Source organism: Nicotiana sylvestris, chromosome 7 (assembly GCF_000393655.2).
Source record: "Nicotiana sylvestris chromosome 7, ASM39365v2, whole genome shotgun sequence".
Lineage (NCBI taxonomy): Eukaryota > Viridiplantae > Streptophyta > Magnoliopsida > Solanales > Solanaceae > Nicotiana > Nicotiana sylvestris.
The window spans coordinates 24272829-24417007 of NC_091063.1; the positions used below are offsets into that span (position 1 = coordinate 24272829).

At 38.5% G+C, this 144179-nt stretch overlaps 7 protein-coding genes, 2 long non-coding RNA genes, 1 other non-coding gene and 1 pseudogene across 14 annotated transcripts; 6 read left to right on the top strand and 5 right to left on the bottom strand.

The window, feature by feature from the left end:
- Nucleotides 1–750: 750 nt before the first annotated feature.
- On the bottom strand, nucleotides 751–2939 carry LOC138872855 (uncharacterized). Its single transcript, XM_070151276.1, has 3 exons — nucleotides 2735–2939; nucleotides 1399–2009; nucleotides 751–1194 (listed from the first exon to the last, which is right to left on the bottom strand). Exons 1-3 carry the CDS (start codon nucleotides 2937–2939, stop codon nucleotides 751–753), a joined length of 1260 nt encoding a protein of 419 aa, XP_070007377.1.
- Nucleotides 2940–27096: 24157 nt separating this feature from the next.
- LOC104239519 (uncharacterized) lies at nucleotides 27097–35351 on the top strand. 4 transcript variants are annotated; one of them, XR_011401108.1, is made up of 6 exons: nucleotides 27097–27330; nucleotides 27661–27740; nucleotides 28523–28583; nucleotides 29195–33838; nucleotides 34170–34249; nucleotides 35033–35351. It is a non-coding gene; the product is annotated as an uncharacterized lncRNA (long non-coding RNA). The 4 variants fall into 4 exon arrangements; XR_011401109.1 differs by lacking the exon at nucleotides 34170–34249; XR_714154.2 differs by lacking the exon at nucleotides 29195–33838 and having other exon boundaries at nucleotides 27108–27330.
- A 24124-nt stretch (nucleotides 35352–59475) lies between these two features.
- On the bottom strand, nucleotides 59476–60870 carry LOC138872856 (uncharacterized). Its single transcript, XM_070151277.1, has 2 exons — nucleotides 60699–60870; nucleotides 59476–60212 (listed from the first exon to the last, which is right to left on the bottom strand). The coding sequence occupies exons 1-2, from the start codon at nucleotides 60868–60870 to the stop codon at nucleotides 59476–59478; spliced, it is 909 nt and encodes a 302-aa protein (XP_070007378.1).
- Nucleotides 60871–65886: 5016 nt separating this feature from the next.
- On the top strand, nucleotides 65887–72856 carry LOC104240392 (condensin complex subunit 2). The gene is made up of 13 exons (XM_009795232.2): nucleotides 65887–66245; nucleotides 66324–66425; nucleotides 66759–66876; nucleotides 67320–67393; nucleotides 67477–67537; nucleotides 67628–67828; nucleotides 67946–68229; nucleotides 68336–68480; nucleotides 68611–68861; nucleotides 68943–68973; nucleotides 69580–69731; nucleotides 70837–70938; nucleotides 72443–72856. Exons 1-13 carry the CDS (start codon nucleotides 66018–66020, stop codon nucleotides 72656–72658), a joined length of 1965 nt encoding a protein of 654 aa, XP_009793534.1. The 5' UTR covers nucleotides 65887–66017; the 3' UTR covers nucleotides 72659–72856.
- An 8439-nt stretch (nucleotides 72857–81295) lies between these two features.
- On the top strand, nucleotides 81296–86429 carry LOC104240393 (fatty acid hydroperoxide lyase, chloroplastic). The gene is made up of 2 exons (XM_009795233.2): nucleotides 81296–81907; nucleotides 85235–86429. The coding sequence occupies exons 1-2, from the start codon at nucleotides 81467–81469 to the stop codon at nucleotides 86273–86275; spliced, it is 1482 nt and encodes a 493-aa protein (XP_009793535.1). The 5' UTR covers nucleotides 81296–81466; the 3' UTR covers nucleotides 86276–86429.
- A 10675-nt stretch (nucleotides 86430–97104) lies between these two features.
- Nucleotides 97105–99045, top strand: LOC138872514 (uncharacterized). Of its 2 annotated transcripts, none has more exons than XR_011400893.1 (2): nucleotides 97105–98285; nucleotides 98520–99045. It is a non-coding gene; the product is annotated as an uncharacterized lncRNA (long non-coding RNA). The 2 variants fall into 2 exon arrangements; XR_011400892.1 differs by having other exon boundaries at nucleotides 97105–98233.
- A 1332-nt stretch (nucleotides 99046–100377) lies between these two features.
- LOC138874237 (small nucleolar RNA R71) lies at nucleotides 100378–100484 on the bottom strand. Its single transcript, XR_011401281.1, has one exon. It is a non-coding gene; the product is annotated as a small nucleolar RNA R71 (small nucleolar RNA).
- On the top strand, nucleotides 100456–102811 carry LOC138872857 (uncharacterized). The gene is made up of 6 exons (XM_070151278.1): nucleotides 100456–100779; nucleotides 100915–101214; nucleotides 101357–101662; nucleotides 101721–102006; nucleotides 102332–102509; nucleotides 102577–102811. Exons 1-6 carry the CDS (start codon nucleotides 100456–100458, stop codon nucleotides 102809–102811), a joined length of 1629 nt encoding a protein of 542 aa, XP_070007379.1.
- Nucleotides 102812–103104: 293 nt separating this feature from the next.
- On the bottom strand, nucleotides 103105–114622 carry LOC104240394 (DNA topoisomerase 1 alpha-like; annotated as a pseudogene).
- Nucleotides 114623–116044: 1422 nt separating this feature from the next.
- On the bottom strand, nucleotides 116045–119995 carry LOC104240395 (uncharacterized). The gene is made up of 3 exons (XM_009795235.2): nucleotides 119583–119995; nucleotides 118636–118659; nucleotides 116045–116681 (listed from the first exon to the last, which is right to left on the bottom strand). Exons 1-3 carry the CDS (start codon nucleotides 119785–119787, stop codon nucleotides 116335–116337), a joined length of 576 nt encoding a protein of 191 aa, XP_009793537.1. The 5' UTR covers nucleotides 119788–119995; the 3' UTR covers nucleotides 116045–116334.
- A 20482-nt stretch (nucleotides 119996–140477) lies between these two features.
- LOC138872859 (uncharacterized) lies at nucleotides 140478–141257 on the top strand. The gene is made up of 2 exons (XM_070151279.1): nucleotides 140478–140721; nucleotides 140920–141257. Exons 1-2 carry the CDS (start codon nucleotides 140478–140480, stop codon nucleotides 141255–141257), a joined length of 582 nt encoding a protein of 193 aa, XP_070007380.1.
- The last annotated feature ends 2922 nt before the right edge of the window (nucleotides 141258–144179 follow it).

Genomic DNA, 144179 nt, shown 5'->3' on the forward strand with positions numbered 1-144179 from the left:
CTAGCAAGGAGGAAGGGTGCTCCGGCAAAAAACGAGAGGACTAGAGTGCAACGAAAGAAGAAATAGACTATTGTGTTCCTAGTTTGGTCTGTGAAATTTGGTAGTTGAATTGGAAAACAATGTAGGAAATATGTCGTTTTGGTTTTCTACAACACTTTTTGTTGATTACATTATACTCGAGTACTCTGATTACATTTTTACAGCAACAGCTTTGTCTTACAATTTGACTTTAATCTTCAAGTTATTTTTATAAATACCTTCAAGTGCCAAGTAATATCTGTATATAACTGTCATTTGTTACACAGCATAAAGATAAAATAAATACAGGAATCATATAAATAATTTAGCCATCTTTTATCAACAAGGTTTATCAAAAAAATTCAATTTATCTACATATAAACTACGTTAAACTACATTTTAACTACAACTCCTCTACATATGAATAACAGGACTACAGTTCTAATACAGTTAAACTACATATTCACTACAATCTGCATACAATTTACGTTGAATGCATTCTTTATTAATATCAGTTTTTTGTATACAGTAAATATTAAAGTTTAACTATTCTATAAAAAAAGACAACTTTAGATGCTTGACAGAATACATAAAAACATAAATAGTGCAGATACACAAATTGATGTTTATACTTCTTATTCATCTTCAAAAACTTAAACAATTACACAAGAAAATCCGATAATTTGAGCTCACTAACATTTATTTTGAATAACTATTCTAACTACATGATATTCATTTCTTTTTCGGCGCATTCTTGCAAGTTCTTTTGTTATGCCCTTCACCTCCACAATTGCCACATGACACCTTGTATTTCTTTGACTTTATTTCATCAAATGTTTTATATCTTTCCTTGTGAGGTCTCCCTGGCTGCCTTTTATCTCCCGCCGGTGGCTTTACTACCTCATCCAAAATATGTTGTGGCACTTCCCATTTGCCTTCATCAGGAAGAGGATTTACTGGCATTTCATAGGTAAGCAGAAGGCTCTTCCTTGTGTAATACGGAGAGCAATAGTTTTCGTATGTTTCATTCCTATGCCTTAATGCTGCCAAAGCATGCGCACATGGAAGTTCATCAAGTTGGAATTGTCCACAGCTACATTTCTTGTTTTCTAGACACACAATGTACCGCTTCACACCATCTAACACAGTATGTATATGATCTGTTGAAGCCCTCACCTACAATTGAAGACCAAACAGAAATAATAATACATCAATCATTAAAATGGATTATCAACAATTTACCTACAAATCAGCAACAAATATATTACAGCTCATCTACAAACTATTATTACCGACAATTTGACTACAGTTTAACTACAATCTGGAAAAACTGCAGCTAGTACTTTTTTGATTCTACTGCACCAAAAAAAAATATCTTACCCTTAGTTTCTGAGATAATGTACTGTTGTCTTCCAATTCTTTGTTGTATTTGTGACCAAGGTATGTGAAAGTACCCTTTGCCTTCGATAACTTTTCTTTTGTCCAACATTCAAGAAGAGTCCTCATATACTCAAATATATCAAATATTGGCAGCTCTCTTGCATCTTTTGTTACAACATTCAACGACTCGGCAATGTTTGACGTCATAGTAAAAGTTCTATTCACCGTTGCATGTACTCTTGACCATCTATGATAGCCAATATCATATAGGTAAGACTTTACACGCAGGTCTACCTCTTCAATCTTCAACATCCTTTCATTAAATTCATCCAGAGTGTATGACCGTGCTGTAGCAAAGTACAATTCATGTAATTGTAGATGTCCCTTCTTGAATTTTGACCTTATATTTGTCCATATATGCCACATGCAAGAGTAGTGTGCCAATCCCGGATAGACAACTGATGTTGCCTTCAGTATACTCTCATGCCTATCTGAAACAACACACATTGAAGGTCTTTCACCATATGCCTCCTTGAATTGCTCAAAGAACCACTTCCAAGACGCGTCGTTTTCAGAATCAACCACAGCATATGCCAAGGGAAAAATAGTACCTACATTTTTAAGACATAAAATATGATTAAATAACAACTACAATATATATTGAGAAATATAGTGGTATTTTTGTGTAATTATTTGTATGTTTGTATGTGCATGTTTATTTGTTAAATTAATAAAAATATAAAAAAATGTCGCATTTTGCATGTAGGATTTAATCCTACAATTGTTAGTAATTAAGTTTGTTTTACAAAAAATAAAAATTACAAAAATAGGCATCGTTTGCATTTTTAGCATTTAATGTCCAAATATACAATTTTATGCTTAATTACTACTTAATTATGTGTTAATTGTTATTGGGAATTAATTTGCTCTTTTATAACTTAATTTAGTTCTTAATAATAATTTAAGTATTTTTATAATTTAGTTCTAGAAAAATAAAAGAAGAAAAAGAGCAAAAATATAAAGAAAAATCGGATTGGGCCATTTATTCAAATTTCAACCCCAAGCCCAAATAATTGTCCAATCTTCCCCATGACCCGGTCCATAACCCCATAACCCAACACCCCTATTATCTTACATTTCAAAAAAAAATGAAAAACCCTAAAAACTAACCTAAACTACACCCCCCCTTTTCTCTTTCTCTCTTTCTTCTTCTTCCTCAAGCTCCCCTCCCATGGTTTCCCCCCCCCCCCCTTCCATGGCTGCCCTTTCCCCCTCACCCTCATGCCACACACACACGTCAACACATATACACACATACACAATGGAAAAAACACACACGCAGCGGCTTCTCTTCTTCGTTCTTCGCTCCAAACGACTATCGTCGTCATGCCACTGCTGCCTGTGCCATGGCTGCCCGCGTCGCCTCTGCTGCTTCGTTTTCTTCCAGCTGCTGCCACTGTCGTTGCTGCGTTCCAGCTTCTTCTGCCTTCTACTACGTCCAGCCATGGACGAGCTTCGATGTCAACCATGTCGTCGTCCATTGCTGTCCACGCCGTGCTGCTGCTCGATGCTTCGGGCTGCTGCTGCTTCACGTCATCTCCTTCGGGCTGCTGCTGCTTCTTTGTCCTCCATTGTTGTGGCTTCTACTACAACCAAACGTTGTTGCTCCTTCGTCTTCTTCGTTTCTTCGTCGTTGTTTTGAATCGGTTAGTTGTTCTAAGTTTTATTTTTGTCCATATTTTTGTTTGATATTTTCCGGATCCAAAATCGTTAAATGATTCAATTCTTGTTTTGTTTGTTCGTCGTTGAAATAATTTTTTAGTTTGTTCATGTGTTTTGTTGAATTAATTTTCAGATTTTAAATGGAAATTTAATTAGTTTTTTTTTCATGTTTATTTCATGTTTGTTTTATTGTTTAGGTAAATGTTGTTAGTTTAATGTTAGTTAGATACAAATTGAAGTTTAATTAATTGTTTCTTCAATTTGTTTCATGTATTTTATGTATTTTCCAGAAATTGTTAATATTGTTAAGTTCAAGTTTAAATTCATAATTGTTTCTTCTTAGGTTTTGTTTTGTTATTTGCCTAAAAGAATTTAGTTGTAATAGGGAAGTATGTTGGTTTTAATCATTTGAATCCGTCGTTTTTATTTTTAGATTTAATTCATGTTCATATTATGTTTGGTTGATCTTGAATCCGAAATTTGTATAGTTTGATTTCTTGTTTATCATTTATGATTATTTCTTGAATTTGTTTCATAATCTTGTTTAAGTTTAATATAGGAATTGTTGTTGTAATGTTGTTAGAGTTGATTTTAAGTTCAATATTATTGAATTTAGAAATTTGAATATATTTGTTTGTTTGTTGTTGTTGTTGTTGAATCTGAAAATAGGTTTGTTTGTTGCTAAAAATATTGTTCAATCAAAATTTTAGTTGTTCTTTGTTGTTCAATTTGTGTTCATGTGATTTGTTGTTGAAATGTTGAAGAAATCATGTTCATGTGATTTGTTGTTTGAACATTGTTAGAAATTGGTCATATTGACTATATTTTGGTTAAGTTTGATTAATTGATTTGTTATAGCTGATGGGGTAATTTGGTAAATCGCAGTACGTTTGGGGGTAAAATAGTAATTGCAATAAGGTCGGAGGGGTAGTTTAGGAATTGTACATTTTGTAATTTTTTATGTGAAGCATGGGGGACAAAATGAAATGGGGTGGGTTGTGATATAGTTATTTAATATAAAGGGGGACAAGACAAATTTTAGTGTGGGAGAATCTTGTATTTGTTTATGTTAGGCATGGGGGACAAAATATAATGGGGTGGTGTGATATATTTATTTAATGTAATGGGGAGGAGTGGGAAGATAATGGGTTTGGTAGAGAAAATGGGTTGATTTTAATTGATTAAAAGATTTATGGGATGTGTTATATATAGAAGGTCTTGAATAATGAGAACAGAGATAGAGAGAGGAGAGGAACGAATCTGAATATAGAGAAGAACAGAAAGAAAAATAAGAGAGAGAAAAAAGGGTTGAACATTTAAGAGAGAGAAAATTCCGAAAAATATTTAAACTTTCAAAAATAAAAATAAAAACTAAAAAAAATCTTCTTCTTTTTTTCATTGTTTGAAATCAGAATTAGTTGTTGTTTCATCAAAGCTTGAAGCTTTTATTTTTTTTGGGATTACTGCTCCACTGGTTTGCAAACTTTGTTCCTGGGTTGTTACTGCTATTAGACTTTTGTTGCTGTGCTGTATTGTTATTACTGTGTGGCTGACTTTCTTCTTCTTATATTGGCAATACCAGGTACACAACTGTAATTTTGGCATTTTGTAAGCTGAAATGAAGAACGGAATGTTAAATTTTTAATTTAGTTTTAATTTTTTTTTGTATTGTATTTAGATTATTCATGTATTATTATTCTGTAAATCACTGTCATTTGGCATAATTAGGCATGTTATAGCGATATATTAAATAACGCCTTAACCGGATTATTAGGAAATATATTTAAGCCTGATTACTAATTAAAACTGTTTAATAATCAAAATAGAAGAAATAACGTAAAAAATGGCGTTATTGAATCAGTTTGGCAAAAATTGACTAAGTTCCTTATTCATAAGGTTTTTTTTGTCAACGTTAAGTTAATCGGAATCATGTAGTTAATTTCAGTTAAAACATGAATTAGTTTGCGAATCAAGTATTAGGACATGATGTGAATTAAAACAAGGTTAGTTAAGGTTAAATTGTTTAATTTTTAGAAATATGGTTTAGTAATCAAGTTTTTTTTTTCAATTTTCAATATTTGTAAATAATTAATTTCAATAAGCTTAAGTCATACTAACATTATGAATTTTAATCCAACTATGGGATAATTTTTTTTATTATTATTTTTTGACAATTCCATGTTGTTTGTAATCATAATTTTAGTAATATTACTTTCCATTAATATTTGTTTTAAATTAGTAATTAATATGTTATTTTTAAGTATGTAGAGATTGGCTTCATAATTATAGACAAACTTAGTAATAATAAAGATGTAGTTATTAAAGGGTATTCATAAAATAAGGGAAGATCTCGCTAAAATATATATATATATATATAAATAATACAAAATGTTGCAGTCCTCCAATCTTATTTATTTATTTATTTTATATAAGAAAATACCTAGATTCCGAGATGGGCCATTTAGTAAAATTCACAGTCCTACCTAATAGTATCATAACGCGTAGTATTTTGGTGCATATTTAATAAGGTTATTTTCTTAAATACGGGTGTACATTTATGTAACCCAAATCACGATCTTGACGAAGTCAAAATGCGTCAACAAATCACGTGTGCACTGGTTGTGGCGTGGTTCGAGATGCGTTTTCACGACGTTGCAATTTTGTATAAAATAAATAATGATAAAAGCGGTTTTAAAAGTTAAATTTGCATATAAGTTCTTAATTGTTTAAAAATCAGATAAATGAGCCAAATATGACAATTGAGCGACCGTGCTAAAACCACGGAATTCGGGAATGCCTAATACCTTCTCCCGGATTAACAGAATTCCTTATCTGAATTTCTGGTTCGCGGACTGTAATACAGAGTCATTCTTTTCCTCGATTCGGGATTAAAATTGGTGACTTGGGACACCCTAAATCTCCCAAGTGGCGACTCTGAAATAAATAAATAAATCCTGTTTCGATCGTCCTTTAATTGGAAAAAACTCCCTGCATCCCTCGCGGGGGCGGAAAAAGGAGGTGTGACAGCTCTGGCGACTCTGCTGGGGATTATTTTGGTAACCCAGAACCACTGGTTCGGGGTTAGAGATTCGAGCTTAGATAAATTGTTATATTTGGCTTTATCTGATTTTTACATGTTTGAGCCTAATGTGCTAAATGCTGCTTTTACCGCTTTGATATTATTTGACTGTATATATAAACTGTGTCGAACCCTTCTCTCTTCACCTCCGAGGAATGTGCTTACTGGTTGAGACTCCCTATTCTGTTAGTGTTATACCCTGAAATAAGAAAGAGGTCGGACAAGTTACGAAGCCGGATGGCCTTTTGGTTCCCGGTAAGTTGCCCCCTCCTCGACTCGAGTTGTCCGCTCGGGTACACAGTCTAGTACACTGACCCAGGTTTTGAATATAGAATAACGTGACTTCATGCCGGATCCCTAGTAGGAACGCTTATTTGCATCACGTTGCATTTGACTTAGGGGACTCAACACAGGGGTTGGGTCCGTCTAGGACTAACAACCTGAAATGAAAAGACCATTCTGATGCATCCTACTTGCTCTGTACATATATTTGTTTCGAACTTGCATGTTGACCGGTTTCTGAATCTCGGGAATGTTGGAAAATTGAAAAAAAAAGGGAAAAAGAATATATCAGTTAGGGAGTTAATTGATTATTTTAGAAAAAAATCAATGACCAATTACTGGCGAAACTCTGCCGAAATTTTGAAAAAAGAAAAGAAAATATTTTATTTTGTTTTACTAAAAAATATAGAAAAAAAAAAGAGTCTTTTATTTTTTTGGAAAAATAGATTGTTTTATTGTTTGTTGAAAATGGAAAAAAAATCGTTATTTTGTCTTTTTCAAAAATAGAAAAGGAAAATAGATTGTCTTGCCAGGAAAAAATAAAAATGGAAAAGAGTCATGTTTTAAAATAGTTCGGTTAATTTGCCCGAACTACGCGGGTTTGATTCTCACCGGATGTGAGATACGTAGGCAACCCTCATCGGGTCCAACCCCACCTTTTGCTAAAATAGCCAAAAACAAATAATAAAAAACAAAAAAAAACATGTCAAGATTTTTAATTTTGTCATAAATAAGTCGGGTGATGTCCAACTTCCCCTTTTACAAAAAAAATAAAAAATAATAGCAAAATATATATGTCAAATTTCTAAGAAGTCGGGTGACGCTGTTTTATCAAGACATAGCCGAATGTTCCCGAAGGGGACGCCGGAAGGCTGACTTTGCATAAACAGCCACTTTTGGGTCATATTTAAGATTTGGTCCAGTTGACCCACACAGCCTTAAAAATCTTCGTCCCCGAGACGTTGAAAGGCCGTGTTTGCAATATTGAGTTTTCTAATTTGAAAAACGATAAAAAGAGTCATAAATAAGTCAGGTGATGTTGTTATGTCATAAATAGCCGAATGTTCCCGAAAGGAACGCCGGAAGGCTGACTTTGCATAAACAATCACCTTTAGTCGTATTTTGATTTTTGACCCTCACAGCCTTAAAATTTTCGCCCCTGAGGCGCAGGAAGGCCGTGTCGCAATATCGGGTCTTTTATCTAAAAATATTAGAATTAAGAATTGAGTTCTTCATTTGAAATATAGGGTTAATTTTGAGTCGATAATATAGATAGTAGTTTTTGGAGTTAAATAAAAGTTTTCTTTTGCTTAAACGCTTTAATAAATGTGCAGGATGAGCACGACAATAAATGAGCCTTTTTCAATAATGACCAAAATCCCTTTTGAGCTGCAATTGTGGTGGAATGATTTGGGCAAAGAAGGGCAAGACGAAGTGAGAAAATATTTGAAAGACCTTCCGGATTTATGAGACATTCAGCCTCGGGGGATATCATTAGGGCATTGGTCGCCCATTGGGATTCGGCACATAATGTGTTTCATTTTTCAGACTTTGAACTCACCCCAACAATAGAGGAAATAGCGGGGTACATTGGAAGTGACCAAGCTCCATTGAGATTCAAATACTTGATTGCTCCTAGGGCCATTACCATACATCGATTCCTGGATTCCTTGAAAGTACCCCGGACAGTTCATCACTCAGATTTTGCAAAGGGTTTCTGCAGTTTCCGCTTCGTGTATGATAGATATGGCCATGTGGGCGGGTTCAATAATCCAGACTTTAAGCTTTGCAGCAGAAATAGCCGACAAAAATGGGAGGAACACAGGCGAGTGGCATTTATGGTAGCTTTTTTGGGTCTCGTAATATTCCCAAGGAAAGATGGTAATATTGATTTGAAAGTAGCAGGCGTCGTCAGTACTTTGCAAACCATGGGGAAAAGCACTTTAGCACCTATGATTGTGGCTGATATCTTCAGAGCTCTCACTGCGTGCAAAGCTGGGGGCAAATTTTTTGAGGGATGTAACTTATTGTTACAAATGTGGATGATTGAGCATTTGTGCCCGCGCTCTCAGTTATTGAGTTATGGCTCGGCTGAGAAAACTTGTATAGGGGAATTTTGTACGAGAATCAAAGGGGCTGGTCTACCTGAAGGAGTCACGGCTTGGGCATTATTATTTCGGAACCTCGAGGCTAGCCAGATACAGTGGGTGCTTGGATGGTTGTCTGTCGAGGAAGTCATATATATGCCAGCAGCCCGACCGCATTTTTTGTTAATGGGACTCAAAAGCATACAACCTTATGCACCATATCGGGTTCTGAGGCAACTCGGTAGATATCAAGTAATACCAAGAGATGAAGATTTGAGTACCCAAGTGGTCGAAATTAGTCCTGACGGTCGATTCCCCGAGGAAGAGGTTCGTCAAATTTGGAGTGAGTGTCAATATCTGATGGCAAACACTTGTGTGTCTGATAGGGTCAGAGGGGAAATTGCTCCAGGGTATCACGAATGGTTCAGAGGTGACGTGGCATATGGAAGACCGGCTAAAAGACCTCATCTCGAAGATTTCGCCAAGTCGTCCCAAGAGCAGTGGGATTGGTTAGCAAAGGAAGAAAGCTATCGAGTTGAGATTGGTAAATTAAAGCAACAAGTCGAGAGTCTGAAATTCGAGAACAGTGTACAGGTTGCCGAGGATCAAGGTGAAAAGAATAGACTAGCCAGAGAAAATGACGCTCTTAAGGCCCAAGTCCGACAGTTGAAGATAACCATCGATAAGCAACCGAGGAGCCGATCCGATGAACAATTGGTAAAAAGATTGGAAGGCGAAGTCAGAGAATGGCGGGATGAGCTAGGAAAAGCTGAAAACGTCATGGCAGAACTTAAAGCACAGTGGGCGACAAAAACCGAAGAGCGTCGCCAATACTTGAATCAGTTGAAAAGGGACCATGAGAAAATTGTTGCCAATTTAAAGAGAAAAGTAGTTGCCCTTGAAGGTAAAGCGGTTAGGCAGGCTAGAGACTTTGAAACTGAAAGCGGACATTGTTACAACTTGTTAGCCCAAATGGAGGCAGAAGTGCAACAGCTGCAAAACCAGCACTTGCAAGACTCCCGAGTTTTAAAGATGTGCAGCGATCAGATAAGACGCTTGCTCATAGAAAAGACGCAAACAAAAGACAGGATTAGAGCCATTGCTCATGCTATTGTCAGGAGATGCCGGGTTTGTGAAGACATGACCCGTACTACTTTTATCTCAGCAGTGATGATCTATGTGAAGTGAACCATGAATGAGTTAGAGCAGCTTGAAAGGGATTTGGATCCCAGACCCGCGGCGAGGCCGAACGACGCCCCGCGGATACCTAAGTTTGAAGCACTAGAATATGCATAGTCCGTGTCTGTGAGTGTCTACCATTTTGAGTCAGTCTTTTGTACGTCCGTTATCTTTCTGGATTGAGTATGTTTGCAAGCTTAGAGTTTTTGTTTGCTTTCAGATTGCGTTTGTTAGTTTCTTTCCAAAACAAAAGATGTCGAGTTTGTAAGAGTCTGTTTATTAATGAAAGTTGAGCATTTTATTTCCACCCTTATTTTTACATTTATCTTCATGAACTACGCTTGGTTTGATTCGTGCGGGGTCACGATACGTAGGCAATCTCCATAAGATTCGACCATAACCGAAAAGAAAACAAAAAGAATGAAAAGGAAAATATAAGGAAAACCAAGAAAAATAGAAAGAAAGAAAAGAGCGGAAAAACAAGAGAGAGAAAAGAAAAAGCACAAGAGAGGGATAAGGCGAGGAGAAGAAAAATGAAACAAGGAATGAAATGCCGGGATGACGCATGCAATCGGGAAAACGCATAATAGAAAGGAATAACTGTATAGGTGCATTCATGCCAATGTGTGGTTGTTAAATCTGTTAAGACCTAATCGCTAACAAAGTGGTTGTCTAAATGTGTGATCTCAGGCAGGTGGTTAATTGATTGGCAATTACTGGCACCGTACCATTATCAAACAAGATCAAAAGGTCCTATACCAGAAAGCATGACTGGGTCAGACAACAGCGTTGAGTCAGAAAAAACGGCCAATCAGATGCTGAAGGAAGCCCTGGAGAAAATGGAAAAAATGAGGCTAGAAATGAATGAAATGCAGATAGCCTTAGCTAGAGCCCAGAAGGGGCAAGAACTACCCGTTACTCCTACCCTCCAACCAGTACACACGCCGGAATACCCCTCTCCCGGTCCTTCAACAAGTTTCCCAAGCCATCACTATTATCAGGGAAGAGAGGCTTATGATTCCCAAGCTCCACCTCCCACTCAAAACCCTCCTCCACCAAATGTTCCCGTCTTTGTGGCACCTCCCCCAGCTCCACTACATAGATCATCCAGTGAGCCGCTATTCCAAGCTCACGACACCCAATATTACCCTCCCGAACCCACTTTCAAAGCGCCTGAGCCATATACCTCCTCTCCCCATTTTGAAATCCCGGGAGAAGTTGAGAAACCGGTTAAGAATGCAGAACAAGAGGAGGTGATTCGTAAAGTCAAAAGCCTGGAGCAATCCTTCAGGAACATGCATGGTTTAGGAAACCAAGTTAGTGTCGCATACAAAGATTTGTGCCCTTTTCCTGATGTACAGTTGCATGCGGGGTTTAAAATGCCGAAGTTTGATTTATATGAGGGGCACGGTGACCCAGTAGCCCATCTGCATGGTTTTTGTAGCAAAATGAGAGGGGCCGGGGGAAAAGATGAGTTGTTGATAGCATATTTCGGGCAAAGCTTGAGCGTGTCAGCACTAGAATAGTACATGAGGCAAGACCCCGGCCGATAGTATATATGGGATGATTTGGCCTAGGCATTTATTGGCCATTTCCAATATAACCTCGAGATAGTCCCTGATCGTCTGTCATTGTTGAAACTAGAAAAGAAGCCTGGGGAAAGTTTTAGAGAGTTTGGTTTCCGCTGGAGGGAACAAGCTGCAAGGGTTGATCCTCCCATGCGGGAGAGTGAGATGGTAGATTACTTCTTGCAAACATTGGAACCTACCTATTTTGGTCATCTAGTGACATCTGTCGGGAAGTCGTTTAATGAAGTGGTAAAGATGGGAGCCATGATTGAAGAAGGATTGAAATCTAACAAGATCTTGAGCTACTCGGCGTTGAAAGCAACCACCCAGGCCATCCAAAGCGGTACTGGTGGTGTGCTGGGGAAGAAGAAGAAAGAAGAAGTTGCTATAGTTGAAGCTAATATTTGGTCCAGGCACAATAATCATCCACTCTACTACAACCAACCCAGACCCCACCACCCAAACTATCAATATACCCCATATAGTCCACAGCAACACTATTATCCACCACCAGAACCACACTTTTCTATTCACCTCGCCCAAACCTACACTCAACCCCCAGTGCACTTGCAATGGCGTACACCAAGTCCCCAAAATACACAGCCACACCCACAAAACACCTATCCACCTCCCAGGGCTAACAGACCAGGAACCAGCTTCCGCCCAAACCAAGCTTTTAGAAATGAGAAGGCCCCAAACAAAAAAACATTTACCCCGCTGGGAGAATCTTACACTTCTCTTTTCCACAGATTGAAACAGTTGGGGATGTTGACCCCAGTTGAATCCAAAGCACCAAATCCTCTTCCCAGAAACCTGGACCACTCTGTTAGCTGCGAGTATTGCTCAGGGATGCCGGGGCACGATACTGAAAAATGTTGGAAGTTGAAAAACGCAATCCAAGAGCTCATTGATAATCGCCGTATTGAGGTACAGGCTCCAGAGGCCCCGAACATCAATCAAAATCCGTTACCAGCGCATTATGAGGCCAACATGATCGAACTGATACATAAGGGGGCAGAGCCTAAGAAACCTTCGCAGGTGGTTATGGTGATTCGTTCTACGGAAACCAAAGAAAAGACAGTGAGTGCAAGGCCAGTGGTTCAGTTAAAAGCAATAAAAGACAAGCCAGTGCTAGTAATGGGAAAGGGACCATTTACGGCCGAGAAAAAGCAGGAGCCAGTCAAGATAGTGGTACCAAGGTCAGTATCCATGCCCGTGGTGGTCGTGAAGGGAGTCTATATAGAGCCGGTTGTCATAAAACCGGTAGTCCAGTTACCCATGGTTGATAGCAAAGCCGTACCCTGGAAATATGACAAAGTAGTGGTGACATACAAAGGAAAGGAAATTGAGGAAGAAAGTTGTGAAGCACAGGGACTGACCCGGTCAGGACGTTGTTTCGCCCCTGAAGAGTTGAGAAAAGCTAAAGGCGCAAAAGACAATCCAGTGCCAGTTAAAAAAGCTGTAACAGAAGAAGAGGCAGAAGAGTTTCTGAAAAAGATGAAAGGACAAGATTATTCCATTGTTGAGCAACTGAGAAAAACACCGGCCCAAATCTCGTTGTTGTCATTATTAATTCACTCTGATGAGCATTGCCGAGCTTTAATGAAGATATTGAATGAGGCTCATGTGCCTGACAAAATTTCAGTAAACCATTTAGAGACAATTGCCAACAAGATCTTTGAAGTGAACAGGGTAGCATTTTCTGATGATGAATTGCCTATGGAAGGCACAGAACACAACAAGGCTCTCTATTTGACGGTCAAATGTGAAGGTTCAATGGTTACTCGGGCACTAATCGATAACGGGTCGAGCGCTAATATTTGCACGTTATCCACATTGAACAAGTTAAAGATTGATGAGGATAGAATCCGCAAAAATAGCATTTGTGTTCGAGGGTTCGATGGAGGGGGAACAAACACGGTAGGGGATATTGTACTCGAATTGACTATTGGCCCAGTCGAGTTCACGATGGAATTTCAGGTGTTGGATGCTGCAGTATCCTATAATCTTTTATTGGGTCGACCGTGGATTCATGCGGCAAAAGCCGTGCCCTCCACACTGCACCAAATGATCAAATTCGAGTGGGACAGACAAGAAATTATGTTACATGGGGAAGATCCCACATGCGCCATAAATGATGCCATTGTACCCTTTATAGAGACCGAAGATGATAAGGGGCCATGGGTGTATCAGATCCTCGAGACGGTTCCGGTGAGCAGGGTGACTGAGGGTAAAAGCATGCCATGTCCCAGGGTGTCAGCTGCGACCGTCATGGTAGTGTCAGAAATGTTGAATAACGGGTTCGTGCCCGGGAAGGGTTTGGGGGTTGAACTGCAGGGCATTACTCAACCTGTGTCTTTGCCCAAAAATCTGGACACCTTCGGGTTAGGGTTCAAACCAACAGCGGCAGATGTCAGAAAGGCCCGTAAATTGAAGAAGAAAGCTTGGGTGCTCCCTAAACCAATTCCTCGATTGTCCAGGTCCTTCGTCAGACCGAGTATTAAGAAACAATCATTGGCAAAGATGTCAGGTTCGTTAATTGAGGCGGATGGGAATTTGGATAAGGTGTTTGAGAAAGTATTTGCTGAAGTAAACATGGTTGAGGCCGGGGAAGGGTCAAGCAGAGCAGACATACAGTACATCGGACCACGTGCTAACATCAACAATTGGGAAGCTACTCCTCTTCCAGTTCGGAGGGAGTCGTGGTAGTGGGTTTTGTTTTCCTTTTTGTCACCTGGATTATTCCAGGGTTTGTAATCCAGTTGTTATGTTCCGTCCGTTTGGATGAGTTAAAACCTTGTTGTCTTTACGTTTAATGAAATGCAATTTTCTTCATCCCTAATTCTCTTTCCATTTTCTTTTCTTTTCTTTGTACAGTTATTTTTATGCTGATATCAATGACATGACATGCATGAGGAATCTTCGGCCCAGTTTTAAAAGTCAATCTAGTTCATAAGTAATAATACAAGAGATCGAGTGTGATGATGGGGTGGATTGTAATAATGATGAAGCTTATGAGGAAATTAGTAAAGAATTAAGTCACTTTGAAGAAAAACCCAAACCTAACCTAAATGACACAGAAGCAGTTAATCTAGGGGACCAAGACAATGTACGGGAAACTAAAATAAGTGTTCATTTGGAGCCACAACTCAAGGAGGAGATAATTAAAGTATTGCATGAGTACAAAGACGTTTTTGCATGGTCATATGATGATATGCCGGGTCTAAGCACCGATTTGGTGGTTCATAAATTGCCCACTGATCCAGCACTCCTCCCTGTCAAGCAGAAGTTGAGAAAGTTCAAAACAGACATAAGTGTGAAGATCAAAGAAGAGATCACCAAGCAGTTTGAGGCAAGGGTCATTCAGGTTACACGGTACCCCACTTGGTTAGCCAATGTCGTGCCTGTGCCAAAGAAAGATGGCAAGACCAGGGTGTGCGTCGATTATCGAGACCTTAACAAGGCAAGCCCAAAAGATAATTTCCCACTGCCCAACATCCATATACTGATCGACAATTGTGCCAAACATGATATTGGCTCTTTTGTGGATTGTTATGCGGGTTATCATCAGATTCTAATGGACAAGGAAGATGCAGAAAAGACGGCATTCATCACGCCGTGGGGAACGTATTGTTATCGGGTCATGCCGTTTGGTTTGAAAAATGCTGGGGCAACTTATATGAGGGCCATGACAACTATCTTCCATGATATGATACATAAAGAAATCGAGGTATACGTGGATGATGTGATCGTGAAGTCTAGACAGCAATCCGACCATGTCAAAGATTTGAGAAAATTCTTTCAAAGGCTTCGCAGGTACAATCTTAAGCTCAATCCTGCGAAATGTGCTTTCGGGGTGCCATCTGGGAAGTTGTTGGGATTTATAGTTAGCCGGAGAGGTATTGAATTAGACCCGTCAAAGATCAAAGCTATTCAGGAGTTGCCACCTCCAAGAAACAAAACCGAGGTGATGAGTTTGTTGGGAAGACTGAACTATATCAGCAGGTTCATTGCTCAGCTCACGGCAACGTGTGAACCAATTTTCAAATTGTTAAAGAAAGATGTCGCGGTCAAATGAACTGATGAATTCCAGGAGGCTTTTGATAAGATAAAGGGGTATTTGTTAAACCCACCCGTACTGGTCCCACCAAAACCAGAGAGGCCTTTGATTCTATATCTGACAGTTGTGGACAGTTCATTCGGCTGTGTACTGGGGCAGCATGATGTTACGGGCAGAAAGGAGCAGGCTATCTACTATCTCAGTAAGAAGTTCACATCTTACGAGGTCAAGTATACTCATCTGGAAAGGACATGTTGTGCCCTAACTTGGGTGGCACAGAAATTGAAACATTACTTGTCATCTTACACCACTTACCTTATATCTCGCTTGGACCCGTTGAAGTATATTTTCCAGAAACCCATGCCCACAGGAAGGCTTGCAAAGTGGCAGATCTTACTTACAGAGTTCGACATTGTCTATGTGACACGGACTGCCATGAAAGCACAGGCATTAGCCGATCACTTGGCTGAGAACCCCGTTGATGAAGATTATGAGCCTTTGAAAACTTATTTCCCTGATGAAGAGGTAATGCACATTGAAGAATTAGAACAAGCTGAGAAGTCGGGATGGAAACTTTTCTTTGATGGGGCCGCCAATATGAAAGACATAGGAATAGGTGCGGTACTTATTTCGGAAATAGGTTAGCATTACCCCGTTACAGCTCGGCTTCGTTTCTACTGTACAAACAACATGGCAGAATATGAGGCGTGTATATTGGGATTGAGATTAGCTGTGGATATGGGTGTACGGGAAGTCTTGGTCATGGGTGACTCGGACTTACTGGTACACCAGATTCAAGGGGAATGGGAAACACGGGACTTGAAGCTTATACCGTATCGACAGTGTCTGCATGAGCTTTGCCAGCGTTTTTAGGCCATAGAATTCAGACACATTCCAAGGATTCATAATGAGGTTGCTGACGCTTTGGAACCTTTGGCGTCAATGTTGCACCATCCAGATAAGGCCTATGTTGATCCATTGCAGATTCAAGTCCGTGATCAGCATGCTTACTGTAATGTGATAGAAGAGGAAATCGATGGAGAGCCGTGGTTCCATGATATCAAAGAGTACATCAAAGCGAGAGTATATCCAACGCAAGCCACCGGTGATCAGAAAAGAACAATTCGATGGTTGGCAAGTAGGTTTTTCCTTAGTGGAGGAGTACTGTACAAAAGAACGCCAGAGCTCGGTTTGTTGAGATGTATAGATGCACGGCAGGCCACAACTATCATGACTGAGGTGCATTCCGGAGTTTGCGGACCGCATATGAGTGGGTATGTTCTAGCAAAGAAGATTCTCCGAGCAGGTTATTATTGGCTCACGATGGAGCGAGATTGTATCAGTTTTGTGCGTAAGTGTCATCAATGCCAAATACATGGAGATTTGATTCATGCTCCACCATCAGAATTACATGCGATGTCCGCGCCATGGCCTTTTGTTGCATGGGGCATGGATGTTATTGGGCCAATTGATCCAGCAACATCAAATGGGCACAGGTTTATCTTGGTAGCTATAGATTATTTTACCAAATGGGTGGAAGCGAAGACATTCAAGTCTGTGACCAAGAAGGCTGTAGTTGACTTCGTGCATGCAAATATCATATGTCGGTTTGGGATCCCAAAGGTAATCATCACAGATAATGGGGCTAATCTTAATAGTCATTTGATGAAGGAGACATGTGAGCAGTTTAAGATTGCTCACAGGCACTCTACTCCGTACCGTCCCAAGGCAAATGGTGCGGTTGAAGCGGCCAATAAGAACATAAAGAAAATACTCCGGAAGATGGTTGAAGGATCTAGACAATGGCACGAGAAATTGCCTTTTGCATTGTTAGGATATCGCACCACCATGCGTACCTCGGTAGGGGCGACTCCTTACTCATTGGTATATGGTACCGAGGCAGTAATACCCGCAGAAGTGGAAATCCCATCTCTGCGAATCATTGCAGAGGCTGAGATCGATGATGATGAATGGGTGAAAAGCCGTCTTGAGCAGTTGAGTTTGATCGATGAGAAAAGATTGGCATCAGTGTGTCATGGCCAACTGTACCAACGAAGAATGGCAAGAGCATACAACAAAAAGGTACGTCCAAGGAAATTTGAAGTCGGGCAATTAGTACTGAGGCGGATCTTGCCTCATTGGGCTGAGGCAAAAGGAAAATTTGCCCCAAACTGGCAGGGACCATTTGTGGTAACCAGAGTGTTGTCTAATGGAGCATTGTATTTGACAGATGTGGAAGGAAAATGTGTAGAAATGACCATCAATTCCGATGCGGTCAAGAGATATTATGTATGATTTCTTTATTTTCTGAATGTATCTGTTCGTATTTGGCATATCTTAAAGATTGAAATGATGAAGGCATTTTGTTCTGCTATCCAAACACTCCTATCCCTTGTTATCCCCTTCGAGCCTTATTTATTTTTCATACACCTCTTTCGGAATCAGCGGCACTATCAGAGAACACAAGTGCCGAACATAAAGAAAAGAAGGAAAGAAAAGAAAAAAAAAGAAGAAGAAAAGAAAAAGAAAAAGAAAAGAAGAAAAAGAAAAGAAAGAAAAGTGAAAGAAAAAAAAGGGAAAGAAGAGAAACATAACAACGTAGTCTCTATGAAGTGAACTACGTTTGACTTGATCCCGAAAGGGTACGTAGGCAGCCTTACTCCGAGGTTCAGTCATACCAAATAGAAATCCAAAAATCCCCAAGCAAGAAACTGGGGCAGAAGTGGTGATTGTTATGAAAGTTGGATTCCGAAAGTTGTAATTTGAACTCATTTGAATTGTTTTGAGCCTTTTATACCTTTCTTTCTAACTCAATCCAAAAGCCTACATTACGGTCCAAAGAAAGACCTTATGATCAGTTTTGAGAAATGCCAAGATGAACAGGTAGGAATAACCCACGACAGGGGCAACACTCTGGTTCGAGCAAGAAGAACAAAAATAAATGAGAGAGTCTTATGGGTGAAAACCCTCACGGGCACCGTAAGGCGACGGGAGCTGAGAGAAAAATAAATGAGAGAGTCTTGTTGGTGAAAACCTTTACGGGCACCTCAAGGCGAAGGTGAGATAAGAAATGGAAAACTGAGAAAGGTATGTTGATAGAAACCGTTTCGCGGTACCGCAGGGAAACAAGGTTAAGGTCTAGATAAATCAAACAAGTGATGGAAGTTCTGGGCAATGAGGTACGGCAATTGAGAGTTGTTTGTTTGGACAGATTGGGCTGATTAATCCAAAATGCATGTCATGACCATTGGTACTAGTTGTCTCGCTCAGATAAGTTTCTTTTCCTTCTCTTTTCAAACAGTCATCTGGTTTTGGATTCTTCTTATCCTTAACTCAAGAATCATTGCATTTCATTTTCTTTTGAGGGTTTTATCTAGCTGAGATGTTTCAGTGCCAGTTTTGTTCAATGCAAGCAGAAAGGACTTCAAAGTTCACTACCAGCTTCTAGAATTGTAAAGCACAACGTGGTCAGAGCATGTCAAAAACAACTTGATGTCAAGTGGAATACAGGGAATTAACGGAAGTTTCATCGGTGAAATGATTGGGGAATGTCGTGGGAAAGGCGAAAGCTCAAACAAAAAGGTCAGAAAAGTGAAATAACAGCAGGGGTGTAAAACATTTAGGTCGCCAGAGGTTGGGAAATTTAAAAGTTGGTCAGAAAGTCAAGCGGTTCAGGGTCAGTGCGTGGAAATTAGTCAACACAAAGCAAGGCAGTGGAAGGATTTTTCAGCAAGAATGCCATCAACTAACCACCGTTTTAAACTGACGAAATTTTCTTTGATTGAGCAGGGGGAGAAAAGTTAGTTGTTGAAGAGGAATTCTCCAGGAGGGAAAAACAAGCACTAATCAGGATAAATGCAAGTTGTCAGGAGTCCGCCTGGAGAACAGAGACATACTTTTCAAGTTTGATGTCAGGAGTCCGCCTGGAGAATAGAGACATTCAAATTTCAAATTTAGCAATCAGGAGTCCGCCTGGAGAACAGAGACATACTTTTCAAGTTTGATGTCAGGAGTCCGCCTGAAGAACGGAGACATACAGTTTAAATTTTAAAAGTCAGGAGTCCGCCTGGAGAATAGAGACATTCAATTTCAAATTTAACAATCAGGAGCCCACCTGGAGAATAAGGGAATACAATTCAAATTCTAAGTAGTCAGGAGCCCCCCTGAAGAATAGAATAGCGATTTATTGGTTGAAATCTCGTCAACCTAAAGAAAGGAGTGGCATTTTTAAGGTTGTTGTTGAAGTTGGGAGCCCGCCCATAGAACAGAGGCATACATTCAGTCTTTTCATTTCAAGTGTTGAAGTTGGGAGCCCGCCCATAGAACAGAGGAATACATTCAGTCTTTTCATTTCAAGTGTTGAAGTTGGGAGCCCGCCCATAAAACAGAGGAATACATTCAGTCTTTCATTTCAAGTGTTGAAGTTGGGAGCCCGCCCATAGAACAGAGGCATACATTTCAGTTTTTACATTTCAAGCATTGAAGTTGGGAGCCCGCCCAGATAACAGAGGCATACATTCAGTCTTTTCATTTCAAGTGTTGAAGTTGGGAGCCCGCCCATAGAACAGAGGAATACATTTCAGTCTTTTCATTTCAAGTGTTGAAGTTGGGAGCCCGCCCATATAACAGAGGAATACATTTCAGTCTTTTTATTCCAGAGTGTTGAAGTTGGGAGCCCGCTCATACAACAGAGGCATACATTTCAAGATCAAGTCAGAGGACAATAAAACAGAGGGTTACAATAGGAATCCCCAGCAGGAAACAATAAAAATCCCCAGCACCGGGAAACAAAAGGTTGCAACAAGAGATCCCAGCACAAACTCAAGTGCATGTGTCAAAAGGGAGAAAAGCATCGGAAGAAAAGCACCAGAAGAAACGCAAACAGACAAGAAAGCAAGGCAACAGGAACAAATTGCAGTCTAGCCTAGCTTCTTGTTTTCTTTTAAGCACGGTGTAACAAGGAGATCGGTAAGCAGTGGTAATAGCATGCAACAACAGTAACATTGCAGTCCCACGGTAGTCCCAGCTACCAAAACTTCCCGAACTACATTGACCTGATTCCTGTTTAGCCCAGGATATGTAGGAAACCTTTGAAGCAAAGGTTCGGTCAAATCTTTTTCAAAAAATGCTTCACACGGAGTACTCGGATGGGCAAAAATCGCTCGCTTTATCTTTGCACGAAAACCCTTCGTGTCTTCGGGCAAAGAGGGGCAGCTGTAAGCACGTGATTTTTGCCCTATATGAGAATTACTCCCAAAAATTTAAAAAAATAAAATGATTTTCCTTGGTGCGCAATATTGTGGTATTTTTGTGTAATTATTTGTATGTTTGTATGTGCATGTTTATTTGTTAAATTAATAAAAATATAAAAAATATCGCATTTTGCATGTAGGATTTAATCCTACAATTGTTAGTAATTAAGTTTGTTTTACAAAAAACAAAAATTACAAAAATAGGCATCGTTTGCATTTTTAGCATTTAATGTCCAAATATACAATTTTATGCTTAATTACTACTTAATTATGCGTTAATTGTTATTGGGAATTAATTTGCGCTTTTATAACTTAATTTAGTTCTTAATAATAATTTAAGTATTTTTATAATTTAGTTCTAGAAAAATAAAAGAAGAAAAAGAGCAAAAATATAAAGAAAAATCGGATTGGGCCATTTCTTCAAATTTCAACCCCAAGCCCAAATAATTGTCCAATCTTCCCCATGACCCGGTCCATTTCAAACCGGGTCGATACGGTTCATAACCCCATAACCCAACACCCCTATTATCTTACATTTCAAAAAAAAAATGAAAAACCCTAAAAACTAACCTAAACTACCCCCCCTTTTCTCTTTCTCTCTTTCTTCTTCTTCCTCAAGCTCCCCTCCCATGGTTTCCCCCCCCCCTTCCATGGCTGCCCTTTCCCCCTCACCCGCATGCCACACACACACGTCAACACATACACACACATACACAACGGAAAAAACACACACGCAGCGGCTGCTCTTCTTCGTTCTTCGCTCCAAACGACTATCGTCGTCATGCCACTGCTGTCTGCGCCATGGCTGCCCGCGTCGCCTCTGCTGCTTCATTTTCTTCCAGCTGCTGCCACTGTCGTTGCTGCGTTCCAACTTCTTCTGCCTTCTACTACGTCCAGCCATGGACGAGCTTCGACGTCGACCATGTCGTCGTCCATTGCTGTCCACATCGTGCTGCTGCTCGCTGCTTCGGGCTGCTGCTGCTTCACGTCATCTCCTTCGGGCTGCTGCTGCTTCTTTGTCCTCCATTGTTGTGGCTTCTGCTACAACCAAACATTGTTGTTCTTTCGTCTTCTTCGTTTCTTCGTCGTTGTTTTGAATCGGTTAGTTGTTCTAAGTTTTATTTTTGTCCATATTTTTGTTTGATATTTTCCGGATCCAAAATCGTTAAATAATTCAATTCTTGTTTTGTTTGTTCGTCGTTGAAATAATTTTTTAGTTTGTTCATATGTTTTGTTGAATTAATTTTTAGATTTTAAATGGAAATTTAATTAGTTTTTTTTCATGTTTATTTCATGTTTGTTTTATTGTTTAGGTAAATGTTGTTAGTTTAATGTTAGTTAGATACAAATTGAAGTTTAATTAATTGTTTCTTCAATTTGTTTCATGTATTTTATGTATTTTCCAGAAATTGTTAATATTGTTAAGTTCAAGTTTAAATTCATAATTGTTTCTTCTTAGGTTTTGTTTTGTTATTTGCCTAAAAGAATTTAGTTGTAATAGGGAAGTATGTTGGTTTTAATCATTTGAATCCGTCGTTTTTATTTTTAGATTTAATTCATGTTCATATTATGTTTGGTTGATCTTGAATCCGAAATTTGTATAGTTTGATTTCTTGTTTATCATTTATGATTATTTCTTGAATTTGTTTCATAATCTTGTTTAAGTTTAATATAGGAATTGTTGTTGTAATGTTGTTAGAGTTGATTTTAAGTTCAATATTATTGAATTTAGAAATTTGAATATATTTGTTTGTTTGTTGTTGTTGTTGTTGAATCTGAAAATAGGTTTGTTTGTTGCTAAAAATATTGTTCAATCAAAATTTTAGTTGTTCTTTGTTGTTCAATTTGTGTTCATGTGATTTGTTGTTGAAATGTTGAAGAAATCATGTTCATGTGATTTGTTGTTTGAACATTGTTAGAAATTGGTCATATTGACTATATTTTGGTTAAGTTTGATTAATTGATTTGTTATAGCTGATGGGGTAATTTGGTAAATCGCAGTACGTTTGGGGGTAAAATAGTAATTGCAATAAGGTCGGAGGGGTAGTTTAGGAATTGTACATTTTGTAATTTTTTATGTGAAGCATGGGGGACAAAATGAAATGGGGTGGGTTGTGATATAGTTATTTAATATAAAGGGGGACAAGACAAATTTTAGTGTGGGAGAATCTTGTATTTGTTTATGTTAGGCATGGGGGACAAAATATAATGGGGTGGTGTGATATATTTATTTAATGTAATGGGGATGAATGAGAAGATAATGGGTTTGGTAGAGAAAATGGGTTGATTTTAATTGATTAAAAGATTTATGGGATGTGTTATATATAGAAGGTCTTGAATAATGAGAACAAAAATAGAGAGAGGAGAGGAACGAATCTGAATATAGAGAAGAACAGAAAGAAAAATAAGAGAGAGAAAAAAGGGCTAAACATTTAAGAGAGAGAAAATTCCGAAAAATATTTAAACTTTCAAAAATAAAAAAAAAACTAAAATAAAAATCTTCTGCTTTCTTTCATTGTTTGAAATCAGAATTAGTTGTTGTTTCATCAAAGCTTGAAGCTTTTATTTTTTTTGGGATTACTGCTCCATTGGTTTGCAAACTTTGTTCCTGGGTTGTTACTGTTATTGGACTTTTGTTGCTGTGCTGTATTGTTATTACTGCGTGGCTGACTTTCTTCTTCTTATATTGGCAATACCAGGTACACAACTGTAATTTTGGCATTTTGTAAGCTGAAATGAAGAACGGAATGTTAAATTTTTAATTTAGTTTTAATTTTTTTTGTATTGTATTTAGATTATTCATGTATTATTATTCTGTAAATCACTGTCATTTGGCATAATTAGGCATGTTATAGCGATATATTAAATAACGCCTTAACCGGATTATTAGGAAATATATTTAAGCCTGATTACTAATTAAAACTGTTTAATAATCAAAATAGAAGAAATAACGTAAAAAATGGCGTTATTGAATCAGTTTGGCAAAAATTGACTAAGTTCCTTATTCATAAGGTTTTTTTTGTCAACGTTAAGTTAATCGGAATCATGTAGTTAATTTCAGTTAAAACATGAATTAGTTTGCGAATCAAGTATTAGGACATGATGTGAATTAAAACAAGGTTAGTTAAGGTTAAATTGTTTAATTTTAGAAATATGGTTTAGTAATCAAGTTTTTTTTTTTCAATTTTCAGTATTTGTAAATAATTAATTTCAATAAGCTTAAGTCATACTAACAATATGAATTTTAATCCAACTATGGGATAATTTTTTTATTTTATTTTTTGACAATTCCATGTTGTTTGTAATCATAATTTTAGTAATATTACTTTCCATTAATATTTGTTTTAAATTAGTAATTAATATGTTATTTTTAAGTATGTAGAGATTGGCTTCATATTTATAGACAAACTTAGTAATAATAAAGATGTAGTCATTAAAGGGTATTCATAAAATAAGGGAGGATCTCGCTAAAAAAAAAATTATAAATAATACAAAAAGTTGCAGTCCTCCAATCTTATTTATTTATTTTTTTTATATAAGAAAATACCTAGATTCTGAGATGGGCCATTTAGTAAAATTCACAGTCCTACCTAATAGTATCATAACGCGTAGTATTTTGGCGCATATTTAATAAGGTTATTTTCTTAAATACGGGTGTACATTTATGTAACCCAAATCACGATCTTGACGAAGTCAAAATGCGTCAACAAATCACGTGTGCACTGGTTGTGGCGTGGTTCGAGATGCGTTTTCACGACGTTGCAATTTTGTATAAAATAAATAATGATAAAAGCGGTTTTAAAAGTTAAATTTGCATATAAGTTCTTAATTGTTTAAAAATCAGATAAATGAGCCAAATATGACAATTGAGCGACCGTGCTAAAACCATGGAATTCGGGAATGCCTAATACCTTCTCCCGGATTAACAGAATTCCTTATCCGAATTTCTGGTTCGCGGACTGTAATACAGAGTCATTCTTTTCCTCGATTCGGGATTAAAATTGGTGACTTGGGACACCCTAAATCTCCCAAGTGGCGACTCTGAAATAAATAAATAAATCCTGTTTCGATCGTCCTTTAATTGGAAAAAACTCCCTGCATCCCTCGCGGGGGCGGAAAAAGGAGGTGTGACAGTACCTATATTTTTTAGACATAAAATATGATTAAATAACAACTACAATATATATTGAGAATATAGACAAGTTAACTACATTCTTTTATATAACTACAAAATAACTACAACATAACTACAATTTAACTGCATTTTAAAGACTGTCTACAAAATAAGTACAAAATTATTCCATTATTTACCTGCTGCATCCATTGTGCTTGTTGTCAGCATAATCCCCCTGTAGGCTGACTTTAAGAATGTCCCATCAACCACTACTATCGGCCTACAATGTTGCCAACCATTTATTGATGTACAAAGAGCAACAAATGCGTATAAGAAGCAATCATCTGCTGCCTTCTTCAATTTAACAACAGAACAAGGATAATTCTTCTCAAGAATATAAAAATATTTGGGTAATTTGTTGTAGGAGTCACACGGATTCCCTCTCAAAAACTGTAAAGCTTTTTCCTTTGCTCTCCATGCTTGCATGTAGCTTAGGTTCAGTCCATGTTCGGATAACATGTCAGTTTGTATGTCCTTTGGTGTGTAAACAGTCTTAGGATCACAATACTTTGGAACGACCATGCTACCAAGTACTGCTGCAGTACGTTTGCGTTGTATGAATGTTTCGTCCATTAGGCAGCATGTGTGTTGACGGCTGAAACTTCTTATCTTGAACATTGCCGAATCATTAATTGACGTTGCCTTGAAATGCCATTTACAGCTTTCAGCAACACATATAAGCCAGTAGCTACAAAAGAAATACAATATTTACACAAATTTATGAAAAACTACAATTAACTACAAACTGACTACAATTTAACTACAATTTATAAAACCCACCTATCTTCAATCATACACTGATTTTGCTGATATATTATCCACAAATAACTACATACCTTCTATGACTAGATCTTTTTACTCTGAACTGGAACTTGTGCATCACTGAATAATTCTTCATTGCAGCAGCTACTGTTTGCTTGTCCTGATAAACTTGTCCTTCTTCAATATATGTTTGCGTAGATTCAGTTATTATTTCACTTTGATATTCCTCTATAGCTGGTGAGGATGGAAATTCAAGTAAGTTTAGGGATCCAGACGAACCTGCAAACAATAAATTCATAAATGTAGTTTCTATGTAGATAATTTTGAAAGCAACATTGCTTTATCCTTTTCAGTACTATGTGAGCTTTGTAGTTTAATTGTAGGTAATTGTAGTAATATTGTAGATAACATAGTAACACCATAACTCTCTGCAATGTCGAATCAAACATACCTGCACTGGTGCTTTCATTGTTGATTGCCAATTCCATATTGAAATCTCTTACGCTTATACATAAAGGATACGAACCTAAGTTTTTATTCTCCTTTTTGGTTTCCATGTACACACGAACCCCCATATCATTCCTAATCTCCATTGGAGGACAATTCTCGTTCACAATGTATTTGATTTCTATAATTTTATCCGATGTATCAATCGATAATTGTTCTGCAATTGTAGAACTGAGAATTCCGTAGCTTGCATTATCATCTACCACAATGGCATCAACTTCAAAATCTCTAAATCTGCCATAGTTATCCCAATTACCATTCGATTTCAGCATTATTGGGATTTTTGACATGATTTCGTGTAGTTGATAGGAAAAAAGACGAAGAACAGATATAATTTCGACAATTTGAGTACTGATATCGACGAAGAGCAATTTTGTATTCTACAATTTGTATTGAGCTTCAGTAGCTTGCGTTTTTTGAGAATTGTAGTTGAGTGAGAGAAGAGAGATCTCTTTCTGTTGAGGAAGGAGAGAATTACGCAACTGGTGCCTTCATCAGATCTGGTGCCTTCATCAGGAAGAGAGATCTCCTTCAGTTTCAAAATTCGAATAAAATCGTTGACAGAATCACATCAGATCTGGTGCCTTCATTTTAGGGCTTTTTTAATGGCAAAATCTACCTATTTTTGGATTGGTATATAATTTGTAGTAAAAGTGTGGACTACACGGGTAAATAACAAATTATGAGCATTTTTGGTAATAATATTTGATATATGGTATAGATACGTAAAAATCCATTTTTTTAACAATATGGGTATTTAGAAATCTTATGGTCCATGGCTAAAGTTTTAAATTCGATTTGTACAAATAACAGTGAGCTCACAAAGCTTTATAAATCAGTATCATAGAACAAAACTAATATTAAGATGCTTACCAGCGAAGATCTATAACTCAGTCTAAATGAGATAAAGTGTAATAACCCATAATTTTAACCAAGGACAAATTGGTCATTTAGCCAAAAAAAAAAAAAGGAAAGAGGCCAAAGCCCATCAGATGTGTGGCGTGGGTTTAATAAGGGTTTGTAGAAAGACCTTTTGTCCAACAAATATAGTACAACTTGGAAAATTGGGGAAATATCTACAACTCTAATCCATAAGCAAGTGAGAACGAGAAATTTAACAGCAACGTGGAGTCAAAAACCCAAACTGCTGCTGGGACACGATGCTTGAAGAAGAGCAAGACCCATCAGTTCTTTTTCTTGAGTAAAAGTACTATGTTTAGCATCAAAGAATTTCAACAAGAAACTACAAGAGCTAGGAACGTAAGTCTTCTGGAAGAATTTTGGTTTCATATTGTTAACTCTTCTATTGTAATACTAGAATTGAGTTTGGTATTTAACTATGGTGGGTAACAGTAACATGGATTTTCATGGTGAAATATACTAGTTCTTGAATAACCATGAACCTGGAATTTAAAAAAAAGAAAAGGAAAAGCTATTAAGAGTTAGTTTTGATAGCATTATAGATAGTCTAACAGATGATATTTTGAGTAACACTGAGACATGGGTAATCGGAATTGTGACTCGCTATCACTTAAACTTACTGAATTTTGCGATTAGCAGACGGTAACATGAACTTATATTAATTTATAGATTTCTCATGAATTGAGCATTTGGATCGATAAAAAGTCGTACAAATTGCTTGAGGTGTTTGGTATTGCGACACGAGTACGGTGAGTAGTAATTTTACCGCAATTTGTGTTTTCATAACTCGCATGATTTACACATAATTTTGATATGAATATGTTACCGATTATTTTAAGTTGCATGTGGGACAAGTCTTTACGCGATATGATACCGAAATAGTTGTTTGAGATAATCACCGTTGTTTTAAATATTCTTGTTGTCACTGGATATGTTTTACCGTTACTTGAATTTACTGTTACCGAAAAAAAATTACATGATTTTATAAGAACCGAAATGCCTTATGTTGTTTTAAAATATTTTCCTATGAGTATATACGGATATAGAGACAAGTATAAATGGGAGTACACTTTGAAGGATCCCGTAGTTAATGGCGGGTTCGTTAGACCTGGCATCTTGTATTTACAGATTACCGATTACAGTTATAGCCTCGCTAGTGGGAAGGTAGAACTAGCATACAGTTACAGTTTTTCCCTCGAGTAGGGACATACAGTTATATTTGACTCCTTTTACGAAGGGGTCCACACAGAGATATAGATTACATGATCCTTTCTTGGAAACCTCCCAAACATAAGGCTTGATATGACAGTGTTTATAGAGTTTATTACTGAATTATTGATTTGTTCCTGCTCACATGAAAACAGACAAGATTGATTATTGTTACCGAATCTGAAAAAGGGCATTTATTTCATGATATTTTCCGATACTATACAAGCATGTTTTTGACTTGTCCTCATTAAAAACCGGTTGTGGTTAAGTGTTATTACTCACTGAACTAGCAACTCACTCCCCGCTATTCTTTTTTTTACAGAGACAATAGTTGACGCGAGTAAGGATTTCACTAATTAGAGTATACGAGTTAATAGTTCCTGGTGAGCCCCGCACTTGTTCGCTTTCGCGAAGAGTTTATTTATTTGTTATCGTTTTTTCTTTTGAACTCTTAGAGTCGCTCCATAGTCATTTTTATTAGTCTTATGGGATATTCATTCGATATATTGGGTTAGTTATTAGTATTGCATTGTTTTAGATTGAGTTTAGTATTATTATGTTGATAACATTTGTAATCTCTTTTTGGATAGTTGATTAAGATTATGACTCATTTAGGTGAATGTTGGTTAGTTGTTATTTGTTTATGAGACAGGAAATTTTTTTTGGATAGTCCTAAAACAGGGAAAATTCTATCTGATTTTCTGTAAAATACCGATGAGACTTACTTGGGGGCACTTGCTCCTAAGCGCCGGTCATAATTCTAAATTGGGTCATGACAAAGTTGGTATCAGAGCGTAGGTTATTCTTGTGATTAATGGAGCGCACGTCGGTAGTAGAATCTCAATTATGGTTATGTAACCGGCCATTCCCATAATCGTGATTCTGCGAGGGCGTGATAGGATGTGTCTGGTCTTTCTTTCTTGTTCCTCCGTACGTGTGTGACGATTATGGTTAACTGAATATATCACCTTTTATTTTGTTCCTGTTTTGCTAGGTCCAATCACCCAATAATAGAACTTGGCTAGAGGTTCAAAGATACAAGTGTTGTCACTAGGCACCCAACTGTCTCCTAGAAAAGGAAAGCAACCGTAGTAGAAATGCGAATAAAAGGTGTTGTTGTACCACAATGAGGAACTTTCATATCGCTATGATGTGTAATAAAGTCAATTCCTTAAGTTACCACTAGTCCACCACTATAACAATAGGAAAGTGTTTTCACAAAGGTATTTACTTTGATGAAAAAGGAAATTGAGATCTTGATGGATATAATGAATAGATAAGAGAAGAATGGGAAAGAAAAACAGGGATTTAAAGGCTTAAGGCACCTAAACTAACTAAGATTATTGAAAAGAGAGAACTATTCTTAATATAATTCCGAAAGTTGAAACTATCAAATTTACCATTTCTAATCGTTCGAAGAATCCTCAGATGTCATAATGGAAAACTTAAAGCATTATGGACTCTAGGATGTAGCCAGAGGTGGGCGGTGCTAACAACTTATAGACTGAAGAACATGGTCAATTTATGGTATGTTATGTATTTTAGTTACATCCTGGGAACGAGTTTACTAATATATGGTCAATTTATGGTATGTTATGTATTTTAGGAGCACACAACTAACCTGGGAACGAGTTTACTAATATATTTATGAATCACCTTCTTTTGAAAGTCGATAGCGTGAATCTACTAGGTAAGAAATTAGTTCAGGCAACAGATGTACTGATAGATGGCATTAGACTTTCTCAGCTAGCTTAGATACACATCATCTCAAGTTTAGAGGCTTGTCTAAGAGTTGCTTAGTCTTGTAAACAAGATCCTTCTAGAAAAACTAAAAACATGACGTGATATGCAAGTTTTAAAGGCAAAGCACAAGACTGGGAAATTCCTTCGATGAGCATTTTAATACGGGTCGAACAATTGAAAACAAGGATAATGAAATGCTGAATAAATTGTTTAGATTGTTGCTCATGTTTTAGGATTCGAGGTAACCAAACATGTTTAACAAGATTGTCAAATTTAAGTTGAGCATAAATTTATCCTAGGTGGCTCGATATTACTTTATATGATCTACTTTGAAATGCCAATAGATATGGATTAATTAGCTTCTTATTATGACACCCTTGAATGCCATACAAATGTAGTTGAGTTTCAATCATCAAAATTAATCTATTTTTTTCGTACAAGTTGCAAAGATATAAGATTAGATTATATATAAAAGCTCAATATTACTAAAGAATAATTGTTAGGGTTCTCTAGCTATGATAAAAGAGATAACGGATAAGACTCCTAGCGGGGAAAAGGTACCAATATCAATAGAATTCTTTGATGTATTTTTGAAGATTTAATAGGACTACTTCTAGTGTGAAATACAAAGTTTATTTGACACATGACATTATATAAAAAGAAAAAAAACCCGTACTTTATGACACGAACGGAGTTGGAAAGGGCTAAAGGAAGAAAAGAAAAATTGCAAGACTACTAGATAAGAGTTTATTTGATCGATTATATTTTCTTGGGGTGCACCGGAGATATTTGTGAAAAAGAAACATGGGTCTTTAAGGATGTGCATCAGCTAAAAGCAGTTTAAATAAGGTAATATTGTACCACATGTATACATTGCTAGAATCGCAGGTCTTTAGGATGTGCATCGACTAAAAGCAGTTTGAATAAGGTAATACTGCACAATATGTATACGTTACCTCCTATAACTGACTTGCTTAATCAATTGCTTAGAATCCAAAAAGAAGATATTCCTTAAACAATAGTCCGAACTCGGCACGGTATCATGAGTTCCTTGCGATTCCCTTCGGACTTACCAACGCTCCAGCTGCATTCTTGGGCTTAATGAATAGGTTGTTCATGTTATTTAAGACAGATTTATCATAACTTTTATTAATGATATTCTGCTATAATCTTGTAGCCAAGAAGAATATGAAGATTATTTGAGAATTGCATTGTAAATGTTACAAGAATATCGGTTCTATTCTAAGTTCTCCAAGTGCGAATTTTGGCTAGACTCAGTAGCTTTTCTTTGGCATGTTGTATCCGAAGATGGAATTATGGTGGTCAAAATGACATACACAGTTCAAAAATAGTCAAGACCTACTACTCCTACAAAGATTCACAACTTATTGAACTTGGCAGGCTATTGCAGGCACTTCGTGCATGATTTTCTTTTTCTAGAATAGCAGTGCCACTAATCAAGTTAACGCATCAAAATGAAAAATTCTAGCGAATAGAGGAATGTGAGAGGGCTTTTATAAGCTTAAAAAAATCATGTTTGACAACAACTCCAGAATTAGCCTTACCATCAAGTTCTAAAGGACTCACGATATTCGGTAATACTTTGAGCGTGAGATTAGGATGTGTTTTTATGTAAGAAATGGTCACATTATAGCTTATGCTCCAAGACTATAAAAATCACGAGAAAAAAATATCCTACTCATGATTTGGAGTTAGCCGCAATGGTTATTGCTCTGAAGGTTGGATGCTTTACTTATACGGCGAAACTTATGAGATTCATAATGACGACAAGAACTTAGAGTATATTTTCCAGCAGAGAAACTTGAACCTTCGGTAGTGTTGGTGGATGAAAATTCTTCAAGACCATGATTGTTCCTTTGGGTATCATTATGGAAAGACTGATATTGTGGCTGATATATTGAACGAAAAAGTTTATGGGCAGCTTAGCACATATAGTTATACCAAAAGGACCTTTGGCTAAAAATAGGTAGAGACTAAAGGGTACATATCAAATTTAGTGTGGAGAATGTAGAGATATTATTGGCTTGTGTTAAAGCCAAATCTTCACTAGCAGAGCACATAAAGTCCACTAAATATAAAGATGAGCGATTAAGTAAATATCGAGATGAGGTCCTAGCTAGTACAAAAAAAAAAAAAACAAGAAGGATATGACTATTGATAGTCATGGTATTCTTTGGCTAGGTAATCACTTATGTGTATAAAATATAGACGGATTAATAGAGTTATTATTGAGGAGCTCACAACTCTATATACTCCGTATATTCGGGGTCCAATAAGATGTACCATGACTAGAAGAAAATGATATTTGTGAGAAAAGAAAGACAAAAAAAAATAAAAATCCTTAACTTGTTTCTGACTATTTGACTTATTAGCATGTCAAGGCAAGCATTTGCGACTCGCAGGCCATTACAACAACTCGAGATTCCAAAGTAAAAATTGAACAGAATTATAATGAATTTTATGATAGAACTACCTCAAATATTTAGAGGTTATGATTATGTTTGAAAAAATGTAAATTGGTTGCATGGTGGGCACATTTCTTGCTAGTCAAAACTTCAAGAAATGAGGTAAAATATGCACATATATGCATGAATGGAAAAGAAAAAAAAATCCGACTCCTTGGGATTTTATTGTCCCACATTTCTGATAGAGATTCACAATTTACCGTATACCTTTGATATATCTTTCCAACAAGTGTTGAGTATACGAGTAGATCTTTGTAATGCCTCTCATTCTCTGTCAGATGGGTAACCAAAACGTAATGCACAAACCTTGGAGAATAAAATAGTTGAGATGCTTATTGACCTTTTTACTTGAGTTTGTTTATAACAATAGCTTGTAGTTAAGCATCCAGATGGATCCATATAAAGCCTTGTCGGATTGTTTTAAGTCGGTGATACTAAAGTCTTAAGACTATACTTACAGGAAAACAAAATAGGACTAGAGTTGTTATAAGAAGCTACTGATAAGTTCATTTGACTTAAATATGATTGCTCACATCACAAAGCAGACAAAAGTTTGGTGCAGATAACAGAAAAATAGACGTAGAATTTATAGCAAGAGACCAAGTGATCCTACGAGTCTCCCCTATGAAAAATGTGATGCAATTTGAAAAAACAAAAAGAGGGAAGATGAATCCAAGGTTTATAAGATTATAAGAGTTACTTCAAGGGATAGGAATCGTGCTTCTCGTTTGACACTTCTTCCTAAGTTATTTTTTTCATCTAGTGTTCGGTGTTCCCATTCTAAGAAAATGTATATTGGACTTCTGTTATGTACTTGAAGTACCGATTATCCAACTTTGATGAGAAATTAACTTGTAGAAGCGTCAATCGCTAGTGTTGACAGACAAATAAGTTACGATCAATAGAATTTATGTTCGTGAAGGTCTTATGGAACCTATTTCATTGAAAAAGCTACTCAAGAAGTGGAAAATACTATGTGAGTCAGATATTCTGGTATATTTTAATCTACATGAATGCAATTAATTTGAAATTCGGGGACTGAATTTCATAAGAGGGGAAGAATGTAATAACCCATAATTTTAACCAAGGACAAATTGGTCATTTAGCAACAAAAAAAAGGAAAGAGGCCAAAGCCCATCAGATGTGTGGCGTGGATTTAATAAGGGTTTGTAGAAAGACTTTTTGTCCAACAAATATAGTACAACTTGGAAAATTGGGGAAATATCTACAACTCTAATCCATAAGCAAGTGAGAACGAGAAATTTAACAGCAACGTGGAGTCAAAAGCCCAAACTGCTGCTGGGACATGATGCTTGAAGAAGAGCAAGACGCATCAGTTCTTTTTCTTGAGTAAAAGTACTATGTTTAGCATCAAAGAATTTCAACAAGAAACTACAAGAACTAGGAACGTAAGTCTTCTAGAAGAATTTTGGTTTCATATTGTTAACTCTTCTATTGCAATACTAGAATTGAGTTTGGTATTTAACTATGGTGGGTAACAGTAACATGGATTTTCATGGTGAAATATACTAGTTCTTGAATAACCATGAACCTGGAATTTAAAAAAAAAGAAAAGGAAAAGCTATTAAGAGTTAGTTTTGATAGCATTATAGGTAGTCTAACAGATGATATTTTGAGTAACACTGAGACATGGGTAATCGGAATTGTGACTCGCTATCACTTAAACTTACTGAATTTTGCGATTAGCAGACGGTAACATGAACTTATATTAATTTATAGATTTCTCACGAATTGAGCATTTGGATCGATAAGAAGTCGTACAAATTGCTTGAGGTGTTTGGTATTGTGACACGAGTACGGTGAGTAGTAATTTTACCGCAATTTGTGTTTTCATAACTCGCATGATTTACACATGATTTTGATATGAATATGTTACCAATTATTTTAAGTTGAGTGGGACAAGTCTTTTACTCGATATGATACCGAAATAGTTGTTTGAGATGATCACCGTTGTTTTAAATATTCTTGTTGTCACTAGATATGGTTTATCGTTACTTGAATTTACTGTTATCGAAAAGAAATTACATGATTTTATAAGAACCGAAATGCCCTATGTTGTTTTAAAATATTTTCCTATGAGTATATACGGATACAGAGACAAATATAAATGGGAGTAAACTTTGAAGGATCCTGTAGCTAACGGCGGGTTCGTTAGACTTGGTGCACCTTGTATTTACAGATTACCGATTACAGTTATAGCCTCGCTAGTGGGAAGGTAGAACTAGCATACAGTTACAGTTTTTCCCTCAAGTAGGGACCTACAATTATATTTGACTCCTTTTTACGAAGGGGTTCACACAGAGATACAGATTACATGATCCTTTCTTGGAAATCTCCCAAACATAAGGTTTGATATGACAGTGTTTATAGAGTTTATTACTGAATTATTAATTTGTTCTTGCTCACATGAAAACCGACAAGATTGATTGTTGTTACCGAATCTGAAAAAGGGCATTTATTTCATGATATTTTCTGATAATATGCAAGCATGTTTTCTGACTTGTCCCCATTAAAAACGGTTGTGGTTAAGTGTTATTACTCACTGAGCTAGCGACTCACTCCCCGCTATTCTTTTTTTACAGAGACAACAGTTGACGCGAGTAAGGATTTCACTAATTAGAGTATACGAGTTAATAGTTCCTGGTGAGCCCCGCACTTGTTCGCATGGGCGAAGAGTTTATTTATTTGTTATCGTCTTTTCTTTTGAACTCTTAAAGTCGCTCCATAGTCATTTTTATTAGTCTTATGGGATATTCATTCGATATATTGGGTTAGTTATTAGTATTGCATTGTTTTAGCTTGAGTTTAGTATTATTATGTTGATAAGGTTTGTAATGTTGGTGAAAACTCTTTTTGGCTAGTTGATTAAGATTATGACTGATTTAGGTGAATGTTGGTTAATTGTTATTTGTTTATGAGACAGGAAATTTTTTTTGGATAGTCCTAAAACAGGAAAAATTCTGTCCGATTTTCTGTAAAATACCGATGAGGCTTATTTGGGGGCACTTGCTCCTAAGCGCCGGTCATGATTCTAAATTGGGTCGTGACATAAAGAATAATAAAGCATCCACATAATTCTCAGAACGATAAAAACAAATCTACGTCAGAACCAAATAAGGCAAAATCATAAAAGTCTGCTAGCATAACGTAAACTGTCATAATTAGAATGATCGTTGGACAAAGAAACTAAATTCAAATTATCATCAATTGATGAATTCCTATTTAGATGTATTCAATACAAAATATTCATAAATATTATACTCTGCAAAATTTTCAAAATAATGATAGAAATATAAATTAGAGTCCAATAAAGCTAAATCTTAACATGTAACGACCTGACCATCATTTTTGCTTTCTAGAACCCTGTTCCCCTAAATAAAACTTCATGTACGTGCTTTTACTTTTTTATGACTTGTGAAAATAGTTAGTTCGGGATTTGGAAGGGTTTAGGTTGAAATCGGAACACTTGGTTCCTTAAGTTGGCTTAAAAGGCTAAGTTTGACTACGGTCAATATTTTGAGTAAACAATATTGGAATTGGGATTTGACGGTTCCAATAGATTTGTATAATTATTTTGGACTTGGGCATATGTTCGGATCAGGTTTTGGATGACCTAGAAGCATTTCGGCGCCTAATAGTGAAAGTTGGCATTTTGAGCAAATTCCACAAGTTTGGGTTGAAATGGATTTTTACATTCAAGACATTCGTTTGGGATTCCGAGCCCGGGAATAGCTCCGTGTGGAGATTTTGGACTTGGGAGTGCGTCCGAAAGTGGATTCGGAGGTCCATAGATTATTTCGGAGTAATTTGGCGAAAGTTAGAAATTTGAAGTTTTGGAGAGTTACCCCATATGTGAACTTAAATTAATATGTGTTGTTATTTGCGGGGGCTACGTACACAAGAAGTGATGAGAGTCCGTACGTAGCTACTATTCATGTTTATGTCCAGGTAGTTTTAGGTTTACACCATGCTTTATGGACACCGTTATCTGATTATATTTGTTAATAGTATTGAATGGAACTAAGTTGAGGATTTTAAGTTTTCAAAAGTTACAAGTTGAAATTCTTATTTTGAAAAGAATTGAGAAAGGTTATGTTTCATTTATATTTAACTACGTCGCAAGTATATTCCGCGAGCGGGGTGACTCTTTCCACTACTCTCATGAGAGCGGGTCATTCGCCTCGGCAGGTTAATAGATGCATCTATGGTTCGTGTCGTTTGACCCTCGGTAGTGCACAGTTATATTTATGTTGGATCGGACCGTACGTCCTCGGCAAATTCGTGCGTAATAATAGAACTAGAAGTCCATTTCATAGTCGGTATTAATTCACTTGTTTCGGAGATTATTGTTGTCACACCTCCTTTTTCCGCCCCCGCGAGCGTACAAGGAGTTTTTTCCAATTAAAGGACAATCGAAACGGGATTTATTTATTTATTTCAGAGTCGTCACTTGGGAGATTTAGGGTGTCTCAAGTCACCAATTTAATCCCGAATCGAGGAAAAGAATGACTCCATATTACAGTCTGCGTACCAGAAATCCGGATAAGGAATTCTGTTAACCCGGGAGAAGGTGTTAGGCATTCCCGAGTTCCGTGGTTCTAGCACGGTCGCTCAACTGTTATATTCAGCTTGATTATCTGATTTTATACAAATATGAACTTATGTGCAAATTTTAACTTTTTACCACTTTCATAATTATTATTTTTTTTACAAGGAATTGCAACGTTGTGAAAATGTACCTCGAACCGCGTTACAATCAATGTACCCGTGGTCGTCGACACAATTTGACTCCATTGAGATTTGGATTTGGGTCACATCGATGTGCACCCGAGTTTAAGAAAATTAAATTATTAAAGGCGCGCCTAAAGCGACTAACGTATCATCTACTTTGGGTAGGGCCGTGGAATTTTGCTAAACGGTCCATCCCGAAGTCTAAGCAACTTTAAAGCAAATATTTACTGAGGGCCCCGCAATTTTGCATTTTTATTTGGCGAGGCTCATCTCATTCTTATTTTTTAAAGGAATTTGCAACGTCGTGGACATGCATCTCGGACTACGTCACAATCAATGTACCCGTGATTAGAGCCACATTTCGATTCCATTGAGATTTGGATTTGGGTCACATAAATATGCACCCGAGTTTAAGAATGTAAGATTTATTAAGGCGCGTCCTAAAGAGACTAACGTATTGTTATTGTTATTTTAGGAAGAGGCCGTAAAGGTTCATTAAACGGCCAAATCCAAAGTCTAGTCAATGATTATGTATTTATTGAGGGCCCCAGCGATGTGTGATTTATTTGGCGAGGCTCGTCTTATTTTTGTTTTTAAGGACAAACTTACCGCAACTATATTTTCTATTAAGTTCGTCTCTAAAATAAATGAAGAAAGAGGTCCTACATTATTCATATACTTATGAGGTATTATAGTTAAATTTCGAACATGATTCGTTAGATCTAAAATGTCCGTAGCAAGAGTAGTCTATTAGACATTTATAGGCCCAGGTCCAACGTATAAGGGGTAAGACCGGACCTGGGCCATCCTACTTCAAATTGGGCCTATTTAATAGTTTCTACACATATTCATGAGCTTGCAAAGCTGAAGGATAAACTGATACTATTTCATTTAATAGTTTGTAGTAAATTTAAAAGCAAGCGATCTGTTGGCATGAGAGAACTTAAAGATCTAGTTTTAATCCTAATTCAAACCATTTGCGCACTGAAATTAGGCTGTCATGGCAATTAGAAGTATATTGGCCTAATCCTAGTTTGACATGCATCTTTACAAACAAACTGCAATAAGCAGGGTGCTCCTTTAGCTTCCTATCTTTCTTTTAACTAAGGGCCTACATAGGGAGCTCATAACCTAAATGACTGCGTATGTGAAAACTGTCCAGTTATACAGCTCCTTGGCAGGAGTCTACATATTAGTGATACATAAAATGGCTTTAGTACAATCAGTAAAGAAAACTAAATTCAGTTTATAACTTCAACTTCTTCATGTGTATATTCATGCTTCAAATGTCAACTTCAACATGGAATTACATCAGCTTAGTATGTGTACCTGGATTTAGATAACAAGAACCAGAAGAAGAAAATAAGAATATCAGCAGCAAGCAGCCAGACAGTAGTAACGACAGCAGTATAAACAGCAGCACAGCAGATGCAGCGACACAACACCAACCAATGAAGCCAATAAACAGTAGTAGACACCCCGTGGCAGAGTTAAAGAAAACCAGGAAATAAACCAAACAGTAACCCAATGGAACAATGCTCGACAGTAGGACACTAGGAAATATCCAGCTGAAATCCAACAGCACCAAAAGAACACAGACAGGGGCAAAAGAAAAAGAAAAACAGTGACTTCTGATTTCTCAAACACTCAGGGAAAAACTGAAGTTCTTTTATGTAAAGCCTAGTACTGACTTAACAAAGTAATAGCACAGCCTATGCTCTCAAAAACTAAACTGCACTTTCCAAATTGGAAGACCAGCCTCGACCTTTTCTTTTAAGACTAACAACTTTTTTTCTCTGAATCCCTAATAATTCTTTTAGCCTATGCTCTCAATACTAAACTGACCTCCCAAAGTTTTTAAGACCAGCCCACTTTTTGTTCTAAATAAACCTATTTATAGGCAGAAAATGGCAGGCCCCCAGGCTGCCTTGATCCTTTTTGCCTTCCACTCTGCCCATGACTCCTTTAAACTAATCAAAACTCCCCAATGTCCATCCTCTTGACAGCCCCCTAGCATGTGTTTTCTGCCCAAAGGTATGGGCAGCCTTTAATATTTAATCAACCCCCATGCTGCCAAGTTTGATTCCCTACTATTATATTAGTTTAAATCCTCTTTCAGTACCCTATCGTCAGCTCACTTAAACTAGTCATTTCTGCTCTTTTCAAACCCCCAAATTACCCCTGTTAAACCCTGATTATTACTGTATTGTCCTACTGCAACAGTAGGACATTTTGAACTTCTGAAAATTCAAATTCAAAGTTGCCCTAGACTGAGTTCTAATTATTTGCAATGCAGTTATAAACCATTTTCAAACAATGTCAAACATCCAATGAACAACAAATGATTCAATCCATCCTATGAAGCTATACGACTCAGAATATTTGAACATTCAATCCAATAAAGCTAATCGACGACGTTTATCTAATCGACTATACTAATCACGACGTATAATAATCAGTCAATCAGACAAATGACATGAACGGGGCATCAACTGCCTTCAACCATTTTGCACGACATAGGGAATCTATATGACTGACGACATTAATTAACTCGAGCATGTATATCACAAAACGTATTCAAACACAAACAAAATAACAATCGACCACAAAAAGGGGCTTATGAGGACGGAACAGAATTAATGGAAAAATGACAGAAAAATCAAACAAATTAAACTAGCATGTAAACAAACACAAATAGCACACAAACAGAAGGAAAGAAAGGGAAATGTACCTCTTGAAACTTAAAAACAAAATGACCCATGCTCGAACTGGACTCGACCCTTTTTTGAGGTCGAGCGGACTTTAATCGAAGTGTTCTCGACTGAGAACACCTCGATTAAGGTCTATTAGACCCCAACCTGCTATTGATTTGGACAGACCCCCATGGATTCGATTTTTTAGGGTTCTTGAGCTTAGATTTGTGGTTCGAAGAGTTCTACCTAGATTCGAACGAAACCAAAGTTGATTAGGGTATGAGGGATGTTAGGGGAGTGACTGGGGTGAATTTGGGACTCATCAGGTGACTTAGGGTTTTGGCTCGAATCTTTGATCGAAGATTCGAGCACCCTGGAGGTGATTCGAAGTTAAGTGACTAGGGATTTGTGTTCAGGGTGGCTTGTAGGTCCAGTGGTGTAGCTATGGTAGTCACCGACATCCTTGCCGCCGGGTTTACGTTGAAAGGGAACCAGGGCGGCTGCTAGGGTTTCGGGGGGTTTGGGATCTTTTCTGAGAGAGACAAAGGAACAGGGTGGGGTGCTTGGATAGGGGGGGCGGGGTAAAAGAGTTAGGCTTATATACGAATTAGGGGTTTAGATCCTGGCCGTTGGATCGGGTGAGATTGATGGCCAGGATCTATTCACAGGAGGGGGACGACGTCGTTTGGGCGTAGTGGTGGGTGAGACCGGGTGTGGGAATGGATCGGGTCAGGTTAACGGGTCTAGGGGAAAGCCTGGATCCGTTGGATCAATGGGGTTGGACGGCTCAGATCAACTTTCCTGAAATGGCGTCGTTGAGGTTAAATGAGTGGCCTGATCGGGACCGTTCATTTGAATCAAATCAACGGCTCAAGACGGGCACGCTGATACGACGTCGTTTGGGTCCGTGCCTGGGAAGCCTGGGTTTGGACTGGGTTGGGGTAATTGATTTGGGCCTGACTTTTCATTTATATTTCGGCCCCATCCGAGTTCTTTCATTTTTCTCAACTCTTTTCTTTTTCTTTAATTACCAAAATTAAACAAAACTCCTAAATAAATTGTAAAATCAAAAAAAAAAATTACACACATATTATGTAACACCTATACTAATTAACACACAAATTAACATTAAATAAAATCACTCAATGACAAGAAACACACATGCATATATTTTTTATTTTCTTTTAACCAAATTATGGTTAATTAATTTCTGAATGTACCATTAATTCCTAAATGCATGCAACATGTATTTTTGTATTTTCAACTATTGCAAGGTGAGTGTTTACGGACAGAACAATTATCAAAATGTCACGCATATTCTCAAAATTGTACCCGAAGGTAACTTGTTTTATTTACTTATTTTTTATATTTTTCGATTTCTTTTGGAGTAGTTTTCCGTGAAGCAAAAATCACGTGCTCACAATTATTTTAAATGAAGGAAATGATTCAGTTCTTAAATATGGTAAAAGGATTGTTTAGTTATCTCTCATTCTGAGTTTTTATTGTCATCTCTACATGTATCATGTTTTAAATTAGAATTTCATATTATCATATTGTTGGCCCTTAGTAAGTGTCGGATTCGACCCCTCGTCACTTCTTCTTCGAGGTTAGACTATATACTTACTAGGTACATATTGTTTATGTACTCATACTATACTTCTGTACTAAATTGTACATGATCTGAGGTAAGAACATCTGGTTACCAGTCCGGCGCGCACGCTTGACTTCTGGTTCGAGACTATACGGTGAGCTACCCCTTCCGATCCGTACTGCAGTAACCGAAGTCTCCTTTTTGTTATATTTATCTGTCTATTTTATTTCAGACAGTAGACTAGTATTCTTTTATATATTCTGCTAGAATGCCCATATACTTGTGACACCAGGTCTTGGCACACACTAGTAGACTTATGATTTTGGGTTGTATTTCTACATTTATGATTTTATTTAGTTGTTTTAGCTTTTGATTGCTCTAAAATTCGTTATTTATTAAATCCTTTAAATTTAAGAAAAGTTAGGTGTTCGAATAACTTAATAAAAATGGAAATCACTAGATAGTTCACTATTGGCTTGCCTAGTAACAGTGTTGGGTGCCATCGCGGCCTAAATTTGAATTGGGTCGTGACAACATGGTATCAGAGTACTAGGTTCATGTAGGTCTCACAAGTTATGGGCAAACCTAATATAGTCTTGCGGATCGGTGCAAAGACGTCTGTGCTTATCTTCGAGAGGTTATAGGGTGTTAGGAAACTACTCTTTATTCATATCCTATCGTGCAGTGGATGGTATACTAAGTTTTCTTCTTCTATTCTCTCACAGATGGTGAGGACGCATGCGGTAGAGATTCCGGACACGAGAGGAGCTTCTCCACCCATTGCTAGAGGCTAAGGTAGAGGGCGAGGGAGGGCACCGGCCCAAGGTAGGGGATGAGGACGTCCCAGAGTTGTCCCAGTTGCACCACCAGCGGATCCAGTAGAGGATCCCATTATTGAGGAGCAGGGCGAGGTGCCCGCAGCAGAGCCAGCCCCGATAGACTTCATGTCAACATTGGGCTTCTAAGAGGTCAGGGGTCGTATGCTGCGGTTCATGGATTCTATGACCCAGGCTGATTTATTTCCAGCAGACTCAGCCACATCTCAAGAGGGAGGGGGAGCATAGACCCATACTACTCAGGCTCCTGGGCATAAAGTTGTAGTATATCAGACTCCGGGTACACTACCCGTGGGCAGAGCCCAGCCAGTTGCGACGGTTGTACCTGAGCCTAGACTAGTTGTGGCTGGCGAGCCACAGAAGCTTTTGGATAAATGGACTAGACTATACCCTTCTGTCTTCGGAGGTGAGCGACATGAGGATCCCCAGGACTTCATTGATAGGTGCAGGTATAGACTACACAACATGAGGATATTGGAGTCTCATGGGGTGGATTTCACTACTTTATAGTTGGAGGGCAAGGCCCATAGGTGGTGGTAGTCTTATCTTCTCGGCAGGCCAGTGGGTTCTCCTCTCATGACTTGGGACCAGTTTACACAGCTTTTCTTGGATAGGTATATTACATCCTCCCAGAGGGAAGAGTTGTGGTGTCCGTTTGAGCAGCTCGAGTAGGGTCAGATGTTAGTGACCGATTATGAGGCAAGATTTTCTGAGTTGTCTCGCCATGCACTTATGATACTTCCTACGGACGCAAAGAGAGTTTAGAGGTTTGTTGCGGGGTTGCACTTGGGTATTAGGGCTAATATGGCCCGGGAGGTTGAGATAGGGACTTCTTATCAGCTAGTATTAGAGATTTCTCGGAGGATTGGGGGCTACCACTAGAGGGGTAGAGAGTAGATGTCGTAGGACAAGAAGACATGTTTCTTTGGAGAGTTTAGAGGTGCCCCAACTAAGGGCAGAGATCGGTTTGGGAGGGGTCAGCCTAGCAGGCCCATATATCCAGCACCACCACCTCCTCAGGGTGCTCCAATGCGATTTAGTGCTATGTTAGAGAGTTCTTACCACCCACCAGGTATTCAGGGTTCTTCTAGTGGGTACTCGAGTCATCAGGGTTCTTTCAGCGCCTATTTCAATGTTATGCCAGAGAATTCATATCGCCCACCGGCCATCCAGGTTTCCTCCAATGAATATATTCAGGCCATCAGGGTCAGACTTCGGGGTAGGAGTCTATGGTGTCGAGAGGTTGTTATGAGTGTGGAGATCTGGGTCACATAAAGAGATTTTGTCCCAAACTTCAGGGCAAGGCAGTACAGCAGGGCCATCAGCCCATGATTACAGCACCGACCGTCCGACAGCCCAGAGGTGGAGGGAAGTCAGGTAGGGGCCGTCCTAGAGGTAGAGGCCAGGCAGGGGGAGGTCAGCCAGCTACTGTTCAGTCAGGCGAAGGCTAGCCAGCCGGCGCTCCAGCTAGATTCTATACTTTTTCGGCCAGACTAGATGCAGTGGCCTCAGATGTCGTGATCACAGGTATTATTTCCGTCTGTGGTAGGGATGCTTCGATATTATTTGATCCAAGGTCTACCTATTCATATGTATCATCTCTGTTTGCTCATTTCCGTGATATTCCTCGTGATTCCTTGGAGTTTATGTATCCACTCCTATGGGCGATTCTGTACTGGTGTACCAGATCTATCGGTCATGTGTGGTCACTTACTGTGGTTACGAGACTAGAGCGGACCTTCTATTTCTTGATATGACTGACTTTGAGGTCATCCTGGGCATGGGCTGGTTATCCCCATATCATGCCATCCTTGATTGTCATGCCAAGACTATTACCTTAGTGATGCTAGAGATGCCGAGATTGGAGTGGAAGGATTCATCTGTTAGTACATCTAGTCGGGTTATCTCTTTTCTAAAGGATCGACATATGGTTGAGAAGGGTTGTTTGGCTTATCTAGCCTATGCTTGGGATACCACCGGAGAGTCTTTAACGATTGATTCAGTGCCAGTGGTCCGGGAGATCGTCAATGCGTTTCCTTCTAACCTTCCAGACATGCCACCAGATCGTGATATTGATTTCTGTATTGACCTGGCTCCAGGTACCCAAATCCATCCCACCGTACCGTATGGTCCTAAAGAGTTGAAGGAGCAGCTTGAGGAGTTGTTAGCAAAATGGTTTGTCAGACCAAGTGTATCACCTTGGGGTGCACTAGTTTTATTTGTAAAGAAGAAAGATGGGACTATGCGGATGTGCATTAGTTACCGCCAGTTGAACAAAGTTACCATCAAGAACAAGTACTCGTTGCCGCGTATCGATGATTTGTTTGACCAGTTGCAGGGTGCTAAGGTGTTCTCTAAGATTGACTTGAGATTGGGGTACCATCAGTTGAAGATTAGGGACTCGGACATTTCGAAGACTGCTTTCCGTACTAGATATGGCCATTATGAGTTTCTCTTGATGTCTTTCAGCTTGACTAACGCCCCAGCGATGTTTATGGATTTGATAAACATGGTGTTCAGGCCTTATATTAATTCGTTTGTCATTGTCTTCATTGATGACATCTTGATCTACTCACGTATCATGGAGGAGCACGAGCAACATTTGAGAGTAGTGCTTCAGACATTGCGAGAACAGAAGCTATATGCTAAGTTCTCTAAGTGTCAGTTTTGGCTAGAGTTTATGGCATTCTTGGGGCATGTTGTATCAGGCGAGGGCATTAAGGTGGATCCCAAGAAGATTGAGGCAGTTCAGAGCTGCCCTCGTCCAACTTTGGTGACTGAGATTAGGAGTTTCTTGGGGTTAGCAGGTTATTACCGCCGATTTGTGGAGGGCTTCTCATCCATTGTAGCACCTTTGACTAGATTGACTCAGAAGAGTGCTCCCTTCTATTGGTCTGATGATTGTGAGGCAAGCTTTTAGAAACTTAAGACAACTTTGACTACAGCACCGGTTCTAGTGTTGCCTTCTGGCTTGGGAATGTATACGGTGTATTGCGATGCTTCACGCGCTAGTTTGGGTTGTGTACTGATACAAGAAGGATGAGTTATTGCATATTCTTCATGTCAGTTGAAGATCCATGAGAAGAACTACCTTGTGCACGATCTAGAGTTAGCCGCGATTGTTCATGCTCTTAAGATCTGGAGGCATTATCTTTATGGGGTGTCATGTGAGGTTTACACTGATCATCGCAGCTTACAGCATTTGTTCAAGCAAAGGGATCTCAATTTGAGGCAACGTAGATGTCTTGAGTTATTGAAGGATTATGACATCACCATTCTTTATCATCCGAGCAAGGTGAATATAGTCGTAGATGCCTTGAGCGGAAAGGCAGAGAGTATGGGTAGTTGGGCTTTCATTACATCATATGAGAGTCATTAGCTTTGGACATTCAGTCCTTGGCTAACAGACTTGTGAGGTTGGACATTTTAGAGCCCAGCCGAGTTTTTGCATGCGTTGTTGCTCAGTCTTCACTATTAGAGCAGATCAAGGCTTGACAGGTTGATGATCCGCATTTGATAGTCCTTAGAGAGATGGTACTACAGGGTGGTGTAAAGGAGGTTTCTATCAGCGAGGATGGTGTTTTACGATTCCAGGGTCGTCTATGTGTTCCTAAAGTCGATGACTTAAGAGGGAGGATTCTAGAGGAGGTGCACAGTTCTGGATATTCCATTCATCCAAGTGCTATGAAGATGTATCGTGACCTGAGGCAGCATTATTAGTGGTGGTGGATGAAGAAAGACATGGCTGAGTATATATCTAGGTGCCTAAATTGCCAACAGGTTAAGTATGAGCACTAGAGGCCAGGTGGCCTACTCCAGTAGATGACTATACCAGAGTGGAAGTGGGAGCACATTACTATGGACTTCGTAATTGGGTTGACGTGGACCTTGCGAAATATTGATGTAGTTTGGGTCATTGTCGACAAGTCGAGCAAGTCAGAACACTTCATTCCGGTTATGACTACGTATACTTCAGAGAGGTTGGCCCAGATTTATATTCAGGAGATAGTTCGGCTGCATGGTATGCCTGTTTCCATCATATCAGATAGATGCCCTCAGTTTACTTCATATTTTTGGAGAGTCGTACAGAGTGAGTTGGGAACCTGTGTAGAGCTCAGCACCGCATTTCATCCGCTGACTGACGGGCAGTCGGAGCGGACAGTTCAGATCTTGGAGGACATACTCAGAGCATGTATGATTGACTTTGGAGGGCAGTGGGATCGATTCTTACCTTTGGACGAGTATGCTTACAACAACTATTAGTACAGTATCAAGATAGCTCCATTTGAAGCTTTATAAGGTCAGCGATGTCGTTCTCCCATCGGGTGGTTTGAACCCAGCGAGGCTAAGTTATATAGTACTGATTTGGTAAATGATGCCTTGGAAAAGGTAAAGTTGATTCAGGAGCAACTTCGCACAACACAGTCTAGACAGAAGAGTTACGCGGATCAGAAGGCGTGTGATGTATCATTTATGGTAGGCGAGAAGGTTCTCTTGAATGTCTCGCCGATGAAGGGTTATTATGAGATTCGGGAATAAGGGCAAGCTAAGCCCCAGGTTTATAAGCCCATTTGAGGTGTTGAGGTGAGTTGGGAAGGTTGCTTATGAGCTTGCTTTACCTCCCAACCTATCAAGAGTTCATTCGATTTTTCACATGTCTATGCTCCGGAGGTATCACTCCGACTTGTCACATGTGTTAGACTTTATCACTATTCAGTTAGATGAGAGCCTAGGTTATGAGAATGAGCCAATTGCCATTGTTGCTAGACAGGATCGCTAGTTGAGATACAAGAGGATCTCCGTGGTAAAGGTTCAGTGGAGGGTCCAACCAGTCGAGGAGGCGACCTGGGAGTCCGAGGATGACGTGCAAAGCAGATGTCCACACTTATTCAGCAATACAGGTATGATTCTAAACCCGTTCGAGGACGAACGTTTGTTTAAGAGGTGGAGAATGTCACGACCCGGCTGGTCATTTTGCTTTCTAGAATCCTGTTCCCCTAAATAAGACTTCTCGTACGTTCTTTTACTATTTTATGACTTATGGGGATGGTTAGTTTAGGATTTGGAAGGGTTTGGGTTGAAATCGGAATACTTGGTTCCTTAAATTGGCTTAAAAGACTAAGTTTGACTTCGGTAAATATTTTGAGTAAACGACCTCGGAATCAGGATTTAACGATTCCAATAGGTTCGTATGATGATTTCGGATTTGGGCGTATGTTCGGATCGGGTTTTGGATGAACCGAAAGCATTTCGGTGCCTAAAGTGAAAGCTGGCATTTTGAGCAAATTCCATAAGTTTGGGTTGAAATGGATGTTTACATTCAAGACGTCCGTTTGGGAGTCTGAGCCTAGGAATATCTCCGTATGGTGATTCTGGACTTGGGAGCGTATCATTCGGAGGTCCATAGGTCGTTTCGGAGTCATTTGGCGAAAGTTAGAAATTTGAAGTTTTGAAAAGTTTGACCGAGGGTGGACTTTTTGATATCGGGTTTGGATTCTAGTTCCGGAAGTTGGAGTAGGTCCGTAATGTCATTTAAGACTTGCACGCAAAATTTGGCGTCATTCCGAGTTGATTTGATAGGAATCGGATGCACAGAAGTATTTTTAGAAGTTTTTGAGTTCATGAGTAAAGTCATGCATTTTGGCGTCCAATTCGTAGTTTTTAATGTTATTCCGGTGTTCAGATCGCGCGAGCAAGTTTGTATGATATTGTTAGACTTGTGTGGGTATTTGGTGTGGAGCCCCGAGGGCTCGGGTGAGTTTCGGACGTTCGGAAGGGATGAAAACAAATCAGTTTTCTGGTGTTTATTGGCAGCAGTTGCAGGTCTTGCAAATGCTAACCTCGCATTTGCAAGAAGGGCTTCACAATTGCGAAGGAGCCCGACCTAGGCAGTGTTCACATTTGCGACACATTTTCCGCATTTGCGATCCCAGCGGAGCCCGCATTTGCGACTCTTTGCTCGCATTTTCGACCTCATCAGCTGAAGCCCATGCTTCGCATTTGCGAGAGGCTTTTCACATTTGCAAACCTCGCATTTGCGAACCTGGTGTCGCAAATGCAACATTAGAGGCCTGTGCCCAGCTCATTTAATGCGAAACTTAGGTCATTTATCTCATGTCACTTCATCTCTTGGGCGATTTTTGGAGCTTTTGGAAGAGGATTTTCACCTAGCAATTTGATATAAGTAATTTCTACACAACATGAGTTAAATACATAGATTATGGATAGATTAACATGTAAAAATTAGTGAAAATTGAGGATTTAGATGAAAACCTAGGTTTTTGATAAAAATGAGATTTGACAATGTAATTGGTTATGGAACTTAGTAAAAATCATATATTTATGTTCCTAAGGTTATGGGTAATAACTTTCTTTGGGTAACAACTTTTTTTGAAAATTTCTGGAATCCAGGCACGTGGGTCCGGGGTGAATTTTAGGAATCTTGTATTTAGGATTGAGTAATCACTTTAATAATGGGGGTATGAACTTTTGAGCATAAATTGATTAATTTATATAATATTTGACTAGTTTCGAATCGTTTGGCACCAAATTTGGAGGTTTGAGCACATTCTGAACCGGGAAGTAGGCCTTGAGCGAGGTAAGTCTATTTTCTAACCTTGTAAAAGGGAATTTACCCCATAGGTGAACTTAAATTAATATGTATTGTTATTTGCGGGGGCTACGTACACAGGAAGTGACGAGTCCGTACATAGCTACTATTCTTGTTTATGTCCGGGTAGTTTTAAGTTTACACCATGCTTTGTGGACACCGTTATCTGATTATATTTATTAATACTGTTGAATGGAACTAAGTTGAGGATTTTAAGTTTTCAAAAGTTTCAAGTTGAAATTCTTATTTTGAAAAGAATTGAGAAAGGTTATGTTTTATTTATATTTAACTGCGTCGCAAGTATATTCCGCGAGTGGGGTGACTCTTTCTACTACTCTCATGGGAGTGGCCCATTCGCGTTGGCAGGTTAATAGATACATCTATGGTTCGTGCCGTTCTACCCTTGGTAGTGCACAGTTATATTTATGTTGGATCGGGTCGTACGTCCTTGGCAGAATTCGTGTGTGATAATAGAACTGGAAGTCCCTTTCATAGTTGGTATTAATTCACTTGTTTGGGAGATTATTGTTTAAAATGAAAGAAATGATTCGGTTCTTAAATATGGTGAAAGGATTGTTTAGTCATCCCTCACTCTGAGTTTTTATTGCCATCTCTACATGTATCATGTTTTAAATTAGAATTTCATATTATTATATTGTTGGCTCTTAGTAAGTGTCGGATTCGACCCCTTGTTACTACTTCTTCGAGGTTACACTAAATACTTACTGGGTACATATTGTTTATGTACTCATACTATACTTTTGTACTTAATTGTGCAGGATCTGAGGCAGGTACATCTGGTTACCAGTCCGGCGCGCAAGCTTGACTCTGGTTTGAGACTATAGTGTGAGCTGCCCCTTTCGAGTCGTACTGCAGCAGCCGAAGTCTCCCTTTTGTTATATTTATCTGTCTATTTCATTTCAGACAGTAGACTAGTATTCTTTTGTATATTCTGCTAGAATGTCCATATACTTGTGACACCAGGTCTTGGCACACACTAGTAGACTTATAATTTTGGGTTGTATTTCTACAGTTATTATTTTATTTAGTTATTTTCGCTTTTGATTGCTTTAAAAATCCATTATTTATTAAATCATTTAAATTTAAGGAAAGTTAAGTATTCGAATAACTTAATATAAATGGAAATCACTATATAGTTCATTGTTGGCTTGCCTAGCAATGGTGTTGGGCCTATCATAGCCTAAATTAGAATTGGGTCGTGACATAACAAATCAGAGTGATTCTTGGCCAGGAAAACTAAACTTAGCTTGTCGTAAATTGATTGACTCCTATGTTGATGTACTTGATTTTCTCATTCTCATGAGAGACAGATACATTGTGCACTCAAGATGACGAATGTCAAACAATATGTTTCGTTCATATTATATTTTTTGTTACACGAGAAGCATTCAACCAATAAATTGTGGTTAATCAAAGCCTTAGCCATCATAAAGCAAGCATGTTTAAAATAATTGAATTGCATTAACTTAATTTGAAAAAAGCTTACATAAGTAAAAGCCCTCTAAGAGTTAGCTTCAGTGGTGTTCCACGACAAAAATTGCGCTTATTAGACTGTCCAGTACACTCTCTTTATAAGACTCAGTATTCCAAACATGTAATTAAAATTTATATTTAATTTCGGATATGCATGTAAACATCTAGCAAGAAATTATTAAAAAGAACGGAAAAATTAATATCCAATGGAAGATTAGTAACAAGCAAAATCAGGAGACAAAAAAGAAGGGCAAAACTCAAATATGTAGGTTAAACACTAAAAGAAAAAAGAAGAAATAAAAGCGCTGAAGAATTGAGAAACTTATACAGAGATGGGGAGCGAAGGCTGGAGAAGAAGAAATTGCATGGGAATTGTGTCTCAATTCTACTTTTGAAGACTACTAAGAGCCAAATAATACGTTTTACATGGATATTAAGTGGTCTCCTCGTGTTGACATCGAAAGAGTTCAAACTTAGTGTACACTTTATGTTGCCTTTAGTACTATTTTATGATGCAGTGTTGGTACACTTTCCTACGACACTTTAGTCATGATTATATCAAGTCTTCGTCTTTGCCATGGTAAGCACATTTTGAAAGAAACTGTATTTTTTGACACATTAAATTTCTCCAGCAGTTCTGAAGAAACAACGAAGAAGCAGGAGAGAGAAAGAGAGAGCACGTCTCACCTTTGTGCCTTTTTTTACGAATAGTGTTATTGGTTCTTAATTGTGTTTCTTGTTTGAAAATTCAAATTCTTCAATTGCTTCTTTTAGGTGAACTTAGATACTCAAGTGTGAAAGAAGGTCAAACTACATTTATAAAAAATGAGAAATAAAGAGCTTATTAGAGACCGTCAAAAGAGTTTATTTCGCACTTTTAAAAAACCAAAGCAACTCAGCAAAACATATTGTTGAGACATCAAAGACTGGAGAAAAAAGGGAAGTGCAGAAAAAAGTTTTAAAAAACTCATTATATAGAGAGATGGAACTTTCAAGCATGGAAAGAGTAGCAATTGAAGAGCATCTGTTTTTGGGAGCTTAGATTTTTAATCAAGCATTATGTATAGCTTCACAGGAGCTAAGTCAGTGGAGTAAACAAAAAATTTAGTTTTTCAATGTAAATAGCAACCTACAAGAGTAAGTAAAATGTAATAATATTAGCATATCATATTCGGAAAAATCTCAGCCCATTAAATTAGTCACAAATCTTTCGGATAAATTACAGATTATTTATTCTAATTCAATTCAAAGAGCAAGCAGACAATGTGAAATGGGTTTTCCAAATAAATCTAGACATGGCATTTATTAAGGAAATATAGCAAAAACATGTCATTGATGATCAAGATGGGAATGATTTTCGGATGATTTCTTCATAAACTACGTTATATGTAGAATGCTCATCTGTGTCTTCAACTGTGGGTGGACGTATTAGTACTTTTACGTTTTCTAAATTTTTTGCTCTACATAAACCAACATAAAGTTGATCACGTGAAAAAACCGATTCACGCAAATAAATTCCAACAAAATCTAACGTTTGACCTTGAGTTTTGTTTATAGTCATAGTGAAACATAATCTTACTGGAAATTGTGTTCTTTTAAAAGGAACTGGTAACTTCTCATCTTATGATGCTACTAATAGTACAAAAAGGGCAGCCCGGTGCACTAAGCTCCTATTATGTGTGGGATTCGAAAAAGATGCTACTAATAATATCTTTGAGATAAATACATATTTATTTTTGAAATCACCACTGGCAATAGTAGCACTAATGACATGCATTTTAAAATTATGACATATTAATCGTGTATTGTTACATAACCTTTCAAAAAGATTTAAGTTTCTTAATAATATAACTGGACAATTTTTTTAAGGTTAATCTATAAGGTGGTGAGTTAACAGGATGTAATGTATGTAAAAAATCTTCAAATTGGAATTGATCATTTGGTTCTATAGTTTCATCAATGGCAGTATACACTTTAGCATCGTTGGGAAGTCGATGTATAAGCATATCATTTATTTTATTAATAAAATGATTTTTTGTAGTCGGAATAATACAAGAAAATATGGAAGGCATATCAGAAAGGAATGTATGTATACCAAAATATGTTACTTTAAATAAAAGATCTCACGATTCTACTTTATTAGTAACATGAATGATAAAATTATGTGAAATTTCAATTCTGTTGTAGTTATTAGTTCTTTCTTATCCATTTTCAATTCTCATTAAATATTCAAAAAATGCAAGATCTTTTTTGGTACGCATGTTCTCAGATAAACATAATTTTTCCAAATGATTCCAAATATTAGAGTACAACATGCTTTCGGAAATAAAGTCTTCATTTTTCCTGCTACGAACAACAGAAAGTGTTTGTCTAAAGTCTTCCCCAAAAATTATGACTTTCCCACAAAAGAGTATATTTGTATCCATGAGATCTCTTAAAAATGTATCAAAAGCCTCAATCAATTTGTTTTGCCATTAAGACTTCATCCCAAACAATTAACTTTGAATCTCGAATAAGAGATGCTAATGAACTTTGTTTACTAATATTGCAAGTGAAATTTTCATCAATGTCAATAAAAATTTTAAAACATGAATGAACAGTCCTACCTCAGGAAGAATTGAAGAGGAGACAGCAGAACTTGCAGTTGCAAACTACACTGTATTTAAAAACTACCTTAAATATCAAGTCTAAGTTTATTGCCGCTGCAAACTACATTGTATTCTTCCTCGGACTGAAGTTAGTCGAATCATTAATATCTCATGAACTTCACCAATAACTTCTCAATTACATAGCATCAACAGATCCACTTATCTAACATTTGTCCTATTCATATAGTAACATCTCTTATGCGGACAAAAAAGAGTCCTTTCATATTCGGATCTGATAGGAGTGACTAAACTATATCCGTTGTTTCAAACACCCTTAAAGATAAAAAATAATTATATAACATACTTCTAGGTCATTTTTATAGGAACTAATAGCCGGACTTAAATTTCTCCAGAATAAAGCCAAAATTGAAGGATACATATAGGTATCCTAATAATGTTGCACCTAAAAATAGTTGTCATTAACAAGGACTATTCCCCTTAAATGCCATCTCACTCCAAAATTTGCTAATTTCTTAGATATAAAGCAGGAATAAATATGTAATCTGACATATGCACCAATAATCTATTTCGAAAAATGAGGAGCAAAAGAGATACAAATTACCAACCTGCATGTAAGAAAATCAACAAAAGGAATCTAAAATATGAAGAAAACCAAATCGGATCTATCAAAATCACATCACCAAGAAATAGGTGCAACAAAAAAAGAGAATGAAGTAGAATCTACCAAAAATTACAAATGCAATAAAATTAATGCCATAAGCAACCACAAACCAATCAATCAAACTATTTCACAATTTAAAAGATTGAAGAACATAAAAAGAGTGTAAGAATGTTGAGATACTGTCACGCCCCAAACTAGGGGAGGCACGACTGACACTCGATACTATATTTGATCGAGTTAGCCACTAAACATACTAGCTAACTAAACTGGGGCCCAACAGATCGAGCAGCACAACATCTGAAATACTAAGCCTGGATCGTTAAAGTCATGACCTGAATAACAATAAGCCATATAAATAAAGGTAGACGAGCCAAAATAATAAAGTACTAGTTGGCCGACAAGGCCGCGATTGGAGACATACATGCCTACACACATATATATACATGTCAAGCCTATGGGCTGGATACTGAAAGCTGCAAAAGGAAACCCAGAATAATGTGTCCACAATAGCCTATAAGAGTGTCATAAGCATTGTCGGAACAAGGCCCCGACTATACCCAAACTGTACACAAAAGTAACCATCCTATGAAAGCTCCAAGAAGAGGTGGAGCTTACCAACTCACAGCTGAACCCCAAAATTTTAGCGGAGGGGTCGATCAGAGTCCCTACCTGGACCTGCACGCACGAAACAAAAATGCAGTATCCCCAGACAACGAGACATCAGTACGAATACAAATGTACTGGTACGTAAGGCAGAAAGTAGAATCATACATAGCTGATGTAAAAAAAAGTAATAGAGATACCACCTGACACTGAAACTCTGATAGCCTCCATGGACGACATCCGACTTCATAGTAATCAAATATGCATGGTATGCTCGTGTAATCATATGTCGTGAATACATATATATATTGATGCAAATGCATGACATACCCAACCAAATGCTAGCAATGGCGGTCTCTCCCGGTATCTAACCAGTATCATATTTCCAACCTATGGCCATCTGTACAATATATATAGTTTTTCGGGCAAATAGGCTCCTTACCTCCGATTATAGCTCGAAATCCATGCATAATATGTCATGTATGATATGAACTTTGAATGCACATAATAGGTCATAACAAGAACTTAGCCTATCTTGGCTCATTGGTACTCTTATTCTTATAACCTCATAATCACCTTCGTATCGCATACAATTGTCTCGTGGAACCTCATATGCTTTCTTTGAATAAATAAGCTTGAAAACTTAACTCGACTTTTAGAAAGATAACTTAACTCTGAAGATGTTCATAAAAAGCTTAAGGTGCTTCACTTAGTCCTTATACCTGATTTCTTGATAATTAGTAAAGGAAAGTATATCAAAAATCAAGTGTTTTAATAGTTTAAACGTAAAATTTATATTTGAGATTTTTGGAAATCGATGTGTCACTTTAGAGATTTTAAAATATACTTTAACAAGGAAGAAGTACTAATCGTAAATACTAAATGCCTTTATTTTGTTTAGTCACACAACCTATAGACGAATAAGAATTCATATATATAGACATATGGATAAGAAAACCGACAAAATGACATATATAGATGTCGAATACCCTAATTATCCGAACGAGTGGAATATCAACCTAATAGCATCATGAAAATACTTCAGCTATGATCCCAATGCCTTTCACAGAAGGTCTTTCTAGCAATAGAATAGTAAAAAATCACATTTGACGTCTTAGGAATTTCCAAGAATTCGTGCAAAAATGAAGGATGGAGCTTAGCCTTAACATACCTTTCCAACGAACGTCTGAATGCCTATAGTTCCTTCACGAAAGTTGTTCTTTACGTCCTAAGCTTCGCAAACACTATATATATACAGCTTATACGCACCTATAAACAATTCATAATTGAGTTTAAATCGGCAGATTTGCCATGTGGCCCTAACTTGACGAAACGCCCGTAGAACTTTGTAAAAAACGATCATAAAAGAGTCCCAAGATGATTACCTTGGAAAATCAAGTATAAAGCCTGAAGAACCAGAAAGAACAACATATTCCTATCTTTAAAAAATAGCTCCAAACACAGCTAATAGAAGGGGGGAACGATTGCAAAGCGTAGAGATTGAGTTTCTAGGCACGGGACAAACTTTAATGGTAGAAATCGCTAAAAACGTACCTTAATCACTCAAGAACACCATGGAACCATCTCTTCAGCTCCCTCACTGTTTTTGGGACGAAAATGAAATGTTTTGGGGTCTTACAAGTTGGATTTGCCGACTTATACCACTTGTTTGACCCGACTCGGTTCGCGACCCGGTTTCAGCCTGGACAGTCCAGGGTAAAACAGTCATAACTTTTTATTCCAATGTCCGTTTGATGTGAGATTTTTTTGGTTGCGAACTAGACTTGTATACCTTCTATTCGATAGGTTGTGGGTCCCATAAATCATTATATATTGGGAAAAATGATCTGATACATTTGACTTAAAGTTTAGAAAAATTATTAGAGAAATGTACGATAGCCTTTGCCAACCTTTTTTTTGCAACTTGCTTGAATCCAAAACATAACATGTGACCCGTGTGATATTATGATAGCTCATAACACACTATTATTAGCATATTAGACACTCTTAGTCTTATCACATAGGTGCAAGTTAACTTAAACCTTCCGAACGGGTGGGGTGCTACCCGAGCCATTTCTTTAACCACGAACCTTTGTTTAAGGGATTCCTTTGACCTAAAGCTTTAGTTAGTTCCTTGATATTACCACATATTTTCAGTCTTATTCTCCCAATGTGCTATACCCAATCGTATATACCTAATATAACCACGCCACGTTACGTATATTACGTAAGAGAAGAGAAAAAAACGCATGGGGTCTCACAGTCTCCCCCCTTAAAAACATTCATCCGCGAATGGGTCAAGTCAATTCCTTGGTTTCATTTTTTTCCGCTAATACGTTATTTGCGAGGCTATATTTGTTACATTGCAGAGCATAAATCAAATTCTGAAGATTCCAACTACTAGGCTTCGTATATCTATCTCACAATAAGAAATTTAAATTGCACTTTCAAGTCATTTAAAATCCAATTAAGTTGTTGTAAAGGAATAATTGCCAATTATTTAAATGCGACTCACCTTAAGTCATAAATAGGTGGGGGTACTTCTTCCTCATTTCCTTCTCAACTTCCCTGGTCATTTCCTCGATGTTGTTATTTCGCCATAACACTTTCACGGAAGCCACTTCCTTAGTTTGAAACTTTCTTACCTACCGATCTAAAATAGCTACTGGTACCTCTGCATAAGATAAGTCTTAAACAATGTGAATATCCTCCATGGGCGTAATACGTGAATGATATCCAATGCACTTCCGCAACATAGATACATGAAACGCAGGATGGACTGCTCCCAATTCTGAAGGCAAATCAAGATCGTACGCCACCCTACCAATCCTCGGAATAATCTTATATGATCCAACATACCTGGGGCTGAGCTTCCCCTTCTTTCCAAATCGCATGGTGCCTTTCATAGGCGATACTTTCAATAAAACCCAATCTTCTACATCAAACTCTAAGTCTCGTCGTCGAACATCTGCATAAAGACTTCTGCCGACTTTATGATGTACGCAGCCAGTCTCTAATAAGTTTTACCTTTTCCATTTCTTGTTGGACTAACTTAGGACCTAGAAACTCTGCTTCCCCGACCTCGAACCAACCGATCGATGACCTATACTTCCGCTCGTATAGTGCTTCATAAGGGGACATCTGAATACTAGCTTGGAAGCTATTATTATAAGCGGACTCAATAAGAGGTAGATGATCATCCCAACTCCTTTAAAATCTAGCACGCAGGCACGTAACATATCATCAACTATCTGAATAGTACGCTCTGCCTGTCCATCAGTTTGCGGATGAAAAGCTGTGCTAAGATTTACCTGCATGCCTAGACCCTTCTGAAAAGATTTCCAAAAATGTGTTGTAAATTGAGCCCCTCGATCAGAGATAATAGATAATGTTACCTCGTGAAGGCGCACAATCTCCCGAATGTAAAGCTTGGCATAATCCTCGGCTGAATATGTTGTCCTAACTGGCAGGAAATGAGCAGATTTTGTAAGCCTATCAATAATTACCCAAATAGAATCATACCTCCATGGAGTGCGAGGCAAACCGATGATAAAGTCCATATTTATCATGTCCCATTTCCATAATGGAAGTTCAATACACTGAGTTAGGCCTCCAGGCCTCTGATGTTCGGCTTTAACTTGCTGGCAGTTAGGACATTGGGCTACCATCTCCACGATATCTTTTTTCATTCCATTCCACCAATAGATCTGTCGAAGGTTCCGATACATCTTTGTCGCTCCGGGGTGAATTGCATATCTAGAATAATGGGCATCTTGGCGCGGAGCTCTCCGACTATCGGTACACATAAGCGGCCCTGGTATCTAAGGACTCCATCTCTAGTTATCTCAAATAAAGGTTGTCGCTGCTGTGGAATACTTTCCCTCAGTTTTATAAGCTTAGGATCCTCATGTTGTCGCTCTTTCACTTCAGTAACAAAAGAAGATTTTGCCGTATTCTGAACGAGAATGCGTCCACCCTCTACATCTACCAAACGCACCTGCAAACTAGCTAGCTGGCATAGATATTTTGTCATCTTGACCTTATCAACTTTAACATGGATTAGACTGCCCATGGACTTCCGGCTAAGAGCATCAGCAACAATATTAGCTTTGCCGGGATGATATAAAATATCAACATCATAGTCCTTTAGTAATTCTAGCCATTTTCTTTGTCGTAGGTTCATCTCCCTCTGTTTAAATAAATACTGAAGGCTCTGGTGGTCGGTGAAAACATCAATATGAATCCCATATAGATAATGCCGCCAAATCTTTAGGGCGAAGACACTTGCGGCTAACTCAAGATCGTGCGTAGGATAGTTCTGTTCATGTTTCCACAACTGTTTGGAGGCGTACGCGATAACCTTACCATGCTGCATAAGAACACAACCTAAGCCAATTCTCGAGGCATCACAATAGACAACATAACCCTCGGTGCCATCCGAAAGAGTCAAGACAGGTGTTGTCGTAAGCCTTTTCTTTAGCTCCTGAAAACTTTGTTCACATGCCTCAGTCCACTGAAACTTAGCTCCCTTATGTGTCAGCTTCGCCAATGGTGCAGAAATAGAGGAAAATCCTTCCACAAACCTTCGGTAATACCCTGCCAAGCCTAAAAAGCTACGAACCTCTATCGGATTCAAGGGCCTCGGCCAAGTCATCACAGCTTCAATCTTTTGGCCATCAACCTTGATACCATCGCTGGTAATAATATGACCAAGAAAAGCTACAGAAGTTAGCCAAAATTCACATTTAGAGAATTTAGCATATAACCTGCAGTCCTGGAGAGTCCGCAATACAGCTCGCAACGCATGCTCGGCTTCCGATCGTGAATATATCAAGATATCATCAATAAACACAATCACAAATTCATCTAAAAATGGTTTGAATACCCGGTTCATAAGATCCATAAAGGCTGCTGAGGCATTTGTAAGCCCAAAAGACATGCCAAGGAATTAAAAATGGCCATACTTTGTCCTAAATGCTGTTTTTGGGATATCTATATCCCTGACTCGTAGCTGATGATAACCGGATCGCAAGTCGATCTTCGAAAAGCATTTGGCACCTTGTAACTGGTCGAACAAGTCATCAATCCGTGGAAGAGGATACTTATTCTTGATAGTGACTTTATTTAGTTGCCTGTAGTCAATACACATCCACAAGGAGCCATCTTTCTTTCGAACAAAGAGCACCGGAGCACCTCATCATGGGGATGTACTTGGACTAATAAAGCCTTTATCGAGCAAGTCCTTCAGTTGTTCCTTCAATTCCCTTAGCTCTGCAAGAGCCATTCTATAGGGAGGAATGGATATAGGTTGCGTATCAGGAAGCAAATCTATAGCGAAATTGATTTCTCTTTTGGGGGGAATTCCTGGAAGCTCGTCAGGGAATACCGTCGGGAATTCATTCACAATAGGAACCGATTGAAGAGTCTCTGGCTCCTTATATATATCCCTGACATGAACCAGATGGTATATACAACCTTTAGCAATAAACTTCCGAGCCCTAAGGTATGAAATAAACTTACCCTTGGGCGTGGCTGCATTACCTTTCCATTCAAAGACAGGCTCACCTGGAAAATGAAATCGGACAAACTTTGCACGACAATCAATATTAGCATAACAAGCTGCCAACCAATCCATACCTATAATGACATCGAGGTCTAGCATAACCAATTCCACTAAATCAACAAAAGTTGGACGGTCATTAATTAACACTGTACAACCTCGATAGACATGATTAGCTACAATAGAGTCGCCAACTGGCGTAGACACCTCAACTAGCTGTGGCAACAACTCAGATCTCATGTCAAGCTTACCAACAATAAATGGAGTAATATATGAAAATGTAGAGCCGGGATCTACCAATGCATAAATGACATGAGAATGTATTGTCAATATACCTGTGACAATATCTGGGGATGCCTCTGAATCCTGTCGCCCTGTGAGTGCATAAAAGCGGTTCTGGCCACCACTAGAACCTGAGGTGTCTCCTCCACCTCTCCCCTACCACGTCCCTGAGTAGACTGTGGAACTGGTCGGGAAGCACGGACTGAGGGCGAAGAGGCTGCTGTGGATCCTGAAGGCTGAGCTGGTGCACCTCTACCTAACCCCGGGCACCGGCTAATAAAATGTCCTATCTGCCCACAATGATAACATGCACTCGAACCCTGTCTACATTGCCTGGTGTGCAGCTTACCGCACTCAGTACATGGAGGAATAGGCTGTCTCCTTTGTGCGGAATGCTCCTGTCGACGGCCCTCAGGCGCCTGAGCTCTGCCACGGTCCTGACTGAATATAACGATCAAACCGTTGGCCCTGCATCTGTGGTGGGAAACTACCTGCTAATCAAGGTGGATATTGATGGAGTGGGGGCTTGAAATCACACTGTGGCTCCCTATAAGACCCCATAGTACAAGCCCTCTTACTCTGCTCCCTATCCCTGCGAGTATCACGAATCTGACGGGAAAGGTCCTCTGTAATCTGAGCGAAAGCCTGTATGCGGGAAATATCTACATCATCCGATAGGGATGCTACCCTACAGTCTCTAATCAGATGATCCCCCAAACCATCCACATAATGATGAAATCTAGCCCTCATGGTACGTACAATATCTGGTGCATACCTCGCCAAAGAATTAAGCTATAATCCCTCATACTCATATCCCCCTGCTTCAGGCTAAGAAACTGGTCAAGACGGGCCTCCCAAACCTCCAGTGGCAAATAATGGGCTAAAAAAGCCTTAGAGAAGTCCTCCCACTCTGCTGACGGAGCATCAGGTCCTCTAGATCTCTCTCATGCCTCATACCATAGGACGACTACATCACGTAGTCGAAAAGAAGCCAACTCCACAGCCTCGGTGACGGAGGCATGCATCATCCTCAATACTCTATACATTTAGTCTACAAAGTCCTGGGGATCCTCAGTGGAACTGGATCCTATAAATAATGGAGGGGCCAAGTGAAGAAACTCTCATACCGTCGAGCTTCCTGTCCGATCTCTCTGGGCATCTGCTCCCGACTTTAGTTGTCGCTCATGAATAGAAACCATCCTAGTCAGCAACTGAACTGCCTTCCTCATCCCCTGCTCCCCAGTCTCTGATGGCAGAACAACAGGTGCTAGAGGTCCTGTGTCTCTTGCTGCCTCAGGTACTAATATAACTGGTGAGGCTGGGGGTACTGCATCTCCCTAGGCTCCAACAAGTGCCGGGGAAGCTGAAACTAGGGGTACTGGAGACTCACTGTGTGCCTCTAAGGGAAATCTATACCTCTGACCCGGTGGGGAACAACTGGTACCTTCCTCCGGATCCATACCTATCTCTCGATGTGCCATCTCCTCAGCGTAGGTAGCCTATTAGATAAGAAACACAAAGCACAATTTAGATTTCATATGTTCTTATAACTTCGCTCTATAGCATGATTTATTAATTGAAAGAAATGTAACCATTCCTAAATGCCTCATAGCCTCCTGATTATAAGTGTGGTGCACAACACACTCATAAGCAAGACTCTACTAGACACGGCTTGTGGACTCCCTGGGATACGATCTGCTCTAATACCAAGTTTATCACGCCCCAAATTAGGGGAGGCACGACTGGCACTCGATACTGTATTTGATCGAGTTAGCCACTAAACATACTAGCTAACTAAACTGGGGCCCAACAGATCGAGCAGCACAACATCTGAAATACTAAGCCTGGACCGTTAAAGTCATGACATGAATAACAATAAGCCATATAAACAAAGGTAGACGAGCCAAAATAATAAAGTACTAGTTGGCCGACGAGGCCGCGATTGGAGACATACATGCCTACACACATATATATATATGCCAAGCCTATGGGCTAGATACTGAAAGCTGCAAAAAGAAACCCAGAATACTGTGTCCATAATAGCCTCTAAGAGTGTCATAAGCACTGTCGGAACAAGGCCCCGACTATACCCAAACTGTACACTAAAGTAACCATCCTATGAAATCTCCAGGAAGAGGTGGAGCTTACCAACTCACAGCTGAACCCCGAAATTCTAGCAGAGAGGTCGATCAAAGTCCCTACCTGGAACTGCATGCACGAAACAAAAATGCAGTGTCGCCAGGCAACGAGACATCAGTACGCATAAAAATGTACTGGTATGTAAGGTAGAAAGTAGAATCATACATAGCTGATGTAAAAAAAAGGTAATAGAGATACCACGTGACACTGAAACTCTAATAGCCTCCATGGCCAACATCTGACTTCATAGTAATCAAATATGCATGGTATGCTCGTGTAATCGTATATCGTGAATACATATATATTGATGCAAATGCATGACATACCCAACCAAATGCTAGCAATGGCGGTCTCTCCCGGTAGCTAACCGGTATCATATTGCCAACCTGTGGCCATCTATACAATATATATAGTTTTCCGGGCAAATAGGCCCCTTACCTCCGATTATAGCTCGAAGTCCATGCATAATATGCCATGTATGATATGAACTTTGAATGCACATAATAGGCCATAGCAACAACTTAGCCTATCTTGGCTCATTGGTACTCTTATTCTTATAATCTCATAATCACCTTCGTATCGCATACAATTGTCTCGTGGAACCTCATATGTTTTTTTTAAATAAATAAGCTTGAAAACTTAACTCGACTTTTAGGAAGATAACTTAACTCTGAAGATGTTCATAAAAAGCTTAAGGTGTTTCACTTAGTCCTTATACCTGATTTCTTGATAATTAGTAAAGGAAAGTATATCAAAAATCAAGTGTTTTAATAGTTTAAACGTAAAATTTATATTTGAGATTTTTGGAAATCGATGTGTCACTTTAGAGATTTTAAAATATACTTTAACAAGGAAGAAAGACTGATCGTAAATACTAAATGCCTTTATTTTTGTTTAGTCACACAACCCAAAGACGAATAAGAATTCATATATATATAGACATATGGATAAGAAAGCCGACAAAATGACATATATAGATGTCGAATACCCTAATTAACCGAACAAGTGGAATATCAACCTAATAGCATCATGAAAATACTTCAGCTATGATCCCAATGCCTTTCACAGAAGATTTTTCTAGCAATAGAATAGTAAAATATCACATTTGACGTCTTAGGAATTTCCAAGAATTCGTGCAAAAAGGAAGGACGAAGGTTAGCCTTAACATACCTTTCCAACGAACGTCTGAATGCTTGTAGTTCCTTCACGAAAGTTGTTCCTTACGTCCTAAGCTTCATAAAAACTATATATATGCATCTTATATGCACCTATAAACAATTCATAATTGAGTTTAAATCGGCAGATTTGCCATATGGCCCTAACTTGACGAAACGTCCGTAGAACTTTGTAAAAACGATCATAAAAGAGTCCCAAGATGATTACCTTGGAAAATCAAGTATAAAACCTGAAGAACCAGCAAGAACAACAAATTCCTATCTTCAAAAAATAGCTCCAAACACAGCTAATAGAAAGGGAAAACGATTGCAAAGCGTAGAGATTGAGTTTCTAGGCACGGGGACAAACTTTAATGGTAGAAATCGTTAAAAACGTACCTTAATCACTCAAGAACACCATGAAACTCTCTCTTCAGCTCCCTCACTGTTTTGGGACGAAAATGAAATGTTTTGGGATATTACAAGTCGGATTTGCCGACTTATACCACTTGTTTGACCCTACTCGGTTCGCGACCTGGTTTCAGCCTGGACAGTTCGGGGTAAAACAATCATAACTTTTTACTCCAATGTCCGTTTGATGTGAGGTTTTTCTTGGTTGCGAACTAGACTTGTATACCTTCGATTCGATAGGTTGTGGGTCCCATAAATCATTATATATTGGGAGAAATGATCTGATACATTTGACCTAAAGTTTAGAAAAATTATTAGAGAAATTTACGATAACCTTTGCCGACTTTTATTTCGCAACTTGCTTGACTCCAAAACTTAGCATGTGACCCGTGTGATATTATAATACCTCACAACACACTATTATTAGCATATTAGACACTTTTAGTCTTATCCCACAGGTGTAAGTTAACTTAAACCTTCCGAACGGGCGGGGTGCTACCCGAGCCATTTCTTTATCCACGAACCTTTGTTTAAGGGATTCCTTTGACCTAAAGCTTTAGTTAGTTCCTTGATATTACCAAACATTTTCAGTCTTATTCTCCCAATGTGTTATACCCAATCGTATATACCTAATATAACCACGCCACGTTACGTATCTTACGTAAGAGAAGAGAAAAAAACACATGGGTCTCACAGATACTCACAAACCGAGATGGCCTTGGTCTTCCAAATAAGGGAGAAATTGTGAGCTTTACTACTATAGACTATTGTTGAATGTAAGTGCACTACACGTAGTTTGCTCAAATTAATAGTAGCACACGTGTACGTGTGAGAAGACATGCATGATTACCTATTTACCATTAAATTTTTTGAAATCTCAATGTTCGTCCCAATGTCCGTTCATCATAAGTTCGGCTTCTAAATAACAATAATAATGGGTCATTTGGTTTGCAAATAAGTTATGCAAAAGTTGTAATGTGCAAATTAGTACTAATACTAAAGTTGTATCGTAGAGATTATATCTTGTTAAATACTTTCAAAGAAAAATGAGGAAATAAATCTGATGAGGATTATAAGAGATTTTTTTTATCATTTTCTATTTTTGGTCGTGTATTACTAACACTCATATTCTTATTTCACACTCAACTATATTTATAGTCTGTTTGGCCACGGAAATGTTTTTTTTCTTAAAAGTGCTCTACTCAAGTACTTTAGGTGAGAAACAGTTTGTGTTTAGCTAATTAATTTGAAAAATACTTCTGAGCAGCATTTAGTGTTTGGCCAAGCTTTTAAAAATTGCTTCTAAGTGTATTTTTTTTTTTCAAAAGTGTTTTTCAAAAAAGTTCTTTTGAAGAGAAGTTATCTTTTTCTTCTTCTCCAAGACTGCTTCTGTTTCTCCTCAAAAATACTTTTGTTTTCTTCCAAAAGCTTGGCTAAATACTTCAACTATGAAAAAAAAAACACTTTTTTCTGAAAAATTTTTTTAGGATTGGAGAAACTTTGCCAAATAGGCTATTAAAATGATACATACATTTTTGCGGTATTTATGAAAAGACTAACAACTTAACAACGAATTAATTAATTAGTATTAATGTATTATGAAGTTTTATGTTGGGATTAAATTTGCTACAGTACTACTCCCTCCGTCTCATATTATGCGTTTGAGTTTTTTTTTACACAACCCCCTAAAAAATATTAATAGAAAATAGATTGGACTATTCTACCCTTATTTATGTCATAACATATAATCTCTCTTTATTAAGTATTTATTCTATTTATATATTATCTTCATCTTCAAAAATAATTACTTACTAAGGGTAAAAAAGGACAAAAATAATCAGTTTTGTCTTAAATTTTTAAAATAACAAATAATTTAAAACAATTATTTTTGGTAACCTTGTTAATACGAGAGGGAAGGAGTATATTCTACATATACCAACCAAACCGCTCTTGGCAAAACAGAAAAAGAAAAAAGATAAAATTGCTTTGCACCAGCGTCCCAAATTCAAAATTTCAAAAGGTGGGAAAAACTCGATTTACTTTCCCAAATCCGGCCGACAATCAGAAGCTCCATTCTCCACACCCCCACCGGAAACATCCACCGTCCCACACTTTCAAAATCACACCACACCACTTCTCCGTTTCACTTCCGGTGACCGTAAAGTCCACTAAATCTGTAAACTGACAACAGCAATGGCCGAAACCCTAAGCCCTAATACCAAACAGAAAGGCCCATTTTCTCCGACAAAATTTGTCTTGGGCTCCAATGATGACAAGCTTGAACGTGCTCGGGCACGCGCCGCCCGTGCTGCCGTTATCCGTCGCAAACCACTCCCTGTCCCGCCTCCGTCATCTACTTGCCTTGACGAGCAGCAGATTCTCGAACTCTTCCAGAATTGCATCAAACTCGCCAGTGAAAATGTCTCACTTCTACTAAGTTTTGTTCACATTTCCTTATAGATGAATATTCATTTGACTTTTATCTCTACTTGGAAACAGAAAATTAATCAGAAGAATACTTGGGAGCTAGGTTTGATTGATCATCTATGCGAAATCGTTAAAGTTGAACAAGAGAATGATTCTGAGACCAACTTTCAGAAGGTAGCTTTTTGATCTTATCACGCAGACACAATTTTTTGATTTCTGGTTATACCGTGTGTGTGTGTGTTTGGAAGGGCGGCGGTTGGTTTAAAGTTTCAAACTTAAGTGTGAATGTACACTTAGTTAGATATGTTTCTAGGATGTTCCACTGAATTTCGTGCACGAGCAGTGGCAATGGCCTATGGATATGATGCCATCCTATTGCACTTTGTAACATATATATAAAATGCAAACCACGGATCGCTAACCTTAAAATCATAACTTTCTCATTTTGCAGGCACAAACATACTATGCTGACATGTTTGTTTGCTATTTGTGATTTTATGATTTTAGGCTAGTTGTACTCTTGAGGCTGGAGTTAAGATTTACTCAATGAGGGTGGACTCAGTACATTCAGAGGCATATAAAGTTCTTGGAGGAATCAATCGTGTTGGTAAAGGAAATGATCAAGGTATGTTTTGATTTTGTGCATACAATGCACTCTTTATCAGGTTTCTAGCTGGGTAATGCCTTATAAGAATAATTCTACATCATTGGTAGCTTTCTTTATGCTTAATTGTTTTTTTTGTTTGTTATTTTTCCAAATTACATTGTCTTTCTAGTTTGAATCTTCCCTGAAGAATACTTCGTGAATCAAAATTTATTTCCTCTTTTATCTTCTCATTTTAATCGTGTGCCTTCTCATGCCAAGGCATTCAAAATATTGGAACGACTCTTTATCTTTTTGATCTAATTATTTATGCTTCCAAACCTTTCTCGACGTTGTTTACTCTCTCTCTCTCTCTCTCCCTCCCTATTTGCCTTCTTCTTAGGTGCGTGCTGAATGTATGCGGAGTCGCCTAGACGCTTGGTGCATTTATTCTTCTATCTCTTAATATTTTGCTTGTATGCCAGATCCTGTTGTAGAGGATGCCAATGCTGAAAATGAGCAGGAGGAAGGTCACCCTAGAGAAGAGCAAGAAAAAAAGGTTAATACTTCACATTCTTCTTCTCTTTATGACAAACACAAAATAATTTCTTGTTCCTAAACTAATTTGAGTGACAATTGCAGCTATCGCCTTTATCAACACTAGAGTCATCATTCGATTCTATCAATGTGAAGAAATTTGATGGTATACACGCTTCTTATCTTTGGTATTTTTGTTCTTTGTCTGAATTTATCCTTTTTCACTTTATAAACGGTTCATTTGTGTATTTTGCAGCCGCTTTTGCTGTTGATCCTCTTTATCATCAGACATCAGCTCAGTTTGATGAAGGTGGTGCAAAGGGTCTTTTGTTGAATAACCTAGGAATCTATGGTACTTGCAGTGTCCTTTTTGATTCATGCGAGATACCTGGGAAGTCAATACCAGAAGAAATTCGGAATGATAGAACAGATTCCATTGATATATGTTTTGCTAAAGGTTTGTGGCTTTGGAATTATACGTAGTTTTGGGTTCTTTTTGTATTTAGATGCTGGAAGCTCCTTTGTGTGTGAGCCACTATCAATTGATTGCTATAAACTTTTTCCGTTAGTATAGATTGTGTTGAAGAAATGGTATTGAATATGCCCAAGAAGGACGAGATATCACCGAGTCTGAGGCATATGATTAGTCAATTCAGTGGAGAGATGCAGGTGCCAGCTGAAACAGATTTTTCTAGCCAGCTTTCACCAGAACAAACTTCTGAATCGTTTGGCCTAGATGTGGATGATGGTGATGTATTTGACAATTCTGGAGCCTGGCCGATGGATCATGATGATGGAATAGATGTGGCAGAACAAGGCTCTCACGATATTGATCAAATTTCATCAGGGCAACAGGAGGTGGCAAGCACACTTATTTGTTGTTGCCTTCAACACTAATTTGTAATTGAGGCCTTTGAAAAGAGAACAACTGAAATCTGGTATTTCTTTGGGCTTTGTCTTGCAGGGCACTGAACCATTTACTTTTCTCGATGCTGAAGATGATGACAGATCTGAGAGAGTTGATGATTACTTGTTTTTAAGTTTAGGATTTTCTTCAAAGCACAATTCCTGGGCTGGTCCTGATCATTGGAAGTATCGGAAGGTGAAAGGTAAGCTTTTTTAGGACTTCCAAAAGGAATGTTAACTTTTTCATCTCTCCTCTCTCTCCCGTCATGGTCATGGGAGAAACCTCTAGCACTTTAAGTTTCTTTGGTGTTTAATAACTCATCACATTCACAGTCTCAGAGGAGCCTTGCAAGGAAGATGGATCACCAGTAAAGACTAAGAAAACAAAGAGCAGAAAAGCAGAACCTGAAATTTCTTTCACAAAAGCATTGGACACTGATCTATCGCATGTCTTTGCTCCTCCAAAGAATCCCAAGTTACTACTCCTTCCAGCTAATAGAACATCGTGTAACAGGTTACTTCCAGAAGATTGTCATTATCAACCTGAGAATCTTGTGAAGCTGTTTCTCCGATCCAATGTCACGGTGAACTCTAGTTGCTTTGTGAGTTTGTTATCTGCTGATTACCTTAAAAATATTCTGATTGCCTATATTCTCTTGCCTTAGTGCCTCGGAAGGAGAGGAAAGAAAGTCCCAGGTGAGATAACTTTTATGCCCATCTGCTGTTGTTAAATTTTGTACTTTGATATATTTAAGGACATGCATAACATTTATGGGTGATAGATTCTGTTGCGGCAAGTTGATTTCAAACTGTAAATGCTGAATTTTTTATTCAAATACATTTTTGCTTGGTACACGTCTACTGGGACAGTAATGCAGGTGTGGCTTAACAAAGATGACAATTCTTTAAGTGTTTTAAATGATTTATGCTATTGCGTCTGAGTAGGATCTCAGAAACGGCCTCTCTACCCCCATGGTAGGTGTAAGTTCTGCATACACGCTACCCTCCCCTGACCCCACTTGTGGGATTATACTGAGTTGTTGTTGTTGTTGCATTTGAGTTGGATCTATGATGGTGCTTACCATGATATCTTTTTCTTTCCTTAACCCTTCTTCCCTATATACAGATTTCCTCTATTGGCTTCTCAACTATTTCCTAGATTTTGTCTTCTACTGCTTATAGAAGTAGCGTACTCCTGTTATTGCATATTTACTAGTTTTCTTCAGAAATAGGAATGTTACATATTGTGACAGATGAAACTTTTGTTATTATGTAACTTGACTAACCTGGTTCTTTGGTTAGATGAAGCCGGTCAACAAAGTGATGATTTTGGAGCTATGCCATCTTGGGATGATGATGGTGGATTTCCTGGGACTTTTGATGATACTTTTGATGATGGCAATGCATTTAGTGATGTTGAGGAGTCAAGTACACTTGTGTCTCAACCTCGCCAGGTTTGTTCCTCCTCTCAAATGTTGACTATTTTTACTTGTAGTAATCTAGATTCCTCTGAATGTAACTTAATTGCTATAGGCTAATGGGGAGCTCAAGACTTGAATCTTGATTAGATTAGGTTTGACCTAGAATTAGGAAAGAGATCATTATATATTATTTTAATGATGAAGGCAATTTCTTGGATGGCTAAAGTTGTTAACGGAAGTGAATGAGAACCGTGAGAGACTAGGGTTAATATCCCATCACAGGAAAAAAGTTTTGGTTATTTCTTCCCATTTGCCTAAGCCTTGATGTCTAAAGTTACCCGGTTCATGTGCTGGTGGGAGGTGGTAAGTACCTTGTGAAATAGGCGAGGTGTGCACAAGACCAGCGTTTAATAAAAGTTGTTAAAAGCATACTCTAGTTTAGCTCAAATAGAATCGAAGCTAAATAGTTGAAGATGTTGTCCTAATTTGGTGTCGAAACAAGATTGAGGTGAATCCCACTCTATATCCACTTTCCCTCTGATTTGGTCTCATGGACACTTAGGCAGATAAGGTATGATTTATACAGATTGAGATCTCCTGCAGAACTGTGATCTAAACATTTAAGCAACTTGTACTGGACTGGTTATGACCAATATTATCTTATGCAATTACCTGGCCCTATTGCTTCAAAAACCCTGTTTGCTGTTTTTTATTTTGATGAACTCCACGCCATTGGCTGATCTTTTAAATGCCTGTTTCTTTTTTTTTTCTTCGTCTTTTTGGCTGTTTGGTACTATTGGTAATAAGTCATTCTTTATGTTGAAAAGAAATAGCAATACTAAAAGTGAGAAACTTCAAGGAACTGGTAAGTATTAGTTCCTTTATTTCTTTAGGCTGAAAATGGAAGGAAGAAAAGAAACTTCAAATCATGTTATCTGTCAATTAATCTGTGGGAAGAAAAATGTCAAATGTTCACTTTGCTTGCTTAATGGAAACTTAATTCCCACAGTAAAACTTCATCTTTCTTTGCACAGTTGCTATTAGAAAATAATTTTGTTCCTCAGTGTAGAATCTGCTAGATGAAGAGCTTCTTTTGACGCAAACTGAAACCCTTAGTTTATCTTGTCTGAATTAACAGGTAAACAAGATTGAAGTCCAGTATGATAAAACATCCAAACAAGTAGATGTTCAAGTGCTTAAGGAAACGCTTTGGGACCAATTAAATCAAACATCAGTTAAGGTAAGTTCAAACTTTTTACTTCACTGGCAGTGTGTTCTTGGTTACATAGAAATGATTCTGATTTTGGCCTGGATGGGAGTGCATTTATGCATTTTTCCCCATGTAGAATTTCTACTAATATTCAACATAATTTGGAATTGACTTCTTAAGACCATGCCTAGTGATGATGCCACATGAAATGAAAAGGAGAGATTATTATTTAATGCTTACCCGGGAACATACAGGTCAAAACATTTTACTTTTTTGCTCTTCTTAAATAATAGCAAGTGAAAAGGTTGTAAAGAGATGAGTAAATGATTCATCGTTTTCTGTACTAACATACATGTGGAAAGTGGATATGTTATTTGAAACTAAAAGATTACTTCTACTTATATATATCTTTTGTTGGTTGGTTTTGTGACAGTTTCATTTCTCTTTAAACAAAGAGTACGCAGTTGATTGATTAAATGAATTTGAATTCTTGGAACTTATGAAAGTTGTATTTAAAATGAACAATAAATTTTGCCAAACAGTTAGTGATGTCCCAAACAAAAAGATTTTGATATAAACTAAGGTGGAGGCAATAAATGGGGCTGAATTATCTTTTTGCTCATAATTTCTTTCACTTATTATTATAAAGTAGTTTACCTGACACTCTTAGGGGTACATTTTCAACTCATAGCTAGAAATTCATGCCAAGTCAACTTGTAGGTTCATTTGGGATGGAAGGAGTTTGTTCTGCATTTTGCATGAACACCACCTAATTCTCCCTTATTCCGAGCTCCTAAATTGAGTATAGTACTCTGCTCTTGCTCTATATCTCAAACTCCAATATAACAGAGCGACTAAGTAGATGAGAAGGAAATTTGTAGATAACTAATCAAGTATGTAAATTTTCTGGATATCTGACGTGGAAATCAAGTCTGTAGGCACAGGATCCTTTCGTTTTCTGTAAATAAGCTTGCTGATTGACCGTGGATCCACCTTGAATCCCTCAATAGGATGGGAAGGTGTAAGGCAAATGATTATAACTACATAGTCATTAATGCGATTGTAGAACTACTAAACTGTCTGACAATATAACATTTTCTCTAACCAATCTTTTCTTAATAGCTGTCTTTGTTGTATTCACATTGTTGTTTTGCATAGTTTTGTGTTATTGTCCTTTCACTTATTTGTTGTGGTTATTTTCTTTTTGGTATCTTTTGTTGTTACATGTCTTTTCTCTTGTTTCTTTTATGATATTATTGCCTCTCTTGTTGCGCCGAGAGTCTCCTGGAAACAACCTCTCTGCCCTTTTCGGGGTAGGGGTAAGGTCTGCGTACACTCTACTCTCCCTAGACCCTACTAGTGGGATTTTACTGGGTATGTTGTTGAATCTTTTCTTAATAGATGTGGTTAAAGACTCCTTTTGTTAAGCAGTTCCTCAATTGATCAGCATGACATTCTAATCGACGGGGCTTTATTTGTTTACTTATTAGCTTGTTTATTGGACATCTATATTCATTCACATCTTAATATACAGGAAGAAAGTGTATCTTTCAAGCACATCTTGGCTGCTTTTCCAAATGAATGCAGAGCGTCAGCATCGATTGAGGCTATATCTCCACATTTATGCTTTATTTGCTTGTTGCATCTTGCAAATGAACATGGATTACGGATACAAGGTTGTGTCAACTTGGATGACCTCAGTATACAGCTCGAAGCTCACAATAATAGTCTCCCTAATGCTGTGGCCTAAACAATCTTTTTCAGTTTTTGCTTTTACTACTGTAATGTATATCAGATGTAGATTGGCCTCATTTATTGCACATGCTGCTTTCCTTTCTGGGATGGAGCAGTATAGGATCCTGGAGTGAATGTTTTATTGTATTTCCAAGTTATAGGTTAATTAGATACCAACAAACAGTTATGAATGTAACCAGTATCCTTGTGGTCATTCTTGTCCTCGAGTTGACTACCAGTAATCTGTGTAGATGCAGTCTGGGGGTCCGATGTTTATTGGGAAAATTTCATAAAACACTATCTTTTAGTAGTAATTAGTCATTTATAGATACCACTTGCTATATTACGGATTATAGATATCGTTTCTGTGGTTATAAGATGTATTTAAGCTATTGTATTCATGAATACAATAGCAAAAATAGGCGTGAATTAGGGAAGTCCAGCTAATCAGTTGTTGTATTCGATTGTATTCATGGAGTGAAACGTGGGATTACAGCTGGACAGATTATTGTATTCGACTGTATTCACGACGTGAAATAGGGGATTACACTGTTTTTAAAACAGAAAGTGAATCAATTAACATAATAGACTCCTAATATAATTTAACAAACTCAATTATAACACATAAATTTTGTATTTTCAGTTATAAAAAAGATGTTCAACCGAAAAATACACAAAAAACAGAGCAATCTTCAGAGAAATTATATAATACATCTGAATACATAAATTATATTAATTAAAAAAGTGAATACAATGAAATACATAGAATACAACGGGAGAAATACAATGGAAACAAAATAGTGAATACAATGAAATACAACGAAATACATTGAATTACAATGAAAAAAAGACAATGAATACAATGAAATACATGAAAATACATTAAAATATATTAACAGAAAATCAAGTTGCTCAGCCCCAAACTTCCTCGTCTTTGTTCAAGAACAAACCCTAATTTTAATGCAGAGCGTTAGAGCGCTGTGCTCGGAATTTTAGTGGTAGAATAAGACATACGACTAATTGATCATGGTGTCACCAGCCATTCAGGGCAGGCCTATTTGCTCTAATGTGGACAGCAGTGGCTGGGTGACTTCTACTAATTCAGCTTTCCATTACTTTCCTCTTGAAATGGATTTTTTCTCTTTTGATTTCTTATTTCCGCTTTGACGTAGGCGGCCAGAATTTACATTAAGTTGATGAAGAATCAAGTTTACCCCTAATTGTAAGTAGATTTTTAATGTCAGGCATCAAGCATTCCGTGATACACACAAAAAAAAAAGAATCTTCCTCTTTAAGCACTGTTACAATGGAGGATATCGATGGAGGAGAAAATCGCAAGCGAATTAGACAGAAAAGAGGAAGAGAATTTGAAATTTTAATGGGATGGAGAAGAGAATGGGATGTATCAGAATAAAGAGAGAAAGAAAATATTGTAACTGATTAGCGTATTTAGTGGCTTAGGGCTAGGAGGTAACCAAAATTAAATATTTTGCTATAAAATTAAAAGGTATCTATTCTCTTGGGTTTTTCGGAGAATTGTGGCTATCTCATGGGTTAAATTTACCAGTAAATGATCTCAGTATCCGAAACAGTCTCTTTACCTGCGCAAGGTAGAGGCTAGGTCTGCGTACACATACCTTTCACATACCCTATTTGTGGGATTATAGTCTATATTGTTATTTTTGTTGATCTTAGTAACAGTTCACTGGCGGCATGAGTCGGGCCACTGGACAGTCCGAACGTCATAAGAGTTGTTTTTATCAATTTCCCCATCTTTACTATCTCCAACATCTCAATTCATAGTGCTAATATAACAAAAGTAAAAGGTTATGGCGATAGAGCAAAAAACATTGTTACTATAAACAAACAACGATATAGATAAATAACATGTTAGTACTTAGTAAATTATTGATTTTCTCAACTAATTATTTTCAACTCATAACTAATCAATTTTCTTAAAAAAAAAATAACTTGCTGATTAAGACTGAAGCAAAAAGCGCTACGTACTCACAACTATATTGAAAATCACCATCGGGATTTTTAAACATTACAATAAAGCATAAAAACCCAGCTGAAATTATTTTTGAACAAACTGACAAAAAAATCAAATATCGCATTTAAAAAGAAAGCAAAATAATATCTTACCAAAACTAAATACATGTCATGATTTCCTGCAGCATGCGAATTACTCTCATAATTTTCTAGCTCTTGGGCTCAGTACTTTTCTTGGTTCTCTAAATCTTCAAAACCTTCTTCACAATCTTTTGTTCCTCTACTAAAAAGACTTTCATGATCACGTATTTGACGAAGACATCAAGTAATTAGTACTACTAAACCCAGTGCACGTGATAAATGCAGACGCAGTGGCATGATATTTCTAGGTTGACGTTAAATAGACAAGGCAAAGACATGATCGTACTACTTCTACCAATCCTCTCCATTTTATACTCAGTATTTGAGTTTATATGAAGTTTAAGAAAATAAAAAAGTTTTTTTTGTATGTTTCAAAACTACCCCAAGAACTTGTGATTTTACATATGACATTCTATTACTCGCAAAGATTCTTCTTTTAACAAATATTACTCACAAAGATTACGACTGTCTAAACATGTCTTCAAATATTTTTCGCTCATAATGTTGTACGTGAGTAGTGTTGAAAATGGCAAACTCCCACATCGGTGGGAGACTTAATTTGGAAAGAATTTCTCCCCTATAAAAGAAGACCTAATGTTTAGGATTTAAACACACCTCTCATTTGCCTTCTTATCTTCTTAAGACATTTGTTTCTTCTCTCTTTAGTATTATTTCACTTGTATTTTTGGAGTGGAATAAAATATTGGTTGTGTCCGAGGAAGTAGGCAAAATTGGCCGAACCTCGTAAATTCTGGTGTTCCTTTTATTATTGCTTTATTGTCTTATTTATTATTTGGTGGATGTCATAATTTTTGGTATAGTAGTTGTGATTCATTCACACTATATACATTTGGCTTCCGCAACAATTGGTATCAGAGCCAAGGTAATGTCTAAGTATGCTCTGTGGTTGCAGCATAGTCTGATCTTCCACATCAGAAAAGATTTATCTTGGTAACTGAGTCAAGATTCTGTCTGAGTATGCTTTGTGGTTGCAGCTTAGTCTGATCTTCCACACCAGAAAGGAAATAATCTTGATTTGTGTCGTCAGCTATTAAATAATATTTGTGTCATAGATGGGAGACAACAAACAAGAAGAATCTACATCAAGTGTCAACAATACGTCATCATTGGCATCTTCGCTTATGACAAGAATTGTGTCAAATGCGAAATTTGCGGTAGAATTTTTTAACGGGTCAGGACATTTTGGGATGTGGCAAGGCGAGGTTCTAGATGTCCTTTTTCAACAAGGGCTAGATCTTGCCATTGAAGAAAAAAGACCAGATGTTATTGGAGAAGAAGATTGGAGAATTATCAACCGTGTTGCTTGCGGTACCATTCGATCCTACCTTGCTAGAGAGCAGAAATATCCATACACAAAGGAAACTTTTGCAAGTAAATTATGGAAAGCACTGGAGGATAAATTTTTGAAGAAAAATAGTCAAAATAAATTGTACATGATGAAGAGACTGTTTCGCTTCACCTATGTTCCCGGTACCACGATGAATGAACATATCACCAGTTTCAATAAGTTGGTCACAGATTTGCAAAATATGGATGCAATTTTTGATGATGGTGACTTGGACTTGATGTTGTTGGGGTCATTTCCTAATGAGTACGAGCACCTTGAAACTACTCTACTCCATGGAAATGACAAAATTTCTCTCAGAGAAGTTTGTTCGGCTTTGTACAGCTATGAACAAAGAAAGGGAGAAAAACAGAAGGGCGGAGAAGGAGAAGCACTGGTTGTGAGGGGTCGTCCTCAAAATCAAATGAGGACAAAGAAAGGAAGATCCAAGTCAAGATTTAGACCCAGCAAAGATGAATGTGCCTTTTATCGAGAAAAGGGGCACTGGAAGAAAGACTGTCCGAAGTTGAAGAATAAGGCCAAACATAATAATGGAAAGGCCATTATGGATTCAAATATAGATGATGGTGATGATTCAGACTTCTCATTAGTTACAACAGAGCCATCAACATTATCAGACATATGGTTGATGGACTCGGCTTGTAACTATCATATGTGTCCCAACAGGGACTGGTTCGTGGATTTTCAAGAAGAAGAATATGGAGTCGTCCACACAGCGGATAACAACCCTCTTACCTCATATGGCATTGGTTCAATACGATTAAGGAACCATGATGGAATGATTAGAACATTAACAGATGTTCGATATGTACCGGATTTGAAGAAAAATCGCATCTCTGTGGGAGCCCTAGAATCAAAAGGGTTCAAAATCATTACAGAAAATGGAGTGATGAGAGTATGATCCGGTGCACTAGTGGTAATGAAGGTCAATCAGAAGAACAATAACATGTACCGTTATCGCGGTAATACAATTATTGGGACAGCGACAGTAACATCCAGTGACGAAAAAGAGATAGAAGCAACCAGGCTATGGCACATGCGCTTGGGACATGCTGGAGGAAAATCCTTGAAAACTTTATCAGATCAAGGATTGTTAAAAGGAGTAAAGGCTTGCAACTTGGAGTTTTGCGAGCATTTTGTCAAAGGGAAACAGACAAGAGTTAAATTTGGTACAGCGATCCATAATACTAAAGGCATTTTGGATTATGTACACTCTGATGTTTGGGGTCCTTCCAAAACACCTTCATTGGGTAGGAAGCACTATTTTATAACCTTTGTTGATGATTTTCCCGAAGAGTATGGGTGTATACAATGAAGAGCAAAGATGAAGTGTTGGGAATTTTTCTCAAATGGAAGACGATGGTGGAGCAACAAACAGGCAGGAGGATCAAGTGTATTTGCACAGACAATGGAGGTAAATACAAAAATGATCATTTCAATAAGGTCTGTAAAAATGATGGCATCGTCCGACACTTCACTGTCAGACATACACCACAACAGAATGGAGTGGCAGAACGTATGAACCGGACCTTGCTGGAGAAGGTGCGGTGTATGTTATCAAATGCTGGCTTGGGCAAAGAATTTTGGGCTGAGGCAGTTACATATGCATGTCACCTCATTAATCATCTACCATCTACTGTTATTGATGGAAAGATACCATTTGAAAAATGGTATGGAAAGCCTGCTGTAGATTATGACTCTTTGAATGTATTTGGCTCAACTGCATATTATCAATGTGACAGAGTCAAAATTAGTTTCAAGGGCAAAGAAGGCTATTTTTATGGGGATTACTTCTGGAGTCAAAGAATATCGCTTATGGTGTCCTATGACAAAGAAAATAATATTCAGCAGGAATGTTACCTTTGATGAATCTGCTATGGTAAATAAGGTAACAGAAGATATCAAACAAAATGAGGGTGCTTCTAAGCAGGTGGAGTTTGAGGGAAAATTTATTTTTCCTACACAAGAAGCAGAGGAGGAAACAAATGAAGATTATCCTCTGAAGAAGAGCCAGTAGAGAGGGAGATTCCAACTCAGGACCTCAACAACAACTTGAATCAATTGCAACTAGCAGGCCAAAAAGGACAATAACAAAACCTGTTCGTCTTATAGAGACGGTTGCTTATGCCGCCTCAATGTAGCTGATGATGTTTCTACCACTTATAAAGACGCAGTCCAAAGTTCAGAAGAAGATAAGTGGAGGATTGCCATGAATGATGAAATACAATCCCTTCATCAGAATCATACATGGAGATTGGCCAATCTCCCGAAGGAAAAGAAAGCAATTGGGTGCAAATGGGTATTTGCAAAGAAAGAAGGATTTCCTAACCAAGAAGATGTTCGCTACAAAGCAAGATTGGTGGCCAAAAGATATGCTCAAAAGGAGGAAATTGATTACAATGAAATATTTTCTCCAGTTGTAAAACATTCCTCCATTAGAATTATGTTGGCTTTGGTAGCACAGTTGGATTTGGAACTAGTTCAGATGGATGTAAAAACTGCATTTTTACATGGAAACTTGGAGGAGGAAATCTACATGACTCAGCCAGAAGGATTCAAAGTTGCTGGAAAAGAAAATATGGTGTGCAAACTTGAAAAATCATTGTATGGATTGAAACAATCTTCTAGACAATGGTACAAGCGATTTGACGAGTTTATGTTGCGGCAAGGGTACAAGATAAGCAAATCCGATCATTGTGTGTATTTGCGCAAGTTTAAAGATGGTTCCTTTGTATATCTTCTCCTATATGTTGATAGCTTCCGAAAATTCGGAAGAAATTGATAAGTTGAAAATTCAACTGAAGAAGGAGTTCGAGATGAAGGATCTAGGTGAGGCAACGAAAATTCTTGGCATGGAGATAATAAGAGATAGACGTTCAAAGGAACTCTGTTTAGCTCAGAAATAATATTTGAAGAGAGTATTGCAGCGTTTTGGCATAGATGAGAATACTAAGCCGGTTAGTACTCCACTTGCTCCCCATTTTAAGCTAAGTACTACTATGTTGCCACAAGATGAAGCTGAACATGAGTATGTATCAATGGTACCATATGCAAATATCGTTGGTAGCTTAATGTATGCAATGGTCTGTACGAGACTTGACATTTCACAAGCTGTTGGAGTTATTAGCAGATTTATGCATAGTCCAGGAAAGGAGTATTGACAAGTTCTGAAGTGGATTCTACGGTATATTCACAATACTGTAGATGTTGGGTTAGTTTTTGAGCAGGAAGGCAATCAGTCTGTAGTTGGATATTGTGACTCAGATTTTGCGGGTGATCTAGACAAACGAAAATCAACTACTGGTTATGTGTTTACTTTTGCAAAGGCACCAGTTAGTTGGAAGTCTACTTTGCAGTCAACAGTTGCTTTGTCTACAACAAAGGCGGAGTACATGGCTATTACAGAGGCTGTGAAAGAAGCAATTTGGCTTCAGGGGTTGCTAAAAGAGCTTGGTGTTGAACAAAAAAGTATCATAATTTTTTGTGATAGTCAAAGTGCTATTCAATTAGCGAAGAACCAAGTTTATCATGCAAGGACGAAGCACATTGATGTTCGGTATCATTTCGTACGAGAAATCATAGAAGAAGGTAGAGTCATAGTGAAAAAAAATCATACTACAGAGAATCCTACCTTCTTCTCTACGGTCAAGAATTACTAAATTCATACTACAGAGAATCCTACTTGTGTGACTGCGGTCAAGTTTCAACATTGTTTGGATTTGATCAACATTGTTGAACACTGAAGATTGAAGATGAAGACACAACCAAAATTTGTTACCGAGAGAAACTTGAAGATGTGAAATTTTGCCAAGGTGGAGATTTGTTGAAAATGACAAACTCCCACATCGGTGGGAGGCTTAATTTGGGAAGAATTTCTACCTATAAAAGAAGGCCTAATGTTTAGGATTTAAACACACCTCTTATTTGTCTTCTTATCTTCTTAAAGCATTTGTATCTTCTCTCTTTAGTATTATTTCACTTGTATTTTTGGAGTGGAATAAAATATTGGTTGTGTCCGAGGAAGTAGGCAAAATTGGCTGAACCTCGTAAATTCTGGTGTTCCTTTTATTGTTGCTTTATTGTCTTATTTATTATTTGGTGGCTGTCATAATTTTTGGTATAGTAGTTGTGACTCATTCACACTATATACATTTGACTTCCGCAACAAGTAGGGTTAGAAAGTAGTACTCCCTTTGTACCAAATTTATGTAATAAAATTGCTATTTGAAAAGCCAACTAGATTTTATTTTATCATGCTCTTCTTAAATATTTTTTAATATTTTGAATTACTAAAGTTTTTTTTTTTGGAAATGGGAGTTGTTTGGGGGAAATGAGAGAGAGGGCGTTACAAGGTGGAGAATTAAATCATCACCAATAATGTAAAAATTTAGGTAGCTAACCGATTGAACTATTAAAATTCTTCTTTTTGAATTATTAACTGATACAATCTAGATAGCATTGAGCACTTTGGGTTTTAAGTGGAGGCTACTTTCAAAACGGGGCGGCTATACATGCAATTTAACAAACCATTAAAGACTACATTACATTTGGTGGCTATAGTTGTAATACTTAGCTCCCTAGTATAAATAGCCCTTTAGACTCTCATTTTAGACTTAGCTTATTTTGGTATTCTTATGAAAACTCATTGACAGTGTTTATGATGAATTCTTATGCTAGTTGATTCCTTGTTAATGTGAACTTGTAAGAGGATTACTTCCTCAAAGGATTGTTCCTATTAGTTTTGGGTCAATTAAATTTTACATTGAGTGGGTATTTATTTATTTCAAATGTTCTTTCAATTTCCTTAGTTGGTTCTATGCTAAATCTCTATCTTTCTATCCTATTATTTTTGTTCTTGTTACTTTGCTTCCGCTTTTGTTATCATTAACTATCATGACTTATACTAGTATTTTTTATATAATTATAGAATATACAAATTTATTTTCTAAAAATTTTAAAATCAATATCTAAATTTATGCCGAAAACTAAGTACTCTAACCTTTGTATACTCTCAACCTTTGGCACATAAAATCGAATGAGGAAGTAGTAATAAGGATACATTAAAACAAGTGGCATGATATTTCTAAGTTGACGTTAACTAGCTAACGCAAAAACTAATTAGTATATAGTTGTACTTCTTCCACCAATCTTTCCACATTTTAAACAACGGAGCTTCACAATTTTTGATCCTTATCTATCCCATCGTATTCACTTGTTTCATTTTCCATTTCTCAATCACACTCATAAATAATTAATACAAGAGTTAAAAACCCAGCATTCTGCGTTGATTTTCTGCACATTAAACAAAAAGGAACCTCCACACTCATGGCGAAAATGATGAGCGGATCTACTCCTATTAATCCTGATAGCTACACTGGTACATCCTCACCGCCGTTAACTCCGCCGCCGGCTTCTCTTCCTGTCCGTACAATTCCCGGCGGCTACGGTTGGCCGTTGTTAGGACCAATATCTGATAGATTGGACTATAACTGGTTTCAGGGACCTAACACTTTTTTTACCAAGAGAATTGAAAAGCACAAGAGCACTGTTTTTAGAACCAATGTGCCTCCATGTTTTCCGTTTTTTCTTGGTGTTAATCCGAATGTGGTGGCGGTTCTAGACGTCAAGTCGTTTTCACATCTGTTTGATATGGAGATTGTAGAGAAAGCTAATGTTCTTGTTGGGGATTTCATGCCTAGTGTTAAGTATACTGGAGATATGCGTGTTTGTGCTTATCTTGATACTTCTGAACCTAAACATACTCAGGTACGTACCTTTTTCCCATAGCTTTTAAATATATTACGTAAAGAATTTGTGTTCGTATGTGTTTTGACCTCGTACTCTGAATCCATTCACATGAAATATTCATGGAATAGAGGGAGTATCTCTTTGGAAACTGAGATATGAAAGAGGATGTTCGTTGCTGAACTTTTGCAATATAACATTAAGGTCGCCTCGCCGGCACCCAACGTCATTAACCTATTGATCAAAAAAGTGTGTTGAGAATTCCGATTGTTCAGGTTTAAATCTCACCAAGAAGCAAAAATGTCAGTTTTTCTCATTGGTCAAAGATAGAGTTAGCAGGGCGAATTTAGGGGCCTTTGTCAAAAGTAAAGGCAAAATCTATTTTTTTACCTATATATAGCATATCTTAGTGATCAACGGGGTTCAAAATCTTTGTGAGGTCATTGGTTCTATTCCCATTTTTCTTTTTTTGAACCCCCTTGACTGTAATTCTGCCTTCGCCACTGATTGTAAGGTACTTATATTGGTAGGAGATAGTAGGTACGTTTTTAGATGAGATGATCACACACTCTAATATGATAGTAGAGCAGGCACAAGTCCCGTGTTCGAGTCTATCGCCGCCTATTATTTAAAAAAAAAATCACATGCTTGATTCAGAGAAAACTAATCAAGCAAGCTCGTATTGAATGCATAACTAAATAAATAAAAGTAAGATGATAGCACACTTTTAACACATAACCTTTGTCATGTTTGAAAAGCCAAAAGGTTGCTTTCTTTTTGGTGGTTGAGAGTCTTGGGACTAAGAAATGTTCGCAAAAGATTGTTATAACCTTTGTCAGTAACACTTATATGAAAAAGTGATTATACTAACATATTATTTAAGGTTAATAAATATGTAGCATTTCATATACTATTAAATATTATATCCCGCAAGAGAATCCTAAATATTTCTAGATATTTTTAAAGAAAATTCTATATAAGATCTTAATAGTACATATAAAATTATATATTTATATGCGGTTTGGTTCGGATTTTTTTACTCAACACCAAACCTAATCAGATTTTTTTATCGATTTAGTTTGACTTTTCGGTTTGGTGCGATTTTTTCCGGTTCGGTTTGTACACTCCTAACAATAGGAGAGAGATGTTACAGATGGACAAGGGTATTTCGGGAATCACAAAAATGTTAGGAATAAAATAAAATAAAAATTGTTAAATTAATACCTTATGGCTTTGTCCAATTTTTAGTTTATAAACACTTTTGATATTTGTCAAATGTGTAGATAAATAAGATAAAAGGGAAAATGATACTGTATACCCCTTTTAAATAATAGTAACCAAAACAATGTATATTTGTCGCGTCGTTACCTTGTCTTTTTCTCTCAATCTCACCCTTTATTATTATTAAATTATTTTATCATTTACCCTACTTTTATATATAGTAATTTTACCTTATATCATAATTTTTCTTTATAATATTGCAAGTTTATTCTTCATATTGCTGGTGCGTGATATTATGAAACGATGACAAACAACACAATCTATCCAAACATTGTATTTATCAAACGATACAGTACAATACAATACAGTATAATACGATATATTATGAAACGATGCGTAACAACCATCCAAACAAGCTGTTAACTTTTAGTAGTAATAACTTTCGTTGATAATTGATTAGTATGACCTCTGATAGTCTGATGAGAAATTATATATCAAGGACCACAGGAGCATGTGCTGCACAACTTGAAATTTTGACACTAATTTGTCTTGTGTACTATTATATCTATATATGTTAAGGAAGTCCAGTCATAAATGGGAATAGATGACAATAGAGTTGGCATTTCAGTGAAACAACAAGTCTAGGCGTCCACATTTTACACATGACAGATATTAGTTTCAAAATATCTCCTTAAATCTCTAGTAGATCTTTTTTCCATGTTTTTCTAGAATTATGACTAATGTTTTAAAAAGACAAAATTACTACTTATTCATGATTCGTCTTCAGTGGTTTAACTTCTAAATAGTCATAGCAATTGGTTCGGTTCGATCAGTTATTTTATAAAATTTATATTATATCAATTTTTCGATTATACTATTATGTATAACCAAAATTAAAATTTTCGATTCCGTTTCAATTATGTTGGTTTCTCTTCGGTATAGGTATAGTTTGAGTGATTTTTGATATTTTTTAGAATGTCATATAAAAGTCACTAGTAGAAGTAGAATGCAATAACATATATACTTTTATAGGACTTATCAAAACTCTCTAGACATTTTTAAAGTTTAAAGGGTGACAAATTGAGAAAATATGAAAGATGGCCAGAGTATAGATCCATCAATTATTTTACAGTAAGCAAATAGAAAGAAAATACAAATCATACAGGTAAAAAGATATTAACCAAGCTAAGACTCAGAATAAAGTCTATAGAAGATTAAAAATTCAAAAAAGATAAATCTAAATTATATGAAAGAAAACATATTCAATATATTGGATTTGCTACTCATAACTGCTACAATACCTTGTGTCTTGCTAGTGAATATGCTGAAAATAATTTAGTTTTAACAGGAGTAGCATAATAAGTTTGGGAATTAGGATTTTGAGTTTAATTACTTGTTAGCTTGTAACTGTTTTCATAATTCTAAGAAAAAATTTAATAATTTATTATTTTTAAATTTAATATACAAATATATTTTTCACATGTAAATTTATTCGGTACGGTTCGATATTTTTACAGTTTATTTTCATAAAATAAAAAACCTACCTTAATTATCCGTACGGTTATAGATTTATATAAAATTTATGTTTTATGATTGATTTAATCGAATTTAAATATCCATTAACACCCCTAACAATCACATGATAAGGATAACTAAAGTCTCATGTGGCTAATGCCTCGGTAGAAGGGCATTTGTTCCTTATATATTGAACATCCACTACAAATGTCTCAAAATTTTCCATCCTTGTGCACTACCCTTTGAATTGTTTGCCTAATGTGTTTAAGAATATTTTGATTAATTTAATCATTTAACAATTTCTTACATATATAGAGTAATGATAAAGTTGTTTCCGTATGATCTATAGGTCACGGGTTCGCGTTGTAGAAGTAGCGACTAATGCTTGCATTAAGATAGGTTGTCTACATCACACCCTTAGGGGGAAACCCTTCCCTGGATCCTGGATAGGTTGTCTACATCACACCCTTAGGGGCAGCTCTTACCCCGACCCTTATAAGAGTATATTTTCTATAACAAAATATTTTGGTGATTTAAAATAAAAATTATAGGATACATTTATCATTATGCATTGGTAGTTAAACAATTTTTTTTGATACTGTTGAATTGCAGATAAAGAACTTTTCATTGGACATTCTAAAAAGAAGCTCAAAAACATGGGTGCCTACACTTGTCAATGAGCTCAACTCCATGTTTGAAACTTTTGAATCAGATATCTCAAAATCAAACTCAGCTTCTCTCCTCCCTACTATGCAAAAATTCCTCTTCAACTTTTTCTCCCTCACTCTCTTAGGAGCCAATCCATCAGCCTCACCAGAAATAGCCAATTCTGGCTACGTCATGCTTGACACGTGGCTAGCTATTCAACTTGCACCTACTGTTAGTATTGGTGTACTTCAACCCCTTGAAGAAATATTTGTCCACTCTTTTAGTTACCCTTATTTCCTTGTCAAAGGTAGTTATGAAAAACTCATACAATTTGTCAAAAATGAAGCTAAGGAAGTTTTAAACAGAGGAAAATCAGAGTTTGGACTTACTGAACAAGAAGCTATACATAACCTTTTGTTCATTCTTGGGTTCAATGCTTTTGGTGGTTTCACTATTTTCTTGCCTACCCTTTTGGGAAATCTTGGAGATGAAAAAAATGCAGAATTACAAGAGAAGTTAAAAAATGAAGTGAGAGAGAAAGTTGGATTAAAGCCAGAAAATTTGAGTTTTGAGAGTGTTAAAGAAATGGAACTTGTTCAGTCTTTTGTATATGAAACACTTAGACTTAGTCCACCTGTGCCAAGTCAATATGCAAGAGCAAGAAAAGATTTTAAGCTAAGTTCACATGATTCAGTTTATGAGATAAAGAAAGGTGAACTTCTTTGTGGATATCAGCCATTGGTAATGAGAGATCCAAAGGTGTTTGATGATCCTGAAAAGTTTGTGTTGGAAAGGTTTACAAAGGAAAAAGGGAAAGAATTGCTGAATTATTTGTTTTGGTCAAATGGACCACAGACTGGGAGACCAACTGAATCAAACAAACAATGTGCTGCTAAGGATGTTGTTACTCTTACTGCTTCTTTGATTGTGGCTTATGTTTTTCAAAGGTATGATTCAGTGAGTTTCTCCTCTGGTTCACTCACATCTGTGAAAAAAGCCAGTTGAGTTTTGAGTTGTGGCAGCTAATTAAGCTTTGCTAGACATGTCAGAATAATGTCTCTTCCCCTCCTCTCCTACGCCCCCCCCCCCCCCAAATGTGATACTCCTTGTGTATGTACTATGAATTCAAGAATGAAATTTCAAGGAGTGTGCTTATTTTTTGTTTTGACTATTGCCTTAACTTTATATGAGTTCTACACATTTAGTGGCCGTTTGGACATAAGAATGGTAAAATTTCGAAAAAATAATATTTTTTTAAAAATAAAAATGGTATTTGAGTTGTGTTTGGTCATGAATATAATTTTGAGTTGTTTTTCAATTTTTGATAGTGATCTGAAGTGAAATTTTTTAAAAAGAGTTTTTTGGAGTTTTTAAAATTTTTCAAAAATTTCGAAATTCAATTTCAAGCGAAAATAAAAAATTTCATGGCTAAACACTGATTTCGAAAAAGGGAAGAAAAATAGACTCTTTAAGGAGTTGCAGTTTAAAAAACTCTATGCATGGCAAAGTCGCTCAAAAGAGAACTTTTGTAATCTTCAATTATAGGGAGAAATTCAAAAATAGCCAGATTTACAAGTGGTCATTCAAAAATAACCGCAGTTTTAAAAGTAATCGAAATTTATCCATTTTTTATGTAAAGATAAATATGAACGAAAACACTGTTCAAAATCCGGAAAATACTCCAGCATAGTATACTGGAGTTCCAGCATAAGTATACTGGAACTCCAGCATAATATACTGGAGTTCCAGTATAATATTGTGGAAGTTCATACATAGGTGCTCCAATCTCCAGTATATTATGCTTGAACTTTCCGCGTGTTGGAGTTCCAGCATAATATGCTGGAAGTTCATACACATGTGCACCGATCTCCAGTATATTATGCTGGACCGGTCCCTGTTGTAGCAAAATAGTGGCTATTTTTCAATGACTTTGCAAACGCTGGCTATTTTTGAATGACCTGTCCGAAAACTGGCTAGCCCGTACTATTTTAACTCAATTATAAGTGGGATTAATAATTGGAGAAGTACATTGATACTGATGGAGGCATGCATTTACTTCCAATGACTATTTTTCTTTCTAATTTTTGGCAATTAAAATCAGTATTTTTTTTCCCAATTAGCTCAACAGATTAGTCCACCCACAGCCAGGTTGGTTAACTTCGGAAAATTCTAAAATGAAAAGAATTAAACATGCAATATGGAGAGTAGTCCTAAGAGAAAAGTTCTTGCTCATTATGTAAGTTTGTTAATTACAACTCTGTTGCTGTAACAGAACAAAACCAAAAGAAGAAGAGAAAAATGATAGGAAGAAAAGCAATTCAGAATTAATAGAAGTTGAAAACATCTGAGATTGCCACATTGTTGATAAAAGGTGCAAATCAAGCACCTGGAGCTTTTCATCTTTTGTTCAAATAAACCGGTAATGAAAGGGTAATCCAGTGCATGAAGTATTCTGCGTTCATGCAGGGTTCGAAGAAGGGCCACACCCCAATAGGATTTAGCGTAGGTAGCCTCCCCTAAAAGTATCAGTGGCTAATTCCATTTGTTTTCTACACAGAATGTTCCATTTGCTACTTGCTACTAAATGTTTTTATTTACATATCTGAAAATCATTATACCAAATCATCAGCAAATAAATGAGGCACAAAAATAAAACTTCTAATTTCCATGAGTTGCATTATGTCAACAAATCCAGACCTCATAATAAAAAGTAATACAGAAGCATACAACCGTTTGTTTATTTAGCACCCTCGATCCAACACTCGGTCCAATCCAAAAATACATATTCCTCAACCTCAGACCATAATTGGCTGAGGATATAATGGTGGTTCTTAAAGAACCATTTTACAAGAGGGGAACAATATACAAATAAATCTTATAAGTTGTTTGCACCAAATGAAAAGTTTACAGAGAGCCTGAGAGAAGAATACTTAGGGGTGCAGCAATCTCAAGTAACTATCAACACCCTCCAAAATTCCATGCGCGCTGTTGTATTTACTCCCCTTCGCTCAAAACTGGTACAATGAGTGGTTTCAGCTGTCCAAGATATACAATCGCCCACCTATTCAAGAAAGAAGTGTTATACTCCATTTTAACACGGGTCAAATTAGAGTATAACATATTGGTAAATCTGAAGTTTAATTAATTAAGAGAGTCGCCACCTAATTATTTTAACGGTGAATTAGGACACCAATTTTAGCTAAGTGGTGCTTAAAGTTAACTCTGTTTATGGTCTACTTAGCCTTAAGAGTATGGGTAAGGGTTCTAATTAATCCTATAGGGAAGGTTATTAAAGCACCCTACATGATCCGTTAATCACGGTTAACCAATCAAACTTAGGTTAATTCATTATAAGTAGAAAATTTAATATTTTTATACATAGTTGGAAAATAACATGTGACTATTTTTTATATACTAAACTTGAGTCTGATATGCAAAAAAAACACTACAAAAGCCATTTTTCCGAAAACCTTAATTAGACTTGAACATTGTAAGAAAGAAACAAGCTTTTATGGACAAATGCTGACAAAGAATGCTAAGTATTTCCAAAATTGATTTGGGCAAATATTTTAGAAATAAATAAATAAAGCCATTATCTCAAATTGTTTATTTTAAAAGCCCTTAAGACTCATGTAAATAAAATCAGCGATTTATTATTAACTAGAGTAACTGCCACTAAACAAAATAAGATTTAGCTACCAAATCTAATATAAGACAAACCCCAAATAAATCGACAATCATAAAGAAATTAAACAAATGATAAGGGAAAAGAAAAATGAAAGACGCCATAGGTGTCCAGAAGCATTTCGCTTGTTTTCTTGCTATCCGGTGCATCTATAGGAATATGAGATATGACGACTCCATGCTCGGTAGTGCTGAGTCTCGGGTGAGACTCAGATTTTTGCTCCAAGTGTATATGCAAATAAAATAAAGAAACAGAACTAGAGAGGAAGATTTAGTTCTATGTAATATACAAAAATAGAAGACACAAGATAAACATATCATTGCTTCTTTAGTTTTGTAACGATCCCGAAGCTAAAAAATATACTACATACAAATGATTCCTCCAGTGAAGTAATATTTTAGTAATATTTATAATGTTTCCTCTTTGTTAAAGAGAAAATAAAACCAAAGGAAATCAGGATGCTTTCAACTTGTTATATCAAAATTAATAAAAGTAAAACACTTTTACCCAGCATTAGGATCACTAGAACAAAGTATGAGACGCATACTAGAATTTCATACATCTCAAGGGAGTGTTTTAGAACTCGAAAGGACATTTCACCTTAAATAACTACAATTTTTGCTTCTTTAGAAATATGAGAAAAATCTTAGAAACATGATCTCGAACCCAAATGCTAAGAACAAGCTGACTTCTATACATGTAGTATCTATATGAAGAGATCCTAAGTATTGGCTTTTAGACATAATTCTGTGAAGCAAACTATCCCTTTAAACACAGAAAAATACTTGAACTAAGCATATAGCTAGTTGATCCCTAAGATCCTAACAACATGTTTTCTACGTCATTTAAACTAAAGAAACCAGTAAAGTTTAAGTAGTATTTTAAGACACAATCCAAATTCATGGCGTGAAGAGCAAAAGTTTGCACATTTGGGACGAAGAGGTAACATTAGAACTTCGACCAAAGAAACGAGCAGATTGTAATACTTAGAGCAAAAGCCATAACATTAACAACTAAGGTGCTAGTTTCCAGAATCTATACATACTTAGTCGAACTCTTTTTTCTTTTTATTTTTTTTATATTCCAAATAGAATAACTGTGACTTCATGATTTCTACACACAAGTATAGCTCTAAATCACGATTTCGACAAAAACAGCAATATAAAACTTATTCAGTTCACTGACTTTTCGACAAAACCGACAACTAAAAGATATATACTTAAACAGAAACCCAAATCATGTGTTTATACATTCAGATTCAAGGTAGTTTCCAGCACATATCACTATTAAAAAGACAACAACAAAGAGAGCAACTAACGTGCAAATATATTCATACGTCCATTGACGTTTTATTTTAATTAATTAAGAGATAGTTTAAACACATAAACTTTCATGATTTCATCCATGAACAAATATTGAATCACGCCTTTTACATGGAAAGTAAACTGGAGATAAGATATTTAAAACAAACAAACAAACATTTCAGAACTTCAAATATAGGAAAAAGCGAGAAGAAAGATTTCGAAGTTACTGACCTTTTTGCGGGCAGTGAACTTGGGGCGTGCAAATAGGTCTACTATTTTCGGCCTAAGATTGTGATGACCCAAAATGTCATCTTTAATTTAAATAATTATCTCGGTATTTTAAGACCTTGAAAAACGCTATCAATAATTCCTCAACTTGTGTGCGCAGTCCGTATAATTTTCCGGAAGGTTCTTATGTAAAAAAAATGAATTAAATTGTGAACTGGAGCTTTAAAAACTCAACTGAGTTGACTTCAGTCAATATTTTGAGCAAGCGAACCCGGATAAAAGTTTTGACCATTCCGGTAGATCCTTATCATGATTTGGGACTTGATCATATGCCCTAAATTGAATTTGGAGGTCCCTAGATCAAATTATCGCCATTTAACGGAATCAAGAAATCTAAGGCTAAAGATTTCTTAAGTTTGACCGGAGATTTGACTTTTGAGAAAAAGACCCCGAAATGGAATTTTGATGATTCCAACAGTTTCGTATGGTGATTTTGGACTTAGGAGCATGTTCGGATTTGGCTTTGGAAGTCCGTAGGACAATTCAGCGCATTTTGGCGAAAGTTGAAACTAGAAGACTTTTGGAAAGTTTGACCGAGGGTTGACTTTTTGATATCGGGTCGGAATCCAGTTCCGAAAATTTTCATAACTTCATTATGTCATTTATGACTTGTGTGCAAAATTTGAAGTCAATCGGACTTGATTTGATAGGTTTTTGCATCGAATATAGAAGTCAGACAGTCTTAGTTTCATTAGGCTTGAATTGGGGTATGATTTGCGATTTTAGCATTATTTGATGTGATTTGAGATTTCGACTAAGTTCGTATGATGTTTTAGGACTTGTTGGTATATTTTGTTGAGGTCCCGAGGGCCTCGGGTGGATTTCAGAAGGTTAACGAATCAATTCGGACTTGAATTTAGCTGCTGAAATTTTCTGGGCAGCTTCTGCATTTTTCGCACGTGTGAACAGTGACCGCACATGCATGAACAATATCCGTATACAATATCAGTGTACAATATCTGTGAACAGTATCTGTGAACAGTAAACCCGAAAAATTTCTGGACAGAATGTAACTTCTGAAAATGGGACTTTGTCCCATTTTTCATTTTTACCAAATTGGAGTTCGGGGAGAGGCGATTTTCGAGAGCTTTTCACGTCAACACACGATATTAGTCTCGACTGGCCATAGCAACTCGTGCTTACGCACCCATCAAATATGGGGTATTATATTCTCCCCCACTTAGGGTCATTCATCCTCAAATGAGAAGTAGAGTCCGTCCTCAAACTCATAATGTAATTTATCTCTTTCTTTGCACATCTCAATATCCCAAATTTTTCTAACTGCCAAATTTTTCAGAAATTTCGGCAGTCTCCCTTGTAATTGGGCCTATCCACCTGTCAGAGTGACACCAAAACAACTCCTAACAACATTTCCACAACCCGACAAAGCACCACAAAGTATATATCAATAACACTAACCTCCGCATTACAAGCACGACATTATCACAATGATATCTTGACATAAAACGCATCATATGTATGACCATAACCACATCTCGCAGTCTAAAACTCAATAATTACAATATAAATTTGGCAAATCATGCACAAAGATATTCATACAAGAATTTTTTTTTCCAGATAAGTCTAATAGGCATGACTCTCTATAAGTACTATAGTACAAATTTTAATTTCACAAAGGGAGCATTTAAACACATAGTTTTAATTTTTTTTCACCGCAAGGACCTCGTCCTTATATAACATCTACCGCAGCTTGTAGCTCGGTTTAAATATTTCTCATTATATTAAAATGCGAGGATCTCGTCCTCAGTTCTGAATCACAAGTATTATGCACAGCGTGCCAATCGAAATATTTCATTTTCTTCTTTCAAATATTTTCTGTGTAACAAAATCACAACATATAATGATAGACTTAGCCATCTCCGTCGAATCTCCCAACAGGAGCATTCACATAAGCAGATCTCAGAATTACGAAGCTCGCTCATAAGTGGAGCACAATAGGAGGAGTTGCCTCGATACTCAGAACCGAATCAAATTAAGAAAATTATTACTTTATAATTATTCGAAACCGTACTTGTAATGACACCATCTAGTGTTGCGACCTCAGCCATACCATAGAAAATATATCAACAGTTGGGTCTCCACCTCCACCTCTAACATCCTGACCCCTACCTCTGGCTGGTCATGTAAGCTAAGCATTGATTGCAATGAGGCACGTAGCCTGAGTGCTTTTATAAATTATGTTTCTCCCAAGTCTAGGATAATTTTTCCATGATGTGCCTAGTACTACCACATTCATAACAATCCCTTTGAGGGTTCGGCTAACTTATTGAACCTGATGACATATTCGGACACTGTCATGGTGACCTGACACAACCGTTAAGATCACATATACCACATATTGCAGAGAATCCGGGAGGTAAACTCCTTCAAAAACATTTCTTAGAACAGAGCTGAGTAGGTGGTGTTACATTGGCTAGTCTGCCCTCTTCATAGGCTTGCCACAAACACCGGCGACCAATTTCCTCTTTTACTATGCTGGCTTAACACTGCTGAGCTACCCATTTATTCATATACTCTTCATTATTCTCTGGGGTAACTCTTACCCCTATTTATGCACAACGATCACAAAGGTAAAACTCCATACAGATAAATCTGGCACAAACCACATAGTCGAGAAGGTCGTCAACCACTGTATTTCCTCCGAAGCACCCCAAAATCCGCAACCGTGACTTCCACACTAAGTAGACCTTTTGAAAATTTAAAGTTCTTTCCCTAACTCCCTTGATACTGAAGTGTTGGATTATTAAGGAGGCAGATATACCACAAGTTCCAACCTTACCCCCTACAAAGTCCCAGGCCTTTAAATATGTGTAAATTATTGGGGAACCTTTCAGTAGCATGTATATACATTTCAAGCCAAAACTAACATAACACATGACCATACGATCCATTCACTGATAGTGGAATTCCCCATTTGGCGCTAAGTCATAGGTCACAACATCTGATAATCCACAATATTTGACCTTTACAACTCAAATAAATCAGCCAGACGTCAAAGTCTGTTGAACCCCTGCATGATTCATTAGGTGATCTCTTGATACGTCTGCATCTTCCGTCGGAACCACAACTAGTCTAGTAAATACATTATCTTTCCACTACCTTTACTTGTCATCCGAAACACAGCAAAATCAACCCCATCGCTTTTGACTATTCTCACGTTCTGCAATACTTTATAGCAGCAGTCAAGATAATCCTGTGGGTCCTCAAAAGATGCATCGCTGAAAGTGGTAGCGAAGAGCTTGGTGAAACCTATCCAACCTCCGCAAAGCCTCCAAAGACGTAGTTGATCTATCACCGATCTGTGCTGTTATTTGGTTGAAGAAGCGGTACGTGACTTCGCCATTCGTGAAAGGACAAGAGTAGAGGTTTCAATTTAGCAATGAGAGAACAAAATCGCACGATAGAGAAGAATGAAAGTGAAACTTTTCCTAACTCTATAGCCTCTGGGGGATAAATACAGACGTCTCCGTACCAATCCCTCAGACTCTACTAAGCTTGTCTATGAACTGTGAGATCTATGTAACTTAGAGTTCTGATACCAACTTGTCACGACTCGGATTTCACGCCCTCGAGAGCCGTGATGGCGCCTACTGGTGAAAGCTAGGCAAGCCAAATTATCCTAATTACTTAACCTTTTCCAGTTTAAACCATTATCAGTGATGAGTAGATATCATGCAAATAGCGAAAATAATTAAGCGGAAGAAAAAATCTGACATGCTTATACATTGGTGTCAAGCATGCCCGTGAGTCTTGTATTATAACTATTATGACTACGTTGTGGTTTATTGCGCTTCATATGTTATTATCACCAGTGTTCCCTTGCCGGGATGTTTGTTTGATATTATTGCTCCATTGCCGGGATGTTTGTTTTGATAGTATTGTTCCCTTGCCGGGAAGTTGTTATATTGCTCTTGTTCCCTTGCCGGGATTTCTTGTGATTATTGTTGGCTTGTAAATGGGAACGGGTGGTACGCCTACCACAAGATATAATGAAATGGGAGCGGGTAGTACGCCTACCACGAGATACATGAAATGGGAGCGGGTGACACGCCTACCACGAGATACAGGAAATGAGATCGGGTTGCACGCCTGCAACAAGATGTGAAAAAAAAGTGAAATCTGCCTTTGTTTTCCTTATTCTTGTTAGTGGTTGGATTTTGATTCTTTTATAATTCTCTTGATATTCTGTTTTTACCTTCTTCTTTTTTATATGTTCAATACTCCAAATTTCAATAATTGTTTGAAGTTGTACTTTACTTAAAAAGGAATTTCTACTATGTTTGATTTATTGATTTCTCGTATTAAAGGTAATGATTCATTCGATATTGTACTTTAATTGAAAAAGGTATCTTCTTTATCAAATGATTTCTAAAAAATAACTCCATCTTTTCTTGTTGATTTCCTGATTGGGTTGGAAACTGTACTCTATTTTATGTTAAGTGAATGAGGCGTCACAAGGTGACCTTTACTCGAAAGAATTATATTCGAAAGATGCTTATTTGAAAGATATTTATTTAAAGGAAATATATTCGAAATGTATTCATTGAAAAGCATATTATATTAGAGATTATTACTTGAAGGATTTATAGGCGAAAGATTTATATTTGAAGGACTTGATAAATTGATTGCACTTGTATCTATTATTTGTTGAGAAACATTTATGGTGTTCTTGTTGCCTGCTATTTATATCACTGGTTGATCATTGTTGTCATCATTGTTATCTACTTCCTATTATTTTTGTACGCTATATTGCACAGGTTTATTTGGTAGTCTGGTCCTAGCCTCGTCACTACTTCGCCGAGGTTAGGCTAGGCACTTACCAGCACATGAGATCGGTTGTGCTGATACTACACCATGCACTGTGTGCAGATACTGATACCGGAGTGCTTGGACCGCAGTGAGGGTGTTGTCTTCAACCCACACAGGCAACACGAGGTAGTCCTGCAGACGTCCACGGGCCTTGGCGTCACCTCCTATCTTTTCCTTTATCCTGTTTCCTTTACTCATTTCAGAAACAATGTATATTTTATCTTTCAAACATTGTATGTAGTATTCTTAGACCGTCTGTGAAGTTGTGACACCAAATTCTGGGTAGAGTTGTATTTAGACTTCCGCAGTTTTGTATTAAGATAAATTGTCAGATTTTGTCTTCCGCTTAATTATTTTCGCTATTTGCATGATATCTACTCATCACTGATAATGGTTTAAAACTGAAAAAAGGTTAAGTAATTAGGATAATTTGGCTTGTCTAGCTTTCACCAGTAGGCGCCATCACGACTCTCGAGGGTGTGAAATCCGAATCGTGACAAAGATCTGCTAACTGGAACGACAGTCAAACTCCGAAAACAAAGACGGTAATGCCTCTATTATATTTTTTACAGAACTAAGAGAGAAGCAAGCTTTTAAAAAGTGGTTTAAAGGAGTAAAAAATGAGAGAGGAGTAACGGCACAGGGTCTAAAGCGGCGGATGCCCCAGGTGCTGAAAATAGTCACAAAATCTGGTATTTATAGGTGTAAAATTAGGGTTCTTGCTTCCTTTGAGCGGGAATTTAAAATTCGGATTTCGAAAGAAGTCAAATGGATCCGTTTGAATTTTAACGTTGAAGCCTTTTGGATGGATTGGATCTTCACGTGATTCTTCAGGGATATGCTTCAGGTTACACTCGAAATGGTGAGATATGCTCTGTCAAGTAGGGATTTGAAGGTCAAAGCTTGGCTAAAAATGGAGGAAAATGCCAAGAGAGCTCTGTCATAGCAGAGAATGAAAGGGACAATGGAGAGTGGGAAAGGGGAGGCGTCTGTTTCTGAGAGAGAATAAGGGACCCTAGGTGATCTTTGGAATTGGGCTTTTGACACTTAAAAATAATAATCTAGTTGGGCTGATTGATCAATTGGCCGAATTGGGCCTGTTCTTGTGGGTCTGAAACTGAGGGCTTCAGGGAATTTGGGGTTGGGGATTGCATTGGGTTTTAGGTGACTAGATATTGTACAACCCACTTCCTTCTTCAAGCCTTTCTTTGAGCTTCTAATTCTTACTAAATCTCTTAATTAATTTAGTTACTTGATGTTTCATATCAAAACATAAGATTTGCTAGTATTTGATTTTATAAAATAACTATTACATTAATTGTGAAATAAAGAGTAATTAAAATAAATACTATTGTTTGATTAAATGAAGGAAAGTGATACACTTTTTGCAAGAGGCAATAAGAATGATATTAAATTAAAATTAATAACAATAATAATAGTAACATCTTACGATGATGATGAAGATAATAACAATAACAATAATAATAATAATAATAATAATAATAATAACAACAACAACAACAATAATAATAATAATAATAGAGATAATAACAATAACAATAATACTAATAATGATACTAATTAGGTCTATTTTGGAATAATAACTGTAAAATAATTATTCTTAAATTATTAGTAATATTAGAAGCTTAAAAAATAGTTTGGAAGAAAGGCGGGACAAAATTGGATGTCATAAAAAAGAAAAGAAAACAAATGTTTATAAGCTTTGATAAAACAAAATATGAATGTCACTTAAAGCACTAATATATAAATAAGATAGGTATGTTCATGTGCTTGTGTAGATAAACCTAAATACTTGCAAAAATTCAGGACTATGTCCTTCCCTGAGGGAATATCAGAAGTCCTGTCACAAGTTGGACAGAAAATCCTCAAGCTCAAGGATTTAGATTTATATTGGCAACATAAGAAACTGATGTATGTTCACGAATTCCTTGTTGAGGCAGTTGAAAGAAGCACAAAAATAAAAGAAAATACTTCAGGAATTGTCAGAGCTTAGTATGGGAGAGTTGGCCGTCAAGATACAACAAAGAGATATCATATATCATTATAGTTCTAGATTGAGGAGTTGGCCAAATTTGGAGGTAAGACAATTACAGCACTGATAAAGCCCCAACTTGATGCTGCACTAGGAGTTTGAAAAGTTATAGTTTGGAGTTCTAGACTACTCCACGTTTCACTCTTTTCAAGCTGTTCAGACAGTAATCACAGCCCCTTAACAGAATCAGTCTCAATTATTTATCCATCTTCTCAAGTCTAACCTTGTCTAGAAGTTTCATAACACATAATCATTGTTTTTGAGGGGAAAAAACTGATAGATTTTAAATTAGATATCAAATCTCTTGACAAACTTTCGTCACCACGAGTCCTATGATCCCCTCAGGCTATGAGTACCAAGATACAACTCACTCGAAGAGCAACATCGAAGCAGTTCAAGATCTACCAATGACTATGTGGAATGGCATGAGAGTGGCTTCCAAGAGATTAATGATTCCTAGTTATCTTCAGGATTCATGAACTATCATACTATGTACATGGCTGCTAACATTGAAAGCCCCAAAATTAGAAGATTAGCAAACCACTCAAGAGGGTTTCCTTTTGGAAGGATTAACAGAATAAATTGATAGACAGACAGTTTTTTTCCCACTACGAATGAACCAATCAGAGTGAAGACCTTAATATTTGCCAACAGTTGTATTCTTCAGATACCTTTTGCAAGCATTCACAAGATGAAGCTGTGGTATTCGCGAAAGGAACTCACTATGAACAAACTTAGAAATTGATGAAGCAATTAGAAAAATTATAGAAGACAAGCAAGAGGAAAAAGAAGTAGGATTCAAGGTATTCAGAAGATTCAAACCTAAAAGAGATTGATCAACTTAAAAGCGGAAAAGTGAGACAAGTCAAAACCACATATTTAGCAATCAACTAATATATCTGGTTCAAAAGCCTCTCATTAAATGGAATTTGCTATTCTAAACACAATTTGTGTTCCGTTCTTCCTTCTTCAGGCAATGATATTAGGCTATATAGATGATATTTACACCTTAATATTACCATACTTTATTGTTGTTTTATCGGCAAATTGCCAACAAAATGCTCTAAATGGTGTTTTTTTGTTTCGCAGGAAATATTCTAAGTGAGGAAGCACCACGGAGTATTTTGGAGGCAATAATGTGAAGAAACCGCCCACTCAAGAAGTACCGAGCAAAAAGAAGCAAAAAGATGTATTGAGCAAAATTCCACCGCGACCGCGGTGTAACCGCGGCAGATCAAGAGGCGAGGCAGAATACTCAGCATTCACCGCGGTCCTGCCGCGACCGTGGTGCACTGTTCACTCGTCAGCAAATTTGGGGACCAAAGTGTAAATTCGGGAAAACTTGTTCCAAACCCTTATAAGCTTTAGAAACTCGCCCAAGAATTTTTTAAGCTTGTTTTTAGGCTACTTTGGAGGCAAGAACAAGTGTGTGAAAACAACCAAACATTAGAGTTTTCTATCTCTTTTATTTTCTTGCAATTACACATTATGAATAATTTAGTAGTTTCATCTTGTTTTGTCATGAGTAGCTAATTCCTTAGTCTAAGGTTTTGATGGAACCTATTAAAGGATGAACTTCTTGTGATGTTAATATAGTTTGCCAGTTTAATCTCTATTTGTTCAACTACGTATTTGTTATAGTTAATTGTCAGGATCCTCAATTAGTTGTGCTTATTTAGTGTGCATAACTCGGGAGAGAATGCATATTTAGGTAATTGTTGAACAACACCACTCCCAAAGTATATGAGGGATCAATAACTGCGGGTTTAAAGGCGGGATTAAGGATAACGAAGTCTTGGGTGCAATCAAAAGTGAGCTGTAATAAACAAAGCCAGCTAGCGTATCTCGGGAGAGTGCGTCTAGTAAATTATCGTGATTACTCGGGAGAGATTTACGGTAGTAGGAGTGCTCATGATTGATAGAGATGATTTGGTGAATCTATATGAAACATAACCGGAAGGGATTCCATCAATAGGGGAAATCATAACCTTAAAACCTTTTCTTAATTGTTTACAACTTAATCATAGTTAGTTTTCAGTTGCTGATTTACTTTCATTCGTAGTTAGTAGAAATACCACCAATTGTTATTGACAACATTTGGGAAGTTGATTCCGGAAAATTTAGTAAGTCTAACGAAAGTAATTGATAGGTTAATTCCTTATGGGTTTGACTCTGGGCTAAATACTCAGACTATATTTGCAACGTCCGCGTGTCCTTTTTATAAGGCATAGTTGGGCGTGATCAAATTTTGGCATCGTTGCCGGGGAATTAACGGTGTTATCAATTACAATTGAAAGAAGTACAAAAATTCTTAGTGTAGTCAGTTTTCTCTATACCCAATCTTTACATTGAAATTTTAACATTTGTTGACTTGGTTGTACAGGTGCATGCCTAGAAACTCATCGAGAACTGGTGAAGTATTTGAAGCATTATCAGATCCCGAGAAAGTTTTCAAGGCCTTGAATCGGGCCAACCGGAAAGCAAACAACAACAAGCAACTATACAAATCGAACCAGACATGGGGGACAACGTGGTAGACCCAGCAACGCCAATAGCACCTGTGGCACCTCTTGTGCCAGAGGCTGCTCTCTATGACTGGGCACGGCCCACAGCTGAAAATCTGGCTACTGCGATTGTAGTCCCGCAGATACAGGCTGAATTATTCCAAATCACGAATAACATGATGCACTTGTTGCAAAACAAGGGACTATTTTCGGGGTCACAAGTCGAAGATCCTCAACAACACTTGAAGAATTTCCGGTCAATCTGCAAAACCCAAAGGCAGCCCAACGTAACTCCGGAAGCAATCAAGTTGTTATTGTTTCCATTCTCAGTGACAGGAGCTGCCCAGACCTGGCTAAACTCACTCCCCATAAATTCCATAACAACTTGGGAGAAGTTAGTCAAGCAATTCCATAACAAGTTCCACCCACCCAACAAGACTGCTCAACAAATTGATGAAATTTTGAGTTTTAAACAGAGACCAATAGAGACACTGCATTAAACATGGGAACGTTTCAAAGGGATGCTGGTTATATGTCCGCACCATGGTATTCCAGATTTGATGTTGGGGCAGCGGTTTTACATGGGATTGTCAGATAGCATGAAGAACATTGTTGATGCTTCAGCTCGTGGAGCATTTTTGAGCAAAACATGGAGAGAAGGCCAGAGTCTGCTTGATAAGATGGCGCAGAATTCGGGATGGACAACCAGGAATGCACCTATCACTCCAGTGGTTCACTCAGTGCCCTTAGATCCATCCAACTCTATGGCTGAAAACATGACCACCTTATTGACACAGATGAGTATACTCACTAAAAAGGTGGAAGAGTCAAGGCAGAAGCAGCAGGTACACATCGTAGATACTACCAATGGGGGCTTGTGCACATCTTGCATTAGTCAGCCAATTGGTAACCAATGGAATGCAGAACATGATCATCACTACCCTGAAGACATAAACTATGTGTCTAATTATGGAGGCCAGAGACAGGGTAGTCAGAATTGGGGCCAGCAAAATCAGTCGTACAGGCCAGTCCAACCACAGTTCAACAATGGGAACATGGGAGGTATGAGACCTCCTAACAATATGGCACCTTATCCAAGGCCACAGGGATATAACAATCAGAATCAACAGCAGGGGTATCACCCTCCTCAGCAGCAGCATGGTGGACGGCAAGAAGATGGGTTTGCTAGACTTGAGGCAATGATGCAGCAAGTTATTGGGTCTAATACAAAAATTAGTGAGAGAGTAGATGCACACGATTCAGCTATCAAGAATATTGAAGTGCAGATGGGCCAAATTTCAATGTCTCTAAACAATCGTCCTCATGGGACATTACCTGCAGACACTTAAATAAACCCCAAAGATCAAGGCCCGAAGCAGCTGATGGCAGTGAGTCTACGGAATGACAGAGATTTAGACGTAGAGCAAGAAAGGGCTCAGAGAGAGCAGACAGACTGAGACTCTCATACCAGTGCCCATTGAGCTAGATGAGTCAACGAAACTAACAGAGGTGACAGTCCAGCCTGCTCAGGAAGAACACAACATTCAGATTGAGACTGAGAAAGAAGCTGAGACAACCCAGGAACAAGTAGTTGAGGTGACAGCTGATAAAGAGCAGTCCCAAATCATTAGGAAGAAGAGACCTCCTGCACCGTTCCCTCAGAGGCTGGCTAAGCACCAGAAAGAGGAGCAGTACAAGAAATTCTTGGAGATGCTGAAACAAATCCAGGTAAATTCCATTGATTTATGCTTTGAAAGAGATGCCTGGGTATGCAAAAATGATGAAGGACTTAATGTCGAGAAAATTCGATTTCCAAGACCTGGCCACGGTGACTCTTACTCAGACCTGCAGTGCAGTGGTGACTAGACCAATTGCGGAGAAGCTATCTGACCCAGGGAGCTTTACAATTCCCTGCACTATTGGTAATTTTGCTTTTGCTAAGGCACTTTGTGATCTAGGGGCTAGCATTAATCTTAAGCCCCTGGCGATTTATAAGAGGCTGGGGATTGGAAGAGCTAGACCCACCTCTATGTTGTTGCAGCTGGCTGACAGGACTGTAAAAAGACCCTCTGGTATCCTGGATGATGTGTTGATTCAGGTGGGGAAATTTGTGTTCTCTGCAGATTTTGTGATCTTGGGCTACAAGGTGGATGAAGAAATTCCCATAATTTTGGGAAGGCCGTTCTTGGCCACTGGGAGAGCTCTCATTGATTGTGAGACTAGGGAGCTCAAGATGAGATTGAACGACGAAGAGATAACATTCAATGTGCAGAAATGTATGAGGTGACCAAGTGAATTCGCCAATTGCTCTCTTATTGATGCTGTGGATGTAATTGTCGAAACTGATGATGAGATGCTGACTATTGAGGACCCTTGCTGCATGCATGATGAATTTAGATGAGGTGAATGGAGAAGAACTGACAGAATGCGTGTTGGCACTAGAGGGCAAAGGGTTTTGGGACAGAACTCTTGAATTTGAGCCCTTGCACTTAGAAATTAGAGAAACTCCTCCAGCCAAGCCATCCATCGAAGAACCCCCAAAGCTGGAGTTGAAGCCACTGCCCGACCATCTCAGGTATGAGTTCCTTGGACCTGACTCCACATTACCTGTTATTATCTCATCTAGTTTGTTAGATGTGCAGGCACAATAACTCTTGCAAACTCAAGGAGTGTAAGACTGCCATTGAGTGGACCATGACAGACATAAAGGGGATCAACCCCACCTACTGTATGCATAAAATTCTGCTGGAAGAGGGCCACAAACCTTCCAGGGAACACCAAAGAAGGCTGAACCCCAACATGAAGGAAATGGTGAAGAAAGAATTGATAAAGTGGTTAGATGCGGGAATTATTTTCCCAATATCTGACAGCAGCTAGGTTAGCCCGGTTCAATGTGTGCCTAAAAAGGGTGGCATAACGGTAGTCAAAAATGATAATAATGAACTGATCTCGACGAGAACCGTCACGGGCTGGAGAATTTGCATGGACTACAGAAAGTTAAATCAGGCCACCCGGAAGGACCACTTCCCACTTCCCTTCATTGATCAGATGCTAGACAGACTGACAGGGAGTTCACACTTCTGTTTTCTGGATGGGTATTCAGGTTACAATCAGATCTCCATTGCACCTGAGGATAGAGAAAAGACCTCTTTCACTTGCCCATATGGCATTTATGCCTTCCGGAGGATGCCATTTGGCCTATGCAATGCACCCGCCACGTTCTTCAATGGAGGCTTCCCTTTTTTGGCCCGAGCAAAATCCACTTTGAATTCTTCCAAAAGAGCCTATAAGACAATTACAATCTAAAGTAAATGCAAATTTTACTTGGCTACAATTGAACTGCAGATAAAATATCATCAATCAACATTCAATTCTCTTCTATTGGAAGGGGGGAAAATAGCCACTCGCATTATATAAGGTAACTTATCAGAGAGAAATGGACTAGAGACAATGAACACTGATAACAAAAGTAATCACCTTTAATTCATCTATCTTCTCATTCAACTTTGAAATTTGTACACTATGCGACTTTGAAACACTACGCTGGTGATTACAAATTATTGCAACCTGCAACAAGAAACATAGATATAATAACTGAAATATTTATCACCAGTGTCCATATCAGAACTAGTACTATTCTTCATGGAAGTCTCACCTCTTTATTTGCCAAATTATATACTGCAACTTTCTCAGCGAGCTCTCCACCTTGTGTCAGCTTGGTCAACTGCCATCAGTAGCAATTCAAATCAGCACCAGAGAAACAAAATTTTGTGCACTGGTAATGAGAAAGGCATAATGGATCTCCATTACCAGTTACACAAGCATGGATAACCGCATACTTCAACTACAATCAGAAAACAAACATCTTTTCCCCAATTAAACTAACAAGTTGAGAGTGAACGACTGCTCCATTCTTAAATGGACTTGAACGTAATCAGTAATTTTGCATAAAACCAATAGTAACATCCATTCATTTGCGACAACCAAGAACAGTATTTGTACATTTTATAAAAAGACGAGAATATCAACAAATTTCCCAATCTTCAGGGCTCTGACAGTGTTAAAAAGAAACTGCAGATACATACAAAACAAAAGTGGCCCTTTAGTAAATTTAGCAGGACCTTGCATTGACAATAATATGACTACTCCAGAAAACTTCCACTTCTAGTTGAAATTATCTATCATCAGACTCAAACTGAAAATATTTTAGACAAAGTAAGCATCCATTTATTAAGATAAAAACTATTCAAAAGCATATAACTAAGACTCAATCCAAACTAGTTTGAATCGACTATATGGAGCCACCCTCATTTCTAAGAAAAATTAACAAACTCTGAGTCTCGTTCACTTCTTCTCCTTGCTTCCTTTTTGAAGTAATACACTAGTACTAATCACCATGCAGGCTGCCTTTGGAATTAAGATGGTTCAAAGTATGGTGATGCCAATATTGTTGCTCAATTCCCTGTATTCATCGAAGACTTCGCACGTTTTCTTGTTAGCCATTAGCACAACCAATGTTTTGCGGCAGATCAGGACATGCTCCAAGATGTTTGTGTTGCTGATCTCAAGTAATACACATCTTGTTATGACAACCTTTTCTCATTTTATCCTCTATTACTCTATATAAGCTAATTATACTGTTGTTGAATGGATCATTTCTAACTTATCTAATCTTTGTGTAATCGCACATCTATCTTAACATCCATTTCTGCTATACTATTCAAAAGTATGCCACATCAAGAAAACAACACCTAAATCCCAAGCTAGTTAGGGTTGGCTATTTGAATCCTCACTATTCATGTCGCTGCATGCAATCAATCTATCCAAAATTAAAAAATGTAGGTTCTCTAGCACTAAAATTATCTACATTTTCTAATGGTATATACATTTCTAACAAGACTAGAAGACTCTCAGCAAACATTAGACCTAAAAAAACGTATACCAAGATAACGAAAATTTAGCACCCAACTAACTGGTATCGTCTATATGGGTTTTTTCCTTCCATTATGCCTTATTATTCACCAGGTCTACATGGATTCCAAGAGATTGTAGGTCTTTTGGGACTTCTTTCAATGTAACTCTAGGTCTACCTTGTCCCATTTTTAACACCTTCAATCATCATGGTTTCACACCTAAAGACAGCTACATCTGGAGGTCGACATAAGACATGATAAAACCATCTTAAGCGACCCTCTCTCATTTTATCAATTATGTGCGTTACTTGCACCTTTTATCGAATGTGAGTATTTCTGATCTTCTCTAATCTTGTATGACCACACTTCCATTTAACATTCGCATCTCCGCGACACCCATCTTGCAGATAGGTTGGGCCTTAGAGGCCCAAGTCCAAGATTCACTCTCACATAACATTGTCCATCTTACAGCTATTCTATAGAACTCACATAACACTCAGGAGACACTTCTCTATTTCAACCATCCTATTTTAATTCTTTAAGTAACATGTTCATCTATCATCCATTCTCCTGGAAAAACTGAGCTTAGATACTGAAAAGCAGACAGAGAAAGAGTACCACATAGTATAGCTCATCAAGTTTCCTAAGAAAACCAAGCAGGTCGTTAGTAATAAACCAAGCACAAACAACTTTAGCTCAGCGCGTTATCCAACTTTAACCCGAAGCAAACAAACTCAAACGGAACATAAATGGATAAGTGGACCTTCTCTGAATTATCCAACTCTGACCGAACTTATTAGTCAACCCAAGCATATTCATCCTCCTATTACAATTTTTGTGCAACCTGAACAACAACAACAACAACGACCCAGTATAATCCCACAAGTGGGGTCTGGGAGGGTAATATGTACGCAGACCTTACCTCTACCCCGAAGGGTAGAGAGGCTGTTTCCAGGAGACCCTCGGCTCAAAAAAGCAATAGGAGATGATATATTAGTACCATAAAAATGCGTAATAAAAATAACAACAATATATAAGAGATATGAAATATGAAATACAGAATACGAAATACGAAATACGAAATAGATGGCTGGTATAGTACAACTAGAAGGTAAAGCCCTGCATCAATAGACGACCAATGACATTCCTAGTCTAACTCCTAACTGGATAGTCTCACTCTATTGTGCTGTAGAAATATTCACACTCTCCCCTAACCTACAACCTTAATGCTCGACCTCCATAATTCCCTATCAAGGGCCATGTCCTCAGTAATCCTAAGTCGCGCCATGTCTGATCACCTCTCCCCAATACTTCTTAGGTCTTCCTCTACCTCTCCGCGTGCCCACTACAGCCAGTCGCTCACACCTCCTCACCGGTGCATCAGTGCTCCTCCTCTGAATGTGCCCGAACCATCTGAGTCTTACTTCCCGCATCTTGTCCTCCATGGGGGCCACACCCACCTTCTCTCGAATATCTTCATTCCTAATCTTATCCATCCTTGTATGCCCGCACATCCACCTCAACATCCTCATCTCTGCTACTTTCATCTTCTGGATCTCCACAATTCCCTGTTTAGGGCCATGTCCTCAGTAACCCTAAGTCGCGCCATATCCTGCCTGATCACCTCTCCCCAATACTTCTTAGGTCTCCCTCTACCTCTCCTCGTACCCACCACCGCCAGTCGTTCACACCTTCTCACCGGTGCATCAGTGTTCCTCCTCTGAATGTGCCCGAACCATCTGAGTCTTGCTTCCCGCATCTTGTCCTCCATGGGGGCCACACCCACCTTCTCTCGAATATCTTCATTTCTAATCTTATCCTTCCTTGTATGCCCGCACATCCACCTCAACATCCTCATCTCTGCAACTTTCATCCTCTGGATGTGTGAGATCTTCACCGGCCAACACTCGGTCCCATACAACATAGCAGGCCTAACCACTGCCCTATAAAATTTACCTTTCAGTAACAGTGGCACTTTCTTGTCACACAGGACTCCCGTCGCTAACCTCCATTTCATCCACCCCACCCCTATACGGTGTGTGACATCCTCGTCGATCTCCCCGGACCCCTGAATAAACGACCCCAGGTACTTGAAACTACCCCTCTTAGGGATGACTTGAGAATCAAGCCTCACTTCCACTCCCGCTTCCGTCGGCTCTGCCCCAAATTTGCACTCAAGGTATTCCGTCTTCGTCCTGCTCAACCTGAAACCTTTGGACTCAAGGGTATGTCTCCATACCTCTAACCTCTCGCTGACGCCGCGTCGTGTCTCGTCGATTAGGACTATGTCATCAGCAAATATTCGAGAGACAGTACCGCAACCTTCCCTCTTTTTTAGGGAAGAGGGGTAACTCTGCCTCTGATTGCTAGTTCACACCCGAACACCCGATTAGGGAGAAGAGTTGCAGTAAGTTGAGTAGTTGACAGCCAAATACCTCCGGCTGACAAACAGTAACCTTTTTTTGGGGGGGTTGGTGGGGAGGCTTCTTTTTTAGATTTTATATACAGGTCAGATGATCTGAAACCATCATCTAGTCACAGGTAACCCAGTAGTCAAACAGAACTTCCAGTCCTAGAAAGCAACTTACTTGCTGCTCCAGTGTAACAGATGCATTATATGTACGAAATACTTTTGCAGTCAGGTCTGGCATGAGTTCCTTTAGATGAGCATTAAGCTTACTCGTGTCAAGCTTGTCAAAAAGATCATCACCGCCCTTTTTTCCTGAAATCAACAGTTAAGTGTATCAATGTATTTCATGAAGGAAAAAGGTTAAAGAAAACATTCTAGCACAGAAGCAGCATTTACTAACCACTTCGGAACAGTTGAATAGCTTTGAAAACTGGCTCATACACAGCCACCTCATTCTGATACCTGATAGAATCTTTATCAAGAAAATCGAACTGAACGAAGCAAAGTCAATTCTATGCATAATAATTAATTGCACGAGACTACGAAACTGTAAACGAGTTTCCTAGAGCTCTTCAAATTTAGCTTTTGTTGGATAAAACCATAATACCTTCAAAATATTTTTGGAGGTACTGGTTCTACATTCTCTACTTTTAAAGTACAACAACCAACTGTATCAGCTTCGTCGTCATCCTGCACCGCATCGAAGTATGACTAAGAATACTAAACAACCTTAGCACTGTTCCATGCCTCTGCAGGCAAAAGCATGGGTGCTTCATAGAAATAATACTAAAAACTGGAATACTGATCTCTCATATTCTGTACTTCTGGATAAATTGATCTCTGATAAAATTATTTTGCTTTGTGTTTTCTTTATTAGTGATGTGGTTTGCTAGTATCCCTTGGTAAACTTAATTCAATTGGAAAGAGGAAAGTAACATATATTGCTAAAATTTCCTGCTTCGATGCAGCTTGAAATGCTTCTAAAAGAGACATGACCTAAACCAGCATCAGCAACAAGCTTTGGAATTTTTAGACTATTTTTGAAATCTATGCTGCTCCTAGCTAAATATCTGGGAAAAAATAAAAAGCTAGTGTTTCCTGCCTTCCTGGTACCTTCTCATTCCCTGTCCTCAGAGCTATCAATAAGATAAGTTGCAACTGCGATCTGACGCTTCACAGGATCTTTACTTGTAAAATCCTTTGTATATGCAGATCTAATGCCTTCAATGTAATCCTGCAACCAAGAGACGGTTACAGCTACCAATCATCCATGTGCAACCAGTCACAATTAAAAAAAGAAACATTCATCGATCAGAAGTTTGCCAATTGCTTTCATTGTACCTTTAAGCGCCTTGCTTTCTCATACTTCTCTTTATCGCTTTGCCCTTTCAAGGAACTACTGGCTGCCAGGAAAACGTATTTGAATTCTCTTGGATTGATAGGGTCATTCCAGAAAGCTAACCATGTTACAGTGTTGTCATGCCTTACTTCCTTCCATCTGCCAAGCCAACGAGGGGAAGAAAAATAAATGAAGGTGAAATTCTAGCTTTACCTCCTCCAAAGATAGGCTGTTTTCAACAGGATAACAGGAGAGAGAATGAATAAACCTTTCGCCAGGGATGGGGCACTCCGGTATTGGAGCACCCTTTCCAATATTTATTGTAATATCATTTGGCCGGATCCGTCTCTTTAGCTTTCCCATCTGTACCATTAAGCAACATCCATCAATACCACAGTGAAACCTTGAAGTATCTAAAACATCAAGAAACACACCACTCTGCACATAGTAGATTGTTTTTGCCAGTTATAAGGTCAAAATTACCTTTGGATGTTCTCCACGGCCACGAAAGAGTCCAGGTGGTTCAACCCGAAAGTTCCCAACCTGCACATAACTAAACGGTCAGACCATTCGCATTTGGTTTGGAAGTTATCTCGCTCACTATACCATGGGCTTTTCTGATTTTAGGGGTGGACACCTACCAGGGTGAAGAACGAAACGAGAACACCATATTGGAATATCATACTGAAAGGAAAGGAAGCTCAAGATTGAGATTTGGGGATAACTAAGAGGCTCAATATCACACGGCTAGAAAACAAAATTAACGTCAAAAAAGCATGTACTGATGGCGCAGGTTACAGCATAAGAATGGAACCAAAGAATCAACTAGACAAGATGTTCTTCTAACTATACACAAAATAAAGGAAATAAAGCTCTTCAAAGTTGTTGAAGATCAGTCAAGGGGATGTCATGGAATAGCATCAGAACAGAAAAATGAAAATAAATAAGAGATCATTGGCTGCTTCAGACCTCCAAGCAAGAAACTTTGCAAGCTGGATAAACGCATTGCTAACGTAAGCTAAAATTCTCAGAACAGAAGCAGATGATGTTGAAAAAGAAAGAAGACACATCACCAGAAAAGGAAGACATAAGAGAAGGAACATCCCCCAAAAAAAAGGAAGACATGAGACCTTTTCTTTTTCAGAAAATAAGACATAAGACCATCTTATAATCCCATTGCATAATTTACAAAAGATAACACATGTCATTTCGCTTAAAGTATCATGTATAAAAGCAAGATAATGCTAAAAACTAATGATAAACAGAACCAACCTTCTCCTTAACACCATCAACAATAGCCCACATGTACTTCTCTTCTTGCTTGAGTTTCTCTTCTCTCAATGCCTTTTTCTCCTGCAAAATAGGCATTTTTTTGGCCGAAAAATATTTAAACATTTACAAGCTTTATGTACTTGGCTACTAGGTTAACCACAAACATAGTTACCACCACTTGATCAGACCCAAAGAACTTGGTCCATCATAGAATTTCTGCCTAGATCTCTAATAAGGGTAGTGCTTAAGTGACTTCCACTTGCTATAGAAAATGAAATTCTACATTCATCCAGCTTTAACGTCAATAAAGAGGAAGAAAGGTAAGTGCCATCTTGAATTAGCTACTAAAAAATGTCAATAGAAGTTACACATTTTATGCAGTAAGCAAAACAATGCTCAATTTGGAACTTAGAGTCTCCATGGCGCATAGATATGGGTAGAGGTTGGTAATATAAACTATGAAGCACAGCTGCCGCGAATCTTCTCGGTTAAGCAAATGCAGCTAAAATTATTTTAGAAGGTTGACAGAAACACCATGTTCATGCTGGTCAGACAAATGTAGGCATCAAATGCCTACACAAAATTACCACACAAATAACATACTACCATAAGAGATTAGCAAGTAACACATCCACCACACAAAGTAAATCCATGCATTTGGACGCTATGAAGCAACCATGTCTTTTTCAGAGCAAAGTTGGCTGGGATAAGTTGTGCTATATCGGATGAGAACATACAACTGCTATAACAAATTCAGCATTTTGTGAGAATCAACAAGACAAGAAATGTTTTAAAAGATAGTTATTCCGCAACTCATACAGAAAGCTAACCAGCAATTAGAAGGTAGAAAAGTATATGAAAAATGAACAAACCACCGTATAGGTCACAAAATAACTACAACTTCTCATATTTCATAACTTTATAGTTTTATTCATTTACTTACTTCGGTACTCATTTGCTTCTTCTTCTCCTTCTCACTTTGATGCCACTCATATATTGGGGTAAAATCACAGTCATCTAAATTTTGAATGACATGATTTTTTCCTAGTATTTTTCTCCAGTCATTCATGAAATTCTCTTTGAACTGCGGTTTACTCATGTAATCAGTGTCTAACATCACGGCATACATTGTTGCAACCTGCAGGCAGAAAGAAATTGCTGTACTGAGAAAAAATTCACAAAGACTTGAATGAGACACAAACAGCCAGAGACAGATTGAGACCTCCTCCTGCTCTGGAGTCAGATCTACGGGCTTTCCCTTGTAGAGTATCTTAACCCCATGAGGCTTGTATGGAGGCGGAAAAATCACACCGTTGTGAACCAATGTAGTCCATTTTTGCCCTTCACCGGAGCTTGGCTGCAGTTTCGACGACTTAGAGTACTTGGATTTCTTCAATTTCTTCTTTTTTTTCATTGACGATGAAACGACTTTGGTTGCTTTCTTAGCAGATGACACTTTACTAGCTGAAGCTACTGACTTTTTAATTCTCTGAGATATAGGAACGTCATCGTCGTCATCCTCTGTCTTTCTTTCAGGTTTAACAGACGCTTGCTTACTCGAAACAGGTGTAGATGCATCAGAAAGCCTAGGCTTTTTAACTGAAGCCTGAGCAGCAGACTTTATATCACCAGGCGGTCTCTTACTTAAAACTGTTGTAGATGGCAAACCATTTTGCCGAATTTTAGGCTTAACTTCTTCAGAATTAGAAGACTTGCTTGTGGAAGCCCCTGCATTGGACTTCAATTGAAACCTTGACGCTAAGGGAATTTCATCATCTGAATCCTCTTTTTTGGGAGATCTAGACTTTTGAACTGATGCTGAAGTACCAAGCACTTTGTTGGCATGACTAGAATTGCTCTAAGATAACCCAGAAGAAAGCCTAGCACTCAATGGTTTATCATCTTCAGAATCCTCAGCTTCATCATTAGGTTCAGATTTTGGTTTAATGGCTTGCTTTGGCACATAACATCTTTTGCCTGATTACCCCCAGAGGCTGATGGCCTTGAGTTTGGTGCAGGAGATGTCCTGCCTGATGAAGGTCATGCTTTTGGATTAGTGAAAGGTGAAACTGACGGAGAAGCCTTAGAAGAGGTGCCTGCCTTAACTTTCAGAGTACTAGAGCTCTGGCCATTAGGAGAACGTACATCAGAAGCTTGCCGCCCCGATCGTCCATCCTGTTTCTGAGATGATGAATTTGACTGATTCTGCTTTGATGTGGTACTACTTCGTTTGAAAACTAAGGGCATATCATCATCATCATCAACAACTTCAGCCATCAACTTTGTTTTGGGAAAAGCCTCAACAGCCATGATCGTACTCTATGCTATACTGTCATACAATGTTCTCCTTATCTGTAAACGACTTTTCGTAATTACAAGGAAAAATAGGTTTAAATGCAATAAATAGAAGAAGAGCAAAAGACGTCTAGAGAACAACTATTGAAGTACATCAGCACAACAAAGTTGAAACATAAAGCCAAAAGGGAAAAAACATGGCAAGAAAACATAAATCTAGTTCTTTTTTGGATGATGACAGTGTCCTAGCCTAGCCTGCTTGCAGGCAGCTGACTATTCCACCAGCACCTTATATATCTCACCAGCACACCTTGTGTTTTTTGTCTTTGATGGGATTTGAACCTAACACCCCATAATTCTCTGCCTACTTCATTGACAACTAGTCTACTACGAGGCCACACCCTTGGGTGCAAGAAAACATATATCTAGTTTCTATCCCTCACAGTTTAGAACAGTTGTATTATAGGAATATTATGATCTTTTTTGACAATGCAATGCAATTCCAGTCTCTTCTTGTAAATTTAGTTTTTCAATGTTGTCTCTTTTGAAAGAGCAAGTCTATTGCTCAATATCTTGGTACTTATCCACAAAGACTCACTGCTCTTATTTTGTCTCTGAAGGGTCTGTCTCTCCCTATCAGGCTATCACACAAACAGAAAAATGGAGGGGGGTCTGTTCCCCCTCTTCGTTCAACATCATACTGAATCAAACATAAAATTCGCGCAGCAAGCGAAATGAAAATGTTTCAAGTGGAACATAAACTAAATTTTCAGTCTGCTTCCTTCTATTCCAACACATACTATAAACCCCCAAATCTAGAAGCAAATATTTTTTATGACTGAGATGTCCAGGCCAGCTTGCGTGCATCTCGGTTATTCTAGCGAGTAACTGTTACCTCTCAGGAGTCCCAGCACCACAAGTGTCGGGTAACTTTGCCCACCAAAACTTAGGCAGATGAAGAAATCACCTAGTGTTTTTAACCTTCCAGAAGCAAATTAAACATTAGTAGAACCCATAATGTATGCATCTTAGCAAGTAGCATCCTGGTAACGGTCAGCTCGAAAAATACAAACATGCATAAATTTTATCTTCTTTAGCTTTCATTTTAAAAAAATCTCCTTTATCCAATGAAAATGTAACAGAAACTGATAAGCAATACTCAAAGCCATATTGGGAGACCATTACAACTCAAGAAGCAGTATCATAAAGGTAAATAAATTAAGTTTATAAATTAACTAGTGAAGAATATAAAAGAGCTATATAACAAATCGGAACTTTAGCTTTCATTAAGCAGTGGGGAGCTAAGAGATAAATCATTACAACCAATTCACAACTCCTGTTTCTCATTTTTACCTAAATAATTACAGGAAAAAAGGGGAATTAGGGTTTTTGTTTCACGAAAGACAAAATCGGAGAGATATATATGAGGAGAGTAACGTACAGAGATGAATCTGGCTGGAGAAAGAGATCCCGAGGAGGACAATGGAGGAGATGGAGGTGAGGAAGAGGAAGAGTGGTGGTCAACACGAGCCAGTATAATCCCACAAGTGGGGTCTGGGGAGGGTAATATGTACGCAGACCTTGGGGAGGGTAATATGTACGCAGACCTTGGGGAGGGTAATATGTACGCAGACCTTGGGGAGGGTAATATGTACGCAGACCTTAACCCTACCCGAAGGGTAGAGAGGCTGTTTCCAGGAGACCCTCGGCTCAAAAAAACAACAGGAGCCGATATATTAGTACCATAAAAATGCATAATAAAATAACAGCATAATAAGAGATATGAAATACAGAATACGAAATACGAAACAGATGACTGGTATAGTAAAACTAGTAGGTAAAGCCCTGCATCCATAGACGACCAATGACATTCTCAGTCTAACTCCTAACTGGCTAGTCTCACTCTATTGTGCTGTAAAAATATTCATAACTTTCCCCTAACCCACAACCTCCTTAATGCTCGACCTCCATAATTCTCTGTCAAGGGTCATGTCCTCCGTAATCCTAAGTCGCGTCATATCATGTCTGATCACCTCTCACCAATACTTCTTAGGTCGTCCTCTACCTCTCCGCATGCCCACTACAGCCAGTCGCACACCTCCTCACCGGTGCATCAGTGCTCCTCCTCTGAATGTGCCCGAACCATCTGAGTCTTACTTCCCGCATTTTGTCCTCCATGGGGGTCACGCCCACCTTCTCTCGAATATCTTCATTCCTAATCTTATTCATCCTTGTATGCCCGCACATCCACCTCAACATCCTTATCTCTGCTACTTTCATCTTCTGAATGTGTAAGTTCTTTACCGGCCAACATTCAGTTCCATATAACATGACAGGCCTAACCACTGCTGTATAAGTGGTGGTCATTCAATGGAATTTGGCCGAAGAAATCGACGACTCAATTTCAATTCATCTTAGCAGGCCAATCGGAATTGGGGTCCGAAATCACCAAACGGCTAGGTTGGATTTGGGCTTGTCTAACCTAGAATGAGTCTCACTCCTTTCTTATTGGGCCCTCATTTTTTATTTATTTTAATTCACAAAAATATTTTTTCGCAAATTCAATTTTTACAAAACAAATTTTCCACCAAAAAACAAGAAAGAATAATCTTTAAGTTTTCAAATGTTTTTAAATTTTTGCAAATTTAAATAACTTTTCTTTTCGTATGTATAACTAGTTTTCATTCAACTTAGCTTGTGTATGTTGGTCACCTAAAATAATTGTGAGTCGCTAACAATTGTAAAGTGTTCCGAATGAAAGTAGAGTTTATTTTTCAATCCTGTGTACAAGTAGAGCATTGCTCTTCTGTTGGGGCATCCATCCCACGCATTCTTTTCGATCGTGTACCCTATGTAGACTTGCAAAGCATAGGCTAGACAAGCGGTACATTAAACACCAACTCAATCTCGAAGAAAACATTGCATGGAACGACAATGTGTTGTCACTGAATTGGTTTTGAGTTTCTCACTGAGCTGAGGTGTCTGTTAAGATGTGTGCTTTTGCTTTTGCAATATTTTGTAACACTCATTTGAATGTATCATTCGAAGTAAAATAAATATAGGTATGATAATTCCACTTTAATATCCCCTCGAATGGAAGGGAGATTCCCTTTTTTCTTGCATAAATGAGAGTTTATGCGCTTTTGAGTGTGGTTCAAGGGTTGTACACAAGGTGTGTTATGGTGATATTCGCTTATATTTATCATATGTTATGATTTTTGGATTTTGTTTTCATCTTTAACTCGCTTTATGTATGGTATACCATATCCCTACTCTGAAGTTGTGCTTGACCAAGGTGAACTTGGTCTTTCAAAGCAGTATAGCTTAGTAAAGTGAGCCAACGTTGGTGGATCCAGAACTCAGCCATCTTTCTGCCTTTTTTTTTTCTGATCCAGGAATACAGGGAACTTGAAATTGAAGTTTTATACATGAGACCTATCAAGAAATACGAACTTGCTGCAAATTCATAGACATTGTTCCAGTCCTTGTAATGCATTAAAGCCTCTGCGACGATACATAATTTGGGTGATTGTAAAATATTAGTAACTCGAGAATTGAGAGTTATGTTCCCACTCCCTTTGCTCAGATATGCTAATCTCTACTAGAGTTGATCTGCATTTCTATTGCTGTGTTAGTAATCTGTCTCCAAACTTGGTGCCAGAATATAGAGACAAGGTTCAAGTGACCTAGGGAGAGAAATTGAGAATCATCTCAACTTTGTCTCCTTCAGCATAGCAGGTAAATCAGCTAGCATGTCAGAATTGCTTTCACCAGCCTCAAAAACATGTATAAATACGACGGTACTTCATGATTTACCTTCATCTCCACGGATATAGAAGGATGATAAATGACAATCTTACAGATGAAAATTTGTATGGCAGTTGACGACAATCTACACTCAAAATTTTACTAGTGGAATTTTAACACAGCAGGATAAATAGAAAGGCTTTGCCTTACAGTGTAACGGCAATCTGTTTCAGATGACTAGATATATAGAGATAGAAATAATATAGTGGCCTCTACACTAAACTTGGGTGTACAGTTCAAAACAGATGGAATCCATTAGTGTGACGACACATTTTGAGCTGAGATTTAACTATAGACAACTTTGTTGCCACCAGAACCTGGCACCAGATCAAGTGGAGATATGCTACTTGAGGCCATGGCGATGTTACATAGTCTGTACATTTCCCTGGGATTGAGTGTGAGACTTGGCTGCCCCTTCTTTCCATCCTTTTTGGCGTGCCCTCATCTCCCATGTAGCAGTGAGTTTCTTTTGTGCCAATAAAGCTATCTCAGCTTTTTCTCTTGCCTCTTCACATGTCTCCATTCCAGAATTGCACTTGTCTGCCTCTTTCATATATTGGGATGTCAACTTTTTTGCTTCAAGGAGTGCCATGTCAGCCTTCCGCTGATTTTCCAAGGCTTCAGCTTCTCGCAATTTAAGTTCCTCAGACAACAAGTCAGCAAAGTTCTTTTCTGTGTCTTCACCAACATCTGGATCACGCTTGGCACAATCTGCAAAACATTGAAATAAGAATGGAAATCCAAGATTTTAGATCTCAAGTAAAAAAATATAGATTTCAATCCTCAAAAAGAAGAGTTAATGGCTACTAGAATGAAAGAACAAAAATATACGAGGTTTGTTGTTAAAGCGAAGAAATTCACATTTTTTTGATAGGTTGGAAAGAAAATTCACATTTACTCTAGGATATTTTGAACATGTTCAGCTTATTAAGATGTCAATCACTGCAGAGTTGCAGATCATCAAGAGATTTGCACAATTCCAACGCATAACAGAATCGAATAAATCATGGCATAAGTCCTCAAACTCAACCATCACTTTTGAGATGTTTGTTTGGCATATGCAACTAATAAATGTGTTTACAACAACGATGCTCAAAATGTCCTTTTCTCAAAATGAAAAATTTTCACCTACCAAGTACTAAAAAGTCTCATGTCTCTAGTCATAAGATATCCTCTACCTTTTTCTTTAAAAGTTAAATAATTTTATTAATGTGAGAAAAAGTCCGATATACAAGCTGCATGCTATAGAACCTACACAACTATATGGCTCTCTACAAATGGCACCCAAGAGTGTGCCCTACTAGTCAATGAAATAGACGCAAGCGTTGTAGACCAAGATTCATGTCTCAACAAAGACAAAAAGCACTATAGTGATTCCTTTCCATCTGCTTAAGCCTAGTGGATAAGTTACTTGGTACCTACGATGATGGGAAGGAGCAGGTACCTAGTGGAATAGTCAAGTTGTGGCTTGGACACCACCCTAATAAATAAATAGTTCTATACAAATGTCACTCAAGCTTCTATTCAGACATGATCTTCATAGCGCACCAAAAGCTAACTAAGACTAAGAGACTATTCGTCAAATGTACAAGTTATCATCTATTTTAAAAATAAAAAAAAAGGAAATGTTACACAGATGAGATGAATCTGAACATAAACTCATACGAACTATTTCTCTTTCTTGTCCGTTTAAAGAAAATTAAACAAAAATCTCACATGTATAAAGAAGATAACCGCCATAAGTCTCCTCAAATGATTTCACAATTTAAGATAATTGCAATTCATGTTTTATTCATTTAGACTTCAACAAAAACGAGATGGCTCACTTACTGTCCCAAAATATGAGTGCTCTTGTCTTAGTAGCCAAAGTAAATTTCACACTGAGGGAAGGAACAGAGAAACTGAGGAGAAAAAGATAGAGAGTGAAGAAGGAAGGCATGTCTGAAAACTCTTTGAAGTTGTTATCAGGCTAGTGACGGGAATGGTCATGGAATTTCTAGGAGGAAAACTTGTACTGAATTTTATGATCTATTGAGTTCTTGTAATTTTATATCCATCTACTGTCATTTTCATGTTAAATGCAGTTGTCCCAACTCCCGATCAAGGGATCCTTTAACAGTCGAAAACAATGTCAGGTCATTCAAGAGAAAACCAAGGGATATATCAGCACATATGTTTTTAAGGTCAATGCTCACATTTTCATGTGTAACGTAAAACGTTCCAATCAAGGAATCGTTCAACATCTCAACAGATGCAGGCAAAGAGAACATAAGGATTTACTTAATTAGTCGAAGACTGGTTACTAACGACATACAGCACAAACCTGATTAGAAAACATCACTAATATATCATCAGTAGGTCCGTTTACATCAAGGTACTTATGGAGTCTACCAACTTTAGAGGGAGAAAGCATTTGACAACACCAACCTAGAACGGTTTGATAACATTTAGGTTCAAACCTGAAATACTACACCTTAATTCCTAGAATGGTAAAATCATGAAAAAGTATCGATGATCTCAATGCTAAGAAAGGTAAGTGCCATCGGACAACATCTAGAAGAAGAAAATAATGCCTCGATAAAAACACTAATCTTGCAGCAGATTACAGAATAAATTATATCTTAATCAAAGAAAATCAAATAAATGCATATCTCATGATACTAACCTGTCAAAGAAGCATTGCTCAAACCTGCACGACAAACAAAGTAAGATGTCAATTCAAGCAATTGTTGACAAACCAATTTCCTCATTTAACCAGATACTCTAAACAAGTCTCACAAAAAAAGACATGGTGTCCAGATCATAGGAAATGACAATTCCACAGTACATGACTAGTTAACCATATTAAGCCTTGACTTCAAGATAGCATGAGTAATAAGAGGAAAACTAATAGTCAAACCTCTCTATAAGAGCCTCAATTGTTCTAGATAGGATATTATAGCGAATTGTTGTTCTAGAAAACATATATCATAACATAACATGAAATTTAGTTCCGAAATAACTTGGCTTTTATAATGAAGTGTTGTTATATAAGGATGTTGTTATAGAGAGGTTTGACTATATAGTATGTTTATTCATTCTTCAATGTTAATAACAAAATGCCCTTTCTCCCAAAATCGCAAAACTACATGTACCAACAAGCAGGACGATTTGGGGAATATTTTAATTTTGGTTAGCACATTCATGAATCAAGGCATACAAATATTGCTAAGAACTATAAAAAAGCCTGATAATTATTGAACCAATAAGGAATTCCCTAATTTGGCCCGAGATTAGAAGTTCAGAACCATAAGTTTGAATCCGTGGAGGTATTTTAGCAGTATTTTGATTCCATATCTGCAGCTATCAGAATATAGAAAGCAAGACAGTGGCAATGAATTAGAGTTCCGCTTCATTTAGAAAGCAGATCAAAACAAACTATTGAGATCTTTCAATCAAATGCCCAGATTCACAAGTGGGTCTTTAACAAAGTGGCCAGATTCACAAAATGGGTCTTTAAGTAAGTGAGAAGATTAACAAAACGGGTTTTTAAATAACCATATTCACAAAATGTAAAAAATCTTCTTAGTTAAGGGCAAGATATAAGAGCAGATCAGGGGCAAATGTGGGTACCTGGAGGAATGAAAAAGAAGGGTTCAGAATTGCAATCACAATTACAAGGAGGGCAAGTAGTAACTGAAGAAGAAGCAGCAGCTATGCCTTCCATTAAGTGCCAATACAAAGGTGGACCCAAAATATAGGCTGCTAAGCTTATTGCCATTAAACCCAATACTGCTTTCAACACCTTCGGACTACATGCTGATCGATTCAACGCCATTGGTCCTCCTCTGTGTTCCCCTTATGAGTGGGAATTTTTTTTGTTTTTTTGGAGTGTGTAAATTGTTAGTAGTAGAGACCAATAGCAGGAGATGAATGAGAGTGTGGAATGGAGATCAGCTATTTCTCTCTCTTCTGCTTTTTCAACAGCCGTGACGCGTTTGGGAATCCACAGTCCCGCCCAGATCTGCCGACGCACTCAGTGAAACGTGAAGTTAATTGCTAGTACGTCTTTTTTTTACCTCTTTTTTACTTTATTTTTTTTATTTTTACGGAGTAGCTGTGGGCCAGGAATAATTTGTTTTTTTAGAGAGAAGGTGGGAAAGGATTAATATTTAATAAGGCAAAATATATAATTTACCAATTACACCCAAATCCCCATTACATAACTTTTCACTACGGGCAATCTTTTACACACCCAACCTTTGTAAGGTGTGTCTAAGACATACCACTTTGCCCACATGGTCAATGCGTGTTTTTACCAACAAATGAATCATGTGAACATGAAAATTTTTATATCAGATGTCAATTTTTTATTTTTTTTAAATCTAAAATAGGGTCATCTTCTTCCTTGTTTAAAAACATTAAATCTGCCATAACTACTCCTTGATGCTTAGACTCACTTCTCTCCCCTCGATTACTTCTTCTCAAGTAGACCCACCAAAATTTCTCATATCTCTCTTGTTGATTAGTCCTTAGCTTTGTCGTTTTTTTTTTGTTGAGAAATTGTAATTAGAATTAAAAAATTTGTAGCTCCAACAACCATTAAAGCTAGACTTAAACTTATGTACAGAAGATTCTTCTTTTCTCCAGACTTGAGCTTTGCCGTGGCTAAGTTAAATTTCTAAAAGGGTGAATTTTTTTTAAAAAAGTCCAACTATTAAAGCTTAGCTCAAGCTTTTCCAAATAAGCACATTCTTTGATTTTGTTAATGGGTGAGTTTACAAATAATTATTATTACTACCTCGTTTGCTTTAATTGAAGGAATCGAAAGAGCACAAATGCTTGATGATGGCAGTTATAGTGGACAAAATGAAGAAGATGGGGATATAATTGTAATTTTATGTGCTATCTTTTTTATTATTAGTCAGTAACACGTGTCACAACTTTATTGGTGCGTGATAGTACACATGCTTTGAAATCTGGGTAAGAAAAAAGTGGTGTGTCTTAGACACATTCTACAAAGATTAGGTGCGTAAAAAATTGCCCGTGGTGAAGAGGTGTGTAATAGGGATTTGGGTATAAGGTCGATGGGTAAACTATGTATTTGTCTATTATGATAATTAAACTGCGCCAATTTCCTAGTATTTGTTTTTTCTTTCTAAAATTAAACTATGGATTACGAGTTAGATTCTTTTTGGCTTAATTCGCTTGATGCATTTTAGAACTACATGAGAATTGTCGTTCTATGCGACCTATCACAGTTTGAAATATTCGCAAAAAAGAAATTATTAAATAAGTTTAATCAAAGATTAATTAACTTTGCATTTGATATATATATATATATATATATATATATATATATATATATATATATATATATATATATATATTACTGTTTGACTCGAAAGATGTTAAGACGTTTTTGAACAAATCAATCAAAGAGGAAGGGGTAAATCGTAACTGAAGATAATAATCTCTATAATAATAATAGGTAAAGAGAGTTGTAAAGTTTCTTTTTATTCAAGATTGGTAAGTTTCCCGGAGTCTCCCCTGACTCTTACAAGGTCTTTTTTTCTCCTTTATATACTAGAGAAAAACCCTTCAGAATTGTAAGTAACCAAATACAAGGAATATTCGGCGGAAAATATTCTTAATGACCCCTAATGGGATTACGCTAGGGTCGTGCAGTTTCTTCTTTCGCCTTAAGGTCGTCTCTCATGGGACGTTGATTCGAAGGTACTCAGTCATTTGTCGTGCTCGTCATAGGTCGAGGTCGGTCAAATTTGGACCCGTACAGCTAGTCCCCCTGCTTATCGGGGTCGCGACCATATGCGTCCTCGATAAGCGGACTTCATGCCTTCCTTTGGAGAAATTTGACCTGTGGGAACGTTATGACGTGGCCAATGGGAGATTGTCATCATGCTCAGCAAAACATCGCGTGGTACACTTCTCCGAGAAGTGATGTTAGCTTTACGTGCGTCATTATTGCGCAGGTTCTCAAGGCGGGATCTGACGGCTTGGTGCTTCGATTCTTATGCTGCTTTGAAGCATGTCGCCTCGATTCTGGTGCCTCCCAATCCTATAAATAGGTGAAGGATTTGATTTTTTGAAAAACTTTAGTCGTTCCTCTCTTGAAGACCTCTTTCATTCTTTCTCACTGGCTCTCATATCCTTCTGCTCTTCTTTCATTCCTCACCTGAAGCTTCTTCTTCCTTCCTCCTTTTGTGTTGATACTCCTTTAAACGATATCATGCCGAGGTCTCGTCGTTCTCGCAAAGAGGTTCCTGAAGCCACCCCGGCATCCACAGTGCCTCCTTCTGACAATGGAGATGTGGTGGTAGAAGAGAGTGACAGCCCTCCTATAGTGGAGGAGCTACTACCGAGGCACCCCTTATCCCGGAGTGACTTCCTCAAAGATCCACCTCCTATCCCGAACCCCATATTTTCTGAGATGGAGTAGGTCCATATCGATGCCCTTCGTGTAAAGTATGACATTTCTGCTCATATATAAATGGTTCCAGCGGGGAGAGACTACGTGGACGTCCATAGACCTAGGTATTGTGCTTTCTATGAGTACCATTTTATGATCAGCTACACCCTTCTTCTCTTCCCCCTAGCAGAAGAATTCTGTAGATTTTACCAAGTTTGCCCAGCGCAACTTTTGCCATACACGCTCAAGGTGCTTCTGCTATTGACTAAGTATGCAGAGTTGGCGGAGTGTAGTGTTTCTGTCCACCACCTTTAGCACATGTTCACACCTGGTTTCCTCAGGGGTACCATGGTGTATTTGAGGCTTCGTGGTACGAAAGGGTTGGTGGTCGGGACGGATGACCGGGCGAGCTGCAAGTTTTGGCACAAGTACTTCTTTGTCAAGACCGAGCACGTCGTTTCTAACTCCGCCAGATTTTCGGAACGGGGATCGTAAGTGCCGTCATTCGTCATATTCTCCTTTCTTCTTTATTCACTATAAAGCTCATTCGCTTGTCGTTTTGCAGCTATGGGTTGTCCACCTCACCTTATTGTGGGTATCAGAGATTGGGTAGCCCGCATGTTGCATCATGCAACAAAAACTCGAAATTGGCCTGCCTTCGTGCAGCGTTACGACTCTAAAGTTTCCTCAGGTAAACGTCTTGCTTACTACTTCGTTAGCCATGCGACCTTACTTGATGGTACGAACCTCTGCGATGACAGGTCGAGGTACTTCCAGGCGGAGGGCGCCGGTCCCCGCCTTTCGACAAGCCATTGCCACTGCAGATACGCAGTTTTTCTTGAGTGAGTTTGTTCGAGAGGGTCGTCCTTAACCTATCCAATTGGGAGATTAATCTCGAGTCGTGGTCGCGAGGTAAGAGGCTTCTTCGGTACTGGCCTCACATCCTTTGGATGAATCCTCTAATGGGGACGAGATGTTGTTGAGGAAAAGGAGGAGGCTTGAGCTGGGGAAGGGCGTGGCTACGGACGCTGATGGCAGCAGGGCATCCCAAACAGCCCCTGTGCCCGTATGCATGGTCGATGCCATTTTGTCGGGGAGATCTCCCCAAGTGGAAGGAGTTGGCCTAGGAGCTGGTTCAGTGCCCTCTGTTGAGGGTGGTGCATCGTCCAACGTTGGAGGGCATTGTGTTGAGGGCGGCGACTCAGGGTTTGGATATCGACCCAGATGATGTTAATGAATTTGTGGGTCGCCATACCTATGTGGAGGTTAGGATGGACAGATCCGACCGTCATGTGGTCGTTCTGGGGAATTACAACTTGATGTTGAATAGCAAACAAGTGGCATCGACCCTATCTCCTCTATGTTCCGCTCCTGAAAGCGAGATGCTTAGGGCGATAAGCGACGTGGAGTTATCTTAGAAGGTCGCTGATATGGCCCTGCAGGTAGGTGCCTTTCCTTTTTTTTTCGTTGTTGGGTTGGTGCGATAATCGTCGTTTTATACTTTGTTTCTAACTCTTTCCCTTCTTTTTTGGTCAAACATGGAGGTAGAGAGAGAGCTTAGAGAGATGAGAAGGACGGGCCTTGATGAGAAGATGTCGTCCAAATATCATCAGTATCAGCCTAAGCACCGGGCGATGACAGACATTTATCATCATGACCCTGAGTTTCAGGTTTTTCGTGAGGGGCTCAAGCAACGGGAAGACCAGTTGGAGCGCAAGATTGAGGAGCTGAGAGAGAGAGGGACGAAGAGCTCATGAAGGTTGTCGCCCGTAATAGTGAGTTGGAGGCCTCCGTTAAGGCGAAGGAGGACGATATCGAGTTGAGCAGGGGGGTGACGACTGAGAATGCCGATTTACAGGCGAAGATGGCCGACTTGACCGTTGAGTTGAGTACTAAGGTAGCAGAAATTGAGGGGCTTAAGGGCGATCTGGACGTTAGCGCTGATAAGCTGGCGGCAGCTATTTCTGAATCAGTATCTTTGGAAGATGCCCTCCATATTTCTAGGTCGAGGTTGACTGAGGAGAAGGAAGTCTCTGGTCGTCGGGTTGTAGGGCTTGAAGGGCGTGTCAAAGAGCTGGAGGTGGAGCTGACCGTACTAAACGGACAAATGGCCTCGCTGAGGGCGGAGGATGCACGTCAACATTCTCAGCCTTCTACGTCTCGTGCCTCAGCCGATCCGGTTGTGCCCCACCGTCTATACGAGTTGTGGGTCCATGCGGAGGCTCGTCTTGATGTGTATAAGGCTTTTCACACTGAGAGAAGGGCTATTAAGGCGGAGGTTCAGGTTGTGCACGCCGAAGATCGTGCAGCTCATGAGTCATGCGGGTACGGACCCCTCACGCCTGACGGGGACGATATCAACTCTGATGATACGAATCGCCTTACTTCGGATTCGTGGTACGAGGACTCTTACCCCGCTGGGGATGATGTGCCAGTCTTAGTTTGTATTTGCTTTTGTTTAGGGTTTTTTGCACGGGTTATTCTTGGGCCTCTTGGTAAGGGCAAATGTAAATGATGTTTTGCTGTAATGTAAAGTTTACTTTTGTCAGCTTGTTTTTTCTTGTATTTATTGCACACATGATATCGTCGACGCCCTCGGCTATTGGGATGTTACTTCGAACTGTTGTCGAGGTGGGATCCTATCGTAGTTCGAACGAGGTCGAACTTACATTGTCGTCGATGGCCTTGGCCATTAGAATGTTGCTTCGAACTATCGTCGAAGTAGAATCCCGTCGTGGATCGAACGAGGTCGAAGTTACATTGTCGTCGATGGCCTTGGCCATTTGGATGTTGCTTCGAACTATCGTCGAGTGGAATCCCATCGTGGTTTGAACGAGGTCGAACTTACATTGCCGTCGATGGCCTTAGCCATTGGGATGTTTCTTCGAACTGTCGTCAAAGTGGAATCCCGTCGTGGTTTGAACGAGGTCAAACTTACATTGTCGTCGATGGCCTTGGCCATTGGGATGTTGCTTCGCACTGTCATCGAAGTGGAATCCCGTCGTGGTTTGAACGAGGTCGAACTTACGTTATTGTCGATGGCCTTGGCAATTGGGATGTTGCTTCGAACTGTAGTCGAAGTGGAATCCCATCATGGTTCTAACGAGGTCAAACTTACATTGTCGTCGATGGCCTTGTCCATTGGGATGTTGCTTCAAACTGTCATCGAAGTGGAATCCCGTCGTGGTTCGAACGAGGTCGAACTTACATTGTCGTCGATGGCCTTGGCTATTGGTATATTGTTTCGAACTGTCGTTGAAGTGGAATCCCATCGTGGTTCGAACTAGGTCGAACTTACATTGTCGTCAATGGACTTGGCCATTGGGATGTTGCTTTGAACTGTCATCGAAGTAGAATCCCATCGTGGTTCGAACGAGGTCGAACTTACATTGTCGTCGATGGCCTTGGCCATTGGTATATTGCTTCAAACTGTCGTCGAAGTAGAATCCCGTCGTGGTTCGAACGAGGTTGAACTTACATTGTCATTGATGGCCTTGGCCATTGGGATGCTGCTTCGAACTATCGTCGAAGTGGAATCCTGTCGTGGTTCGAACGAGGTCGAACTTACATTGTCATCGATGGCCTTGGCCATTGGGATGTTGCTTTGAACTGTCGTGGAAGTGGAATCCCGTCGTGGTTTGAACGAGATCGAACTTACATTGTCATCGATGGCCTTGGCCATTGGGATGTTGCTTCGAACTATCATCAAAGTAGAATCCCATCATAGTTCGAACGAGGTCGAACTTACATTGTCGTCGATGGCCTTAGCCATTGGGATGTTGCTTTGAACTGTCGTCGAAGTAGAATACCGCCGTGGTTCGAACGAGGTTGAACTTATATTGTCGTCGATGGCCTTGGCCATTGGGATGTTGCTTCGAACTGTCGTCGAAGTAGAATCCCGTCGTGGTTCGAACGAGGTCGAACTTACATTTTTGGAGATTTGATCGTATTCCCGTCGGAAGATGTCACATGCCGACTAGTGGAGATCTGGTTCTGTACATACAATGGAGATTTGATTCTGCACATACACTGAGATTTGATTCCATAAATACAATGGAGATTTGATTCCATAAATACAATGGAGATTTGATTCTGTACATACAATAGAGATTTGATTCCGTACATACAATGAAGGTTTTATTCCGTACATACAATGGAGATTTGATTCCATACATACAATGGAGGTTTGATTATTTATATGTAGTCCCTTCATTACTTCGGTTCGGAGGTCATATCGACGGGTCGAGGTAATGAACAGCATGTCGCTCCTTAAGGCGTCCCCGTTGCTGCCTCGTTAAAAACCTCCCCGAGAAAACCTGATTGGGACAAAAAATCGGGTGAGGGAAAAAGAGTACGACTTATGTGACGCCTTTTTTTAGAAGTGGAAATACTTGAGATGGGCGACGTTCCATTTGTTTTGGAGTAGTTTTCCCTCCATTGTTTCTAGTTAGTACACTCTTTTGTTTGCTGCTGCTACGATTTTGTATTGTCCGTCCTAGTTCGTTCCCAATTTTCCCTCATTAGGGTCTTTTGACGCTTGTGTTTTGGCCTTAAGGACGTAGTCGCCAATTTTGAGTGGTCGTACCTTGGCTCTCTTGTTGTAGTATCTTTCGACTTGCTGCTTCTGGGCTACCATTCTTATGTGGGCCAACTTCATCCATTCTTATGTGGGCCATGTCTGTTCCGCTCTCATTGGAGTATCTCAAACTGGGCTCCCCGACCTCGACAGGTATAACTGCGTCGGTCCCGTAGACCATCGAATATGGCGTTTCTCCTGTGTTGGTTTTTGGCGTAGTGCGGTATGCCCATAATACATCCAGTAGTAGTTCAGGCCATAGCCCTTTTAGCTTCCTCAAGCTTCTTTTTCAATATGTTCTGTGAGCACGTGATTTTTGCCCTGCGAAAACTACTCCCAGAAAATTCAAAATAAAATAGTTTTGAGTTGTTTGTGATTTATTTGTATTTGTCTGGGCATGTTTATTTTATTTTAATCAAGAGAAAATACAAAAAATAATGTAGGTGCATGTGCATTTAGGAATTAATCTTGCATTTTTTTGAATTAATTAATCATTGGTTTATATAAAATGAAAAATATAAAAAATACATCTAGGATTCAATTTTATAATTTTTAGGGTTAAAATCATAAATTATTCGGCAATAATTGGAAAATCATAAAAATATGCATTTGTATATTTTTATGTTTAATCGTGTGATTTTGTACTTAACCTAATGTTATTTAAGTTAATTTGGTTTTTAGAATTTAATTTAGGATTTTTTTTAGGTTTTGGGAAAAAAGGGAAAGAAACAAAATGAAAAATAATGAGAAGAAACTCGGACCAGGCCAAGTTCCACAGGCCCAAATCGATGCCCTTTTTACCCAGTCCAATTAGGCTGGCAATATGACCGTCCAAACGACGTCATTTTTGTCACTCTCAATCTAGGTCGTTGATCTCACTTGATCAACGTTCCAGATCAACTCCTCCGTCACCCAACCCATTCCCATCCAAGACCGATCCGGTCTCAAGGGTAAACGAAGCGATGCCATTTTCATTTATGAACGGATCCAAGCCATTGATCTCATCAGATAGAACGACCTGGATTCATCCCACCCTTTCATATATATTTCAAACCATACCCCGCCCCCCACAAAGCCATACCCCCATTAACCTTCGTCTCTGACCTAGAGACATGCCCCAAACACCCGCCGCCTTCAACCATAGTGTTCTGCCCACCGAAAATCGCCTCACGGCGGTTCCTGTAGTCCATACGACCCCATATTTTCACCACTGGTTCCCCTCGACTTCCCCATTCCGAATCCCTAACTCTTATCCCTCGAATCCCAGCCGTGTGCTTTGAATATTAGATCGAAAATCAGGTCTTAACCCTATCTCGTCCAATAGCCTCCAATTTCACACCACAGGTTCCCCAAGACTTCCTCGTTCCAGTCCCACGCTTAGTTTTCTTCGAATCACCCCCGAGCTCCTCAAATATTAGATCAAAAGAATCTACCCAAACCCTAATCCGTTCAAATACCACCAAACTCACACCCTGCCTCCCCCTGACCTCCATCGCTCCTAAACCACCCTTAGTTTGCATCGAATCACCCCGGAAAGTCTCGAATCAAAAGTCTCAGAGTGGTGATCTGAAGCTAGTTTAGAGGCTGAGGTCAAAACGGACCTTAGTTGAATGTGTTCTCGTTCAGGAACACTCGACTAGGGTCCGTCTAAGCCCCAAGTCCAAAAGACATCAGAGGTTCGAACCTAGGCCCCGTTTAATTGGTAGGTTTTTATTTTATCTTCTTTTTTTTGTTCAGTAAATTCATCCTCTACTCCTTTCTTATTTTTTGTTTAAGTTCGAATGTTTTGTGCTTACTCTGTATTTTGTTTCTTCTTTGTTTTCCTGAATGATTCGAATCAGTCAGTATTAGTAAGTTTTGTATAAACTGTAGCTATTCCCGTAATTGCTCGCTATTACTGTTAGTTCAAAGTATGTCATGTGTGATCGCCCATCACTTTGTATATGAATTCAGTGTTTTCATTCAATGTATTTACAGTGTTGTTCATATTTAGGTTTAACATGGAATTATGTTTAGTTTATTCCCTGAATCATTGTTCTTATGTTGATGCCATTTGATCTGATTTAAATTCTAGTTTGAACGATCATTTGAATTCGAATTGAATTGGTTATAGCTGAAAGATGTAGTATAGATTAAAGGGTTTAAGGTTGGACATTAAATCACAGGAGTTTTCAGGGGTATTTTGGGGGTTTTAAAAGGCTTGAAATGTTTAAGTGTTAGTGGTCTGACCGTAAGGGTACTTAATTGACCATTAAACTAATATTTTGTCTTGGCTTGGGGAACATATGTTTAGTTTAACATGGAATTATGTTTCGGCTTGGGGAATATTTCGTATTTAGGTTTAACATGGAATTATGTTTAGTTTATTCCCTGAATCATTGTTCTTATGTTGATGCCATTTGATCTGATTTAAATTCTAGTTTGAACGATCATTTGAATTCGAATTGAATTGGTTATAGCTGAAAGATGTAGTATAGATTAAAGGGTTTAAGGTCGGACATTAAATCACAGGAGTTTTCTGGGGTATTTTGGGGGTTTTAAAAGGCTTGAAATGTTTAAGTGTTAGTGGTCTGACCGTAAGGGTACTTAATTGACCATTAAACTAATATTTTGTCTTGGCTTGGGGAACATAATAGCATGGGGGATTAATTGAATATTATAAGTTGCCCATACCTTTGGACACAAGACACTTGATAAAGGGCTGTAAGGGAATATCATGGGCAGAAAATCTGATAAGGTAGAGGGGGCAGGCCTGTTTTGGGGGGGGGTTATAAATGGGGAGTTTTACACAGTTTAGAGGAGGTTTTTTTATACAGAGGATAGGGGGCTGGTTGTGGACATAAAATGAAATGCTGCTTGAGATGATTTCTGACTTCTCATGTCTTGTTTTAATTCAAAAGTGTAGTGCAGTTATGTTCATTCGAATTTCATATTATTTGTATAATTGGACTGTTTGAGGTCGTGTAGGATTCTTAACTCACTTGATTTGTGTGAAGAATTGAAACACCAGTTTTAATCTGGTTTACTCCTTAATTCGTGTTGTAGTTAAATCTGATACTTGGCCTATGATAGTTTAGCATGAGAGGTTTGTGATAGTTAGTAGTAAGAATCTGATTCTCAAATTGTTAATGATACGGCTTGTAGTTAATTTTGAAATAATGGTAGACATGTAAGATTTGAACATTCTAGGCCATTTCAGTATATTAATCATAAGGACTGCATGAAAGTAATACCATTTGCCATGGTTATATAGAGTTGAACTGCTTACTTTGTAAAAATCAATTAATTGCTGATAGTCGCTATTAGGTTGGTGAATAGCCATGCCCGTCTGCGTACTTAGGTTTTGATTTTAAACGGGTGGTGTTCATGACCCAATTATAATAGCTCTTGAACCATATAATTAACTAGGACTCCTCCTTTTATTTTAGAAACGAACTAAGTAAAACACTATAGATTACTTTAGGTTTGCCCTTTTAAAAACAGTAAAACGAGATGAGCCTCGCTGAATAAACACATAAATGGCGGGGCCCTCGTTAAATGTATATATTAAATATTTAGATTCCGGGACGGGCCGTTTAGCGAATTTCACGGCCCCGTCCAAAATAACAACGTGTTAGTCTCTTTAGGCGCGTATTTTAATAACATTACCTCCCTAAACTTGGGTGCACATTTATGTGACCCAAATCCAAATCTCAACGAAAGTCGAAATGTGTCGCTAACCATGGGTACATTGATTGTGACGTGGTTCGAGATGTATTTCCACGACGTTGCAAACTCCTTTTAAAAATAATGAATGAGACGAGCCTCGACAAACAAAAATACACAAGTTGCGGGGTCCTCTATACGTGTTGGTTAAATTACTTAGACTTCAGGATGGGCCGTTTAGAAAAGTTTCACGGCCCTACCCAAAATAATGATACGTTAGTCACTTTAGGCACGTATTTAATAATATTATCTTCTTAAACTCGGGTGCACATTTATGTGACCCAAATCCAAATCTCAACAGAGTTGAAATGTGTCAATAACCACGGGTGCACTGATGTGATGTGGTTCGAGATGTATTTTCATGATGTTGCAATCCTCGGTAAAAAATAATAATAATAAAAGCGGTACACAATTAAAATTTGCACATAGGTTCAACATGTATTAAAATCAGATAAATAAGTCGAATATGACAGTCGAGCGACCGTGCTAGAACCACGGAACTCAGGAATGCCTAACACCTTCTCCCGGGTTAACAGAATTCCTTACTTGGATTTCTGGTTCGCGGACTGTAATACAGAGTCAATCTTTTCCTCGATTCGGGATTCAACCGGTGACTTGGGACACCATAAATCTCCCAAGTGGCGACTCTGAATTAAATAATATATCCCATTTCGATTGTCCTTTAATCGGAAAAACTCCCTTTGCGCCCCTTCGCGTGCGCCGGTGAAGAAGGAGGTGCGACAGCTCTGGCGACTCTGCTGGGGAGGATAACCCAGAATCTCTGGTTCAGGGTTCAGAATTCGAGCTTAGATAAATTGTTATATTTGGCTTTATCTGATTTTGTTACATGTTTGGGCCTAATGTGCTAAATGCTACTTTTACCGCTTTGATATTATCTGAACTGTATATAAACTGTGCCGAAACCCTTCTCTTCTTACCTCCGGGGATGAGCTTGCTGGTCGAGACTCCCTATTCTGTTAGTGTCAATACCTTAAATAAGAAAGAGGCCGGACAAGTTACTAAGCCGGATGGCCTTTTGGTTCCCGGTATGTAGCCCCCTCCTCGATTCGAGTTGTCCGCTCGGGTACACAATCTAGAACAAATACCCAGGTTATGAACCTAGAATAACTCAGCTTCATGCCGGATCCCTAGTAGGAACGTTTGTTTGCATCACGTGCATTTGACTTTGGAGGCTCAACACAGGGGTTGGGTCTGTCTAGGACAGGTGTACCAAAAAATGAAAATGACCATCCTGATGCATCTTACTTGCTTCTACTTGTGCATTTATTTGCTTCGGACTTGCATGCTGACCGACTTTTTAAGGAAAGCGAAATAGCAGTATGAGGGTTAAGGAGAGTTAATCGCCTATTTTTGAAAAAAATAATAATGTCCAAATAGTGTCGAAACTCTGCCGATTTTATTTTTGAGAAAGTGAAAAAAAAAATATATAGTTTTATTTGCCAATGAAAAAAGTCTGGTTTTCAAAAAGAAGTTTGTTTTATCGACCCGAACTACGTCGGTTTGATTCTCACAGGGTGCGGGATACGTAGGCAACCCTCATCGGGTCCAACCTCCCCTTTACAAAAAATGTCAAAAAAAAAATCGTCATAAATAAGTCGGGTGACGCTGTTTTGGCAAGAATAGCCAAATGTTCCCGAAAGGGACGCCGGAAGGCTGACTTTGCATAAACGGCCACTTTTAAGTCATTTTGGATTTTTAACCGGTTGACTCACCCAACTTTAAAATCTTCATTCCCGAAGTGCTGAAAAGCCGTGTGCGGAGCCGGATCTTAATTTTAATCTGTGAAAAATTAAAAATAGTCAATTTGTTGAGTCAAATAAATTTTATTTCTCAATCACCTTAATAAATGTGCAGGATGAGCACAATGCAAAATGAACCTTTTTCAATAATGACTAAAATCCCTTTCAAGTTGCGGCTATGGTAGGATGATTTAGGTGGTGAAGAGCAAGATGATGTCAAGAAATATCTAAAAGGTCTTACGGGTTTATTGGAAATCCAGCCTCGAGGGGATATCATAAGAGCTTTGGTCACCTGCTGGGACCCGGCACACAATGTCTTCCACCTCTCCGATTTCGAACTCACTCCGACTTTGGAGGAAATAGCCGGGTACATCGGAAATGCTGAAGTTTCGTTGAGGCAAAAATACCTGGTTGCTCCAAGAGCTATCACTGTGCATCGGTTTTTAGATTCGTTAAAGATACCTAGGACCGTCCATAACCCATATTTGGCCGCAGGTTTTTGTAATCCGCGCTTCATATACGACAGATACAGTCATGTCGGAGGATTCAACAACCCGGGTAACAAGTTATGCAGCAAAAGTAACTATCAGAAATGGGACGAGCATAGACGAGTGGCTTTTATGATAACCTTTTTGGGACTTTTGGTATTTCCAAGGAAAGATGGAAACATTGATCTGAAAATAGCCGGGGTCGTCAATACCTTGCTCATTCAAGATGAAAGCACTCTTGTGCCTATGATAGTATCTGATATCTTCTGAGCTCTCACAGCCTGCAAAGCAAGAGGGAACTTTTTCGAGTGGTGTAACTTGTTGCTACAAATATGGATGACTGAGCATCTCTACCACCGTTCCCCGCTCTTGAGTTATGGTTCCTCGAAGAAAACTTGCATAGAAGAGTTCTACACAAGAATAAAAGGGGTCAGTCTACCCGAGGGAGTTACGGCGTGGACATCATTCTTTCGAATCCTCACCGCCAGCCAAATACAGTGGACACTAGGATGGTTGCCTGTGGATGAAATCATATATATGCCAGCCACTGGACCCCATTTCCTTTTGATGGGACTCCGGAGTATTCAGCCCTATGCCCCGTATCGAGTCTTGAGACAGTTGGGGAGATGCCAAATAGTTCCGAAAGATGAAGATCTTAGTGGCCAAGTAGTCGAGATCGGGACCAACGGACAGTTTCCTGAAGCAGCAGTCCGACAAATTTGGAGCGAGTGTCAATACTTAACAGCCAATACATGTGTATGTGATCAGTCTAAAGGTGAAGTTTTGTCGGGATACCTTGCTTGGTTTAGGAAAGAAATCGAGTTTGGGAGACCGGCCAAAAGGCCCCATCTCCAGGAGTTCGTCCAGGTGTCACAAGAACAGTGGGATTGATTGGCTAAAGAAGAGAGTTACAGGGCATAAATAGGCAAGCTGAGGCAACAGATTAGAGACCTGAAATTTGAAAATAGTCTGCAAGTTGATGCCGACCGGGGAGAAAAGAGCAAATTGGCCCAAGAAAATGAGGCGCTGAAAGCCCAAATCCGATAAATGAGGAGAAATACTGACAAACAACAAAGGATTCGGTCGGATGAGCGGTTAATAAAAGGGTTAAAAAGGAAATCGGTGAGTGCCGGGATAATTTGAAGAAATCTGAGGATACCATAACACAACTCCAGACACAATGGGCAAAGAGAACAAAAGAGCACACACAGTACTTATAGCAGGCAAGGAAAGATCATGAAAAGACCATTGTCAGTCTAAAAAAGAAGGTGACCACCCTAGAGAGCGAGGCGGCTAAACAAGCCAAGGCTTTTGAAACCGAGAGTAAACACTGCTATAATCTAATGGCCTCGATGGAAGATGAAATACAGCAGTTACGGAAACAACATCTGCATGATTCTCGGGTTTTGAAGGCTAGAGGGGATCAGATAGAACGCCTACTCCTAGAGAAAGACCAAACCAGGAACAAGATTCTGACTATTGCTCGTGCTATTACCAAGAAATGTCGGCAGTGTGAAAACATGACCTGTACTACCTTCTTCTTGGCGGTGACGATATTTGTGAAGCAAATCATGTATGAATTGGAGCAGTTAGAAAGGAACCTTACACCTAAACCCGCGGCGAGGCCGAATGACGCCCCGCGGGCACCCAAATTTAAAACCTTAATGTGTTCATAGTTTGAATTTGCATTTTCTTTCTCTTAGAGTCTGTTGTCTGTTAGAGTCTGTCTTTATTTCGCATCAGAGTATGTCAGTAGTTATTGAGTTCGTACTTGGTCGAGTATGTTATTTTCCTTTCCAAGAAGTGTCTGGTTTGTAATGGAATGTTTATTAATGAAAAATCGAAAATTTCCAAAAAATTATCTTTTTGCTTTTCGCACTTATAGGGCAGAACTACGCCCGGTCTGATTCATGCGGGGACATGATACGTAGGCAATCCACATAAGATTCGACCACCACTAAAAAGAAAAAGAGAAAAGGCAAAGTGAATAAAAGAAAGGAAAAGAAAGAAATAAAAAGAGAGAGAAAGTTTCAGAAGCACTTAAACGAGGCACAAACAAAGTAAGCTGGAATAACGCATGCGGTCAAAGCAAAGACATGTTAGAAATTGTTAAACTGCCTAGGAACATTGCATCCGCCAACGTGAAATTGCAATATGTGTTAATCTCTAACGCTAACAAGTTTGTTGTTTATCCAGAGATTTCGAACCAATTAGTTTCTTAGAACGTTCTGGCAGATTACCATTACCAAACAAGATCCAAAGGACTCGTACTAAAAAGCATGACTAGTTCAGACCAAAGTGTCGAGGATGAAAGGACAGAGAATCAAATGCTGAAAGAGGAAATGGATAAGGTGAGACAGGAGATGAAAGAAATGCAGTTGGCCTTAGCGAGGGTAGAAAAAGTGCCTAACCCTCCCGTCATTCCCACTCTCCCACCATGACACACGCCGGAATACTCTCCCCCCGGCCCTTCGACAAGCTTCCCCAGTCACCAATACTATCAGGGAAGAAATGCCTATGATCCCCAAGCTTCACAACCCAATCAAAACCCTCCTCTACCAAATGTTCCTATTTTCGTGGCACCCCCACCAGCCACGCTGCAAAGATCATCCAGCGAGCCGTTGTTTCAGGCTTATGATAACCAATATTACCCCCTGAACCAACCTTCAAAACACCCGAGCCTCATACTTATAATACTCACTTCGAGATCCTGGTAGAGATTGAAAAGTTGGCTAAGAGCCCAGAGCAAGATGAAGTGCTTCGAAAGTTTAAAAGCCTGGAGCAGTCCTTTAGGAATATCCATGGGTTAGGAAACCAAGTCAGTGTGGCCTACAAAGATCTGTGCCCTTTCCCTGACGTTCAGTTGCCGACAGGGTTCAAGATGCTAAAGTTTGATCTATATGAGGGGCACAACGATCCTATGGCACATTTGCTAGGTTTTTGCAACAAGATGAGAGGAGCAGGTGGTAAAGATAAGCTGCTGATAGCTTACTTTGGTCAGAGTCTGAGCGGTTCTGCACTGGAATGATACACAAGATAGGATCCGAGCAGGTGGTACACCTGGGACGATCTAGCACAAGCATTTGCAGGTCACTTTTAGTACAACCTTGAGATCGTCCCTGACCATCTCACTTTGCTGAAACTTGAGAAGAAGCCCGGGGAAAGCTTCCGAGAATTTGGGTTCCACTGGAGAGATCAGGCAGCAAGAGTTGATCCTCCGATGAGAGAGGGGGAAATGGTGGACTACTTTCTGCAGACTCTGGAGCCAACTTACTTCGGTCACCTAGTGACATCAGTTGGCAAATCTTTTAACGAAGTAGTAAAAATGGGCGGCATGATTGAAGAGGGACTTAAGTCTAACAAAATCCTGAGCTATTCGGCGATTAAAGCAACCACTCAGGCCATCCAGAGTGGCACGGGAGGTGCGCTCGGAAAGAAGAAAAGGAAAGATGTCGCAATAGTCGAGACAGGTACTTGGTCCAGGTCCAGAGGTCCCCCCCTCACTACCAACCTAGACCCCATCACTCAAATTACCCAACATTCCATACGGCCCTCCACAACCCTACTACCCACCACAAGAACCACATTTCTCTGTCCATCATGCCCAAACATACACCCAGCCTCCGGTTTGCCCGCAATGGCGTGCACTGGCTCCCCAAAATACATATCCACCTCCACAAAATACATATCCACCTCCACAAAACACATATCCATCACCAAGGGCCTATAGGAATCCTTCGGGACCGGGTTTCCGTGGGAATCAGACTTTCAGGAATGAAAGGGTGCAGAGGCAGAGAACATTCACTCCGCTAGGAGAAACCTATACTACTCTGTTCCACAAATTGAGGCAGTTAGGCCTGTTGAGTCCTGTGGAGCCCAAATTGCCAAATCCCCTTCCCAAAAATCTGGACCACTCGGTAAGCTGTGAATATTGTTCGGGGGCTCCTAGGCATGATACTGAGAAGTGTTGGAAGTTGAAGAATGTCGTACTAGATCTTATTGACACAAATAGGATCTAGGTCCAGGAGCCAGAGGCACCTAACACCAATCAGAACCCGTTGCTGGAACACCATGAAGCCCACATGATCGAACTAGTGCACGAAGGAGGGAAGCTCAAGAAGCCCTCGCAAACGGTAATGATGATCCGTGCCAGTCCGAAAGAAAAGTCGATCAGCGGAGAGGCGGTAGTACAGTCAGAAAGGGAAGAAGGAAAGCCAGTGGTGGTGATGGGGAGGAGTTCGTCTGATGTTGCCAAGAATCCAGAGCCGGTCAAAGTAACGGTGCAAGGGATATCAAGCAAGCTAGTAGCCGTGAAGGGGGAATGCATAGGACCAGTTGTTATCAGGCCAGTAATGCAGTTGCCCATAATCAGCGAGAAAGCTGTATCATGGAGCTACAGTCAAGTAATGGTGATGCATAAGGGGAAGGAGGTTGTGGAAGAAATATTTGAGGCACAGGGGTTAACTCATTCGGGAAGGTGTTTTGCTCCCGCAGAGTTAAGAAGGGCCAATCCAGTAGCGGCAAAGAATCTAGCTACCGAGGAAGAGGCGGAAGAATTTTTAAAGAAAATGAAGGCGCAAGATTACTCCATTGTGGAGCAGTTGAGGAAGACCTCGACACAGATCTCATTATTATCGTTGTTGATCCGTTCAGACGAGCACCGTCGGGTATTAATGAAAATTTTGAACGAAGCCCATGTTCCGTATAAGATGTCTGTGAACCATCTGGAGAAAATAGCAAACAAGATTTTCGAGGTCAACAGGGTCACTTTTTCAGACGACGAGTTGCCCGTGGAGGGTACAGAATATAATAGATCCCTTTATTTGACCGTGAAGTGCGAAGACTCGGTAGTCACTCGAGTAGTGAATGATAATGGGTCCAATGCCAATATCTGTCCTTTGGCCACATTGAACAAACTGAAGGTCGATAGTGACAGGATTCACAAGAACATCATTTATGTTCGAGGGTTTGATGGTGGTGGTACAGATACAGTGGGTGACATCATACTTTAATTAACAATTGGTCCAGTCGAGTTCACCATGGAGTTTCAAGTGTTAGACGTGGCAGTGTCATATAATCCTCTGTTGGGGCGACCCTGGATCCACGCCGCCAAAGCATTGCCTTCTACATTACATCAGATGGTCAAATTCGAGTGGGATAGGCAAGAGATCATAGTACATGGGGAAGACAATGCAAGCGCCGTAAGTGATGCCATCGTGCCCTTCATAGAGAGTGATGATGATAAAGGACCGTGGGTTTACCAGGTTTTCGATACAATTTCAGTGGATAAAATTTCTGAAGGCGAGGACCTTCCTCTTCCCAGGATCGCAGCTGCAACTGTCATGGTAGCCTCGGAGATATTGAAGGACGAGTTTGTGCCAGGAAAAGGTTTGGAGGTTGATCTGCTAGGTATGGTCCAGCCAGTTTCTTTGCCCAAGAACCTGGACACTTTTGGGCTGGGGTGCAAGCCTACGGCGACAGATGTAAGGCGGGCCCTCATGTTGAAGAAAAGAGTCTGGGTCCTTCCTAAGCTAATCCCGCGCCTATCCAGATCATTTGTCAGAGCAGGTATCAGAAAGTTGTCGGTCCCGAAAATTCTCGGACCACTGATTGGGCCAGATGGAGATTTGAATGAGGGCTTTGAAAGGTTGTTTGCCGATGTCAACATGATAGAAGATGGAGAAGGGTCCAGTAGGTTAGATGTACAGTTTGTGGGGCCTAGGGCAAATATCAACAATTGGATGGGTACTCCCCTTCCTACCCGGAGGGAGTCTTGGTAGTGGGCTCTGATTTTTCTTTCTTGTCTTTTTGGATTATTCCAGGGTTGTAATCCAATTTTGTTTTGTATTCGGCAAAGTATGAAACTCTGTTATCCCGTACTTTAATAAAGTGAAAGCTTTTTCTTCTTATTTTGTTTTAACTTTGTTTTCTTCTTTTCTCTTTCTGAACAGTTCTCTTTATATTGGTTCTAATGACATGGCATGCACAACGGATCTTCAACCCAGTCTAAAAAATCAATCTGATTCCGAACTAATTGTATGAGAGGTCGATTATGATGATGAATCGGAATACGATGAGGATGAAGCCTTCGAAGAGATAAACAAGAGAGTTAAGCCAGTTTGAAGAGAAATCCAAGCCCAACTTAAATGACACAGAAGCCATCAATTTAGGGGATGCAGATGATATCAGGGAAACTAAAATAAGCATCCACATTGCACCGAATATCAGGGAAGAACTAATCAAAGCACTTATTGAGTTCAAAGACGTTTTTGCATGGTCGTATGATGACATGCTGGGGTTAAGCACAGATTTAGTGGTTCACAAATTGCCCATTAACCCGGCATGCCCTCCCGTCAAGCAGAAATTGAGGAAGTTCAAAACAGACATGAGTGTGAAGATTAAAGAGGAAGTAACCAAGCAACTGCAAGCAAAGGTTATTCGGGTCACTCGATATCCTGATTGGTTGGCTAATGTGGTGCCAGTGCCGAAGAAAGATGGGAAGATCAGGGTGTGTGTCGATTACCGCAATCTGAACAGGGCAAGCCCAAAGGATAACTTTCCATTACCCAACATCCATATCTTGATCGATAATTGTGCCGGACGTGAGATCGGGTCTTTTGTGGATTGCTATGCTGGGTATCATCAGATTCTGATAGATGAAGAAGATGCAGAAAAGACGGCTTTCATTACGCCGTGGGGGACTTATTGCTACTAGGTAATGCCATTTTGTTTGAAGAATGTTGGGGCAACGTACATGAGATCAATGACTACTGTGTTTCATGATATGATACACGAAGAGATTGAGGTATACGTGGACGATGTGATCATAAAATCCAAGCATCAGGAAGACCACATAGCAGACCTAAGGAAGTTTTTACAAAGACTTCGAATGTACGATATTAAGCTCAACCCGGCCAAATGTGCATTTGGTGTTCCATCAGGAAAGCTGTTGGGATTCATCGTCAGTTGGCGAGGCATTGAATTGGACCCGTCAAAGATCAAATCCATCCAAGATTTGCCACCGCCGAAGAACAAGACAAAAGTAATGAGTCTGTTGGGAAGGTTGAATTATATCAGCAGGTTTATTGCTCAACTCACAGCAACTTGTGAACCCATCTTTCGGCTACTGAAGAAAGATGCTGCGGTAGAATGGATGGTAGAATGTCAGGAAGCATTTGACCAAATCAAAAGATATTTATCAAATCCACCTGTGTTGGTTCCACCTGAGCCGGGAAGACCGTTAATTCTTTATCTAATGGTACTAGAGAATTCATTTGGCTACGTACTGGGCAACACGACATTACAGGAAGGAAGGAGCAAGTCATCTATTATCTCAGCAAGAAGTTTACAGGCTATGAGGTTAAGCACACTCAACTCGAGAAGACATGTTGCGCCCTAACTTGGGTGGCCCAGAAATGGAAGCATTATCTTTCATCATATACTACTTATCTCATTTCCCGCTTGGATCCACTGAAGTATATTTTTCAGAAGCCTATGCCCATAGGGAGATTGACGAAATGGTAGATATTACTCACAGAATTTGACATCGTCTATGTGACGAGGACGAACATGAAGGCCCAAGCATTGGCTGATCACTTGGCCGAGAATCCTGTTGATGAAGAATACGAGCCCTTGAGAACGTATTTTCCTGATAAAGAAGTGATGTATGTAGATGAGTTGGAATTATCTAAGGAACCAGGGTGGAAACGTTTCTTTGACGGAGCTGCAAATGCAAAGGGAGTTGGAATAGGAGCGATACTTATTTTTGAAATAGGATATCATTATCATGTTACGGCACAACTACGTTTCTATTGTACCAATAACATGGCTGAATATGAGGCATGCATTCTGGGCTTATGGTTAGCTGCAGACATGGATGTCCAGGATGTCTTGGTCTTGGGAGACTCGGACCTCCTGGTGCATTAGATTCAGGGTGAATGGGAAATAAGGGATTTGAAGCTCATACCATATCGACAATGCTTGCTTGATCTGAGTAAATGATTTCGATCAGTGGAGTTCAGACACATCCCAAGAGTTTATAATGAGGCCGCCGATGCTTTGGCCACTTTAGCATCGATGTTGCACCACCCAGACAAAATTCATGTTGACCCGTTGCATATCCAGGTTCGTGATCAACATGCTTATTGCAACATTATGGAGGAAGAAAGGGATGGTGAGCCATGGTTTTATGATGTCAAGGAGTACCTCAGGATGGGGATATACCCGGAGAAGGCCACCGAAGATCAAAAGGGAGCCATTCGGCGACCTTTCAAATGGATTTTTCCTCAGTGGAGGAGTGTTGTACAAAAGAATACCAGATTTGGGATTGCTGAGATATATAGATGCTAGTCAAGCCACGACAGTTATGACAAAGGTACATGCTAGTGTTTGTGGGCCACATATGAGCGGATATGTATTGGCAAAAAAGATTCTTCGAGCAGGGTACTATTGTCTCACTATGGAGAGTAATTGTATCAGTTTTGTGCGGAAATGCCATCAGTGTCAGATACATGGAGATCTGATTCATTCTCCACCGACAAAATTGCATACAATGTCAGCACCATGGCCATTTGTTGCCTAGGGCATAGATGTCATTGGACCTATTGAGCCGGCAGCTACCAACGGTCATAGGTTCATTCTGGTGACCATCGATTATTTCACTAAGTGGATTGAAGCTAAAACTTTCAAGTTGGTAACCAAGAAGGCAGTGGTAGATTTTGTTCATTCCCATATCATATGTAGATTTGGGATCCCAAAAGTGATCATCATGGACAATGGTGCTAACCTTAACAGCGGTTTGATGAAAGAAGTATGTCAGCAGTTCAAGATTACACACCACAATTCCACCCCATATCGTCCCAAGGCGAATGGAGCAGTTGAGGCAGCCAACAAAAACATAAAGAAGATACTTCAGAAAATGGTAGAGGGTTCGAGGCAATGACATGAAAAATTACCATTTGCGTTGTTGGGTTATCGCACCACTATTCGTACTTCAGTAGGTACAACTCCTTATTTGTTGGTATATGGAACTGAAGTAGTAATACCGGCAGAAGTTGAAATTTCATCCCTTCGGATTGTCGCTGAGGCTGAGATTGATGAAGATGAGTGGGTCAAAACCCGTTTGGAGCAGTTGAACTTGATTGATGAAAAGAGATTGGCAGTTGTGTGTCATGGCCAATTATATCAAAAGAGAATGGCAAGAGCATACAACAAAAAGGTGCGTCCCCGGAAGTTTGAAGTGGGCCAGCAAGTGCTGAAACGCATCCTCCCACATCAGGCTGAGGCAAAGGGAAAGTTCGCCCCTAATTGGCAAGGTCCATTCATTGTAACCAGAGTGTTGTCCAGTGGTGCTTTATGTTAAACAGACATCGAATGGAAATGCATCGACATAGCTATCAATTCTGACGCAGTTAAGAGAAATTATGTATGATTTCTTTTGATTGTAATTGTTGTTTGTTTGTACTTGGCATTATCGGAGAATGAAATGACGGAGGCAATTCTTTCTTCTATCCAAACACTTTAACCTTTGCTTCTCCTTTTGAGCCTTATTTATTTCTTTCATACCCCTCTTTTGGAATCAGTAATGAAAATGAAAGAAAAAGAGAAAAGAAAAATAATGATAATAAAGAGAAAAGAAAAATCACAAGAAAAAAAACAAAGTAATTGGGAACTACGTTTGACCTGATTCCTCAAAGAAGAATATGTAGGCGCCTCACGGCTCGGTCATAGTGTAACAAAAAAGCGAAAAACTTCCCAAGCAAGAAAAACTGGGGCACAAGTTGTGTTTATAATTTTGGGGAAAGGAAGTTGATTCCAAGAGTTGTAATATTTTACCCATCAAAATTATTTTGAACCTTTTACCCTTTTCTTTTATCCATACACAAAAACCCATATTGATGTCCAAAAAGACCTCCCGATCAGTATCCGAGAAGTGCCAAGTCATGCAAACAGAAGTCGCGAATAACACTCTGATCCCCAGCAGAGAAGAGGATCATAAGTTGGAAATGAATTGGTAGCCGAAAGAATCCCCAACAGAGAGAGTCATATCAGTAACACTCCGATCCCCAACTGGAAAAAATAAAATAAAATGAGAGAGTCTTATCGGTGAAAACCACTACAGGTATCATAAGGCGACGTAAGTTGAGAGAAATAAAACGAGAGAGTCTTATCGGTGAAAACCTTCACAGGCACCATAAGGCGACGGGAGTTGAGAGAAATGAGAGAGTCTTAGCAGTGAAAACCCCTCGAAGGGCACTATGAGGCGACAATACAAGATTGGCGGAAATGATCCGCATTTGGCAAAGGGTTGAGTGCCTGTTTATCCACATCAAGATGAGGCCGTCCGAAAGATTGATTGATACAAATAGACTGGGTTGATTAATCCGGAATGCACGACATGATCGTTGGGATCGGTTATATCATTCAGATAAATTCTTTTCTTTCTTTTTCCCCAGCATTTGTTCAGAAAGACTTCTTCTTTTTCTATTTTTGAAATCATCACTTTTTCATTTCTTGGTCTAAAGACTTTATCTCCCCAGTAGTTTGTTTTTGAAAAGGATTTTTCAGAGCTTATTACCAGTTGCCAAGATGGTGCAAAAACACAATGTGGATAGGACGGGCCAAAGATAAGGCAACAAAGCGAAAAGAAGTTTGTCGCAAGACCAAATGATGAATGAGTCTAGATTCCAGGAGGACCGAATTTCTAGGGGAAATTGGAGAAAAACAAAAAAAACAACAGTTGAAAAGTTATGGATTAAATTCCAAGAGGATCCTCAGTAGATTTGCGAGATGCAGGAACAACTCCGACAGATTATCGACCAAGTTCCGCGATGGTCGGACAACACAGAGCGGGGAAGGAAGAGAAAAGAAAAACCATCCCCGACAGTAATATCATCCCCAGCAAATAATATCATCCCCAACAAGTTTTGTAATAAAGCGCAATGCAGGGAAAGGAATAAGGGAAAAACCATCCCCAGCAGGAGTGGCATGACCACTCACCACGTTTTAAAACTAACAAATTTTTCTTTGATTTGAAGCAGGGAAAGGAAATGTTATTGACAGCGGGAAGACATGGCCACAAAGAAGATTATCAAACTGGGGCAGAAAATTTTCTCTCATTGCGAAAATTTTCTTGAAACCAGATAGCCACTTGGGGAAGATGGAAGATAACACAAGTTTTGAAGGAAGTAGAATTCCCAACAGTTTACGGGAGAAGGCAATACAAGTTTTAAAGGAAGCAATCTTTGAAGAAGAAAGATAACCCAAGTTTTA

Bases quoted from the DNA above. Each gene is read 5' to 3' on its own strand.
- LOC104240395 (XM_009795235.2), bottom strand. From the start codon at position 119,787: ATGGCGTTGAATCGATCAGCATGTAGTCCGAAGGTGTTGAAAGCAGTA. The intron at 118,660-119,582 runs GTACCCACATTT...TTTGTCGTGCAG, and splicing joins CTTCTTTTTCATTCCTCCAG to GTTTGAGCAATGCTTCTTTG. The intron at 116,682-118,635 runs GTTAGTATCATG...AATGTTTTGCAG, and splicing joins GAGCAATGCTTCTTTGACAG to ATTGTGCCAAGCGTGATCCA.
- LOC138872857 (XM_070151278.1), top strand. From the start codon at position 100,456: ATGCTGGTTATATGTCCGCACCATGGTATTCCAGATTTGATGTTGGGG. The intron at 101,215-101,356 runs GTGCAGATGGGC...ATTTAGACGTAG, and splicing joins CAGCTATCAAGAATATTGAA to AGCAAGAAAGGGCTCAGAGA. The intron at 102,510-102,576 runs GTATGAGTTCCT...TTAGATGTGCAG, and splicing joins CCACTGCCCGACCATCTCAG to GCACAATAACTCTTGCAAAC.
- LOC138872856 (XM_070151277.1), bottom strand. From the start codon at position 60,870: ATGAGGGCTAGATTTCATCATTATGTGGATGGTTTGGGGGATCATCTG. The intron at 60,213-60,698 runs GTAAGAGGGCTT...ATGCACTCACAG, and splicing joins TCGCAGGGATAGGGAGCAGA to GGCGACAGGATTCAGAGGCA.
- LOC138872859 (XM_070151279.1), top strand. From the start codon at position 140,478: ATGAAGGCCCAAGCATTGGCTGATCACTTGGCCGAGAATCCTGTTGAT. The intron at 140,722-140,919 runs GTACCAATAACA...GATTTCGATCAG, and splicing joins GGCACAACTACGTTTCTATT to TGGAGTTCAGACACATCCCA.
- LOC138872855 (XM_070151276.1), bottom strand. From the start codon at position 2,939: ATGGACGACGACATGGTTGACATCGAAGCTCGTCCATGGCTGGACGTA. The intron at 2,010-2,734 runs GTGTGTTTTTTC...TTAAAAATGTAG, and splicing joins AAGAAGAGAAGCCGCTGCGT to GTACTATTTTTCCCTTGGCA. The intron at 1,195-1,398 runs GTAAGATATTTT...CTTCAATTGTAG, and splicing joins CATTATCTCAGAAACTAAGG to GTGAGGGCTTCAACAGATCA.
- LOC104240392 (XM_009795232.2), top strand. From the start codon at position 66,018: ATGGCCGAAACCCTAAGCCCTAATACCAAACAGAAAGGCCCATTTTCT. The intron at 66,877-67,319 runs GTATGTTTTGAT...CTTGTATGCCAG, and splicing joins TGGTAAAGGAAATGATCAAG to ATCCTGTTGTAGAGGATGCC. The intron at 67,829-67,945 runs GTTTGTGGCTTT...CCGTTAGTATAG, and splicing joins TGATATATGTTTTGCTAAAG to ATTGTGTTGAAGAAATGGTA.
- LOC104240393 (XM_009795233.2), top strand. From the start codon at position 81,467: ATGGCGAAAATGATGAGCGGATCTACTCCTATTAATCCTGATAGCTAC. The intron at 81,908-85,234 runs GTACGTACCTTT...GTTGAATTGCAG, and splicing joins CTGAACCTAAACATACTCAG to ATAAAGAACTTTTCATTGGA.